A 144,179-nucleotide genomic window follows, 5' to 3' on the forward strand; every position below is an offset into this window, starting at 1 on the left:
AGCAGGGACTCAACATGGATAAAGAACCTGAGAAGCGCAGGGACGCAGAGCAGAGCACTACATGGAAACTCACCACCGCCTAACCAACCTGGCTTCAGTTTCCGCTGGATTGGAGCTTGTCAGATCTCTCCCTGCCCGGGCCCAATCAGTCTGCTCCCTGCCACTTCCTGGATGACAAATGGGCAGGCTATCAGACCGGGGTTCAAATACTATTTCAAATCTTTCAAATACTTGGAGCGTTTGCTTTAGCCTGCCTGGAGTGCCAAAGGGGCGGGGTTTGCCCAATTAGCAACCAATTTGTTTTATTACTCCAGACAAGCTCAATCAAACCCAGATAAAGTATTTGGAATGATTTCAAACAGTATTTGAACCCAGGTCAGATACAAGCAGGGCTGAGCTAAAGTCATGGAGGTAATAACTCCTTAACCCTGGTGTGGTAATGAGACACTGGATCCTACATGATAACAGAGCGTTTATCAGCTGCCATGTAAGACGAGACGTCTCTTTAATAATGGAGGGCTATGGCCGGTTGACTGGGGTCAGAGTCAGAGCTCAGCGCTGCTGGAGCACCAGGAAGGCATGGCCAGGAGAGGGTTAGGACAGGGTTAGGACCATGGAGAGTCAGGAAACTGTTAGGACAGTGTTAGGACCATGGACAGTTAGGAAAGGGTTAGGACCATGGAGAGTTGGGAGAGGGTTAGCACCATGAAGAATTGGGAAAGTGTTAGGACAGGGTTAGGACCATGGAGAGTTAGGAAAGGGTTAGGACCATGGAGAGTTAGGAGAGGGTTAGGACCATGGACAGTTAGGAAAGTGTTAGGACAGGGTTAGGACCATGGAGAGTCAGGAAACTGTTAGGACAGGGTTAGGACCATGGAGAGTTAGGAGAGGGTTAGGACCATGGACAGTTAGGAAAGTGTTAGGACCATGGAGAGTCAGGAAACTGTTAGGACAGGGTTAGGACCATGGAAAGTTAGGAGAGGGTTAGGACCATGGAGAGTTAGGAGAGGGTTAGGACCATGGAGAGTTAGGAGAGGGTTAGGACCATGGAGAGTTAGGAGAGGGTTAGGACCATGGAGAGTTGGGAGAGGGTTAGCACCATGAAGAGTCGGGAAAGTGTTAGGACAGGGTTAGGACCATGGAGAGTTAGGAGAGGGTTAGGACCATGGAAAGTTAGGAGAGGGTACGAACCATGGAGAGTTAGGACCATGGAGGGTTAGGACCATGGAGAGGTAGGAGAGCTTTAGGACCTTGGAGAGTTAGGAACATGGAGATTTAGGAGAGGGTTAGGACCATGGAGAGTTAGGACATGGTTAGGACCATGGAGAGTTAGGAGAGGGTTAGAACCATGGAGAGTTAGGAGAGGGTTGTGACCATGGAGAGTTAGGAGAGGGTTAAGACCATGGAAAGTTAGGAGAGGGTACGAACCATGGAGAGTTAGGACCATGGAGGGTTAGGAGAGGGTTAGGACCATGGAGAGTTAGGAGAGGGTTGTGACCATGGAGAGTTAGGAGAGGGTTAGGACCATGGAGATTTAGGAGAGGGTTAGGACCATGGAAAGTTAGGAGAGGGTTAGGACCATGGAGGGTTAAGAGAGGGTTACGACCATGGAGAGTTAGGAGAGGGTTAGGACCATGGAGAGTTAGGAGAGGGTTAGGACCATGGAGAGTTAAGAGAGGGTTAGGAGAGAGTCAGGACCATGGAGAGTTAGGAGAGTATTAGGACAGGGTTATGACCATGGAGAGTTAGGAGAGGGTTAAGACCATGGGGAGTTAGGAAAGTGTTAGGACAGGGTTAGGACCATGGAGGGTTAGGAGAGGGTTCGCAACCATGGAGGGTTAGGAGAGGGTTAGGACCAAGGAGGGGTAGGAGAGTGTTAGGACCATGGGGAGTTAGGAGAGGGTTAGGACCATGGAGAGTTAAGACAGGGTCAGGACCATGGAGTGTTAGGAAAGTGTTAGGACAGGGTTAGGACCATGGAGGGTTAGGAAAGGGTTAGGACCATGGAGAGTTAGGAGAGGGTTAGGACCATGGAGAGTTAAGAAAGTGTTAGGACAGAGTTAGGACCATGGAGAGTTAGGAGAGTGTTAGGACAGGGTTAGGACCATGGAGAGTTAAGAAACTGTTAGGACTGGGTTAGGACCATGGAGAGTTAGAACAGGGTTAGGACCATGGAGAGTTAGGAGAGAGTTAGGACCATGGAAAGTTATGAGAGGGTTAGGACCATGGAGAGTTAGGAGAGGGTAAGGACCATGTAGAGCTAGAAGAGGGTTAGGACCATGGAGGGTTAGGACCATGGGGAGTTAGGAGAGGGTTAGGACCAAGGAGGGGTAGGAGAGTGTTAGGACCATGGGGAGTTAGGAGAGGGTTAGGACCATGGAGAGTTAAGAAAGTGTTAGGACCATGGAGAGTTATGAGAGGGTAAGGACCATGTAGAGCTAGAAGAGGGTTAGGACCATGGAGGGTTAGGACCATGGAGAGTTAGGAGAGGGTTAGGACCAAGGAGGGGTAGGAGAGTGTTAGGACCATGGGGAGTTAGGAGAGGGTTAGGACCATGGAGAGTTAAGAAAGTGTTAGGACCATGGAGAGTTATGAGAGGGTTAGGACCATGGAGGGTTAGGAGAGGGTTAGGACCATGGAAAGTTATGAGAGGGTTAGGACCATGGAGAGTTAGGAGAGGGTTAGGACCTTGTAGAGCTAGCAGAGGGTTAGGACCATGGAGGGTTAGGATCATGGAGAGTTAGGAGAGGGTTAGGACCAAGGAGGGGTAGGAGAGTGTTAGGACCATGGGGAGTTAGGAGAGGGTTAGGACCATGGAGAGTTAGAACAGGGTTAGGACCATGGAGAGTTAAGAAAGTGTTAGGACCATGGAGAGTTATGAGAGGATTAGGACCATGGAGGGTTATGAGAGGGTTAGGACCATGGAGAGTTAAGAAAGTGTTAGGACCATGGAGAGTTAGGACAGGGTTAGAACCATGGAGAGTTAGGAGAGGGTTAGGACCATGGAGAGTTAAGAAAGTGTTAGGACAGGGTTAGGACCATGGGGAGTTAAGAGAGGGTTAAGACCATGGAGAGTTAGAACAGGGTTAGGACCATGGAGAGTTAGGAGAGGGTTAGGACCATGGAGAGTTAGAACAGGGTTAGGACCATGGAGAGTTAAGAAAGTGTTAGGACCATGGAGAGTTAGGAGAGGGTTAGGACCATGGAAAGTTATGAGAGGGTTAGGACCATGGAGAGTTAGGAGAGGGTTAGGACCATGTAGAGCTAGCAGAGGGTTAGGACCATGGAGGGTTAGGATCATGGAGAGTTAGGAGAGGGTTAGGACCAAGGAGGGGTAGGAGAGTGTTAGGACCATGGGGAGTTAGGAGAGGGTTAGGACCATGGAGAGTTAGAACAGGATTAGGACCATGGAGAGTTAAGAAAGTGTTAGGACCATGGAGAGTTATGAGAGGGTTAGGACCATGGAGGGTTATGAGAGGGTTAGGACCATGGAGAGTTAAGAAAGTGTTAGGACCATGGAGAGTTAGGACAGGGTTAGAACCATGGAGAGTTAGGAGAGGGTTAGGACCATGGAGAGTTAAGAAAGTGTTAGGACAGGGTTAGGACCATGGGGAGTTAAGAGAGGGTTAAGACCATGGAGAGTTAGAACAGGGTTAGGACCATGGAGAGTTAGGAGAGGGTTAGGACCATGGAGAGTTAGGAGAGGGTTAGGACCATGGAGAGTTAAGAAAGTGTTAGGACCATGGAGAGTTATGAGAGGGTTAGGACCATGGAGAGCTAGAAGAGGGTTAGGACCATGGAGGGTTAGGACCATGGAGAGTTAGGAGAGGGTTAGGACCAAGGAGGGGTAGGTGAGTGTTAGGACCATGGGGAGTTAGGAGAGGGTTAGGACCATGGAGAGTTAGAACAGGGTTAGGACCATGGAGAGTTAAGAAAGTGTTAGGACAGGGTTAGGACCATGGAGAGTTAAGAGAGGGTTAAGACCATGGAGAGTTAGAACAGGGTTAGGACCATGGAGGGTTAGGACCATGGAGAGTTAGGAGAGGTTTAGGACCACAGAGGGGCAGGAGAAGTTTAGGACCACAGAGGGGTAGGAGAGGTTTAGGACCACAGAGGAGAGTGGAGTGAGCATTGAAAGGCCATTGGACATCATGACCAGTCTTGTGAGTGGAACTAGCTAGGGCTGAGGTCAGTAATACAGGGCAAGGTCCCAATGTCTACAGAGCAAAGTCCCAGTATCCTACATTCTACGCTGTGGTCAGTCAATCTGCTCGCTGTGGTCAGTCTGTCTGCTCGCTGTGGCCGTCAGTCTGATCGCTGTGGTCAGTCTGTCTGCTCGCTGTGGTCAGTCTGTCTGCTCGCTGTGGTCAGTCAGTCTGATCGCTGTGGTCAGTCAGTCTGATCGCTGTGGTCAGTCAGTCTGCTCTCTGTGGTCAGTCAGTCTGCTCTCTGTGGTCAGTCTGTCTGATCGCTGTGGTCAGTCTGTCTGCTCGCTGTGGTCAGTCAGTCTGCTCGCTGTGGTCAGTCAGTCTGATCGCTGTGGTCAGTCAGTCTGATCGCTGTGGTCAGTCAGTCTGATTGCTGTGGTCAGTCTGTCTGCTCGCTGTGGTCAGTCTGTCTGCTCGCTGTGGTCAGTCAGTCTGATCGCTGTGGTCAGTCAGTCTGATCGCTGTGGTCAGTCAGTCTGCTCTCTGTGGTCAGTCTGTCTGATCGCTGTGGTCAGTCTGTCTGCTCGCTGTGGTTAGTCTGTCAGCTCGCTGTGGTCAGTCTGTCTGCTCACTGTGGTCAGTCTGTCTTTGTCTGTACCCAAACCAATTACATCATTGTCCATTTCACACTAAAGGCTTTTCACCACACATAACACCCCAGCTCTGTGCATTTGGTCCCTGACAGATAAAGGGAACACAACGTCTCCCTTTAAAGCCACGTGGACCACATCCCTTCCTCCTTCCAATGTTTCGCTTCAAACATTTTTATATATGGATCTTTAAACATGTCTTTATATATGGATTCTCTCTCTCTTTCTCTATCTATCTTGCTTACATAAGAGGTGGATGCAGGGAGTCCAGGCGGTGCTGATGGAGCCTGGGGGTGAAAACAGGGATGTTAAGCTGAAGGGGTGTTAGAGCTGTATTGTTTTACAGTGCAGTGGTGAGATATAGCCATGTGAATGAATGAACAGAACAGAGAAGAGATAAATGAAATGGGGGCTGGTTGGTTGGCGAGCTATTTTGTGTACTTATTTATTCAAAAAGAGCTCTGGGGCTGGTGCTCCACATGTGGATCTTAATTTGATCACTCTTTTGTTGCTGAGAATTTTCGTGCACAGCAGGGAATGCAAACTTGTTGTGTATTTTAAGTTAAAAGGCTTCTAAAGTTTATAATTTTCACTTAAAAATGTCAGACTTGATTTGCCCTAATGAAAAATGTATCAATCTTTACATTAATGGCAATTAATTATAATCCACATAAAAATTCACATATCCTATTGCTGCAGGAATATTTTTCATGGTTTAGCAAGCTGGCTCAAATTACGACCCCCCCCCCCCCCAACCCCAAAACAAAGACAGATTTCTGTTTCCTCCAAAAATTGCCACAAAATAGACACATTAAATCCATGATGCAGTTTATTCCCATAACTGCAGTGTGTGTTTCATCAGGTGAACAGACAGAAAGGGAACTAGTCTGTATGTATGGATGTCATCTGATCATTTACATAATGTTGGATAAAAACAGTGGGAAGCAGTCATGTCTGGATATTTCCCAACTGTGTGTAGGAGTCTGGTTATACATGCCTAGGATGTCTGGCTCAATTTGTATTAAGTACCAGGCTAACTCTGTGTATGTGTGTGTGTGTGTGTGTGTGTGTGTGTGTGTGTGTGTGTGTGTGTGTGTGTGTGTATGTGTGTACTTGTATGTGTGTGTGTGTGTGTGTGTGTGTGTGTGTGTGTGTGTGTGTGTGTGTGTGTGTGTGTGTGTGTGTGTGTGTGTGTGTGTGTGTGTGTGTGCATGTATGTGTGTGTGTGTGTGTGTACTTGTATGTATGTGTGTGTGTGTACTTGTGTGTGTGTGTTCTGTAAGGCCCCAGAGTCTGCAACACCACTAAGCAAGGGGCACCACCAAGCAAGCGGCACCACAAAGACCAAGGAGCTCTCCAAACAGGTCAGGGACAAAGTTGTGGAGAAGTACAGATCAGGGTTGGGTTATAAAAAAATATCAGAAACTTTTAACCTCCCACGGAGCACCATTAAATCCATTATACATTTTTTAAAGAATATGACACCACAACAAACCTTCCAAGAGAGAGCTGCCCACCAAAACTCACTGACCAGGCAAGGAGGGCATTAATCAGAGAGGCAACAAAGAGACCAAAGATAACCCTGAAGGAGCTGCAAAGCTCCACAGCGGAGATTGGAGTATCTGTCCATAGGACCACTTTAAACAATACACTCCACAGAGCTGGGCTTTATGGAAGAGTGGCCAGAAAAAAATAAGCAAACATATTTGGTGTTTGCCAAAAGGCATGTGGGAGACTCCCCAAACATATGGAAGAAGGAACTCTAGTCAGATGAGACTAAAATTGAGCTTTTTGGCCATCAAGGAAAACGCTATGTCTGGAGCAAACCCAGCACCTCTCATCACCCCGAGAACACATCCCCACAGTGAAGCATGGTGGTGGCAGCATCATGCTGTGGGGATGTTTTTCCATCGGCAGGGACTGGGAAACTGATCAGAATTGAAGGAATGATCGATGGCGCTAAATACAGGGAAATTCTTAAGGGAAACCTGCTTCAGTCTTCCAGAGATTTGAGAATGGGATGGAGGTTCACCTTCCAGCAGGACAATGACCCTAAGAATACCGCTAAAGCAACACTTGAGTGATTTAAGGGGAAACATTTAAATGTCTTGGAATGGCCTAGTCAAAGCCCAGACCTCAATCCAATCTGTGGTATGACTTAAAGATTGCTGTAAATCAGTGGAACCCATCCAACTTGAAGGAGCTGGAGCAGTTTTGCCTTGAAGAAGGGGGTGAATAGTTATGCATGCTCAAGCTTTCTGTTTTTTTTTGGTCATATTTCGTGTTTGTTTAACAATAAAAAATATTTTGCATCTTCAAAGTGGTAGGCATGTTGTGTAAATCAAATGATACAAACCCCACGTGTGTGTGTGTGTGTGTGTGTACATATATGTGTGTGTGTGTGTGTGTGTTTACATGTATGTATGTGTGTGTGTGTGTGTGTGTGTGTGTGTGTGTGTGTGTGTGTGTGTGTGTGTGTGTGTGTGTGTACATGTATGTGTGTGTCTGTGTGTTTGTGTGTGTACATGTATGTATGTGTGTGTCCAGGCTGGGTGGGGCACCATGCAGTATAACCCACTGCCTGATAAACTGAGAAACACAAAGCAGTACTTTTCTAAGCCTGCTGCTGCTGCATTGTTATGTTGAAAATGAGAACGGTAGGGAACTCCTGGTTGGAGGGAAGACACACACACAAACACAAACACACACACACACACACACACACACACACACACACACACACACACACACACACACACACACACACACACACACACACACACACACACACACACACACACACAGAGAGAGAGATCAGAGATACTAAAACAGAGAAACAGAACAGAGTAGCTAGCTGTCTGTGTTGTACTGTCAGCATCCTGTCAACTCAACCAACTAGGACTAGAGTCTGTGTTGTACTGTCAGCATCCTGTCAACTCAACCAACTAGGACTAGAGTCTGTGTTGTACTGTCAGCATCCTGTCAACTCAACCAACTAGGACTAGAGTCTGTGTTGTACTGTCAGCATCCTGTCAACTCAACCAACTAGGACTAGAATCTGTGTTGTACTGTCAGCATCCTGTCAACTCAACCAACTAGGACTAGAGTCTGTGTGGTACTGTCAGCATCCTGTCAACTCAACCAACTAGGACTAGAGTCTGTGTTGTACTGTCAGCATCCTGTCAACTCAACCAACTAGGACTAGAGTCTGTGTTGTACTGTCAGCATCCTGTCAACTCAACAAACTAGGACTAGTCTGTGTTGTACTGTCAGCATCCTGTCAACTCAACCAACTAGGACTAGAGTCTGTGTTGTACTGTCAGCATCCTGTCAACTCAACCAACTAGGACTAGTCTGTGTTGTACTGTCAGCATCCTGTCAACTCAACCAACTAGGACTAGAGTCTGTGTTGTACTGTCAGCATCCTGTCAACTCAACCAACTAGGACTAGAGTCTGTGTTGTACTGTCCAGTACGCATGCACACAAACACACAAACAGCACATAAGCACACACAATACACGCACACCTCTAAAAAAAACTAAAAAACAAATTAACTCAGTACTTCGTGACTGCCTCTGCAGTCTCTCAATGGGCGACCAAAGCCAGTAGAACATTTGACTACTTTTCCATATTTCTGTGCTTCTGTACTACTGTGCTGTGGGGACGATGTTCAACTTGAAACCTTTGCTATGTAAACCCTGTCTACAGTACCCATACTACTGCCACCCTACAGCCCTGCCCTGGCTGTCTTCATAGGGTGGTTATAGGGGCTTTCCCTATCACACTTTTTACATTCTATTATTGTATGCCACTTCGCACTTAAAGTATAAGCATACGGCTTACAGCATACACATATGATTTACAGCATACACATACGGCTTACAGCATAAACATACAGTTTACAGTATAAACATATGACTTAAGGTACAGTATAAACACCCGACCTACAGTATTGTATATGCATACAACGTAGAGTATAGACAGAAGCTTCTCTTCACCTCGCTTAAGAGAGACAGGAACGACGGAGCTTATTGACACAGACGCCATGACAGTTCATCTTTAACCAGGCCAGGGTTGTATTCATTAGGCACCAAACATAAGAAAACAGGCTGAAACAGGGAGGGACTACCAGACTTATCCAAAAAGAAACTCTCAGTCATTTTAGTTTTCCATTTGTAAATAATTTAAACCGTTTTCTGTTGTGTGCCCTAGCCTAGCGAATGTGACAGGGTGATGATGACTCTTGGCTGCACTGGGCAGGCAGGGCAGGGAACACCTGGTTTCTGTATCACACAGACAGTGAGGCAGATACCTGAGAGAGTGCCTTTGTTCCAAAGTAGCATTAAGGTGAAAGGTAATCCTGGATGAGAAAGACAGAAAGGTGTGAGTGCCAATGCGGTGGGTGAGTGGACTCTGGGGCAGTGCCAGTGACGTAGACACAGGAGACTCATTTGGTTGGTAGGGTGCAGTCTGTGCTCTACCATGCTGAAAATAAATCACCCTCGAGGGTGCAGTCTGTGCTCTACCATGCTGAAAATAAATCACCCTCGAGGGTGCAGTCTGTGCTCTACCATGCTGAAAATAAATCACCCTCGAGGGTGCAGTCTGTGCTCTACCATGCTGAAAATAAATCACCCTCGAGGGTGCAGTCTGTGCTCTACCATGCTGAAAATAAATCACCCTTGAGGGTGCAGTCTGTGCTCTACCATGCTGAAAATAAATCACCCTTGAGGGTGCAGTCTGTGCTCTACCATGCTGAAAATAAATCACCCTCGAGGGTGCAGTCTGTGCTCTACCATGCTGAAAATAAATCACCCTTGAGGGTGCAGTCTGTGCTCTACCATGCTGAAAATAAATCACCCTTGAGGGTGCAGTCATTGTGGTGAATCCTTCCCCTGTTGACGAAGCCCAGCACGCTATACGTGTTAACTATTACATTTTACATTGTCTTATACAATCACATCCGCATTCAAACACACACACACACACAGACAGAAACAGAAGAACACTCGCGCACACACGTACAAACGCACACACACACACTGCAGTGGAGCAGGTTGAGAGCTTCGAGTTCCTTGGTGTCCACATCACCAACAAACTAGAACGGTCCAAACACACCAAGACAGTTGTGAAGAGGACACGACAAAACCTATTCTCCCTCAGGAGACTGAAAGATTTGGCATAGGTCCTCAGATCCTCAAAATATTTTACAGATGCACCATTGAGAGCATCCTGACTGGTTGCATCACTGCCTGGTATGGCAACTGCTCGGTCTCCGACCGCAAGGCACTACAGAGGGTAGTGCGAAAGGCCCAGTACATCACCGGGGCCAAGCTTCCTGCCATCCAGGACCTCGATACCAGGCGGTGTCAGAGGAATGCCCTAAAAATCGTCAAAGAATCCAGCCACCCTAGGTATAGACTGTTCTCTCTGCTACCGCACGGCAAGCGGTACCGGAGCGCCAAGTCTAGGTTCAAGAGGCTTCTAAACAGCTTCTACCCCCAAGCCATAGGACTCCTGAACAGCTAATCAAATGCCTACCCGGACTATTTGCATCTCAATTACCTCGACACCGGTGCCCCCGCACATTGACACATTGACACTGTACCCCTTGTATATAGCCCTGCTATTGTTATTTACTGCTGCTCTTTAATTATATGTCTTTCTTATCTTCTTATCTTTTTTGTAACTTTTTTTGTAGGTATTTTCTTAAAATTGCATCGTTGGTTAAGGGCTTGTAAGTAAGCATTTCACTGTAAAGTCTACACCTGTTGTATTCGGCGCGTGTGACAAATAAGATTTGATTTGGTTTTATTTGACATACAGGGACAGGATACTATCAGTAATTTAGCGGAGTGTCACACTTTCACGGTCTAATTAGCTCCTGTGTTGCTGTAAACCTGAGCCTGGTGGCCCCTGCCTCACTCTCATCCATAATATCTCTGCAGTCACAGGACCTGCCTTTGACACGGTAATGGGGATTTCTCTCTCTCTTTCTGGTTCTTGTTCTTTCTAATTCCCCCTCCCTCCCTCTCTCTCTGGCAGCAGCAGACATGACCGGCGAGCTGTGATGTGATGAAAGCGTGCCTCCACAGCAGGCGCCTGTCTGTATCCCTCCCTCCCTCTGTCCCAACCATCATCAGTTTCAGGGACCACTTCCCTCATCTTCTATGGGGGGTGAGAACGCCCCCATCCACATCGACAGGGCTGTAGTGGAGAGCTTCAAGTTCCTTGGTGTCCACATCACTAAGGAATTGACATGGTCCACACGCACCAACACAGTCGTGAAGAAGGCACGACAACACCTCTTCCTCCTCAGGAGGCTGAAAAGATTCAGCACAGGTCCTCACATCCTCAAAAAGTTCTACAGCTGTACCATTGAGAGCATCTTGACTGTCTGCATTACCTCTTGGAATGGCAACTGCTTGGCATCTGACCGCAAGGCACTACAGAGGGTAGTGCGTACGGCCCAGTACATCACTGGGGCCGAGCTCCCTGCCATCCAGGACCCCTAAACCAGGCCATGTCAGAGTAAGGCCTTAAAAATGGTCAAAGACTACAGCCACCCCAGTCAGACTGTTCTCTCTGCTACTGCACGGCAAGCGGTACCGATGCACCAATTCTGGAACCAACAGGAACCTGAACAGCTTCTACCCCCAAGCTTGCTAAATAGTTAGTCCAGGTAGCTATTGGTTAACTATTTAACTATCTGCATTGACCCTTTGAACTCTTTTGACTCATTACATACGGTGCTGCAACTGTTTATCTATCCTGTTGCCTTGTCACTTTACCCCACTTAGAGTACATGTCAGTGGAGGCTGCTGAGGGAAGGACGGCTCATAATAATGGCTGGAATGGAGTGCATAGAATGTTATCAAACACATGGAAACCACGTGTTTGAAACCATTCCATTTATTCCGTTCCATCCATTACCATGAGCTGTCCTCCCCTCAGCAGCCTCCACTGCTATATGTATACTGAACAAAAATATTACGTTTTGGTCCCATGTTTCATGAGCTGAAAGATCCTAGAAATGTTCCATATGCACAAAAAGCTTCTTCCTCTCAAATGTTTTGCACAAATTTGTTTATATCCCTGTTCGTGAGCATTTCTCCTTTGCCAAGATAATCTATGCACGTGACTGGTGTGGCATATCAAGAAGCAGATTAAACAGCATGATCATTACACAGGTGCACCTTGTGCTGGGGACAATAAAAGGCCACTCTAAAATGTGCAGCAATGCCACAGATGTCTCAAGTTTTGAGACAATTGGCATGCTGACTTCAGGAATGTCCACTAGTACGGTTGCCAGATCACTTAATGTTAATTTCTCTATCATAAGCTACCACCAACGTCAGTTTAGTGAATTTGGCATTACATCCAACGGGCTTCAAAACCACAGACCACATGTAACCCCGCCAGCCCAGGACCTCCACATCCGGCTTCTTCACCTGCAGGATCGTCTGAGACCATGCACCCGGACAGCTGATGAAACTGAGGAGTATTTCTGTCTTTAATAAAGCTCTTTTGTGGGGAAAAACTCATTCCAAGTGGCTGGACCTATGCACTCCCAGGCTCACCCATGGCTGCACCCCTGCCCAGTCATGTGAAATCCATAGATTAGATTGTTGCGTTTATATTTTTATTCAGTAGACATATCTACCTCAATTACTTCATAACCCTGCACATGGACTCGGTACCGGTACCCTGCATACATAGCCAAGTTATCCTTATTCATTGTGCATTTATTCCTTGTGTTATTATTTTTCTATTATTTCAAATTGTTCTCTCTGCATTGTTGAACAAAAATGTTTTGTCACATATACCAGATAGACACAGTGAAATGTGTTATTTTATAGGGTCAGCCATAGGCAAACAATATTTGATTTGATCTAGTGCAGCGCTGCAACACCACCACAATGGAGCTTTGCCAACACCAACTGGTCAGAATTGAGTACTGCACTCAGAAATTAGATTTTTGTATTACTGCAATATTATTTCTCTAGTCTAAGATGTGGGGGGTTTATTTAAAAATGTTTATTTCACTAGGCTAGTCAGTTAAGAACAAATTCTTATTTACAATGATTGCCTACCAGGGAACAGTGCCATGCTTTGTTCAGGGGCAGAACGACAGATTTTTACCTTATCAGCTCAGGGATTCAATCCAGCAACCTTTCAGTTACTGGCCCAACGTTCTAACGACTAGGCTACCTGTTATAAACTGACATATGGAATTGTTTTAAGACGGTCATTCATAAAATGGCAAAAATGTAAAAAAATCAATCATAAGGAATAATGTTTTGAAGTGTCTGTCTTATATCTAGGATATATAAGACAGTTCAGGATATATACATACAAACACACACTTTTATTTATACATACAATCCATTCGTAAAATTCTCAGACCCTGGACTTTTTCCACATTTTGTTACATTACAGCCATATTCTAAAATGGATGCAATTATTTATTTTTCCTCATCATTCCTCACACAATACCCCATAATGACATCACAATACCCCATAATGACATCACAATACCCCATAATGACATCACAATACCCCATAATGACAAAGCGAAAACAGGTTTAGCCATTTTCACAAATGTATTATAAATAAAACAGAAGTACTCAGCCCCTTTCCTATGAGACTCGAAATTGAGCTCAGGTGCATTCTGTTTCCATTGATCATCCTTGAGATTTCTCCACTACTTGATTGGAGTCCACCTGTGGTGAATTCAATTGAGTGGACATTATTTGTAAAGGCACACACCTGTCTATATAAAAAGGTCCCACAGTTGATAGTGAATGTCAGAGCAAAAACCAAGCCATGAGGTTGAAGGAATTGTCCGTTGAGCTCCTAGACAGGGTTGTGTCGAGGCACAAATCTGGGGAAGGGTACTAAAAAATGTCTGCAGCATTGAAGGTCCCCAAGAACACAGTGGCGTCAATCCTTCTTAAATGGAAGTATAAACCACCAAGACTCTTCCTAGATCTGGCCCCCCTGGCCAAACGGGAAAGAAGGGTCTTGGTCAGGGAGGTGACCAAGAACCCAATGGTCACTCTGACAGAGCTCCAGAGTTCCTCTGTGGAGATGGGAGAACCTTCCAGAAGGACAACGATCTCTGCAGCCCTCCACCAATCAGGCCTTTGGTAGAGTGGCCAGACGGAAGCCACTTCTCAGTAAAAAGCACATGACAACCCACTTGGAGTTTGCCAAAAGGCACCTAAAGGACTCTCAGCCCATTAGAAACAAGATTCTCTGTTCTGATGAAACCACTTTTTTGATTGTACTCTCTATTGTTGCCAGCGGTTTAGACATTAATGGCTGTGTGTTGAGTTATTTTGAGGGGACAGCAAATTTACACTGTTATACAAGCTGTACACTCACTACTTTACATTGTAGCAAAGTGTCATTTCTTCAGTGTGTCACATGAAAAGATATACTCAAATATTTACAAAAATGTGAGGGGTGTACTCACTTTTGTGAGATACTATATGTACATGAATGTATAGTTAAAGTGACTATGCATATATGATAACCAGAGAGTAGCAGCAGCGTAAAAGAGGGGTTGGGGGGGGGTCACACAATGCAAATAGTCCGGGTAGCCATTTGATTACCTGTTCAGGAGTCCTAGACTTGGCACTCCGGTACCGTTTGCCATGCAGTAGTAGAGAGAACAGTCTATGACTGGGGTCTTTGACAATTTTTAGGACCTTCCTCTGACACCGCCTGGTGTAGAGGTCCTGGATGGCAGGCAGCTTAGCCCCAGTGATGTACTGTGCCGTACGCACTACTTTCTGTAGTGCCTTGCGGTCGGAGGCCGAGCAATTGCCGTACCAGGCAGTGATGCAACCAGTCAGGATGCTCTCGATGTTGCAGCTGTAGAACCTTTTGAGGATCTGAAGACTCATGAGGGGGAATAGGCTTTGTCGTGCCCTCTTCACGACTGTCTTGGTGTGTTTGGACCATTCTAGTTTGTTGGTGATGTGGACACCGAGGAACTTGAAGCTCTCAACCTGCTCCACTACAGCCCCGTTGATGAGAATGGGGGATGTGCTCGGTCCTCCTTTTCCTGTAGTCCACAATCATCTCCTTAGTATTGGTTACGTCGAGGGATAGGTTGTTATTCTGTTATTCTGGCACCACCCGGCCAGGTCTCAGACCTCCTCCCTATAGGCTGTCTCGTCGTTGTCGGTTATCAGGCCTACCACTGAGAGCAAAACGGGAGGCCAAATTGTTCGGAAGCTACAGCCATTTTCATGAATAGAACGATTTTCGGGATGTCTCAGTCTGACAAACGCCGCTGTAGCTCAGCCACCTTCCACCGCAGATGTGGAAGACCGCCACAGGTGGATGCGGTAGACCGCCACAGGTGGATGCGGTAGACCGCCACAGGTGGATGCGGAAGACCGCCACAGGTGGATGCGGTAGACCGCCACAGGTGGATGCGGTAGACCGCCACAGGTGGATGCGGAAGACCGCCACAGGTGGATGCGGTAGACCGCCACAGGTGGATGCGGTAGACCGCCACAGGTGGATGCGGTAGACCGCCACAGGTGGATGCGGTAGACCGCCACAGGTGGATGCGGTAGACCGCCACAAGTGGATGCGGTAGACCGCCACAGGTGGATGCGGAAGACCGCCACAAGTGGATGCGGTAGACCGCCACAAGTGGATGTGGAAGACCGCCACAGGTGGATGCGGTAGACCGCCACAGGTGGATGCGGTAGACCGCCACAGGTGGATGCGGTAGACCGCCACAGGTGGATGCGGTAGACCGCCACAGGTGGATGCGGTAGACTGAGACAGACAGTTCTAGCTTAAACCGACAGATTTTGATGGGGATGTTTTTATTACGTTTCTTATATTGACGCACTGGTGCATCAATAGACTGAATGGGGATTTATATACAGCAAGTGCTTTTTGGAGTGCTTTGATTTAAGTTGCCCTTATCCACTGATACAGGGTCAGATATCTTTCATACTTCCAATGGTTGAGGTAGGATTGGGGCTAGGATAAACTGATCCTAGACCTGTGGTGAAGGTAAACTTCTACCCAGAAGGCTACTTAATGAGTTAGTTTTTGCTCAGTGTAGGAGTTAGGTAGAGAATGGACAGAGGGGGATAAGTGAGATATTTGAGTGGATCCTGCATCGATCCCAATACAGTGTGTTAATCTAGTGAGTTCCCCCTGGCTAAACACAATACAGTGTGTTAATGTAGTGAGTTCCCCTCTGGCAGAAAACCCTGGCTAAACACAATACAGTGTGTTAATCTAGTGAGTTCCCTCTGGTAGAAAACCCTGGCTAAACACAATACAGTGTGTTAATCTAGTGAGTTCCCTCTGGTAGAAAACCCTGGCTAAACACAATACAGTGTGTTAATCTAGTGAGTTCCCCCTGGCTAAACACAATACAGTGTGTTAATCTAGTGAGTTCCCCTCTGGCAGAAAACCCTGGCTAAACACAATAAAGTGTGTTAATCTAGTGAGTTCCCCCTGGCTAAACACAATACAGTGTGTTAATCTAGTGAGTTCCCCCTGGCAGAAAACCCTGGCTAAACACAATACAGTGTGTTAATCTAGTGAGTTCCCCTCTGGCAGAAAACCCTGGCTAAACACAATACAGTGTGTTAATCTAGTGAGTTCCCCTCTGGCAGAAAACCCTGGCTAAACCCTGGCTAAACACAATACAGTGTGTTAATCTAGTGAGTCCCCCTGGCTAAACACAATACAGTGTGTTAATCTAGTGAGTTCCCCTCTGGCAGAAAACCCTGGCTAAACACAATACAGTGTGTTAATCTAGTGAGTTCCCCTCTGGCAGAAAACCCTGGCTAAACACAATACAGTGTGTTAATCTAGTGAGTTCCCCCTGGCTAAACACAATACAGTGTGTTAATCTAGTGAGTTCCCCTCTGGCAGAAAACCCTGGCTAAACACAATACAGTGTGTTAATCTAGTGAGTTCCCCTCTGGCAGAAAACCCTGGCTAAACACAATACAGTGTGTTAATCTAGTGAGTTCCCTCTGGTAGAAAACCCTGGCTAAACACAATACAGTGTGTTAATCTAGTGAGTTCCCCTCTGGCAGAAAACCCTGGCTAAACACAATACAGTGTGTTAATCTAGTGAGTTCCCCCTGGCAGAAAACCCTGGCTAAACACAATACAGTGTGGGGGACTAAACCTTGGGATTGACTTTGGGTTCAGCATTGCCAGGCAGTTTTGCCTCTATAACGGAGCTATATAGATTATATCTAGTGATTTGGGGTTGGGCTGTGTATACAGTTTAAATCCAATATGGAACCTGTTTAGCAATGAGAGGTAATACGCTGTTTCATTTCACATCATTTGTTCTAGGACTCGAAAGAGAGCAGGAAGGAATGGCTTGTGCTGAGCAAGTTGATTTAGCTATCACTAGACATGCTGTCAGCTTTACTGACGGACAACGTAAAAAGGAATTATGATATGGCCTTCTAATCCACCCAGACTGTTTTGCTTTAATCAATGGCTGTAAATCCAGTTCTTTCTATAGGATTGCTTCAAGGTTCTACAATCTTTACAAACTAAGGCAAATTACATGTTTACTACAAAATTAAATATTTTTATTTTGCTGTACAGGAATTGTGACTGACATTTCATTCAGATTTTCCTCCCGCATGACATGAAAATGTAGTGTAGACTGAGCGTTAAATTAAAAAAATACACAGAAAAATCCAAACTTTACAAATAAAAACTCAAAACAGGACTACTGTTGAATTGATGGCAGTGAAACATTTGGTCTGATCGTACTCAGACGGACATAAGTAGAATTATTCATAAGCTGCGAAGAAAAAACAGCAGATGCTCCCAATATATACAGCATGTAACATCTACACAATTCATAATATGTTGAATCCTTAAGATGCAAAACTGTTGGCAGGTGGTACTTTATACACAGACAAATGTTTTCTCACAATATCCAATAATGTGCAAAAGAGTGGGATTGCATGGACATGATTGCACAACAACCAGACATTTTGACCCATCGCTACTGACCTTGGCCATGCTAAAATATAGTTAACATCCACCGTTCCTTCCTTGAATCGATAACACATCTGACAGCATTGGTTAGGTGAACATGGTATCATGTCTCCTTGAGGAGGGAAGGAAGAAAGGGAAGACAGAAAAAGCGAGAGCGGTGTATCCTTGTCAAAATAGTAGATGAAAGATGAGACTATATATGGAATACTACAAGAGGTGGGGGTCTCAGAGTGAAGGATCATTAGGGCCAGGGTTTAGCCATCCATCCAGTCATAACCAATGGACCCGCTTGACTTGATCCTCGTCCTGTTCTCACCGGCCAGAAGAGCGGAGTTAGTTCAAGACTGTAGGCATCATCTTGTTAAAAAAAGGCACACTACGGGTCCTCCCGAGTGGCGCAGCGGTCTAGGGTACTGCATCGCGGTTCATTCCCGGGCTGTGCCACAACCGGCCGTGGCCGGGAGTCCCATAGGACGGCGCACAATTGGCCCAGTGTTGTCTGGCTTAGGAGGGTTTGGCCGGGGGCGTGCTTTACTTGGCTCATTGAGCTCTAGCGACTCCTTGTGGCTGGCCAGGTGACTGCAGGCTGACTCTGGTCGCCAGTTGAACAGTGTTTCCTCCGACACATTGGTGCGGCTGGCTTTCGGGTTAAGCTGGCGGGTGTTAAGGAGCGTGGCTTGGCGGGTCATGTTTCGGACTCCACCTTCGCCTCTCCTGAGCCCGTAAGGGAGTTGCAGCGATGAGACAAGATCATAATTAGGGAGAAAAAGGGGGGGGGGGGGGGGTAAAACACACTAAAGAAGACCCACTACAACACCACTCCTCCTCACAACCAGAATTTTCTCCTCTCGTTTCCAGTTCAGAGAAGGAATGACACTTGTTGGCCTCGCAGATTATATTAACATACAAAGAGCATTAGTCAGTCACCGACCCTACACACCCTGACCTGTAGCTCTCCAGGACCAGGCTTGGTCAAGTCATCATCTGTTATCCAGGGTGAAAGAGTACGGCAGGCTGTGAGGGACATTAGGAGTATTTGATGGTGTATTTGCCTTTCTGCAGCTGAGAGATGTAGAGTTTGGACTTGCTGCTGTCAAGCCGTTTGAACCACACCACAGTTTATGGTGGTTATGGCACTGTGCGGAGAGACGGAAGAGGATTGGATAATAAAATATATGAATTTACATTACATACACCTATATGCCTTCTTACACCAATTCACTTACAACAACACTTGAATATAGTGTATGAATGTCAGTTTATCCACACAAGATCATGCTCCCACACTCAAATGTGTCACATGCAAATATACATACAGAAATACACACAAACACACTTACCTCAAAGACATCCGCATACACCATTTGAAATCATACATTTCCTACACAGACACCAAGACACACACCTGGTAGGGTGTTGGTCCTTCTTGTTGATACACAAGGCCTGTCCTCTGCACTACCACTGGCTGTCATAGAACAGTCTGCCCTCCTCAGACCTCGCCAGATGGTGGTGTCTGTCAGCCTTGGTAGGGACTACACACACACACACGTCATAATGAAGGTACAACAGTTGTAATCACTATGTATTAACATATACCCACACTATCTAAATAGATACATTCAGAAAGTCTTAAGGGGTGAAACTAAGCTGGTACGATCCGGGACGGGGGGCTGTGCCATACCGGTTGAACAAGAGCCTATCACAATAATTAACACAAATATGCCAAGGAAACTGTAGGCTGCTACACTATTATTTAGCATTACAGCATGTCACCTACATGAAACACTGGCAAATGGACTTAAAACCTGGAGAATACTCTCCAAACTGATTTTGATAAGTGAATTTTTGCGAAGGCAGAGATGAGTGGCCGAGACGTGCGCAGATCCATCAATTCAGGTTACCAAAAATATACACACACACGAAGTCAGAAGTTTACATACACCTAGGTGGTGCACTTCACAAAATAGATGGCATCATGAGCCTTCCCTGTAGCCTTCCCTGTAGCTCAGTTGGTAGAGCATGGTGTTTGCAACGCCAGGGTTGTGGGTTCGATTCCCACGGGGGGCCAACACAGGAAAAAAGATGTATGAAATGAAATGTATGCATTCACTACTGTAAGTCGCTCTGGATAAGAGCGTCTGCTAAATGACAAAAAAAAAAAAAAAATTAAATGAGGAAGGGAAATTATGTAGATATATTGAAGCAACATCTCACGACATCAGTCAGGAAGTTAAAGCTTGGTCGCAAATGGGTCTTCCAAATGGACAATGACCCCAAGCATACCTCCAAAGTTGTGGCAAAATGGCTTAAGGACAAAGTCAAGGTAATGGAGTGGCCATCACAAAGCCCTGACCTCATCCTATAGACAATTTGTGGGCAGAACTGAAAAAGCATGTGCGAGCAAGGAGGCCTACAAACCTGACTCAGTTACACCAGCTCTGTCAGGAGGAATGGGCCAAAACATTTGACCCAAGTTAAACAATTTAAAAAGGCAATGCTACCAAATACTAATTGAGTGCATGTAAACTTCTGACCCACTGGGAATGTGATGAAAGAAATAAAAGCTGAAATAAATAGTTCTCTCAACTATTATTCTGACATTTCACATTCTTAAAATAAAGTGGTGATCCTAACTGACCTAAGACAGGGAATTTTTGATAGGATTAAATGTCAGGAATTGTGAAAAACTGAGTTTAAATATATTTGGCTAAGGAGTATGTAAACTTCCGACTGTGTGTGTGTGTGTGTGTATGTATATACAGTGCCTTGCGAAAGTATTCGGCCCCCTTGAACTTTGACCTTTTGCCACATTTCAGGCTTCAAACATAAAAGATATAAAACTATTTTTTTTTGAAGAATCAACAACAAGTGGGACACAATTATGAAGTGGAACGAAATTTATTGGATATTTCAAACTTTAACAAATAAAAAACTGAAAAAATGGGCGTGCAAAATTATTCAGCCCCCTTAAGTTAATACTTTGTAGCGCCACCTTTTGCTGCGATTACAGCTGTAAGTCGCTTGGGGTATGTCTATCAGTTTTGCACATCGAGAGACTGAAATTTTTGCCCATTCCTCCTTGCAAAACAGCTCGAGCTCAGTGAGGTTGGATGGAGAGCATTTGTGAACAGCAGTTTTCAGTTCTTTCCACAGATTCTCAATTGGATTCAGGTCTGGACTTTGACTTGGCCATTCTAACACCTGGATATGTTTATTTGTGAACCATTCCATTGTAGATTTTGCTTTATGTTTTGGATCATTGTCTTGTTGGAAGACAAATCTCCGTCCCAGTCTCAGGTCTTTTGCAGACTCCATCAGGTGTTCTTCCAGAATGGTCCTGTATTTGGCTCCATCCATCTTCCCATCAATTTTAACCATCTTCCCTGCCCCTGCTGAAGAAAAGCAGGCCCAAACCATGATGCTGCCACCACCATGTTTGACAGTGGGGATGGTGTGTTCAGGGTGATGAGCTGTGTTGCTTTTACACCAAACATAACGTTTTGCATTGTTGCCAAAAAGTTCAATTTTGCTTTCATCTGACTAGAGCACCTTCTACAACATGTTTGGTGTGTCTCCCAGGTGGCTAGTGGCAAACTTTAAACGACACTTTTTATGGATATCTTTAAGAAATGGCTTTCTTCTTGCCACTCTTCCATAAAGGCCAGATTTGTGCAGTATACGACTGATTGTTGTCCTATGGACAGAGTCTCCCACCTCAGCTGTAGATCTCTGCAGTTCATCCAGAGTGATCATGGGCCTCTTGGCTGCATCTCTGATCAGTCTTCTCCTTGTATGAGCTGAAAGTTTAGAGGGACGGCCGGGTCTTCGTAGATTTGCAGTGGTCTGATACTCCTTCCATTTCAATATTATCGCTTGCACAGTGCTCCTTGGGATGTTTAAAGCTTGGGAAATCTTTTTGTATCCAAATCCGGCTTTAAACTTCTCCACAACAGTATCTCGGACCTGCCTGGTGTGTTCCTTGTTCTTCATGATGCTCTCTGCGCTTTAAACGGACCTCTGAGACTATCACAGAGCAGGTGCATTTATACGGAGGCTTGATTACACACAGGTGGATTCTATTTATCATCATTAGTCATTTAGGTCAACATTGGATCATTCAGAGATCCTCACTGAACTTCTGGAGAGAGTTTGCTGCACTGAAAGTAAAGGGGCTGAATAATTTTGCACGCCCAATTTCAGTTTTTTATTTGTTAAAAAAGTTTGAAATATCCAATATATTTCATTCCACTTCATGATTGTGTCCCACTTGTTGATTCTTCACAAAAAATTACAGTTTTATATCTTTATGTTTGAAGCCTGAAATGTGGCAAAAGGTCGAAAAGTTCAAGGGGGCCGAATACTTTCGCAAGGCACTGTATGTATGTATGTATGTATGTATGTATATTTTTTTTTAAACAAATGACTTTTTCCATTCATCAACTGGCAGGTGCACAGTATGGAAGCAGGAATTATTTTAGAGTGGACCAATATACGCAGGTGATTGACAATCAGATGAAAACATCATGACTAGTTATGTTAATGGCACATCAAAATAATACCTTTTAAAAGATAAATGGCAAATCTTTACTATTGGGCCCACAGAGATCCTATTAACTGAATGGGGACGCTGCACGTCATCCTATTAACTGAATGGGGACGCTGCACATCATTCTATTAAATGAATAAGGATCCCCCCCCCCCCAAAAAAAAATGTAAACGTAGAAGGTACAGGTGAATTTGTTTTATCTACTTTCATCCCTGCTCTTAATATAATGTGGGGCCAGATACTGTAACAAACGAAATACATAAATTTGAGATTCTTACCATCAACCTTGACCCTGTGCGACCCCAACGTCGCCTCCGCCTGTGGTGCATACAGAACAAGATTGAAAAGTTAAATTCCAACCCTAACAAAATTACAACAAAGACTTACATTTGATTAACTCAAATACCTTTCGTATTGCTGTCCAGTCTTCAAGTACATCGAGGTCTTGCAACATATAAACAATATATGGACGTGAGAAGGGGTTAAGTAAAAAAGTAAAGTTCTTTATTGATATTAGCACTGACCGTATCTAATACAGCGTCGATAGAGTAAGACGGGTAGAAAGAAAGGATATCAGAGACAACAGGCTTCTTTTTCTTGACAGGGCAGAAGGGATCCTTCTTCTTGTTCTTCCGTGAATGTAAACCATCGATCCACAGCTCTGGAATGCAGAGACGGAGCAAAAAGAGTGCACAGCCACTCAAGACAGTTAGTGCCTTCAGAAAGTGTTCCCACCCCTTGACTTTTTCTACATTATGTTGCAACAGGAATTTTTTTAAAAATGTGGATTTTTGGTCACTGGCCCACCCACACACACACACACACACACACACACACACTACCCCATAATGTCAAAGTGGAATTATGTTTAGACATTTTTACAAATCAATTAAAAATGAAAAGCTGAAATGTCTTAAGGTAATAAGTATTCAACTCCTTGGTTATTGGCAAGACAAAGTAAGTTCAGGAGTACAAATATGCTTAACAAGTCACATAATAAGTTGCATGGACTCACTCTGTGTGCAATAATGTTTAACATGATTTTTGAATGACCTCATCTCTGTACCCCACACACAGATTATTGTAAGGTCCCTCAGTTGAGAAGTGAATTTCAAGCCCTGATTCAACCACAAAGACCAGGGAGGTTTACCAATGACTCAAAGAATGGCCCCTATTGGTAGATGGGTAAAAATAAAAAGCAGACATTGAATATCCTTTTGGGCATGGTGAAGTCATTAATTACACTTTGGGTGTATTGATAAATCCAGTCACTACAAAGATACAGGCATCCTTCCTAACTCAATTACAGGAGAGGAAGGAAAATGCTCAGGGATTTCACCATGAGGCCAATGGTGACTTTAAAACAGTTAGAGTTTTATTTAACTAGGCAAGTCAGTTAAGGACAAATTCTTATTTACAATGACAGGCTACCCCGGCCAAACCCGGACGACGCCGGGCCAATTGTGCACCGCCCTATCGGACTCGCGATCATGGCCAGTTGTGATACAGGTCGAAATCGAACACAGGTCTGTAGTGACACCTCTAGTTACGCCACAAGACTAACCTAATTGACAAAGTGAAAAGGACACCTGTACACAATACAAATATTCTAAAACATGCATGCTGTTTGCAACAAGGCACTAAAGTAAAACTGCAAAAAATGTGGCAAAGCAAATAACTTTTTGTCCTGAATAAATAGTGTTAAGTTTGGGGCAAATCCAATACAACAAATTACTGAGTACCACTCTCCATATTTTCAAGCATACTGGTGGCTGCATCATATTATGGGTATACTTTTAATCATTAAGGACAGGGGCGTTATCAGGATAAAAAAAAGAAACAGAATGGAGCTAGCACAGGCAAAATCCTCGAGGAAAACCTGGTTCAGTCTGCTTTCCACCGAACACTGGGAAATGAATTCACCTTTCAGCAGGACAATAACCTAAAACACAAGGCCAAATATACACTGGAGTTGCCTAGTTAGATTTTGAAGTAGATTTAAGTCAAAACTATGGCAAGACCTGAAAATGGTTGTCTAGCGATGATCAACAACCAATTAAACAGAGCTTGAAGAATTACAAAAATATATTTTTTTAAATTGGCAAATGTTGCACAATCCAAGAGAGAAAAGCTCTGAGAGACTAACACAGAAAGACTCACAGCTATAATCACTACCAAAGGTGTTTCTACAAAGTATTGACTCAGGGGTGTGAATACTATTGTAAATTAGATATTTCTACATTTCATTTTCAATTAATTTGCAAAAAAATATATGTTTTCACTTTGTCATTATGGGATACCGTTTGTAGATGGTGAAAGAAAAAAATATAAATTGAATACATTTTGAATTCAGTCTAACACAAGATGAGAAAAGAAGAAACACACTGCTCTTGATAGGATCACTGCTCTTTAATAAGCTTTACGTATCGACCTCAAGGCCTTTGTCAGAGCTTTTGTGTGCGTTTATAATTTGCACCCTTATGTAGACATAGCTCCACCCTCATCGATTCAATGATAATCGAATGGGGTTGGAGTCGAGGGAAAATAAGCAAGTGTTACCAAATATAACAATGTGCATTTCATAAGTATTCACATCAAAATGTGGAATAAGTCAAGGGGTATGAATACTTTGTGAAGGCACTTTCAATCCGAGCTGGTATACCTAAGATTGTAGGGTATGCAGGCTTTTTTTCTCTCCAGCCCTGCATTTAAACACCTAATTCAACCCATCAACTACCCTCCATTACCTTCATTCAGTTCAATCAGCAGTGTCAGTAATAGCATTTACTTAGATTAACAGGCCTTAAAGTCATTTCCAACTAATATTGACTTTACAGTAATAGCCCTTCCTCAAGGTCCTCTGTATATAGTTAACAGGATCAGAGTACTGCATATAGCCCAGGGCTATAGCCTCCGCAACGCCTCCTGTACCTGAGGTGATGTCGATACTGTGTCGGTCCTCCTCCAGGCGTCTGATCTTCTCCTCTAAGTCACTGTGCACCGTGTCAAACAGCAACAGCTTCTCACTCTGGGAGGAGACACAGAACATGGATGACTACTGTAGTACTACCAAAGCCACGGAGAGACCCCGGTCCAATACATACAAAAATGCACCTTTGCTGATTGCGTAACTGCAAAGCATTCTACGTTATTTTCCAGTAGTTTGCCATGCAACCTTCATTAGTAACTAGACAAGTTAAAGCAAGGATTCAAACCAACTGCTTTCTACAGCCCGAAACCTCAGACAGGGCCAGAGACAAACAATGATTTAATTCCACATTTGAGCACTGTCACATTATTCACTGGCCCAACAATTGTCCCTTGGGGATCAATAAAGTAGTATGGTATTAATTGACCCCGACCTCCCAGTGTTGGCAGGCAGCCTGGATCTCACAGTCGTACTTGTTCTTCACAGACTCAAGACACAGCTCTTGGTAGATCCCTAGAGAAAATACAAGACAAGGAAAACATCTCTTTACTCTTGGCACCCTTCAGAAGGCTTGACGTCACTGAGAACAGAGCCATACATCTAAAGTGTAACAGTACATTGTATATAAGATACGATAGTACTTCATTCATTTCACAGGGGGGACATTTATTGCACCAGCCAACACATACATTACCAATAAATACACCATTAAAACACAACAAGGACAAACAGACATTCAAAGCATCACATCAATGAATATAAAAAAGTGTTTGCGTTAAAAAGGATCAACGGAAACGTTATGTTTTAGACCTGGCTAAAATAAATCTGTCTGCCACAGCACTGTGATGCTCCAGGGACTGTGGGGGGGGTGTCTAGTCTTGGCCACAGCACTGTGATGCTCCAGGCAGGGACTGTGGAGGGGGTGTCTAGTCTTGGCCATAGCACTGCGATGCTCCAGGCAGGGACTGTGGAGGGGGTGTCTAGTCTTGGCCACAGCACTGTGATGCTCCAGGGACTGTGGAGGGGGTGTCTAGTCTTGGCCACAGCACTGTGATGCTCCAGGCAGGGACTGTGGAGGGGGTGTCTAGTCTTGGCCATAGCACTGCGATGCTCCAGGCAGGGACTGTGGAGGGGGTGTCTAGTCTTGGCCACAGCACTGTGATGCTCCAGGTACTGTGGAGGGGGTGTCTAGTCTTGGCCATAGCACTGTGATGCTCCAGGCAGGGACTGTGGAGGGGTGGAGGGGTTGTCTAGTTTTGGCCACAGCACTGTGATGCTCCAGGGACTGTGGAGGGGGTGTCTAGTCTTGGCCACAGCACTGTGATGCTCCAGGGACTGTGGAGGGGGTGTCTAGTCTTGGCCAAAGCACTGTGATGCTCCAGGGACTGTGGAGGGGGTGGCCAGTGCTGGCTTCTATACTCCTAAGCTTTCTGAGGATCCGCTTATCCAGAATGGGCTCTAGACTGTCCTGGTGAGTGCCGATGATAGATCCAGCCTTCTGAGACTATAGACAACTTATATAAGCAGATGTTTGTTAGTTAAATTTGGAGGAAGCCTACCCAGGAACCCGGTCATCTAGGGAACACACTAAAATGTTACAAAATCACTGATCTTTCTGACGTTGACATCAGCCGCCTGCCACAACTAAAGTTAAAATGCAAAGTCGGACGTTAGTTTCCAATCTAGTGTAGGCAATGTGACATGGAAACTCACCGCCCACTTTAGTTCTGATCTGCATATTCTCCTGTAGGTTGGCAAGTGGTTCCAGATACTCTTGGGCACAGGCTGCTATAACCTCCTGTAGCTTTATATCCACCTGACAGAGCCTCTCCTTGTACAGCCTGGTCATAACGGGATAGACAGGGGTGAGCCAATATAGCAGCATCATCAGTAGCTAGTTAACATGGCTTAAACATGCACGTAAACATGGACCAGAAATAAATCAATCTGGTAAGAGTGATTCAATTTGGAATGTAGCCAATTGTCTTTACTGTTCTTTCAAGTCGCCGAATTGCTTCTCCAGGGTGGTCATCTCGTCCATGCATTCCACTCGTCTTCTCTCGCGGTCCTCATCGTTCATCTCTGTTGGCAAAATTAACATGCCAACTGTCAGACAACTCCAACACAGTGAACACAGTAGAAGCAGCTAGCTAGCAACTATAGCAACATGGCCACGCAGTATCACTTTCGTCATAAAGGAGACCATCATCAAAATCGCCATGCATACTGTACTAAAACACACGTAAAACATTTTGAAACTGCATAACAGCAAGCTGCATTTGGCCAAGTTAAATCTAGCTAGTTACATTAATTGTATTCCTTACCCGAGCTGTCTCCATCGTCAGATACAGAAGAGCTGACAGTGTCTTCTTCGTCCGTGCTACTAGCGTCTTGCTCTGGGAAATCAACCTCCATATTCTTCGTGGTTGCTTTCTTTCTTTCTTTTCGCGAGCTTGCACTTATTAAATTACTGATGATAGGTTGGCGACCTAAACTGTGTCAAAATAAGATTTTTTTTTTCAATATAAACAAAGACGGCTAAACAACTAACTAGATTGTTAGTTAGCTAAAACAGAGCGGAAACTGGACAACGATTTTTATAACTGACCCAAGATAGACCACAGCCTGTCGTTTCTAATGGGAAGTATTTAGTCTTCTTCTGTGGACTTTATATGGCGGTTGGCAACCAACTTTAAGGTGCATTACCGCCACCAACCGGTCTGGATTGTGGCCCAGAGACAGTGAAGGTTTTATTCTACCCAATAATCTAGTCTCCCCAACGAAACGAAATACATAATGAAATACTACATCCTCTGAAGATGTCCCAGCAGTTCACTTAATCCTGGCTCTCCAACCCCATTACTCCTCAAATCTAATAACAATCGCTACTTTTCTCTCACATATTTCTGGCACTGAAATAGAACAGCCACTGTCTCCATCTCCTTCTGACAATGATCACACCTCCCAGCCGGATGTTTCCCCACCACTTTCAATGTGCTATTTAGCCTTGTGTGTAACAGTCTCAGCCTTGTGACTACACTTTCCTCCCTTCTCTCTCGGCCTGAGGACCTCCCTGCCCCCACCTTTTCCTTGATCTTATACAGGTGTCAAAACAAATCAAATCAAATTTTAATTGGTCACATACACATGATTAGCAGATGTTACTGCGGGTGTAGCGAAATGCTTGTGCTTCTAGCTCCGACAGTGCAGTAATATCTAACAAGTAATATCTAAAATAATTACACAACATATACCCAATACACACAAATCTAAGTAGGAATGAATTAAGACTATATACATATGGACGAGCAATGTCAGAGCGGAACGGACTAAGATACAGTAGAATAGTGCAGAATACAGTATATACATATATGAGTGATGCAAGATATGTAAACATTATTAAGTGAATGAGATACCATAGAATAGCATAGAAACAGTATATACATATGAGATGAGTAATGCAAGATACGTAAACATTATTAAGTGACTAAGATACCGTAGAATAGTACAGAATACAGTATATACATATCAGATGAGTAATGCCAGATATGTAAACATTATTAAAGTGACTAGTGTTCCATTCCTTAAAGTGGCCAGTGATTTCTAGTCTATGCCTACAGGCAGCAGCCTCTAATGTGCTTGTGATGGCTGTTTAACAATCTAATGGCCTTGAGATAGAAGCTGTTTTTCAGTCTCTCGGTCCCAGCTTTGATGCACCTGTACTGACCTAAGCCTTCTGGATGACCTAAGCCTTCTGGATTTTTCCAACTTAATTGAGGAAAATAAGAACAATCCAAAATTTATTTTTGATACTGTCGCAAAGTTAACTAAAAAGCAGCATTCCCCAGGAGAGGATGGCTCTCACTTTAGCAGTGATGAATTCATGAACTTCTTTGAGGAAAAGATCATGATCATTAGAAAGCAAATTACGGACTCCTCTTTAAATCTGTGTATTCCTCCAAAGCTCCGTTGTCCTGAGTCTGCACAACCCTGCCAGGACCTAGGATCAAGGGAGACACTAAAGTGTTTTAGTGCTATATCTCTTGACACAATGATGAAAATAATCATGGCCTCTAAACCTTCAAGCTGCATACTGGACCCTATTCCAACTAAACTACTGAAAGAGCTGCTTTCTGTGCTTGGCCCTCCTATGTTGAACATAATAAATGGGTCTCTATCCACCGGATGTGTACCAAACTCACTAAAAGTGGCAGTAATAAAGCCTCTCTTGAAAAAGCCAAATCTTGACCCAGAAATTATAAAAAACTATCGGCCTATATCGAATCTTGCATTCCTCTCAAAAAAAATGGAAAAAGCTGTTGCGCAGCAACTCACTGCCTTCCTGAAGACAAACAATGTACACGAAACGCTTCAGTCTGGTTTTAGACCCCATCATAGCACTGAGACTGCACTTGTGAAGGTGGTAAATGACCTTTTAATGACGTCAGACCGAGGTTCTGCGTCTGTCCTCGTGCTCCTAGATCTTAGTGCTGCTTTTGATACCATCGATCACCACATTCTTTTGGAGAGATTGGAAACCCAAATTGGTCTACATGGACAAGTTCTGGCCTGGTTTAGGTCTTATCTGTCGGAAAGATATCAGTTTGTCTCTGTGAATGGTTTGTCCTCTGACAAATCAACTGTAAATTTCGGTGTTCCTCAAGGTTCCGTTTTATGACCACTTGTTTTCACTATATATTTTACCTCTTGGGGATGTCATTCGAAAACATAATGTTAAATTTCACTGCTATGCGGATGACAGACAGCTGTACATTTCAATGAAACATGGTGAAGCCCCAAAATTGCCCTCGCTAGAAGCCTGTGTCTCAGACATAAGGAAGTGGATGGCTGCAAACTTTCTACTCTTCAACTCGGACAAAACAGAGATGCTTGTTCTAGGTCCCAAGAAACAAAGAGATCTTCTGTTGAATCTGACAATTAATCTGGATGGTTGTACAGTCGTCTCAAATAAAACTGTGAAGGACCTCGGCGTTACTCTGGACCCTGATCTCTCTTTTGAAGAACATATCAAGACTGTTTCAAGGACAGCTTTTTTCCATCTACGTAACATTGCAAAAATCTAAAACTTTCTGTCCAAAAATGACGCAGAAAAATTAATCCATGCCTTTGTTACTTCTAGGTTGGACTACTGCAATGCTCTACTTTCCGGCTACCCGGATAAAGCACTAAATAAACTTCAGTTAGTGCTAAATACGGCTGCTAGAATCCTGACTAGAACCAAAAAATTTGATCATATTACTCCAGTGCTAGCCTCCCTACACTGGCTTCCTGTCAAGGCAAGGGTTGATTTCAAGGTTTTACTGCTAACTTACAAAGCATTACATGGGCTTGCTCCTACCTATCTTTCCATTTTGGTCCTGCCGTATATACCTACACGTACGCTACGGTCACAAGACGCAGGCCTCCTAATTGTTCCTAGAATTTCTAAGCAAACAGCTGGAGGCAGGGCTTTCTCCTATAGAGCTCCATTTTTATGGAATAGTCTGCCTACCCATGTGAGAGACGCAGACTCAGTCTCAACCTTTAAGTCTTTACTGAAGACATATCTCTTCAGTAGGTTCTATGATTAAGTGTAGTCTGGCCCAGGGGTGTGAAGGTGAACGGAAAGGCTGGAGCAACGAACCGCCCTTGCTGTCTCTGCCTGGCCGGTTTCCCCTCTTTCCACTGGGATTCTCTGCATCTACCCCTATTACGGGGGCTGAGTCACTGGCTTACTGGTGTTCTTCCATGCCGTCCCTGGGAGGGGTGCGTCACTTGAGTGGGTTGAGTCACTGACGTGGTCTTCCTGTCTGGGTTGGTGCCACCCCTTGGGCTGTGCCGTGGCGGAGATCTTTGTGGGCTATACTCGGCCTTGTCCCGGGATGGTATGTTGGTGGTTGGAGATATCCCTCCAGTGGTGTGGAGGCTGTGCTTTGGCAAAGTGGGTGGGGTTATATCCTACCTGTTTGGCCCTGTCCAGGGGTTTCATCGGATGGGGCCACAGTGTCTCCTGACCCCTCCTGTCTCAGCCTCCAGTATTTATGCTGCAGTAGTTTATGTGTCGGGGGGCTAGGGTCAGTCTGTCACATCTGGAGTATTTCTCTTGTCTTTTCCGGTGTCCTGTGTGAATTTAAATATGCTCTCTCTAATTCTCTCTTTCTCTTTCTTTCTTTCTCTCTCTCGGAGGACCTGAGCCCTAGGACCATGCCTCAGGACTACCTGGCTTGATGACTCCTTGCTGTCCCCAGTTCACCTGGCCATGCTGCTGCTCCAGTTCCAACTGTTCTGCCTGCAGCTATGGAACCCTGACCTGTTCACCGGACGTGCTACCTGTCCCAGACCTATTGTCCCAGACCTGCTGGAACCCTGACCTGTTCACCGGACGTGCTACCTGTCCCAGACCTGCTGTTTTCAACTCTCTAGAGACAGCAGGAGCGGTAGAGATACTCTCAAAGATCGGCTATGAAAAAGCCAACTGACACTTACTCTTGTGTTACTGACTTGTTGCACCCTCGGCAACTACTATGATTATTATTATTTGACAATGCTGGTCATTTATGAACATTTGAACATCTAGGCCATGTGCTGTTATAATCTCCACCCGGCACAGCCAGAAGAGGACTGGCCACCCCTCATAGCCTGGTTCCTCTCTAGGTTTCTTCCTAGGTTTTGGCCTTTCTAGGGAGTTTTTCCTAGCCACCGTGCTTCTACACCTGCATTGCTTGCTGTTTGGGGTTTTAGGCTGGGTTTCTGTACAGCACTTTGAGATATCAGCTGATGTAAGAAGGGCTCTATAAATACATTTGATTTGATTTGATAGTGGGGTAAACAGGCAGTGGCTCGGGTGGTTGATGTCCTTGATGATCTTTTTGGCCTTCCTGTGACATCGGGTGCTGTAGGTGTCCTGGAGGGCAGGTAGTTTGCCCGGTAATGCGTTGGGCAGACCACACCACCCTCTGGAGAGCCTTGCGGTGCAGTTGCCGTACCAGGCGGTGATACAGCCCGACAGGATGTTTTCAATTGTGCATCTGTAAGATTGTGAGGGTTGTAGGTGACAAGCCAAATTTCTTCAGCCTCTTGAAGTTGAAGAGGCTCTGTTGCGCCTTCTTCACCACACTGTCTGTGTGGGGGGTCCATTTCAGTTTGTCAGTGATGTGTACGCCAAGGAACTTGAAGCTTTCCACCTTCCCATTGATGTAGATAGGGGGGTGCACCCTCTGCTGTTTCCTGAAGTCCACGATAATTTCCTTTGTTTTGTTGACGTTGAGTGAGAGGTTGTTTTCCAGGCACCACACTCCCAGAGCCCTCACCTCCTCCCTGTAGGCTGTCTCGTCATCGTTGGAAAATCAAGCCTACTACTGTTGTGTCGTCTGCAAACATGATGATTGAGTTGGAGGCGAGCTTGGCCACGCAGTCATGGGGGAACAGGGAGTACAGGAGAGGGCTGAGCACGCACCCTTGTGGGGACCCAGTGTTGAGGATCAGCGGAGTGGAGGTGATGTTTCCGACCTTCACCACCTGGGGGATTCCTGTCAGGAAGTCCAGGACCCAGTTGCACCGGGCGGGGTTCAGACCCAGGTCCTCGAGCTTCAGACCCACGGCCTTGAGCTTAATGATGAGCTTGGAGGGTACTATGGTGTTGAATGCTGAGCTATAGTCAATAAACAGCATTCTTACATAGGTATTCCTCTTGTCCAGATGGGATAGAGCAGTGTGCAGCGTGATGGCAATTGCATCGTATGTGGATCTATTGGGGCGTTAATGAAGTGGGTCTAGGGTGGCAGGTAAGGCAGAGGTGATATGATCCTTGACTAGTCTCTCAAAGCACTTCGTGATGACAGAGGTGAGTGCTACGGGGTGATAGTCTTCCCTTACTCTCCCTGTTCCACAACTCTTGCCACTTATTTTGAACCACTGTTCTTACTAATCTCTTGGCTTCTGCTTTACTGATAAACATCCTAATGTTGAGATGGAATTGTCTAAGAGCCTGCTTGGCAATAATATCCACTTCCTCATTCCCCTCTACTCCCACATGAGCTGGTACCCAGAGGAACATTACAAATACCCCCATCTGTTTCACCCTATACAAGCACTGCAAAACCTCATACAATACATTCTGTCTGCTCTGAGACACAAATGAATTTGTTCATCAGTGCTGCACAGGAGTCAGAGCAGATGAATACCTTGTCTGGACTCACCTCCTCCACACACACTGCAGTCAATAGTATGGCCAACAACTCCATTGGGTAAACAGATACATGATCTGTAGCTCTTTTCGTCACTGCCACCTTAAACTCAGGAACACTAAAATCTGCTCCTGCCCTCCCTGTTTTGGGGTCCTTAAATCCATCTGTGAATTTATTAAAGAGAGCATTGTGTTCTTAAATGTTCACTTACAACTGAATCTACTCCTTCCTCAACATCTCTCACTCTCTCAAGCAACCATAGATCTATCAGTGGTTGAGGGAGAAACAAAGGTGGGACAGCAGGAAGAAGCACAAAGGGACTAAATTCCCTCCCAAAGAACCCCATCTCTCTCACCATTAACTTTACCGGCATCTCTCCCAACACTACCTGCACCGCTTCCAGCGGAGAGGTCCTGAGTGCTCCACAACATATTCTTAGTGTTTGGGACTGGATAACATCTAGCTTTTTGATCAATATGCTATACTTCCATAATCCATTGATGACTTTAACAGCGCTATATATATCATTTTAGACACCATTCTATCTATCCCCCTCTATATTCCTGACAAGCAACACGTCACATCCAATATTTTCTTTCCTTTGACAACTACTCTGTTAATATGCTCCGCCCATATCATTCGAGTGTCAAACCAGACCCCCAAGAACCTAAACCCCTCCCACCCTCTACAGATTCCTTCCATACAGCTTCAGGTATATTTCCTCCTCAACCTTCCTTCTAGAAAAAAAACACAGTCTGTGTTTTCTCAACTGAAAACTTGAAGCCCCACCTGAGGGACCACTACTCTACTTCCCTAATCGCTTCTTGAACTCTTCTGGCTGTATGGGTAACATTTCTCCCTCTCTTCCACAGCGCTCCATCATCCGCAAGCAATGACCTCCCAATATCAGGTCTCACCTGAGAGAATACATTGTCAATCATAATAGAGAACAACAAAGGACTAATGACACTTCCCTGGGGGATACCATTATCCACCTCATAGCTTTCTGACATAGAGCTCCCCACCCTCACTTGTATTGATCGCCTGAAAATAAAAACCTTTATCCAGTTAAAAACCCTTCATCCAACCCTCATTTTATCCAGCTTGATAATTAGGCCTTCCTTCTGCATCATATCATAAGCCTTTTCTACATCAAAGAAAACGGCTACCACAACCTGGTTATTTGCCTGTGCCTTCCGTATGACTGACTCAAGGCACAGTACAGGATCCATCATACCCCTGCCTTTCCTGAACCCCCTCTGATCTGGTAACATTAGTCCTTTACTCTCCAGAAAGCAAGTCAGCCTTTCCGTTATCATCCTTTCCATAAGTTTACATACGTGAGATGTCAACGCTATCGGCCTATAGCTTGAAGGACTTGTAGGGTCTTTCCCAGGTTTCTGTATTGGCGCAACTACTGCCTGCTTCCAACTTCCAGGCAGTTTCCCTTCCTACTTCACCTTATTATAAAGGCCCAATAATTTCCCTATTGCAATCATGATGTAACACATCTCATCCTTACCAGGAGATGGGGGTGGCAGGTACCCTAGTGGTACCCTAGTGGTTAGAGCATTGGACTAGTAACCGAAAGGTTGCAAGATCGAATCCCTGAGCCGACAAGGTAAAAATCTGTCTTTCTGCCCCTAAACAAGGCAGTTAACCCACTGTTCCTAGGCTGTCAATGAAAATAAGACTTTGTTCTTAACTGGCTTGCCTAGTTAAATAAAGGAAAAATAAAAGTAAAAGGGCCATTCAATGTATCCCCCACCATCTCTTTCTGATCCAGGAACCCCAGATGTTCTTCTCTGACCCTGTCTCTCACGCTGCCCCTCTTCTGTCAGATTATTTGAGCTGTGCACCTTCACAAATACCTGGGCTGACATCTCTGCCTTCTCCATATCTCTCACTGCAACAATCCCCACAGTTTTCAGCACAGGGAGATCCCAATCTCTTCTGTCCCCATGTAACCGATGTGAAATGGCTAGTTAGTTAGCGGTGGTGCGCGCTAATAGCGTTTCAATCGGTGACGTCACTCGCTCTGAGACCTGAAGTAGTTGTTCCCCTTGCTTTGCAAGAGCCGTGGCTTTTGTGGCGCGATGGGTAACGATGCTTCGTGGGGTGTCAGTTGTTGATGTGTGCAGAGGGTCCCTGCATCAAGCCCAGGTTGGGGCGAGGAGAGGGACGGAAGCTATACTGTTACATCCTCTTAATCATCTCCCATACCTCTCCCACAGGAGTGGTGCTGCCTATGTTTCCACAGAACTAGTGCCAATACTCCCTCCTAGCTGTCCTAATGATCCTCCTTGTGCTTGTTTATACTGAATCAGGTGCTGGTAATTATGGGACCTTTTCAACATTCTGAAAGCGCTGTTCCTACTCTTCACTGCTTCTCTACACCCTTCACTCTACCAGGGGACTGCGTTACTCTTTCTTCCCCCTGTACCCATAGGAATCACCTGCCTTGAGGCCCCTACTATTGCTCCTCTTATTCCCTCATTGACTGTTTCTATATCTGAATGAAGATCTACCTGAGACAACTCCTGTTCACTCAACTCCTGAAACAGACCCCACTCCACTTTCCCAAATATCCATCTCCTACTGATTCTTCCTCCCTCGTGATAGGATGATAGTGATCACTACCCATTATAGATTCCTCCAAAACCTCCCAACTACATCTGCCTGCCATTACATTTGAGATCAAAGTATAATCCAGAGCAGATTCATTTCCAGTTACTGGGTCAATCCTGGCTCCCCAGCCGTCATTAAGACTCACAAGCCATTTCTCATCCAGTAGTTACTCCAACACTTGTCCATAAACAAATTAATCACAGTGTGCAATAACTAAATTCGCCTTTGCACTCCTAAACAACGCGATTTTTAAAAACGTTGGCAAAGGGTAAAGTCTACAAAACCTAGTCCACTCTGTTCATAACACATTATAGTTTTGAGAACAGAAAACTGTATTGAGATCAAATGTTTTGAGATGAAATGTTTTCTCATTGATGAGAAAATTAGCAGAATGTCGGCCAAAATGTATCTCGTTCCATTTTATTCCACTGCCAGCCACTGGGCTTCCTCTCGCCACCACATTTGCTAGTGAGTGGAAACGCCAAGAGGGTGCTTCAAATGTATTCATCCAGTGAAATGTCTGTGAACTGGACGTTGAAAACATGGCTTCGGAATCGACAAATCAAATATTCCTTTGCTAAAAAATGTACGTCTCTGTTGTTGTTTCCACTAGATAGCACAGCCACAAAGTTGGAAACAAACATTTGCTTTTTGGTCTTAATTTAAGGTTAGCAATGTGGTTAAGGTTAGGTCTAAAATCACATTTTAAGAAGATACATTGTAAAACAACAACAACAACAATAAAAGAACCATAACGTTGAACGCTAATCTCCACCGATAAAGAAGATACACTGTAAAACTAGGCGGGGTTTATGACTTTGTGGCTGTGGTAACTAGTGACGGCCCTCCGCTGCGGGAGCGGACTTTTAGCGGATTTGATGTATCGCAGTTAGCTAGCCACATAACCATACCTCGGTGCATCTTACCGGAGGTAGCTACACAGACGTGAAGAGTCGCCCGTAATAATCGATAAACCGACGTGTTGGGGTATGTCAAATCTGATTCAGTAGCTACTTTTTCCACCATATTGTCTGAGTTTTAACAACGGTAGGTAGCTAGATAACTCAAAACATTGCGAATGGTTTCCCGGTAGTTAGCCAGCGTATCCGCTAACTACAACAGCCGCAGCTAACCTTGTCAAGCGTGTTCCGTTGTGGAGGGCAAAACCTCTAACATTACTTGCCTAACTAGCGAGAATAATTAGGGTAGGTTGGCTATAGTTGTCCCTAACGACAATATAACCAATGCCAACGTGAAGGTGATTTGTCTTTCATAAGTAGTTAGCCTGTAGTTAGCTAGCTAGCTAGCACCAGGCCTGGCTTTTCAACCACACACACGACACGGTTGGAATTTTAGATATGAATAGTTGTCAGCTGACACATTATACAGCCAATAGTGCTTAACGATTAGTGCTTTTTGAGGTCGGTTCGATTATAAAACAATAATCACTGGTTTAAAAAACCATTAAATGCACTACATTGTGGGTTGAATGCTGTAGCAACACATAATAAAACAAAGTCCCACGACTGTCCATTACTGGTTCACTTAACTAACATTTATTAACATTACTTTAATAAAATATTTCAGTTGTTGTGCATATTACATTAGTTTTATTTGATGACTTTATTATTTAATTCCAAGCCATGTCATCTCTATAGAGCTGCTGTCTGACACAATCATCAGTAGTTATTCAGAGTCAATAAGGCATAGTTGGCATTCAGTCAAAACTATCAGTCACTTAGATAATGTATTTTCAAGGTAGTGATGCCTTGACAAGCAACTATTCTCTATCTCTCTCCTTCTCTGTGTCTGCCCCACACTAACCTAACATAGCAGGCGTAAAAGAAACAGACCGGACAAGTAGGCGCGCAATGGATTATGGTCATTGTAGTTGATTACCACGTTTTCAGCGATAACTGGGTGAAAAGAGCCAAAAATAAGCCGACTGATCTCCTGTCGCCAACCGTTAAACGTCTGACTGACATGTCGTGATAACAATGCCTGACTAATGTGTGCGTGGCACCTGCTTCTTAAAAAAATTGCTTTGAACTATATTGTTCATCTCCAGGCTATTATAATAGCCAAAGCCTCTGAACTGCAGGAGGGTCAACTCATACAATTTGGATTAGATGTTTTATATTTTCTGTTTAAAGAAACTCGTCTTCCTCTTACATGGTAGGCCTACTGCTGGCAATTGTAGCCTATATTCGTCACCCGTTGGATATGATAAACACAATGGCAATTATGCACTCCAATAGTAATTATATGCAAATCCATCAATCCACTGTAGCCTAAATATAGCTGTAATCTTTCTCACATCAATGTCTTCATTAGTCTATTATATTGCTGAAATTCCAAGTTGAATCGATCGATCAAGTGGTTATAGCCAACCTGATAGAAAGTCATGTCATAAGCCCTATTCAGAACGGACTGTTACTAGAACATTGAGTATGTTTTCTTATTTAAGGCAAGTCCGTTAAGAACAAATCCTTATTTACAATGACGGCCTACCCGTCGTTGTTATGTAAATGTTACCCCAGCATCACCGGCATAGCGTAGTTTCTCTGGACCCCCGCAAGTTCGGAGTTCGCCAGCCCTAAAATACAATTTAAATAAATCTAATGTGTCAGCGTTCAGCCACTTGCAAAGTAGGCTATAGGCTGCTGCGGCCATTCTCGTTCAGTGGCTAGAGGACGCAGTAAAGAGAGAGAGATCAAATAACCCTGTCTATAGCCTGCTGATCACCCTGTCTATAGCCTGCTGATCACCCTGTCTATAGCCTGCTGATCACCCTGTCCATAGCCTGCTGATCACCCTGTCCATAGCCTGCTGATCACCCTGTCCATAGCCTGCTGATCACCCTGTCTATAGCCTGCTGATCACCCTGTCTATAGCCTGCTGATCACCCTGTCTATAGCCTGCTGATCACCCTGTCCATAGCCTGCTGATCACCCTGTCTATAGCCTGCTGATCACCCTGTCTATAGCCTGCTGATCACCCTGTCTATAGCCTGCTGATCACCCTGTCTATAGCCTGCTGATCACCCTGTCTATAGCCTGCTGATCACCCTGTCTATAGCCTGCTGATCACCCTGTCTATAGCCTGCTGATCACCCTGTCCATAGCCTGCTGATCACCCTGTCTATAGCCTGCTGATCACCCTGTCTATAGCCTGCTGATCACCCTGTCTATAGCCTGCTGATCACCCTGTCCATAGCCTGCTGATCACCCTGTCTATAGCCTGCTGATCACCCTGTCTATAGCCTGCTGATCACCCTGTCTATAGCCTGCTGATCACCCTGTCTATAGCCTGCTGATCACCCTGCGGATCACCCTGTCTATAGCCTGCTGATCACCCTGTCTATAGCCTGCTGATCACCCTGTCTATAGCCTGCTGATCACCCTGTCTATAGCCTGCTGATCACCCTGTCTATAGCCTGCTGATCACCCTGTCTATAGCCTGCTGATCACCCTGTCTATAGCCTGCTGATCACCCTGTCTATAGCCTGCTGATCACCCTGTCTATAGCCTGCTGATCACCCTGTCTATAGCCTGCTGATCACCCTGTCCATAGCCTGCTGATCACCCTGTCTATAGCCTGCTGATCACCCTGTCTATAGCCTGCTGATCACCCTGTCTATAGCCTGCTGATCACCCTGTCAATAGCCTGCTGATCACCCTGTCAATAGCCTGCTGATCACCCTGTCCATAGCCTATCAGCCATTGATACATTTTAGTGAAGCAATGGGTGGTTATTTTGACTCTAGGCCTACAGTTTAATTTGACTGAGGGCTTTATTTATATCTGTGCAACCACTTATTGATAAGGATAGCCTAAAATCTAGCTCTTCAAAGGGTAGTCTAGGCTATATATAGACAATGAACAGCGATATAGTTGATGTGATCACATTGGCTAAATTGATACATTGCTGCACTGATGCATTGCAAAACATGCACAGAGAAATGTATTAATTCATACAATGAGCCCACAGACCTGTAGGTGGCAGTACGCAGACTGTCAGTGGCAGGCTACCTTGTATTTTTTGTCGTATAAAGACATCTTCTGCTAATGTCTCCAGTCATTTAAAATGTAGTAGGCTAGAAATGGCATGAATTGTGTTTTTATATAGGCTTAAGACCACATTTGTGGCATCGAAAAGGAGAAGAAACATCTCTCTCTTTGCCATTTCTAACATGGGCATTGGAATTCTTCCATGCATCTCTCACACAGTAGGGTAGGCTCCATACACATATTAAATAAAGCATGGTTTTATAAAGTTCTTTATAAACTGGGTGGTTCAAGCCCTGAATGCTGATTGGCTGACAGCCATGGTATATCAGACCGTATACCATGGGTATGACAAAACAGTTATTTTTACTGCTCTGTTTATAATAGCAATAAGGCACCTCAGGGGTTTGTGATGTATGGCCAAAATACCACATGTGGAGCATATCTAAACCAATTGTTATTGTAGCCGATGCCTGTTTATTCCTAAAAAGCAAGGCTCAATAAAGCCAAAATGTTCAGGATTTGTCATGACGTGATCACAATGGGCTGGGATGTTTTCGGTTCCGTTTAGCCTATAGGTTATGCGTAAGAATGCAACTGCACTGAAATGAATAGCCAGATTCAATGAGTATCCCCCCCTGAAAATAAAACGTTAATTTGTTAAGATGTTTTGTCTATGGATAGACCAATACTTTTGGTATTTTGTTATAGGCATAGGCGACCACTAATCTTCTCAATTCCAGAGCATTTAACCTCTATGGGCTAGGTGGGACGCTTGCTCAACAGCCAGTGTAATCCCGTGGCGCGATATTCAAATACCTTAGAAATGCTATTACTTCAATTTCTCAAACATATGACTATTTTACACCATTTTAAAGACAAGACTCTCGTTAATCTAACCACACTGTCCGATTTTCAAAAAGGCTTTACAACGAAAGCAAAACATTAGATTATGTCAGCAGTGTAGGTTGCAGGCTGCAAACCATCCAGCCTAATCTATATTTTTAAAGAGGTGATGGGCCTATTTTAGCTAAATTGACAAATTCAATTGATTAGATTGCTCTTCCAATTTAATAATATTTATAAAGCATCGTATACATGTAGGTGTTCATGGTGAGATATTTCATAATAAACTGACTCGTAGGTGTTCGTGGTGAGATATTTCATAATAAACTCACTCGTAGGTGTTCGTGGTGAGATATTTCATAATAAACTCACTCGTAGGTGTTCGTGGTGAGATATTTCATAATAAACTCACTCGTAGGTGTTCGTGGTGAGATATTTCATAATAAACTCACTCGTAGGTGTTCGTGGTGAGATATTTCATAATAAACTCACTCGTAGGTGTTCGTGGTGAGATATTTCATAATAAACTCACTCGTAGGTGTTCGTGGTGAGATATTTCATAATAAACTCACTCGTAGGTGTTCGTGGTGAGATATTTCATAATAAACTGACTCGTAGGTGTTCGTGGTGAGATATTTCATAATAAACTGACTCGTAGGTGTTCGTGGTGAGATTTCATAATAAACTGACTCGTAGGTGTTCGTGGTGAGATATTTCATAATAAACTGACTCGTAGGTGTTCGTGGTGAGATATTTCATAATAAACTGACTCGTAGGTGTTCGTGGTGAGATATTTCATAATAAACTGACTCGTAGGTGTTCGTGGTGAGATATTTCATAATAAACTGACTCGTAGGTGTTCGTGGTGAGATATTTCATAATAAACTGACTCGTAGGTGTTCGTGGTGAGATATTTCATAATAAACTCACTCGTAGGTGTTCGTGGTGAGATATTTCATAATAAACTCACTCGTAGGTGTTCGTGGTGAGATATTTCATAATAAACTCACTCGTAGGTGTTCGTGGTGAGATATTTCATAATAAACTCACTCGTAGGTGTTCGTGGTGAGATATTTCATAATAAACTCACTCGTAGGTGTTCGTGGTGAGATTCATATAACTCACTCGTAGGTGGAGATATTTCATAATAAACTCACTCGTAGGTGTTCGTGGTGAGATATTTCATAATAAACTCACTCGTAGGTGTTCGTGGTGAGATATTTCATAATAAACTCACTCGTAGGTGTTCGTGGTGAGATATTTCATAATAAACTCACTCGTAGGTGTTCGTGGTGAGATATTTCATAATAAACTCACTCGTAGGTGTTCGTGGTGAGATATTTCATAATAAACTCACTCGTAGGTGTTCGTGGTGAGATATTTCATAATAAACTCACTCGTAGGTGTTCGTGGTGAGATATTTCATAATAAACTCACTCGTAGGTGTTCGTGGTGAGATATTTCATAATAAACTCACTCGTAGGTGTTCGTGGTGAGATATTTCATAATAAACTCACTCGTAGGTGTTCGTGGTGAGATATTTCATAATAAACTCACTCGTAGGTGTTCGTGGTGAGATATTTCATAATAAACTCACTCGTAGGTGTTCGTGGTGAGATATTTCATAATAAACTGACTCGTAGGTGTTCGTGGTGAGATATTTCATAATAAACTGACTCGTAGGTGTTCGTGGTGAGATATTTCATAATAAACTCACTCGTAGGTGTTCGTGGTGAGATATTTCATAATAAACTGACTCGTAGGTGTTCGTGGTGAGATATTTCATAATAAACTGACTCGTAGGTGTTCGTGGTGAGATATTTCATAATAAACTGACTCGTAGGTGTTCGTGGTGAGATATTTCATAATAAACTGACTCGTAGGTGTTCGTGGTGAGATATTTCATAATAAACTGACTCGTAGGTGTTCGTGGTGAGATATTTCATAATAAACTGACTCGTAGGTGTTCGTGGTGAGATATTTCATAATAATCTGTCGTGTGACGTATACATAAACACTATGTCTACATGACTTGTGCGTGACGTGAACGCGTTGACAGTTCAATGCCTTAGAAAAACCCCGTGTCTCCGTTGACAGTCCATGTTAATTCATGCCGGTATCTTATGTCGCTAGGAAGACGTTAGGTGACTTGGTGAGAGGTATCAGTAACTTCATAAGGCTTTTTTTTTTTAGACCTGAAATCACTCGCTATACCAGTCATCCTGTTTGGACTGGAGAGTTGTTTACTGTTGTGTCCACTGTTCTCTTATGACTGTTCTGACTGTGTACTTTGGTCCAATGTTTTATGTGGGTGATTTCCACAAGATGTCGTTCCCTCATCTCAACCGACCCCTGTTGCCACCGGGAATCCCCCCTCCACAGTTCTCTGGTTTTCCTTCAGGTGAGTCGTCATACACAGAGGTCCTGTCCTTATGGACCTGTCTATGTAAATTATACAGGTAGTTAGTCAATTGTGAACATGCCTTTGATTTGTAAAGGATATATAATACTCTGCGAACTTTGTATTGATAGAGAAACATTAATATAATGGATGAGTTTCCCACTAGTAATTACCAGTTGGAGAGCCGTTCAAATGGATTTTTCCCAGTCGTATGTGGTAAACATATATACCAATGATATCGCTATCATTCTCTATGTCCCAGTATGAGGTGTCTGAGTGCACGGCCAGCGCCATCAAAGCCATCTCCATTTTGAAGTAGTACATTTTCTTCTACTGCTTCTGAGTTGGCAGACAAACTGAAAGGTTGCCTTCTGCCATCTAGAGTGTGTTGTTTGAACAGGTATAAAGCCAAGTATGGCGATTTTACTGCTAACTACAGTTATGGAATGTTTGCTCACAAGTATACAGTGCCTTCAGAAAGTTAACACCCCTTGTCTTTTTTCCACATTTTGTTGTGTTACAGCCTGAATTTAAAATTGATTAAATTGAGATTTGTCGCTGGCCTGCACGCAATGGCCATAATGTCAAAGTTTATGTATTGAGAAATGTTTACTAATTAATTAAATGAAAAGCTGAAATGTCTTAAGGTAATAAAGTGGGGGGGAAAGAATTTGATCCCCTGCTGATTTTGTACGTTTGCCCACTGACAAAGAAATGATCAGTCTATAATTTTAATAGTAGGTTTATTTGAACAGTTAGAAACAGAATAACAACAACAACAAATCCAGAAAAACGCATGTCAAAAATGTTATAAAATTATTTACATTTTAATGAGGGCAATAAGTATTTGACCCCTCTGCAAAACATGACTTAGAACTTGGTGGCAAAACCCTTGTTGGCAATCAGAGGTCAGACGTTTCTTGTAGTTGGCCACCAGGTTTGCACACATCTCAGGAGGGATTTTGTCCCACTCCTCTTTGCAGATCTTCTCCAAGTCATTAAGGTTTCAAGGCTAACGTTTGGCAACTCGAACCTTCAGCTCCCTCCACAGATTTTCTATGGGATTAAGGTCTGGAGACTGGTTAGGCCACTCCAGGACCTTAATGTGCTTCTTCTTGAGCCACTCCTTTGTTGCCTTGGCCGTGTGTTTTGGATCATTGTCATGCTGGAATACCCATCCACGACCCATTTTCAATGCCCTGGCTGAAGGAAGGAGGTTCTCACCCAAGATTTGACGGTACATGGCCCCGTCCATCGTCCCTTTGATGCGGTGAAGTTGTCCTGTCCCCTTAGCAGAAAAACACCCACAAAGCATAATGGTTCCACCTCCATGTTTGACGGTGGTGATGGAGTTCTTAGGCAGCATTCCTCCTCCTCCAAACACGGCGAGTTGAGTTGATGCCAAAGAGCTCCATTTTGGTCTCATCTGACCACAACACTTTCACCAGTTATCCTCTGAGTCATTCAGATGTTCATTGGCAAACTTCCGACGGGCATGTATATGTATTCTTGAGCAGGGGGACCTTGCGGGCGCTGCAGGATTTCAGTCCTTCACGGCGTAGTGTGTTACCAATTGTTTTCTTGGTGACTATGGTCCCAGCTGCCTTGAGATCATTGACAAGATCCTCCCGTGTAGTTCTGGGCTGATTCCTCACTGTTCTCATGATCATTGCAACTCCACGAGGTGAGATCTTGCATGGAGCCCCAGGCCGAGGGATATTGACAGTTCTTTTGTGTTTCTTCCATTTGCGAATAATCACACCAACTGTTGTCACCTTCTCACCAAGCTGCTTGGCGATGGTCTTGTAGCCCATTCCAGCCTTGTGTAGGTCTACAATCTTGTTCCTGACATCCTCGGAGAGCTCTTTGGTCTTGGCCATGGTGGAGAGTTTGGAATCTGATTGATTGCTTCTGTGGACAGGTGTCTTTTATACAGGTAACAAACTGAGATTAGGAGCACTCCCTTTAAGAGTGTGCTCCTAATCTCAGCTCGTTACCTGTATAAAAGACACCTGGGAGCCAGAAATCTTTCTGATTGAGAGGGGGTCAAATACTTATTTCCCTCATTAAAATGCAAATCAATTTATAACATTTCTGGCATGCGTTTTTCTGGATATTTTTGTTGTTATTCTGTCTCTCACTGTTCAAATAAACCTACCATTAAAATTATAGACTGATCCTTTCTTTGTCAGTGGGCAAACGTACAAAATCAGCAGGGGATCAAATACTTTTTTCCCCCACTGTAAGTATTCAACCCCTTTGTTATGGCAAGCCTTAACAAGTTCAGGCCTGAAAATGTGCTTCGCAAGTCACATAATAAGTTGCATGGACTCACTCTGTGTGCAATAATAGTGTTTAACATGATTTTTGAATGACTGCCTCATCTCTGTACCCAACACATACAATTGTCTGTAAGGTCCCTCAGTTGAGCAGTGAATTTCAAACACAGATTCAACCACAAAGACCAGGGAGGTTTTCCAATGCCTCGCAAAGAAGGGCACCTAAAAAAAAGCAGATATTGAATATCACTTTGAGCATGGTGAAGTTATTAATTACACTTTAGATGATGTATCAATACACCCAGTCACTACAAAGATACAGGAGTCCTTCCTAACTCAGTTGCTGTAGCGGAAGGAAACCACTCAAGGATTTCACCATGAGGCCAATGGTGACTTTAAAACAGAGGTTAATGGCTGTGATAGGATAACACTGAGGATGGATCAACAACATTGTAGTTACTCCACAATACTAACTTAATTGACAGAGTGAAAAAAAGGAAGGCTGTACAGAGTAAAACATATTCCAAAACATGCATCCTGTTTGCCACAAGGCACTTAAGTAAAACTGCAAAAAATGTGGCAAGGCAGTTCACTTTTTGTCCTGAATACAAAGTATTATGTTTGGGGCAAATCCAATACAACACATTACTGAGTACCACTTTCCATATTTTCAAAGTCATGGCTGCATCATGTTATGGGTATGCTTGTAATTGTTACGGAATGGGGATTTTTCAGGATAGAAATAAACAGAATGGAGTTAAGTATAGGCAAAATCTTAGAGGAAACCTGGTGCAGTCTGATATCCACCAGACACTGGGAGATTAATTCACCTTTCAGCAGGACAAGAACCTAAAACACAAGGCCAAATCTACACTGGAGTTGCTTACCAAGAAAACAGTGAATGTTCCTGAGTGGCCGAGTTACAGTTTTGACTTAAATCTGTTTGAAAATCTATGGCAAGACCTGGAAATGGTTGTCTAGCAATTATCAACAACCAATTTGACAGAGCTTGAAGAATTTTGAAAAGAATGATTGGCAAATGTTGCACAATCCAGGTGTGGAAAGCTCTTCGAGGCTTACCCAGAAAGACTCACAGCTGTAATCGCAGCCAAAGGTGATTTGTAACATGTATTGACTCAGGGGATTGTGTTTTAGCATTGCATTTTTCATGAATTGTTTACAGATGTTAGAATTTTTCTTCCACATTGACATAAGAGTTTTGTGTGTAGATCATGGACAAAAAAACCATGTCAAATCCATTTCAATCCAACTTTGTAACACAACAAAATGTATAAAAGGTGAAGGTGTGAATACTTTCTGAAGGCACTGTAATTCATTGGCTGATGACCCGGATAGAATCATGTGATCCTTCCTTCACCCATAGGAAGTCCCACCCAGTTGACTACCTTAAAATGATAAAGCCCTTTGGTAATGTCCATGCCAAAACAGGTTTTATCCATCTATAGTTCTCTATCGAACTCTATGGTGGTAAATTCCCACTTCCCACTTGATTACGAATGCAACCAATACTGTGACACTTCCTGTATTTTGAAAGTTATATATCTTGGAAACTTGATTGCTGACATGCAAAACATTTCAGGAGTGTATCAACAGTGGACTAAAGAAACAAATACCTACAGATTGTTTTTGATTTGAATTTTCCTTTAATCCAAATATATTTTGTATACATTAATCCGGGTTATCACTTTTCTAGGTACCCCAATGATACCAGTCCACATGGGCATAATGACCCAGAACCCCACAGTCCTGGTACCCACCTCCATGCCCGTGGTCAGTAAGCCCGCGGCCCCCAGAAAGGAAGCTCCCCCGGACGAGAACAGCGGCCCCACCACCACAGTGTTTGTAGGAAACATCTCGGAGAAGGCCTCGGACATGCTGATTCGGAAGTTGCTGGCGGTGAGGAAGTGGAACTTGCATGTAGTCATATTGGAAAGAGACAGCAACCTTTTATTTAGGCTACAGACGGTGACCATGTCCCAATAACCAAACGAGCGCACTACATACTGCATACTAAGTACTCATCGTCGCATACTATTTATGACAATGTTTAGTAAGAAGCATGCCACAGCCTTGGTATACTACCACAGCTAGAAAAATGAGCCAGATATTTCACCAGATGTATAAATGTGAAGCATCCGGTTGGTGTTTCCACTCACTACCAAATATGGTGATGAGGAAGCCCAGTGGGAAAAGATGGACCGAGATGGATTTTGTTCAACGTTCTGCACATTTTCTCATCGATGAAACATTTGATTTCCATACAGTTTTCTGTTTCCAAAAATAGAATCTGTAACAAGTTTTTAAAAAGTGAGTTTAGAAGCCTCAAATCGTCAGGGCATGGACTCTACGAGGTGCCAAGCGTTCCACAGGGATGCTGGCCCACGTTGACTCCAATGCTTCCCACAGTTGTGTCAAGTTGGCTGGATATCCTTTCGGTGGTGGACAATTCTTGATACACACAGGAAACTGTTGAGCATGAAAAACCCAGCAGCATTGCAGTTCTTGACACAAAGTGGTGTACCTGGCACCTACTACCATACCTCGTTCAAAGGCACTTAAATATTTTGTCTTGCCCATTCACCCTCTGAATGGCACACATACACAATCCACTTCTCAAGGCTTAAAAAGCTTTCTTTAACTTGTCTCCTTCCCTTCATCTACGCTGACTGAAGAGGATTTAACCAGTGATATCAATAAGGGATCATAGCTTTCACCTGGATTCACCTGGTCAGTCTGTCATGGAACGAGCAGGAGTCCTTAATAATGTTTTGTACACTCAGGGTTTAAACCGGAAAGGATAGTCTAACTGGCTAGCTAGGTTAAATATGAAGTTGTCATTCAACAACAGCAAGATTTTCAGGTATCCAGCTAACTTCAAGTCCTGCTAAAGCGCATAGCTAATGTTAGCTATTTAGCTAAAGTAAAGGCACTGCAGGCTGCAAATAACAATCTGTTTTCAAAGATGTACAATTAAATAGTCGTGATCCTATTAAGGACAGAACTGCAGGAAACTCTTTTTGCATCTTCTTTGCCATCTTCAATTCGTTTATTGTGTGTGTGTGTGTCTGTGTGTGTGTGTGTGTGTGTGTGTTTGTTTATATGTGTGTATGTTTATATTTTTTACTTTCAAAGAAATATCAAATCTCAAAGCCGTTCTTTTATTTAGTTTGAATGCATTGTGAGTGAGAAATTCCCCAAAAGTTTACAGTTCATTCATACTATATGAAAAGCCAAAATTAGTATGACACCTACGCATTTAAAGCATACTACATTTTCGAAATGTCACATACTATAAAACGTTATTTAAAAAAAGATATATACTCCACAGCCTACTATTTAGGACGCTGTTATGGGTATTCGGATACGGCCAATGTCTTTAGTCACACATCATATTAGTACAATGCAGCTTTCAAATAGACAATTCAAATCAGGATAGTTGTTTTGAGAGGTTTTCTTCTGTTTTCGGTATGTGTATGAAGGTTGTTAGCCTTTGGGGTTCAACTGATTTGTAAAAGATGTTTATCTTTTGGCCAAATATTTTATTTCAATTTTTTTCTGGTTTTCACCTGATCAGTGGTGAAAAAATTACTCAATTGTCATACTTGAGTAAAAGTTAAGATATCTTAATAGAAAAGGACTCAAGTAAAAGTGAAAGTCACTCAGTAAAATCCTACTTGAGTAAAAGTCTAAAAGTATTTGGTTTTAAATATACTTGAGTATTAAAAGTAAATGGAATTTCTCAAATGTACTTAAGTATCAAAAGTATAAATCAGTTTCCAATTTCTTATATTAAGCAAACCAGATGGCACAATTTTCTTGTATTTATTGTTGACAGATAGCCAGGGGCACACTCCAACACTCAGACATAATTTACAAACAAAGCATTTGTGTTTAATGAGTCTGCCAGATCAGAGGCAGTAGGGATGACCAGGGATGTTCTCTTGATAAGTGTGTGAATTGGACCATTTTCCTGTCAAAATGTAACTTACTTTTGGGTGTCAGAGAAAATGTATTTGAGTAAAAAGTACATTACTTTACTACATTCCTAAAGAAAACAAAAGTAGGGAAAAATATTCATAGTAAAGTACAGATACCCCAAAAAAACAAATTAAGGAGTACTTTGTTTACTTAAGTACTTTACACCACTGCACCTGATACTCTATGATAGAAATGTAAACCATCTTCTTTAGTAGGTCCATGTCATAAAGAAATGTTTCTCTCTTCAGAAATGTGGCCTGGTCCTAAGCTGGAAGCGAGTCCAAGGAGCCTCTGGAAAACTTCAAGGTAAAAACAGAACAGGTACAACATTTGTGAAATATTCTACCACCATGTAAGTCCAATGTCCCTCCCCCAGGCATGCTTTCTCAATCTGAAGCAACAACTATTTAGCATGCTCCTGGTCCATAGGCACTAATTTTATATATATAAGGAAACAGACTGAAACAGGGTGTGACTACGTGGACTTTCCCGATAAGAAACACTCATTTGAATTTTTTATTTTACATTACATTTACTTTTAGGTAATTTAGCAGACGCTCTTATCCAGAGCGACTTACAGTAGTTTTAATGAACACGACTCTGACAAAGCTATTCCTTAATTCCCCCGGTCCTCATCTCTCTCACACACACACACACACACACAAAGCGTATTTTTGCTACGGTGTTTGTCGGTATGACACGATCACAAAGATAACAACCAAACAGCAGCAGGTAGGTGGCCAACCATTAGGTACATTCACAGGCCCTAATAGCTTGTGCCCCACGCAACTGGCAGCCCTGGATGAACAGGTGACTTTCAGCACCGCAGACAGCGACCCAGCATGCCCAGTAGTCAGCATTACTGATCTGAGATGTGTACTAACACAACAGACATGTAATCATAGTAGATGGTCTATCTCCTCACTGTTGGCCGTCAGTTTTAAAAGGAGATGATGGCAAGGGATGAGTCATCCTTGATCGGTCCGGTTTTGACTATGTCTATATCCGTTTCAGTGCAGAAAAGGACCTCTCAATGAACGCTATTGTGGCTGATGTAGTGAGGACCAGCTGCAGTAACTTTGTCGCCTCGGGGACCTTCTGTGTCAGGTCATGCTGAAACAAAAAGGAGCTGTCCAGTTAATTTGTCTCCTATAATTTGTGAACTGTACAATGTGACAAGATCAGCCTCAAGTCTAACGAAGTCAAAGTACTTGCAGTATTTTGATGAGCATTTTATTTAGTGTAGTTCACTAAGCCAAGGAAATGAAGTGGTCAAAGTGGTCAAACCTGGCTCTCATCTGAACGTTGATATGGTCCAGTATGTTGGAGTAGATTCGCCCTCTCTACTCTGATCAGGTGTTCACTACGAGTTTCTGCCAGGCACAGTTCATTGCATTTATGCTCGAATCGCTCATATAAACATCTTGTCACTGCTGTTCTAGTTCTTTCAATGTGTCGTTTCTATGGGTACGGCAGACACACATCCATCACTTTGTTCTGCAGAACCTGGAGCAGCGCATCAGTTTTATTGAAAATTCCATCATAGGTCATGAGCAAAAAGTAAACATGATGGCCGTCTTTAAATGGGCTGCTACCTGTTAAATGTTTTTCAGCAAAGGCCTGTAATAGTTCCACATAGTTGTCCCTGGGCCTGTTTGAGGAGCTGGCACTCTCATCGTTGCCACGAAATGCCAACTCCTGTTTACCTTGGTAGCATTAATTAGCTAGGTCTTTCAAAATCTGGTTCTCTTTAACTTTGCATTGTGCATATTGATGTTCAATGAAGAGTGGAGAACAGCAGGCATTGGAAGCAGTAGAGTCGGCTGCTAGCAGTGCAGCCATAGATCCACTCATTCTGATACCACTCGTGTTATTTTCTGTCCCTTTTGATGTAGGTCCCTCAGCTCAGGTGCTAGTCTTCCATCCCTTATCACCCTGTTTCGCTAGAAAATCCAACTTTAAACTGTTTCAGATGCAATACGTTAGCCGCCCTGATCAGCTTGTTTTAGCTAGCAGTAAAACGAACGTAACCGGCAAAAGGCGGCAGTTGACATGTGACGTCCACAGGCAGGAGCGAGCCCTGCCTATCCCATTACTTCACACCAATGCACATTTTGTTATTTAAGTGCAATGAAAATGAATGGGACATACTGACACATGAAAAGCAGCAAAGCTCTCGGCCTGCCTTTCAGTGTGTATGGTAGAAACATGCATGCACAAGTCCTGTCAATGCCTTGCATTGAGTTTGAAGGGCGGGAGAAAGGCACACAGCAAGGCTGCCAATTTGGGAAGTAAGTACTAGTTCAGAAATCAATTTTAACATGCAGAAAAGATAACCAAATGATTGACAATTTATATTTATTTTTCATTTATTTATTTTTTCATTTTTACAGGGTAGGCCAAGCCTACTACACTGCCGTCACTGATTCCTGGTGGTGAATCTGCGCTGGTGTGTGATAAACACTGTGCCATCCCTCCTGTCTCCTCTATTCTCTACAGCTTTTGGATTCTGTGAGTACAAGGAACCAGAGTCGACGCTGCGGGCCCTGCGACTGCTCCACGAGCTGCAGATCGGGGAGAAGAAGCTGCTGGTGAAGGTGGACGCCAAGACCAAGGCCCAGCTGGACGAGTGGAAGGCCAAGAAGAAGAGCAGCACCAACGGCAATGGGGTGGGGAGTGGGGACACGCTGCGATCAGGATCACCTTTATACGCCAAGTACATTTACATAGAACTGGAATTAGATTTGGTGAAATGGTGCTGCCACAGTAAACAGAATCGACAGGTCAAATACATCGACCATCAAAATAGAGTGGATAGAACGGGCTTCCCCATTCATTCTATTTCTATGATATCAACAACGAATTAACACATGCAGATGGGAGAGGGGAACGGTTCTTGCAATCTAAATGACAATGTAATCTAGTGGAGGCTAAGATGGACCAAGCACTAGGAAGCAGGGCTGCCTAAACAAATGGGCAACTCTGTCCCGAAAGGCCTGGAACAAAACAGCCCCTTATCATTCAATTTCGACTAGTTAGGCTGAGTCGACTTATAATACTTATTATAATACTAACCTGCCTGCCACCTCTCTCCCTCTTTCTCTCTCTTTGCCTTCTCTTTCTTTCTCCTCTCGCTCTCTCTGTGTTTGTGATAGAAGGCGGAAGCAGAGGATGGAAAAGAGGAGGAAGAGGAGGAGGTGATCGACAAGGACACCCAGATGCGGGACCAGATCGTCAAGGGCACCATCGACGGGCTGATCCGAGAGTACGCCAGCGATCTCAAAGCTCCCTTGAATGATGATGAATCTCAGCAACGCAGGAAAAGGAAAGAGAAAAAAGAGGAGGTACGTGGAGATCCTTTCTCTGTTATCACTCTGGGGGGGGGATCCTTTCTCTGTTATCACTCTGGGGGGGAATCCTTTCTCTGTTATCACTCTGGGGGGGGAATCCTTTCTCTGTTATCACTCTGGGGGGGGAATCCTTTCTCTGTTATCACTCTGGGGGGGGGAATCCTTTCTCTGTTATCACTCTGGGGGGGAATCCTTTCTCTGTTATCACTCAGGGGGGGGAATCCTTTCTCTGTTATCACTCTGGGGGGGGGGGAATCCTTTCTCTGTTATCACTCTGGGGGGGGAATCCTTTCTCTGTTATCACTCTGGGGGGGAATCCTTTCTCTGTTATCACTCTGGGGGGGAATCCTTTCTCTGTTATCACTCTGGGGGGGAATCCTTTCTCTGTTATCACTCTGGGGGGGAATCCTTTCTCTGTTATCACTCTGGGGGGGAATCCTTTCTCTGTTATCACTCTGGGGGGGAATCCTTTCTCTGTTATCACTCTGGGGGGGGATCCTTTCTCTGTTATCACTCTGGGGGGGGGGGAATCCTTTCTGTTATCACTCTGGGGGGGGGGGAATCCTTTCTGTTATCACTCTGGGGGGGGGAATCCTTTCTCTGTTATCACTCTGGGGGGGGGGGGATCCTTTCTCTGTTATCACTCTGGGGGGGGGGGATCCTTTCTCTGTTATCACTCTGGGGGGGAATCCTTTCTCTGTTATCACTCTGGGGGGAATCCTTTCTCTGTTATCACTCTGGGGGGGAATCCTTTCTCTGTTATCACTCTGGGGGGGAATCCTTTGTCTGTAACCTGATATGCATTGGTTGGGGTTGTGATATTGTATTTGGGCACATTATACATTAACTGATACACAAAGCTCTGGACAGGGCTTAAGTCTAGTCCTGGACTTAAAAGCTTTTTCAATGTAGATTCTACCTGGAGTATGCTTTGTAGACCAAGAATAAGCTTAATCTGTGTCTGGGAAACTGGCCCACAGCTCTAGGTGTTTCTTCAGGTTGTGTGATCTGTGTAAATGGCAACACTACGCTAACATGCTGACGACACCGCTCGCGTCGCGTGCGCAAAATGCAAAATAAATGTAGAAATCTAAATGATTCATTTATTGCACCCACACTGCTCGCGTGCGCCAACAAGCATCTGCGTTGCCAACAAGCATCTGCGTTGCCAGGCGCAAAAATAGAAGTCAGCTCTATTTGTGATGCAGCTTGCGCTGCAAGTCCTGGCTCTCCCATCTCCTCATTGGTTATACCCACGTGGGTGACTGAAAGACAAACGAGGTCAGTGGCGGTAATGACCTAATTTATGAAAGTTGCCAATCACAATATAAAGTCAAGAGAAGAAAAGGCCTGGAAGGAAGAGAGATGACTAGAAATGATTCGGTTGACAGTTTTATCTGTGGATTAATTGGTGGAGTAGAGGACCTTGTGCATTTCAGGTAAAATAACAACTTAATGTTTATATCCCAGGACAAATTAGCTAGCAACAGCAAGCTAGCTAGCTAAATTGCCATAAATGTTTAATGCTTTTCGACCTGTCCCCAAATGAATGTAATTGGTTCAGTTTGTTTTGATATTTTAACCTGCGTGCCGTGATCGCGTTTGGTGTGGGGGGACAAAATACATTTATGCACGATGGCGCATGCGCGCAGCCGGTTTGGGTTCCGTGTAAGAAATGGTCCCCAGTTGACATCATGACCCTGAACAATGTCCCATTTGCCTGCATCCCATTGTCCCTTAGGAGGATATCAACGCAATTGACGGGCTGGAGGATGACAAGAGAGACCTGATTTCCAGAGAGATCAGTAAATTCCGCGACACCCACAAGGTATAGTAGCGTATTCATCTCTCTCACTCACATTGCAGGTTTGGGAAAAGAAGCTACACATGCTAGTAGTACACTCCTTTTAGTTTTCACACTTACTGCTAGTGGACACTTGCACAAAGACCCTTTCATGATTGTACTCTAAATATAGGATGGGAGAAGAGTAACATTTTTATACCAAAATATTGTATACATTGCTCTAAAATCAGATTTTGATTGGCAATGTCAGAAATTTAGAAATATCTGGATTTTTACCATGTCATTTCAATGTTATCTAGTCTGTTCCAACACGAATAGTTGTCCGATTTCTAGTATTGTCACCGTTTTCAAACCTAATTTGACTCGTGTGATGGCGGGACACTTATTTGTGTATATTAGGGTATTCAGGTGTGACAGTACAGATGGTTAGATCCATAAGTCATTCATCACACACAAACAAAATGCATGGCGACAATGTAAAGTTACCTTAAAGCTAATCTATTCATTAAACCCAACCATTATGATAGACATCATATGGTGACTAAAGCAAGATGAATCTCAGAGCTTTGGAAAAAGTTGTCGAGGATAGGATGTAAGTATGAGCTTTCCTTTATTTTGTACATATACTGGACGCCCCCCTCTCGAAGACTCGCATAGGGGCAACTGCACAGGCACTCTGGCGTACGTTTGTGACTGGAACCTTAGGAGAACCTCTAAACAATACACAGCCAACCGTTTCCATTACATACATGTCAACATGACATTGGTCTTGCTCCTATTTACCATATGGGGACAGAGAACCGTGCTGATTCGATTACCAACATTTTATCATGTTATCCCCAAGCCGTAGAGGCCAGTGAACCTGTGTGAGTCCTCTGTAAATTGTTTATTCTACATAATGTGTGTGAAAGTCACTGAGACTCAATAACCACTGTTATAGCAGGGAGGGGGGGCGCCCCTCCACAGCACTCTGTGTTCTGAAGACCAGTTGGGTAAGTCCCAATCCACCCTGTCGATGAGTGTGTGTGTGTGTTAGGGATTTTCTCTCTCTCTCTCGTTGTTTTTTCTGTCCGTTACTTTAGCTCTTTCTTTCTCCCTTGTTTAACTTGTCTGTCTCCTTTTCCACCTGATTCCACTTGCCATTCACCCTCTTCATTTACATGTGCCCATTATTTGAGTTGTTTTCAAAGTTCATTATTTACAGCAGTAGACTTGCAGTAAAGGAGCTCCTAATACACAATGAGATGTTGTCTCCAGTGTGAATGGTAAGGCCTATGGTTAATATATAAGAGGGGAGAGTAATGTACCTATGGCCTATATGCAGTTAATTAGTGACTCTATGCCCAAGCTGTCACCAGTAGAACACAGAGCAAGGTAAGTTGAAGTAGGAAGACAGACTAACCAATTAGATCCAGGAACAAGATTGATTAAGACTCATCTCCCTTCCAGCCATGCCCATAGTACCTGTGCTCTGTCTTCTCCGTCCCCTCCCCCACCCCTCTCTTCTCCGTCCCCTCCCCCACCCCTCTCTTCTCCGTCCCCTCCCCCACCCCTCTCTTCTCCGTCCCCTCCCCCACCCCTCTCTTCTCCGTCCCTCCCCCACCCTCTCTTCTCCGTCCCCTCCCCCACCCCTCTCTTCTCCGTCCCCTCCCCCACCCCTCTCTTCTCCGTCCCCTCCCCCACCCCTCTCTTCTCCGTCCCCTCCCCCACCCCTCTCTTCTCCGTCCCCTCCCCCACCCCTCTCTTCTCCGTCCCCTCCCCCACCCCTCTCTTCTGCCCCCATCTCTCTCTTCTGCCTCCGTCCCCCCCATCTCTCTCTGCTGCCTCCGTCCTCCCCATCTCTCTCTTCTGCCTCCGTCCCCCCATCTCTCTCTTCTGCCTCCGTCCCCGACCCCAAATCTCTCTCCTGCCCCCCCCATCTCTCTCTTCTGCCTCCGTCCCCCCCATCTCTCTCTTCTGCCTATTGTTTTGGTCTTAAGCTGCACTAGACCCATGGCTCTGTAGTTCTGGTCAGGACAACCATCTGTTGTTCATTATGGACCAATGGACTGCTTTTATGTCAAGAGCAGACAGCTATCGGAATCCTGTGGTCTCAACCCGACACATACATGACAAACACAATGCATTCAGAATGTGTGGCTTATAATTGTAGCTGTAAATCAGTTCAGAGTACATGGGGAGCCATGGGTGTAGCTGCTAGGAGGGAAAGATGTCTCTGAGTGTGTCTGGGAAAGTGAGTCACGGGAGAACTACCGAAGACTGAAGCAGGGGTAAGAGTCTCTACAATTTAATTTACCTGTACAAAAAATGTGATAAAACTACAGTATGTAAAAAGATGTACCAGGATTTTTCACAGCTTTGTTTTTAGCAATGTACCCCATTTGAAGTTAATGGTTGTTTTTTTTGATGATTTGCTTGAGAAAGAAGTGAGAGAATCTCATGATGTTTCGTTTGTGGATCGTTTGACCTGCTTTTCCTCCCAGGCCTAACTGGTATAGGCTTGTAGGGGCAGCGAAGAGCTGAAATCCGTAGTTCCACACCTGTAAGTCACCAACAACTAGTTTAACAAAAGGATTGACGCTTGTTCTTTCTGTTTCTCCTGTAATAAGGACACTTGACTTTGCGGAGAAAAAGCATTGTCTATCAAGCAGGGCCTTTTTCTAGTTTTGAATGCCTGTGATGTTACACATGGCCAACAAGATGTCTTCTTTGACCTCAAAGTGGTTTCCAGTGTCTCTAGTTAGCTTGTAAGTCACCCTGCTTAACAATTATTGTACTATATTGATACTATCAGAAGTCTGCATCTGGCCCCAAGACAGATTTTTGATTTGGCCCACAAGGTAGTCTGGGGGAAAGAAATAAAATAATTAGACGAGGACAAAGAAGTGCTGGGTCTTGCGACAAGGGACAGCTTGTTGTTGTTTTCCCATAGAAATGCTTTGCCCTCCATAGAGCGCCTGTTTTCCCATAAACTCTTAGCCCTGCCATACAGCACCTGTTGTGCCAAAACGTCACACTATCTATCAACTACTTCATCCTTAGATAATAGGAATCCACATTGTTACAGTAATCCCCTCTGCCCCCGAGCCTGGAAGCCACTTCTAGATCCACTTCTGTGCATTTATAGAGACGTGTGAGCCAGCCTCACTGTGCTCCTGATCTGTTGGCATGGCTGTCCTCCCGGAGCCTCCAACTTATCAACCTCCTCTGTTCTTTTTGCAGAAACTGGAGGAGGAGAAGGACAAGAAGGAGAAGGAGCGTGCAGAGTTTGAGCGTGAGCGACGGGAGAGGGACAAGGAGAGGGAGCGTGAGAGGGAGCGACGGGACCGCGAGAGGGAGAAGGAGCGTGAGAAGGAGAGGGAGAGGGAGCGCGAGAGAGAACGGGAAAGAAGTGACAGAGACAGAGATCGTGACCGCAACCGCACGAAAGAGAGAGAACGGGAGAGGGAGAGGAGCCGCGACAGGAGCAAAGACCGCAGCCACTCCAGGTGGGTGTTTTAATAAAGTCGTAAATCGCCTTGTAAAGGAATGATTGGTATGTAACTAGGTTGGTGATGTTGCAGAGAGGTGAGTCGCGACAAGGACAAGAAGCGTGACCAGGAGGATGAGGAGGAGGTCTATGAGAGGAGAAGGCTGGAGAGAAAGCTCAGAGACAAGGAGGCAGCCTACCAAGAAGTAGGTACACACACCTAGTAGTGCTTCAGGGATGTAAACTAGTGACCTACGTGATTTGTGTAGATCCGATGAGAATTTGGGGCGGGGGATGGACAGCGGGAGAGTGGAAAGGCAGTTTGCACGTCCCCTGAACAATAACGAAGAGGTAGGTGAGAGGCCTGACCACGGGGACAGGGGTGAGAAGGTGATGAAGCGTACTTCATGAGCTGTAACCGAAAAACAACTGGCATTTGGAAAGTTAGAGGTGAGGGAGGAAGTATCTTGCTAGATGGATTGAATTCTCTGTTTGCTAGCCAGATAAATGTTGAGCAACATTAGCCAACTTAACTGATCAAATCATTGATTTTATGGTGTGAAAATTACAGTAGCTTGCCAATAAAGTCAGACAGCTAACGCTAGCTAGCTAATGTTAAAACATCAGATGAGCTAACATTAGTAACCTAACCAATTCGCTATAGTATTAACTGTTATACAACTCATTGCCGTTATAACACGTTAGTTGCTTACTGGATCCTGGCAATCTGTGTGAAATGTTAACTAGCTAACGAACTAACTGCTATCTGTTAATAATGTTTTCCCTCTACAGTATGTGGTTCATTTTCAGAATGAGAGAATTAGGTGAAAATGAAGCATTGCTTGTTAAATAAGTGGATTTAGGGATGAAGTGTAGCTGGGCATGGCTTAAGCTGGATGCCACTATAGAGGTGAAAGGAACACCACACACTCCCTATTTCTCACTTTTTCAGTCAGTGGATAAAAGGGGTATGCCAGGTGTACTCTCTGCCTGAAAGAGATCAATTATGCCAACAAAGGGTATGATGCTCTGCTGGCACGTTGTAGAACAGATGTCCACAGGCAGAACATGTACAATGTAATAATGTGCAGCCCAAAGATATTGCTTTTGTTGTGTTGAACTTGACAGTGGCGTGTGTGAGTGAGGGGGAGTTATTTAATTTTTTACTCAGTGAACGTTATTTTTGCTCCAATGTAGCCTTGTGCACTTGATCGATGTCTACTATAGTGGCCACTATAATAGAGCAAAAATATGCCTGTTTGTTTCATTCTATTTCTACTTTAAGATGTTTTTTTCCCCAAGTGCAATATTTAGATGTGTGTGGTAACAAGCGTTCTATTATAAAGGCTGTCATGGTAACAAGCGTTCTATTATAAAGGCTGTCATGGTAACAAGCGTTCTATTATAAAGGCTGTCATGGTAACAAGCGTTCTATTATAAAGGCTGTCATGGTAACAAGCGTTCTATTATAAAGGCTGTCATGGTAACAAGCGTTTTATTATAAAGACTGTCATGGTAACAAGCGTTCTATTATAAAGGCTGTCATGGTAACAAGCGTTCTATTATAAAGGCTGTCATGGTAACAAGCGTTCTATTATAAAGGCTGTCATGGTAACAAGCGTTCTATTATAAAGGCTGTCATGGTAACAAGCGTTTTATTATAAAGACTGTCATGGTAACAAGCGTTCTATTATAAAGGCTGTCATAGTAACAAGCGTTCTATTATAAAGGCTGTCATAGTAACAAGCGTTCTATTATAAAGGCTGTCATGGTAACAAGCGTTCTATTATAAAGGCTGTCATAGTAACAAGCGTTCTATTATAAAGGCTGTCATAGTAACAAGCGTTCTATTATAAAGGCTGTCATAGTAACAAGCGTTCTATTATAAAGGCTGTCATAGTTAACTGTAGTGTATTGTTTTTTCTCAAGACTTGAGAAAAGTCTATCAGGAAAGTCTAGACAACAAATAACATTGGATTGCTTTCTTGACATTTTTTAGCTGTGAGTTAGGTTCACATTAACCACTTTTTAATTTACATACAGAGACTGATCATGTAGATCATATTCTTTGTTGTTTAATTAGTTAACCTGCATTTCCACCTAGCAGGGATTTATTGCATGTTTCAGTGCAACTAAAAAAGTGTCACCTGTTTGGGCCCTCAGCAGTTTGCATCCCTGGTGCTTACAGTTGAGTGTGAGCATGATAGTGTGTGTTGGCTGTGAAATGTTGCTAAATGTCTCGTGTCTGTCTTGAAGCGCTTGAAGAACTGGGAGATCCGCGAGAGGAAGAAGGCTCGAGACTACTCCAAGGAGTCTGAGCGGGAGGAGGAGCGTAGGAGAGAGATGGTAGGAACAAACCCTGTTCTCACACAGCTCTCCTGGGTTGTGTTCTGTTGGGAGAAAACATTTTTTAAACGGGGGGAGGGGGGGTACAACCTGAACTTGTCTAATAGGAACGCCAGTGTTCATTGTCCGTAGCAAAACATTTTGTTACGCTGCGCGCTACTGAACAGGACCCAGGTTTACCACTGAGCCTGGCCTGATGGGTCCTACCATTGACATATTCATATGCACGTGTGGGTTTGAAAGTTAAAGCCTTTAATGTTTGGGCTACGACGTTAAATCAAATAGACCAAAGTGAATCGGCTAATGGCGTCATCGGGTGTCTTGTCTTCTTCTACAGACTAAAGAAGGCAAACGTCTGAAGGAGTTCCTGGAGGACTATGATGACGACAGGGATGACCCTAAGTTCTACAGGTGACCATAATGAAGTTGAACGTGACACAGTGGATGCTGGTCCCCTAGGTTTACATACTATAGAAAACAAATCTGAAAAGGAGATATAATGTAGTTGATAGTGGTTAAAGGCCTGAAACGTCGACATTATTACACGTTTTTCTATAGGACATTTAGGAAGAGAAATAAACAGCCCTACTTCCAACATTTGGAAGACATGTGCCAGGGCCACTGTTATATAAGGTGTTGTTCCGTGTGCCGCCCCTAGGGGCAGCGCGCTGCAGAAGCGTCTGCGAGACCGGGAGAAGGAGACTGAGATGGACGAGCGCGACAGGAAGAGAGAGAAGGAGGAGCTGGAGGAGATCAGACAGAGGCTTTTGGCCGAGGGACACCCCGACCCCGAGGCCGAGATACGCAGGGTGAGGGAGAGAGAGTGTGTATGCCTCAAGGTCATTTACTTCTAAGATGTCATTGTCTGTGTTGTAAACGGGCTTCTATTCATCTGGCGGTCATAAACATTAGGTGTGTGTCTGTGTGTATCCACATTCCTGACCGTGTATGCCCCTTGTCTCACTGCTTCTCTTCTCGGATTGGTCCAGATGGAGGAGGAGGCAGAGCGTCTGCGCCAGCCCCCGGTGAAGCTGGAGCCGGATCCTGAGGAGGAGCGGGTACACAAGGCCCCACGGGAGGACCGGGACCGCCGAGGAGACCGGGAGAGAGAGCGAGGAGACCGGGAGAGAGAAAGGGAGAGAGAGCGAGGAGACCGGGACAGAGACCGGGAGAGAGAGCGAGGAGACCGGGAGAGAGAGCGAGGAGACCGGGAGAGAGAGCGAGGAGACCGGGACAGAGAGCGAGGAGACCGGGACAGAGAAAGGGAGAGGGAGCGAGGGGAGAGGGACAGAGGGGACCACCATCCCCACCTCCACTCAGATGACGACGTGGAAGAGGGGGAGGAGTTTGACGACGACGACGACCAATCGGGGTCCAAGCCCTGCCTGAAGCCCACACTGCGGCCAATCACGGCGGCCCCCTCTGTGTCGTCGGCCAGCGGCGGCGCCACCCCCAACACGCCCGGGGACGAGTCACCATGCGGTATCATCATCCCTCACGAGAACTCTCCCCCTCACGAGGCCCCGCCCCCTCACGAGGCCCTGCCCCAGGAAGAGTTCCGCCCCAAGATCGGCCTCAGTCTCAAACTGGGTGAGTTTTGTCTGTGAGGCTGGAGGGAGAAGCTCGGTCCAGAATCATCTGGAGATACAACTATACACCTACTATATTGCTAACTAACTACCAGGATATGTATGATATCTGTTGTGTAGGTCCACTGAAGTGTCTCAATCCCTAATGAATAGGAAAGATGGGAACAAATCAGGAATAAGACTCTTTACCATTCATTTTAAATTGAGCCATATAGCTAGTTTGCCTGACAAACTTTTCTCATTCAGAGAATCTCCCGATGCATTAGCTTAATTTAACTAATCTACCAACCAATCATCTCCCACAACACCTTCTCCCTAACCCTCCCTCGAATGCTAGCACGTCACAAGCACAGACCACGCGTTGTTGTCGTGAAATGATGACAGATACACGACATGGCCAAACGTACGTGGGCATCTGCTCATCGAACATCTCATTCCAAAATCATGTGAATTAATATGGAGTTGGTCCCCCATTTGCTCCTGTAACAGCCTCCACTCTTCTGGGAAGGCTTTCCACTAGCAGTTGGAACATTGCTGCGGGGACTTGCTTGCTTTCAGCCACGAAGGTATTAGTGAAGTCGGGCACTGATGTTGTGCGAATTATGCCTGGCTCGCAGTCGGCGTTTCAAATCATCCCAAAGGTGTTAGATGGGGTTGAGGTCAGGGCTCTGTGCAGGGCAGTCAAGTTCACCAACAACAATCTCCACAAACCATTTAACTTTGTGAACGGGGGCATTGGCATGCTGAAACAGGAAAGGGCCTTCCGCAAACTGTTACCACTAAGTTTGAAGCACAGAATCGTCTAGAACCCTCAAACTCAACTCTGGGCCTTGAAGTCAGTTCCACTGCATTTTTTTCATTGTTCCCCTCTAATCAGGGACTGATTTAGACCTGGGACACAATTATCAGGTAGAACAGAAAACCAGCAGGCTCTGGACCTCATAGGGTAAGAGTTGAGTACACCTGGTATAGAATGTCATTGTATGCTGTAGCGTTAAGATTTCCCTTCACTGGATCTAAGGGGCCCGAACCATGAAAAACAGCCCCAGACCATTATTCCTCCTTTACCAAACTTTACAGTTGGCACTATGCATTGGGGCAGGTAGTGTTCTCCTGGCATCCACCAAACCCAGATTCGTCCGGCAGACTGCCAGATGCTGAAGCATGATTCATCACTCCAGAGAACGTGTTTCCACTGCTCCAGAGTCCAATGGTGGCGAGCTTTACACCACCCCAGCATACGCTTGGCATTGCACATTTTAGGGTTCGTGCGGCTGCTCGGCCATGGAAACCCATTTCATGAAGCTCTCGACGAACAGGTCTTGTGCTGACGTTGCTTCCAGAAGTAGTTTGTAACTCGGTAGTGAGTGTTGCAACCGAGGACAGATGATTTGTACACGCTGTGTACACGCTGTGCGCTTCAGCGGTCCTGTTCTGTGAGTTTGTGTGGAAATTAGCTAGTTCTGGATTGTTCAGCCATTCCAATGGGGAAAGACTAGGATTTTAGGATAAAAGCTGAAAATAAGGTCAGAGGTTAACACAGGTTTTGTTCTATAAGATAATATCAGTTTGTGAACATGAATTATAAACCCTGTGCTTTTTATTATTATTATTACATAAACGCTTCAAAATTCACAAAAAGTGGTGTTAGCTAAGGAAGATTATGTCATAGAACAAAACGTATCAGATCTCCTCAGCCTGTGTTAACCTCTGACCTTATTTTTGGCTTTTATCAACAATACCAAAAACTACAAAAACATTATTTCCCTGTATGAACCATGGTAGAATTTAGTGCCTACAAAAAGACACTTACTGTTGCTGTCTATATCAACTAAATGTAACCGTCCTATTTCAGTCAAACTTTAAAGGTCCGTTGCCGTCAAAAATGTGTTTTTCCTGTGTTTTACATTTCTACACTGAGATTAGAATAATACGGTGAAATTGTGAAAATGATAATGCCATTTTAGTGTAAAAGCTGTGAGAAAAGACTGCCTGAAATTTCAGCCTGTTTTGGTGAGATGGAGTTTTGGCCTGTCTGGTGACATCACCAGGTGGTAAATTAGTTAATAGACCAATAGGAAAGAGTTCCAAACCTCTGCCAATAATGGCTAGTTTAACTTTTTCCTCCCCACTCAGACAGTCCTAGCTAAATTCTTTCTTGAGAAATTGCTCTTTGCGAAGAGCAATTTTAGCATTTTACTTAAATCGCAGTAAGGTAGTTAATTGTTACCCAGAAATGATATTGAGATAAACATGGCTGCATTTGACCTTTTTTAAGCGTTTCTTCATGGAGCAAAATATCTTTCTCTCTACAGGAGCCCCTAACGTTACCAGCCCCAGCCAGCCCAATGTGGCCATCAAACGCAAGAAGCTCACTGTCGACAGTGTCTTCAACAAATTTGACGACGAGGAGGCGGACGAGGCTCCCCGCAAGCGCAAGCTGGTGCCGCTGGACTACGGTGACGATGACAAAAACCTCCAGAGCGTGGTGGACGGTGCCTCAGGACTGGCGGCCATCAAGGGCGCCAACACTGAGGAGAAGCGCAAGCACATCAAGAGCCTGATCGAGAAGATCCCCACGGGCAAGACGGAGTTGTTCTCTTACCCGCTGGACTGGTCCGCCGTGGACTCGGTAAAGATCAAAGGGACTGGGATGAGGGATAGGATGTGGCGGTACCCTGGTTTCCAGGCTTGCTGCTCTCTTGCCAACTGATTCCATAAGGTGTTGGCAAGAGGGCCGAAATAGACAGGAAACCAGGCTAGAGTGGTGGGGCAACCAGAGGAGATATGGCAGAGTGGTGGAGAGACCAGAGAGTAAAAATGACACTGGTTGGTTTGATAAGTCCAAGGGAATTGGTGATATAGCCTTTTTTTCTACTTTGACAAACCATAAACATTTTGATAATGTGTTTCCCTACAATACTGATAGACGTCTCTGGTGCAGTGACTAAAGAACTGTATGTCTGACTGTCTATCCTTCCCAGACTCTGATGGATCGACGCATACGCCCCTGGATCAATAAAAAGATAATTGAGTACATTGGAGAAGAGGAGGCTACGCTAGTGGATTTTGTCTGCTCAAAGGTGTGTAAGCTTGATTGTGATGCAATCTACTGGGGGAAGTGGGTGTTCTTGGTATAGGAGTTAATTCTGATTCATTCATTTTGACCTCTTATCCCCAGGTGATGGCTCATGGCACACCACAGGGTATCTTGGATGATGTTGCCATGGTGAGTATCCCAAACAAAGATACTGCAAACGTTCTCAAAATGGTCTCGGTTCAGTTTAAGCTTATTGTTAAAACTACATTTGATAATTTTTGATGCCCTAAAACAGAGCCTATAAAACGTACTAATTCATTGATTCAACTGAAATGCTATTTCTTTACACCAAGGTTCTGGATGAAGAAGCAGAAGTCTTCATAGTCAAGATGTGGAGGTTGCTGATCTACGAAACAGAGGCCAAGAAGATTGGGCTGGTGAAATAAGAAACCCAAGAAAGCACAGAACGAACATCCAACTTTTTCTAATAGAGTAATCCGACTTTAGTGTTGTTAGTCACCAAAAAAGACTGCTTCTCCATTCGAGCAGCCTAAAATCAAAGAATGGGCTCATCCTAATACTCCAACAATGGCTTTCTCCGACGGACAATATTGAGCTCCCATTTTCTCATTATTCCAATAGACTCTGGTACATGTCCCTCTACTGCAGCTGCTGACTGTACAGCCTACATGTGTATGTGCTTGAATGACTTTGACTAAGTGCTTATTGAAGATGCATGCAAGCAACCACTTGGACAGTGGCCTGACTACAGTCTCTTGGCTTGAGTTGGCTGTCCCAAGGGTTGGGATGGAGCTGGCAGATAAGCAGCTAACGTTTGAAGAAGACAACATGGCTACCAAGCCGTGGGAAGGAGGTTCACTGAAAGGTATCTCACTGGTCTCAGTTTGTCTATAGTTTTGTGATATTAGTACTTAGAAACATCCACAACTTCTATAACATCTCAGATGCTTAGTCATTGGCATCTGCTGAAACTTCTGTTTAAGTGGAGTCGGTTTGTTTTTGTATTACAAACAATACTTTCTAAAAATGCTATTTGAGGATGATGGGCCTGAACGTTAGGTCTTACTTCCTGACTTGTGATTGGTTGGTCTCATACTGTAACACCTGACAGAACACTGTATAGGAAAGGTTAATTTGGAAGACAAGCTGAAATGATTGTGATTTGTGAAAACATTGTCTCCATTTTTTTTTTTTTTGTACCAGTGGAAATTTGTTTTGAATAAAGATGATTTTCTATAGTTCTGTGTACTTGGTTTTGTCAATAAAGGTCTTGATCTGGCCAAGTGCATAAATCAATAGAATAGAAAGTAATTGTTAATGTTGGATTCTGGGTTAAACTTGGAACATTGCTATCCTAGAGACATGAAACATCAGAAGTAATACTATAGTATCTGAGGAGTGATAGAGAATGGTTGTTACATCAGAAGTAATACTATAGTATCTGAGGAGTGATAGAGAATGGTTGTTACATCAGAAGTAATACTATAGTATCTGAGGGGTGATAGAGAATGGTTGTTACATCAGAAGTAATACTATAGTATCTGAGGGGTGATAGAGAATGGTTGTTACATCAGAAGTAATACTATAGTATCTGAGGGGTGATAGAGAATGGTTGTTACATCAGAAGTAATACTATAGTATCTGAGGGGTGATAGAGAATGGTTGTTACATCAGAAGTAATACTATAGTATCTGAGGGGTGATAAAGAATGGTTGTTACATCAGAAGTTAACGGTTATCTGTAGGAGACAGATGGCTTTGGAATGTGCTGGGTGGACAGGAGGTAGTGACAGGATTGCTATAGGTGATACAGGTGGAGAGCTTTGGATTAGACATCAAGGGGCTCGAGGTCAGATCACATTAAGGGAGAAGGAATGGTTTATTACTTAATCTTCCTGTCAAACCATAAAATATGTAAGGATTGGAGTGTGTGTGTGTGTGTATGTATATATATATATATATACACACACACACACACACACACTTGTGGTGGTGGAAACATGTTTTGTCTAATGCAGCTGTATTGATCCTCTGGGAAGAATAAACTTTCATAGGTTCTAATTCTCAGAGTAAAAACTAACAGTAAGGAAGGCTCAATTTATTTGACCAGCTTTGGCAGTGTAGTATAAAGAACCACTGTGCTATGGAGACATGGTACAAGTACTTTAAGATTGACATCAAAGTAAACTAGGGGGCTTGTTCAATTTGATGCAGTATAATGTGAATATGATTCCCTATTCTACGCAATCTGACCACGGCTGCAATTCATTAGTCTGGTTATCATTCCGCTCCTTGCCAAACTAAACATTTGGTATATGACAGGGAATACAAAGACTGGAATGTTAGCTAAACAGACTGGTACCCAGGCTAGCAATCGATACCAAACTCCACATAGTTGCCAACAAAGTCATTGATCAGAACTTTATTGATGTCATGTGAGCTACACAAGCAAAATCCTACCAGTCAAAATACATAGTACTGGAAGAGCACCTTTTCCCCCAAACCAGACACACACCTATTATACCTTTTCCCTCTACACGCATCACTTCCTGTGACCAGCAAGAGGCCAATCACCATGGATACTGAAGACACTGGGGCAAGAAGAAAGGCCAATGCTTGTAGACAGTTTTCTGCATATATGGGTATAATTGATCCAAATAGGTGTTGGTACTGTAAAATGGTTACTTACTGGTATAGTTTGCCTTAACATTTCATTCAGTCTATTTCTAGACCTGAGTGGATAGTGATGCATGTTTTCATCTTCTGAGAAACCCCTCCTAATTGACAGGGACATTTGCAATTGAATACCCCTGTTTTTGGAATATGAGAGTTACACATCTGTTGGACAATGTGACTATGGCCAGGTCTGCCCATCCTTCTCTCTATTGTCTTCCCATCATCCCTTCTCTCAGGGCTGACGGACTAGTCCTCTGCTTTAGCCTCCATCTCTCCATCCTCATCGTCTCCATCCACCTCTGCGTTCTCCCGCTCTAGCCTTTCCAGCTGACGGGCCAGCTGTCTCGTCCATGTCCGTCACCACATTTACACATTTAGCAGATGCTCTTCTCCAGAGCCACTTATAATCAGTGCATTCAACTAAGGTGGGTAAAACAAACATATAATTGTAAAACCTTAAGCCGCTAACTGTAAAATCAGTGCTAGTAAGAAAAGACGGTACAAAAGTCAAGTGTATTTTATTTACATAGTTGGACATGACATATTTGCTTCATGAGAAGTGGCCTCAGAGAGAGAAACCACCTTCCACATAGTACTTTGGCGTTCCCTCACACTACTGGCAAACTGATCACCCGTCTCTCCATCGTTTCCCCAGCCAACTATCTACTGTAACGGTATCCTCAGTCTCATCTCTATCTGGATGTTAAAGACGCACCTCCTCTCCTCGATGGCCGCCATGGCCTGATTGAGAACCGACAGGCCCTCAGTGCGCTCCAGAGTGCTCGTGGTCATCACGTAGCGTGGCGGCGCCATCACATTCATCTAGGAGGAGAAAGCACTCGAGCGGTCATTGAACACCGTCAAGAAAGTTGGGGTCGACCACAGAAAGAATGACATGAAATAGATATATCATTAAATAGATGATACTTCTATGGGGTTGACACGGGCACAGCCACATGCTTGATAGGGTACGAGAGCTCCTTGATGCAACCTACCTTGATTGGCTTGACTTCTGTCGAGCAGCTAAGCCCCCCCCTCAGAGCGTCTTTTACTGCATCGATGCCCTCATACCCTTAGCATGCCACCTCAATGTCTGCTAGGAAGATGGTACAAATGTATTGTTAAAATAAATACAGTGCCATGCCACCATGTTTACAGTTCAACACTTCAGACGAGTTCAACATGCCACTCAGGAGTTAAAATCTATTTCCATATTGGTGTAGTAAAATGTTATTTTAAACATCAAATGTGGAAATACCAACCCAACAGGGCTTCCTAAGGCAGATTCCCTACCCGAGCACTACCTGAGGCAGATTCCCTACCTGAGCACTACCTGAGGCAGATTTCCTACCTGAGCACTACCTGAGGCAGATTCCCTACCTGAGCACTACCTGAGGCAGATTCCCTACCCGAGCACTACCTGAGGCAGATTCCCTACCTGAGCACTACCTGAGGCAGATTCCCTACCTGAGCACAACCTAAGGCAGATTCCCTACCTGAGCACTACCTGAGGCAGATTCCCTACCTGAGCACTACCTGAGGCAGATTCCCTACCTGAGCACTACCTGAGGCAGATTCCCTACCTGAGCACTACCTGAGGCAGATTCCCTACCTGAGCACTACCTGAGGCAGACCTGTTGGGTTGAAACACGTTGTAGTATGAGTCCTGCTGCAACCTTAATATGCTTATCTGCTTTTACCTTGGAATCATTTTATATAGTTCACTTTATTTTCTCTGCAATGTACAGGCCTTCTTTACTTAAAAACAGGATCCATGCCATGTACAGGCCTTCTTTACTTAAAAACAGGATCCATGCCATGTACTGGCTTCCTTCTTTACTTAAAAACAGTATCCATGCCATGTACAGGCTTCCTTCTTTACTTAAAAACAGGATCCATGCCATGTACAGGCCTCCTTCTTTACTTAAAAACAGTATCCATGCCATGTACTGGCTTCCTTTACTTAAAAACAGTATCCATGCCATGTACAGGCCTCCTTCTTTACTTAAAAACAGTATCCATGCCATGTACTGGCTTCCTTCTTTACTTAAAAACCGTATCCATGCCATGTACAGGCCTCCTTCTTTACTTAAAAACAGTATCCATGCCATGTACAGGCCTCCTTCTTTACTTAAAAACAGTATCCATGCCATGTACTGGCTTCCTTCTTTACTTAAAAACAGTATCCATGCCATGTACTGGCTTCCTTCTTTACTTAAAAACAGGATCCATGCCATGTACTGGCTTCCTTCTTTACTTAAAAACAGTATCCATGCCATGTACTGGCTTCCTTCTTTACTTAAAAACAGTATCCATGCCATGTACAGGCTTCCTTCTTTACTTAAAAACAGGATCCATGCCATGTACAGGCCTCCTTCTTTACTTAAAAACAGGATCCATGCCACATACAGGCCTCCTTCCCCCTCTGATCCTCTAACGTGTGTGTAGTGTATCTTAATGTTGATTGTGTGGTGGTCTCGGACCTGCTGATTTTGACCGCCTGTTAATGTTGTCGATGAGCACGGCCCTCTCCTCCTCTGTCAGGTCCAGCCCATCCAGAATGGCAGGGTCTCTGGGAATTTATGAACGCACCCTAAGAATGACAGATCTTAGTCTCATTGTAAACCTCATTGTCTGATTTCCCACTCTAGGGCAGATCCAAAAACACATTCTGCTGGCTCCCATATTCTCTTTTCACATTGTCCTTTCCAGCCTGGTTCCAGTTACTATGGTCGATGTGTAACCAGGCCAGCCTAGTACAGTTTGGCTCAGTCATGTGAAAAGGTTATAGGAAGAGTCACGATACAATACAGCCTGTTTGAAGACGTCGTAAGCACCGAATCCCGGACTCTTGTCCTTCTCATCAAACACCCAGGCCGTGCGTGTGAACAGACTCTCCAGCTGCAGGTCTTTAGTGTACTCCAGCACCTCAGCCACGTGACGAAGAATACTGTACACCTGCCACGCCATAAGATATTTACACTCCATGTCCCTTCTGGTCAAGAGGGGAATACTCATGTTAGCCTGGTCCCAGATCTAGGCCCGGTTTCATAAAGCGACTCAGAGTAGGAGTGCCGCTTTAGGAACAGGTGCCCCCCTGTCTATTCATTATGATTTAAAAGGCAAAACTGATCCTATATCAGCATTCCTACTCTGAGACACTTTATGAATAGGGCCCCTGTTCTTGCTGACTCCTTTGGTCATTGTCATCTATCGTGGAAAAATTACAAACTCTGTTATATACTTGTGCTGTTTAAACCTTAAAGCTGTACATTTCCACTGTCTGTTTCTTTCATGTTAGAAGAAGCCAGTGTTTTTCCTCTGTTTCTGAGTAACTTGGTCACACGGCCAAAGACAAAGAGCCTCTGAGTGACCAGTTTTTGGTCCATCCTGTTTTTCCGTATCTTTCCAAGGGCACATCTGTGTGGAGATATGAAGAGAACAGCTAGCTTGAGCAGCAACAACAATTTTATCAGCAGAAAGGAGTAACAACACTGCCATTATCACTTATTTGCATGCTATGTTCCCACCATGATCTCACACACCTGCTAAACTGACACGTAGACAGAGGTTGTATTTCCCTATAAAGGCTGAGACCCAACTCTTGTTTGAAGGGCCCTTAACTCTGCACTGTTGTTGAGTGGATTGTTAACCAGCTCCAGATTTGCAAATCTTATAATTAAAAAGTTGTTGTTTGAAGAATCTACAGTCTCTTCCTTTCTGGTTAGAATTTCCACGACACATCCTAACCACCATAGCAGTAGGCTACACTGCACAAACAGATCTGGGACCAGGCTACACAATCGTCTGAGAGTTTATGACATTGTTGGAACAGAATGATAGAGTTTGTACATTACAGCATCCTCCGGCACGTGGCTGAGTGCCGACGGTCAACCTGACTTACGGTTTTACATTTGGTGAATTTGTCTCCACATTTGATAGCCTCCTCTGGCGAAACTCTTCTCTTTGATGACTCTACCCTGCAGAGAGTTGACATTGACAAATATCAGCGATGTTTTTGACTTACCAAAATTAACAAGATGTGTACATACACACCGACCAGACCCACTCAAACCCCACCCTTCCCTTTGTCCACTCGGATGACCACCACACACTCATTGCGACTGATCCTAATGAGCTTGTTGATGGAGCGGATATGTTGACGTGGCAACTCGCTCAGCAGGATCATGCCCTCAATGTTGTTGTACTCCAGCAGACTGACGGCGATGGAGCGCACGTTCCCCATCAGCACATCCTCCACCTCAGGGAACCGGTGCTGGTAGAACCTACAGCTAAGGTTCAGCATCGCTGGGAGGGAAACAGTAGCATTGAGGTAAATATAATGAAACCAGAGACATTTTAAATGTTGAGATATGCTATTCCATTTACTTACAATGGGTTTTTAAACAGGCTTTGATGAAACTCTAGCAACTGAATAAAATATCAATGGGACGTACATTTGGTTGGAAAGTCACATCAGATAGCACAATACATGGAATAGCTACATTCTTATTATTTACTAATTATAATTGATCTTTTGTCAATTCTTGGTTACAGTAAAAGTGTAAACATGTCTTCAGTCTGATCTTTAGTCTTGGAAGTACACTATAAAACGCAACATGCAACAATTAAAGATTTTACTGAGTTACAGTTCATATGAGGAAATCAGTCAATTGAAATAAATTAATTAGGCCTTAATCTACGGATTTCACATGACTGGGAATACAGATACGCTTCTGTTGGTCACAGATAAAAAAAGTAGGGGTGTGGATCAGAAAACCAGTCAGTATCTGGTGTGACCACCATTTGACTCATGCAGTGTGACATCTCCTTCGCATAGAGTTGATCAGGCCGTTGATTGTGCCCTGTGGGAATGTAGTCCCACACAGGTAGCCTAGTGGTTAGAGTGTTGGGCCAGTAACCAAAAGGTTGCTGGATTGAATCCCCGAGTTGACAAGGTAAAAAGATCTGTTGTTCTGTCCCTAAAAAAGGCAGTTAGCCCACTGTTCCCTGGTAGGCTGTCATTTTAAATAAGAATTTGTTCTTGACTGACTTGCCTAGTTAAATAAAAAAATTCAATGGCTGTATGAAGTTGCTGGATATTGGTGGGAACTGGAACGTGGTGTTGTACACGTTGATCCAGAACATCCCAAACATGCTCAATAGGTGACATGTCTGAGTATGCAGGCCATGGAAGAACATTTTCAGTTCCAGGAATTGTGTACAGACATTGGGGCATGAATCATGCTAAAACATGGTGATGGCGGCGGATGAATGACACAACAATGGGACCTCAGGATCTCCTCACAGTATCTCTGTGCATTCAAATTACCATTGATAAAATGCAATTGTGTTTGTTGTCTGGAGCTTTTATCTGCCCATACCATCACCATGGGGCATGTTTACAACGTTGATGTCAGCAAACCGCTCGCCCAAACGATGCCATACATGCTGAAACTGGGATTCATCCGTAAAGGGCATACTTCTCCAGCGTGCCAGTGGCCATCGAATGTGAGCATTTGCCCAATGATGTCGGTTACGACGTCGAACTGCAGTCAGGTCGAGACCCTGGTGAGGATGACAAGCACGCAAATGAGCTTCCATGAGACGTTTCTGACAGTTTGTGCAGAAATTCTTTGGTTGTGCAAACCCAGTTTCATCAGCTGTCCGGGTTGCTGGTCTCAGACGATCCTGCAGGTGAAGAAGCCGGATGTTGAAGTCCAGGGCTGGAGTGGTTACACATGGTCTGCGGTTGTGAGGCCGGTTGGACGTACCGCCAAATTCTCTAAAACGACATTGGAGGTGGCTTATGGTAGAGAAATTAACATTCAACAGCTCTGGTGGACATTCCTGCAGTCCAATTATACACTCCCTCAAAACTTGACATCTGTGGCATTGGGTTGTGTGACAAAACTGCACATTTTAGAGTGGTCTTTTATTGTCCCCAGCACAAGGTGCACCTGTGTAATGATAATGCTGTTTAATCAGCTTCTTGATATGCCACACCTGTCAGGTGGATGGATTATCTTGGCAAAGGAGAAACGCTCACTAACAGGGATGGAAACAAATTTCTGCACAACATTTGAAATAAGCTTTTCATGCGCATGGAACATTTCTGGGAAATTTTATTTCCTCTCATGAAACACTTTACATGTTTATATTTTTGTTAAATATATTTATATTTTCTGTAATTCAGAGGTCATCTGTAAAATAGACCTTGGTCTCAACATGCCTCCCTGATAAAATAAAAGGTTAAATAAAATTTACTTTGGGCGAATCACTGTAGTCAGAGCTAGATTCCACAAAGCCGGGACCTCTGCTCCACTCTGGTGAAGTTCATAATACACTTCCTTCCCGTGTGGTTTAGTACGCTACAAGGACAGTTCCATGACAGAGATTACATTTTGTTGTGATATTTCAGTCTAGCGTTAACTGACCATACCTCCATGTCCAAAAAACTCCTTCCCTTCAACTGTTCAAATCTCTAGACGTCAAAGAATCCACATTGGTCACACCTGCATGTTCTCACAGCAGATATCTCTAACTGCACTCAATTGCCATAGCACATATTTTTACACCGACAAGAATGAGTTGACAGATAAATATCCTCTTACTGTATTGCCATAAAGTAACCCAGTTTAACGTGATTACATTAGCGCACACATTTGGCACATGCACCTAACTAGCCAATGAACTCTTCACAACCCCGGCAAACAGCTGTTTGTTCGCGGTGACTGGAGTAGACGTCTCACCTGTATCGTATAGTTACGGAACAATATGGTGTAATGTCCTGTTTTTGATTTTCTCAAATACGTAGCTAGCGAATTGGGCCCAATTGCTACAACTTCAAATTCATCTGTGAGCTCGTTTATCGACCCGGAAGAGAAAGCGCCTGGGCAGACAGGCGCAAGCGCAACAGCTGTTAACAACACAGTCACATGACTTCTAACCAGCTGATGTGTTTTCGCACTAGAAAATCATGATCACGACATCGGTTACAAACCTGTCATACTCAAGGTGTAATAAAAATTGTGCAATAGCTTTTCTTTATTATTAGAGATATCTGTTAGCCGTCTAGTCATCCAGACGGAATTGAAGTACAAAGAATTGAAGTACAAAGAACAAGATGTCAGGAAAAGAGAGGATCGACGTATTCCCCTCTAGAATGTAAGTAACGTTAGCTAGCTAAGTAGCTAGTTAGCATGTTTGACATTTTTAAGTAATCCAAGCAATCTAGCTAGGTTTGCGATTTTATGCTCCCCAATTTTATATGAATCTACATCGCCTTCTAGCTCAGAGATTACCAAACCCCTTTTGAAGACTCTCGGATCAATAATAACAATAAAAAAAAAACACTATATATACACATACGTATGTCGACACCCCTTCAAATGAGTGGATTCTGCTATTTCAGCCACACACGCTGTTGACAGGTGTATACAATCGAGCACACAGCCATGCAATCTCCATAGACAAACGTTGACAGGAGAATGGCCTTACTGAAGAGCTCACACTTACAACTTGGCACTGTCATACGATGCCCTTTCCAACAAGTCAAATTTCTGCCCTGGTCAGCTGTAAGTGCTGTTATTGTGAAGTGGAAACTTATAGAAGCAACAACAGCTCAGCCGCGAAGTCGTCTGAACTCGGTTCCAACACTCACTACCGAATTCCGGCAGGTAGCCTAGTGGTTAGAGCGTTGGACTAGTAACTGAAAGGTTGCAAGTTCAAATCCCCGAGTTGACAAAGGTAAAAATCTGTTGTTAACTCACTGTTCCTAGGCCGTGATTGAAAATAGAATTTGTTCTTAACTGACTTGCCTAGTTAAATAAAGGTAAAAAGAAGCAAAGTCAGCACAAGAACTGTTCCTCAGAGCTTCGTGAAATGGGTTTCCATGGCTGAGCAGCTACACACAAGCCTAAGATCGCAATGCCAAGCGTCTGCTGGAGTGTTGTAAAGCCCACCGCCATCAATGCCCGAACTCACTAATGCTCTTGTAGCAAGTCCCGCAGCAATGTTCCAACATCTAGTGGAAAGCCTTCACAGAAGAGTGGAGGCTGTTATAGCAGCAAAGGGACCAACTCCATATTAATGCCCATGATTTTAGAATGAGATGTTCTACAAGCAGGTGTCCACATACCTTTGGTCATGTATAATTTTTTAACTCCGTTGTAAATTACAATAGCAGAATACATAAGGTGCCATTTTGAAATGTGGTTGTGAATCAGCATTTTTTTTCTTATGTCAATCACGCAATTAGCTCATGTCAGCTAACATTTTTCTGATTAGTAAATTAATCCAGCGCCAGCTATCATAATTTTGTAATCATGGTCGAATTACCGGCCGACGGGGCCTTCATTTGATTTTGTTTGTCAGTCTCACTCAGATATCATTAAAAACGGCAAGCATTTATCTCCACCCTATGGAAAAATGTGTAGAATTGTAGTTAATTAGCTGTAAAAATGCACATTTTCCTATTCACCCTATAGCAAAATGTGTAGAATTGCAGGAGATTATCTGCAATTTTTGAGTTCATTTTGTGCAATTCTAAACATTTTGTTACATCATCAGTTGTCACAAAGGGCTTATACAGAAACCCAGCCTAAAACCTCGAACAGCAAGCAATGCCAATGTAGAAGCATGGTGGTTAGGAAAAACTCCCCAGAAAGGCAGGATCCTAGGAAGAAACCTAGAGAGGAATCAGGCTCTGGGGGGTGGCCTGTCCTCTTCTGGCTGTGCCGGGTGGAGATTATAACAGAACATTGCCAAGATGTTCAAATGTTCATAGATGACCAGCATGGTCAAATAATAATAATAATAATAATCCCAGTGGTTGTAGAGGGTGCAACAAGTCAGCACCTCAGGAATAAATGTCAGTTGGCTTTTCATAGCCGAGCATTCAGAGTTAGAGACAGCATGTGCGGTAGAGGGAAAAAGAGGTTTGAATACCGCAGGCCCTGGGCAAGGTAGCATGTCTGGTGAACAGGTCAGGGTTCCATAGCCACAGGCAAAACAGCAGAAACTGTATCAGCAGCACGACCAGGTGGACTGGGGACTACCAGGATTTATCAGACCAGGTAGTCCTGAGGAATGGTTTTAGTCCTCAGGTCCTCCAGGAGGGGCGAATTAAAGGGAGCATGCACGTGGGTACGCAGACCTGCGAGCAGCTGCAGCCCCTCGTGATGAGTTCACATTTGTTTGTGGCTCCCACTCCCATCAGTTTCCCATCCCTGTTCTAGCTAGTTGTTAGGCAGAGCCCATTTTGTAAAAGTGCTTTCAATGAATAAAATGGGTGCAATGACAGATCAGTAAGCTAAGGGAGTTGTTAACTAGTTGTTAGCTAGCTAGTTGAGTGCAGCCAATTGTGAGGCCTTTAATTAATGATAAACTAAACCGCTGAATTTTTTTGCATCAATTTGCAAGGGTATTGGTTATTTTGGGGAGTTTTGCATTGTCAATCATTTTTATCCTTTGCCATTTCATGATGAACATCTAAAATTGGACATGTCCCCCTGTCATGTGATGACTGGCCATAATTTCCAAACCACAGAGCTTTTTATGTGCCTTACATGTAGTCTGGGACTACTGTACTTTCCCCAAAAATATTCTCCACAGATTATGACATGTCAAACTACTTAGGCCTACTTACTATGATTCAAATCTGACTGTTCATATTTATTATGGAAGTCCTCTATCTGACATCTGATGACTTGTCTGTGAAGGGCTCAGACCATCATGAAGGCCCGTCTGAAGGGGGCCCAGACCGGCAGGAACCTACTGAAGAAGAAGGCTGATGCTCTCTCCATGCGCTTCCGTCAGATCCTCCGCAAGATCATTGAGGTAATTCAAGGGGGGTTAAAACCATAGAAGCAAAAATATTAGACTGGGGAAAACCATGGACATTTGATGGTACACTAATGAGTCACGTTAGCCCAAGATGTACTCTTAAGGAGCCTGCCGTTACTCCTTAAGGTCCAAAGTTATTCAGAGGTACGCTGGCTCTGGCAGCCAAAACAGCCCAATACTCAATCTAAACGTGAATCAGTTCTCAAAGTATGTGGTCCCGTTCTGTGAGCTTCTTCCATTACACACAGGTGTTCGGTGCATGCTATATAGCTAATTAGCACAGGTTGTCCCTCTGTCTTCTGTAAACACGTGCTGTAACATAGAGATATGGCAATGTGGAACCCTAACCCTATAAAAGGTGTGTATCAATTTAACCGCAAGCGATTCATGTTCAGAACAATGCTCTCCCGAGAGAAGACGCCTTCGTCCAATGACTCTTATGTGTAATGGACCTCAGAGTCATGATTAAGGGCTAGGGTAAACTCAATATGGCTGCCGGCCTACCCATCACCAACCATTGATTTAAATGGGAATATCTGTTCTTGTAGTTCTATTTCTATGTTTAAAACATTGTTGAATTCCCTGTTTCTTAGTAATATACTGTAAGTTTGTTTTGTATAACAGATCCTAATGTCATCAAGGCCTGACACATTGACTTCAGTCCTTCTCGTTTCCTCTCGCTATCTCTAGACAAAGACCTTGATGGGCGAAGTGATGAGGGAGGCGGCCTTCTCTTTAGCTGAGGCGAAATTCGCTGCTGGTGACTTCAGGTGAGAGGATGTGCATTTGATGCTTTTTATTTAGGCCGTTTGTCTAATGTTTAGTCAATGTTCTCTCATAACATTCTCCTAATGTTCCCACAGCACCACTGTCATCCAGAATGTTAACAAGGCCAAGGTGAAGGTTCGGGCGAAGAAGGACAACGTGGCAGGTTAGCAGCTCTGGACTCACTAGGGATGTTATAAATGGGCCAAAAAATTAAATAAACATACATTTTTTTAAATCGATTTTTCTTTCATAAAATTCCATGTGAATTCAGCGCAGCTGCCAGCAACGGTTTGGGTCTCACAGAGCGTCCCTTTCAAAGTCAGACGGTTCAGCGTTGCACCTGTACTACCATTACTGGATCTCAGTTCCACATCAAAGTTTGCATTTCTTTCTCATTTAACTTCTCAAAGTATTGTCATACAGAACTTCGCTGCTGTCGCTTGCCTTTCTCTGCTGACGACAGTGACGTAGTGGAGAGTCGGCTCCAAAATAATTGATTCCTCGACTCCTTGCACGTCGACTACCTTTTCTGAGTGTCCACTAGGAATCGTCTCCTAAGATTCAGTATTTTTGGAATGGAGGAGACTGATTGGTTGCCGTACTTCCGAGAACACACATCTTTCATAGTGATCTAGCGAGGGACAGACAGAGAGAGGGGAGGGGCATATCATAGGCAGGACAGCCACCAGGCAGACAGTCGGAACCGTACACTAGGCATATGTATCGGCAATCAAAAGTTGTATCTCGCAATGGAATGCTGTATCTCACAACTTCAGTAAGGCAGAGCCTATCATCAATGAAGAGGCTAGGATACTGAGATGAGTCCGACGCAACACTTCTCACACAGTCAATCAAACTTTATTTGTCACATGTGCCGAATACGACAAGTGTAGACCTTACTGTGAAATGCTTACTTACAAGCGCTTAACCAACAGTGCAGTTCAAGAAGAGTTAAGAAAATATTGACCAAATAAATTAAAGTAAAAAATAAAAAGTAACACAATAACGAGGCTATATACAGGGGGTACCGGTACCGAGTCAGTGTGCGGGGTACAGGTTAGAGGTAATTTGTACATGTATGTGACTATGCATAGATAAAAAACAGCGAGTAGCAGCAGTGTACAAAACAAATGAGGCGGGAGACTTGAAACTAACAACCCGCTCCACTACAGCCCCATCAATGAGAATGGGGGCATGCTCGGTCCTCCTTTTCCTGTAGTCCACAATCATCTCCTTTGTCTTGATCACGTTGAGGGAGAGGTTGTTATCCTGGCACCACACTCCCAGTTCTCTGACCTCCTCCCTATAGGCTGTCTCATCGTTGTCGGTGATCAGGCCTACCACTGTTGTGTCGTCAGCAAACTTAATGATGGTAAGGGCCTCCCGGCTGTGACCGGGAGACCCATGGGGTGGCGCACAATTGGCCCAGCATTGTCCGGGTAAGGGGAGGGTTTGGCCGGCAGGGATGTCCTTGTCCCATCGCGCACTAGCGACTCCTGTCGCTGGCTGGGCGCAGAGCACGCTGACACAGTCGCCAGGTGCACAGCGTTTCCTCCAACACATTGGTGCGGCTGGCTTCTGGGTTAAGTGGGCATTGTGTCAAGAAGCAGTGCGGCTTGGTTGGGTTTTGGAGGACGCACGGCTCTCGACCTTCACCTCTCCCGAGCCTGTAAGGGAGTTGCAGCGATGAGACAAGACTGAAACTACCAATTGGATACCACAAAATTGGGGAGAAAACAATGATGGTGTTGGAGTCGTGTTTGGCCACGCAGGCGTGGGTGAACAGGGAGTACAGGAGGGGACTAAGTACACACCCAGTGTTGAGGATCAGCATGGCAGATGTGTTGTTGCCTACCCCCACCACCTAGGGGCAGCCGATCAGGAAGTCCAGGATCCAGTTGCAGAAGGAGGTGTTTAGTCCCAGGGTCCTCAGCTTAGTGATGAGCTTCATGGGCACTATGGTGTTGAATGCTGAGCTGTAGTCAATGAACAGCATTCTCACATAGGTGTTCCTTTTGTCCAGGTGGGAAAGGGCAGTGTGGAGTGCAATTGAGATTGCATCATCTGTGGATCTGTTGGGGCGGTATGCGAATTGGAGTAGGTCTAGGTTATCTGGGAGGATGCTGTTGATGTGAGCCATGACCAGCCTTTCAAAGCACTTCATGGCTACAGGCGTGAGTGCTACGGGGTGGTAGTTATTTAGGCAGGTTACCTTCTCTTCCTTGGGCACAGGGACTGGTGGTCTGCTTGAAACATAGGTATTACAGACTCAGTCAGGGAGAGGTTGAAAATGTCAGTGAAAACACTTGCCAGTTGGTCCGCGCATGCTTTGGGTGCACGTCCTGGTAATCCGTCTGGACCCGTGGCTTTGTGAATGTTGACCTGTTTAAAGGTCTTGCTCAGATCGGCTACCGAAAGCGTTATCACACAGAACAGCTGATGCTCTCGTGCATGCTTCAGTGTTGCTTGCCTCAAAGCGAGCATAAAAGGCATTTAGCTCGTCTGGTAGGCTCGCATCACTAGGCAGTTCGCGTCTGGGTTTCCCTTTGTAGTCCTTAATAGTTTAAGCCCTGCCACATCCGACGAGCGTCAGAGCCGGTGTAGTAGGATTCAATCTTTATCCTGTATTGATGCTTTGCTTGTTTCTTAGTTCGTCTGAGGGCATAGTGGGATTTCTTATAGGCGTCCGATGCGGATGTTGCCTGTAATCCATGGCTTCTGGTTGGGATATGTACGTACGGTCACTGTGGGGACGACGTCGTCGATGCTCTTATTGATGAAGCCGATGACTGAGGTGGTATACTCCTCAATGCCATTGGATGAATCCTGGAACATATTTCAGTCTATGCTAGCAAAACGGTCTTGTAGCGTAGCATCCATGTCATCTGACCACTAATGTATTGAGAGAGTCACTGGTACTTCCTGCTTTAGTTTTTGCTTGTAAGCAGGAATCAGGAGGATAGAATTATGGTCAGATATGCCAAATGGAGGGCGAGGGAGAGCTTTGTATGCATCTCTGTACGTCGAGTAAAGGTGGTCTAGAGTTTTTTTTCCCCTCTGGTTGCACATGTGACATGCTGGTAAAAATTAGTATAACTGATTTAAGTTTCCCTGCATTAAAGTCCCCGGCCACTAGGAGCGCCGCTTCTGGGTGAGCATTTTCTTGTTTGCTTATGGCCTTATAGAGTTGGTTGAGAGCGATCTTAGTGCCAGCATCGGTCTGTGGTGGTAAATAGACGGCTACGAATAATATGAGAACTCTCTTGGTAGGTAGTGTGGTCTACAGCTTATCATAAGGTACTCTACCACAGGCAATCAATACCTCGAGACTTCTTTAATATTAGACATTGTGCACCAGCTGTTATTGACAAAAAGACACACATCCCCACCCCTCGTCTTACCAGACGTAGCTTCTCTGTTCTGCCGGTGCATTGAAAATCCCTCCAGCTCTATATTATCTGTGTCGTCGTTCAGCCATGACTCGGTGAAACATAAGATATTACAGTTCTTAATGTCCTGTTAGGATAATCGTAGGTCATCAGTTTATTTTCCAATGATTGCATGTTAGCAAGTAGAACGGAAGGCAGTGAGAGTTTACTCTCTCGCCTACAGATTCTCAAAAGGCAGCCTGATCTGCGTCCTCTTTTCCTCCGTCTTTTCTTCGCGCAAATGACGGGGATTTGGGCCTGTTCCCGGGAGGGCAGTATATGTTTCTCGTCAGACTTTCCTCAGGCCTTTATAGCCTATCGTCTAGTTAGGCTATAACACAGAAAATAATCATTTTGTTAAGGATCCCAATTTTGTTTAAAGGTACAGCCTATAGGGAGGAGGTCAGAGAACTGGCAGTGTTAGCTCCTATGATCTTCTCTGTGCCTTTTTTAGAACAACATCATGTCTCTCCTAAATGTCTGACCTGTGTGATTCTCCTCTCCCTCATAGGGGTCACTCTACCTGTGTTTGAGCTCTACCAAGAAGGAGGGGACAGTAAGTTGTCTTATCTGCTCCTGTGTTGCTCAGTTGGTAGAGTATGAACGCATGACTCTTTTTGAATAAACCTTCTAAATGGCAATTTTGTTATCATAACATATTAAATAATCTCAAACATTGGCATGGCTGCATTTATGGGAAAATGTTCTTTTAAAAAAAAAAGTGTTATTATTATTATAATTTTTTACAGGTTTAAAGGAAGCTTTGTCTATGCCTTGCTATTGAACAAGTAGTGGTGTTTGTGTCACTACTCACGGTATTCCTTCCATCCTCTACTTGTTAGGTTATGAGCTGACTGGTCTGGCCAGGGGAGGAGAGCAGCTCTCCAGGCTGAAGAGGAACTATGCTAAAGCAGTGGAGCTGCTAGTGGAGTTGGCCTCCTTACAGGTAGGGGGCACTCTGTCAATGTTCATTAGGTGCCAGATGGAATAAAATAGAATGAAACAGGAAGGGATTTTCCAGGCCTTGGCCAATAAGAACAGCTTATTTTCGTTTTCCCATTGCAAAAAGATAACGTTTTCTGGTGGGTGCCCTAAGGACCATGATCCCACGGAGTAAGTCTGTTGCAAGACTGTGGTAAAACATGCAATGTATGTCTCACTAAACAACAAAGTCTCATGGTCTCACTTCTTTGATCGACAGACTTCCTTCGTCACACTGGATCAAGCCATCAAGATCACCAACCGCCGTGTGAATGCCATCGAGCATGGTGAGTCCGCCCTGCTTTCGCACAATGACAAAACATGGGCCACATATCAATAATGGCTGTCAGAAGAGATTGTAGGAAGAGAGCAAGATTATTAAAATGTGATTTGAACTGTCCGCAGTAATCATCCCCCGCATTGAGCGGACCCTCAGCTACATCATCACTGAGCTGGATGAGAGGGAACGAGAAGAGTTCTACAGGTAAGTTATATTTCCAGACTAACTCCCTTTAAAAAAAATAAAAGTGTCCCTCAACTCCATATCCTTGTCTCTAACCCCATCTTACCGGAGTATCACCGTCTGTATCTCCTAGAGATATAAAAGGTTCTAATTCAGTTTCTATGGTATGTTCATAGAGATGGAAAGAGGTCTCATCTTTGTATCTGTCCCATTATGGCATCTGTGACCACATAGCCTCAATGGCGCTGCCTATTTTCATTTTAAAGTGGTCAATTTTCTTCTTTTGTTTGAAAAAAAAAAAAAAAATGTCACGCTATATTGGTGATTTACTGCCACCTGCAGTGCTGGAGTCCTGAACCAAATGTTGTAATTTATTGTGGCTGCTAGATGGAGGTGACATACAGTAGCTTAAAGCCATTTACAAACAATAGCCCATTTATTTAAAGAAGACAATGCTCTGATTATTGGCTGATTTCTCCCAACCAATAGGAATCCCTACCTAGTTGACTACTTTAAATGGTGGAAGCCCTCAATGTCCACGCTAAAACGGGTTATATCTTCAAACTATCTCTATGGCGTGTCCATCTCCTCAGGCTGAAGAAGATCCAGGAGAAGAAGAAGCAGATGAGGGAGAGGACTGAGAAGGAGATCGCCATCCGTCTGGCCAAGCTGGGCCCCATCGCTGAGCCGTCCAACATGCTGACGGAGGAAACAGACGAGGACCTGCTGTTCGAGTGACATGCCGTCAATCCTATTTCTTCATGTTGTATTGTTCTAAAAAAAAAAGTTCCGTCTTTGTGTACACCGGTGATGTTTTGTCATTTTCAGTATTGGAGATGTCCCAGATGTATCCCTGTATTGAACTATGAGGTTTAAACTTTAAAGTCAGAACTTTGCTGCTAACAGCAATCACATCAGTTCACTAGTGCATTGACGTTGTTAAATCTGACATTAGTTATCTTTTGAATACTTAAAGCAGCGAATAATATATAGATTAAGTAAAGTAACATGGTTTACATATGTGAACTGTATTGAACATTCCATCTGATTGGGTGAGGACATAGATGGCTATGTAAAGTTTACGGTTTCACCAGAACACTCAAGTCAATGCATGCCGTCATTCTGTACAGTTATAACAGGGTGGTCGTTCTGTGTGCTTTGTGGAGGCTAGTCCCTTCCATGTTGGCCCCATATGAGTGGGGTTATATTGAACATAGCAGAATTACATTCTATTTCTATGGCATTGACCCTTTACAGGAGGATGGCTCACATGTAGGTACCTGATCCCCCTGTAACCATCTGCTGTTGCACCCTGACGGCAACCCCACCTGTCAGAGCACTTCATCCAAATGAAGATTCTGTATATTCTTCAAGTGTCACTTTCTCAAATGAGTTTGATGTTTTAGCCACAATTTGTGCATCAGGCTGCATTTCCACATGCAGCCCAATTCTGATCTTACTTACATGTTTTGGTAACTCAGCATACTCATACACAATTAATATTTATGAAGTGCATTAATTTACCTGAAACTAGTATCTAATGTCCAACATTATGAAACAGTGCTCCAGAGAAATGTTCATTTTATTGAAGATGGCTTCTTGAGTTCTGCTTATAAAGTACCAATGAAAAAAGTTTGTCAGATGAATTGATATGTTGAAGTAGGCTACAGCTCCTAATTGTTCAACCTGTTAGTGTCTGTGGTCAGACTAACTAGGAGCTTGATTCAACCTGTTAGTGTCTGGTCAGACTAACTAGGAGCTTGATTCAACCTGTTAGTGTCTGTGGTCAGACTAACTAGGAGCTTGATTCAACCTGTTAGTGTCTGTGGTCAGACTAACTAGGAGCTTGATTCAACCTGTTAGTGTCTGTGGTCAGACTAACTAGGAGCTTGATTCAACCTGTTAGTGTCTGGTCAGACTAACTAGGAGCTTGATTCAACCTGTTAGTGTCTGGTCAGACTAACTAGGAGCTTGATTCAACCTGTTAGTGTCTGGTCAGACTAACTAGGAGCTTGATTCAACCTGTTAGTGTCTGGTCAGACTAACTAGGAGCTTGATTCAACCTGTTAGTGTCTGGTCAGACTAACTAGGAGCTTGATTTAATCTGTAACGCTGAAGTTCAGTGCTATAGTGCGATTGAAATTTAAAGGCAACATTCCCGTGTTTGCGGAGACTGGATTCCCAGTAAACGCTGCATATGTCGGCTCAATGGGAAATGACCTTCAAGCACGCTATAGAGCAGATCTCCGGCGATAATGACTGAATCAAGCCCCTCGATACACTGACTAGACAATAGCTACTAAGCTGATCTTTACCGATGATGATTGATTGAGGTCTGTTTGAGGTACAAGCGCAGCAACTCAAGATAACACAACATAGTACTATCCTTTATACACAGCAAGTACCTTACCATATTTACAATACAAACGGCTTCTCTTTGGTTCTCACTTCTAGGAGAAAGTTACATAGTAGCAAACTGGTCCTCAATTGAGAGATATTGTTCCTGTGCATTGCATGCTCTTGTTGTATACCTTACATTGGGGTCTGAGGTAATGGTAAACCACATTTGTTTACCATCTCTTCTAAAAATACACATTTTACAATCATAAATAACTATTGAGATTGAAATATGTTTTCTACAGTTTCGGATAAATGTCTTTGCATAGGCTACTGGAATGTTGACGACATTGACACAAACCCAAAAGAACATTCACAAAGACAAAACACAGACAGAACACACATATATAAGACAGTATCCATCCCTGCAAATGTAGTAAAGTCCCCCTACCATAAGAAGGCTAGTTAAAGGACAAGTCACCCTTTCGGTCAGAGAAGGCATGGGCCCTGTATTTTGTGTCAGCGAGGGTCCACGATGGTCTAACGGTGGCCTCAGCGATCATTGTCCATTCTTCCTTTTAGGGTCATTCCTCCAGAGCTGTGGGTCATGTTCATTAGGGTACACCGTAGTGAAACGTTAACTTTTTTCTGAAAATGAAAACAAGTGGTTCTTATTGGACGAGTCCAGGTAGTCCCTTCCTGTTTCAATCTGTTTTCTTCCGTTTGGTGCCTAATGAACATGACCCAGGCCACACTCTCATTCATGAGGCTCCCTGGGGTTGACCTCTAGGGTGAACCCTAACCCCTAGCACAACCAGGAGGAGGGCACCCACTGGGGCTCCGTGTCCAACTTGTCAATGAGCCGCAGCAGCTCGTGGAAGGCTGTTTCTGGCTCGCTGTTAACGATGGCGGTGTCAAACAGGTGGCCATAGGCCTGCTCCATCTCCCAGGCCTTCTCCATCAGCTCCTTCAGTTCCTCTGGCTAGATGTAGGGAAACACAGGAGGGAAGAACAGGGGTTAAAGATATCCTCGCTAGATGTAGGGAAACAGGAGTGAAGGAAAGGGGTTAGAGATCCTGGCTAGATGTAGGGAAACAGGAGGGAAAAATAGGGGTTAGAGATCCTGGCTAGATGTAGGGAAACAGGAGGGAAAAATAGGGGTTAGAGCAGGGTTTCCCAAACTCAGTCCTGGGGACTATAAGGGGTGCACGTTTTGTTTTTTGCCGTAGCACTATACAGCTTGTTTATTTGAATCAGCTGTATAGTGCTAGGGCAAAAACCAAAAAGTGCACCCATTTGGGGTCCCCAGGACAGAGTTTGGGAAACGGTGGGTTAGACATATCCTGGCAAGATGCAGGGAAACAGGAGGGAAGGACAGGCGTTAGAGATATCCTGGCTAGATGTAGCTCAAGGCGGAACTATTACTGTACCAGCAGAGGATAAATAGTTCATTATAGCTTCTCACAGGTATATATGATCAACATGATAAGTGTGATTCATGTAATACATTCACTGTGGGTATTAATGTATCTATGGTACTTGCTGATAAAGGGCTTTTTGTGAGATAAGTACCTTTGGGTTTTTGCCATCCTTGGCCAGCAGGGTGCGCAATCGCTCCTGAGAGGGAGGAGCAAGGAAGATCACATAGGGCTTGAGGTTGGAGGACCACAGCACCCGCAGTGACTGATGGAGAGAACCAAAGAAAACAGCAGCAGGAGGAGGGGAGAACATTGAAAAAAGGGGAATAGAAGAATAGCAGCATGGATAGTACACTTTCAAAACATGATATGAAATATCCTCCACAACATATTCTCAACTAGCGGCTAACAGTCCCACTTTAAACAAAACAAAACTTTTAAGGATTAAAAAGTCTTTATAAACCATTCATAAGGCCTGTAAAGATGCTTAAAATGGCATGCTACATAAAGTGTGGCACAAGGGCTAAGCATCAGGTGTAAGGACCTATCACCCTTTATGTAGAATGACTTACTTACACATGATTTATGAAGCATCTATGTAGTGCTTATGAAGTACTATGTAGGGCTTATGAAGATTTAGTTTCCTACCTTAGTGTGCAGGCACAGCAGACAGATCCTGCCTGAGTTGATGACCTGTCGAACCGAGTCACTGCTGGTGCCGTACAAGTTCCTGTCATACTCCCCAGACTCGATGAACTTCCCTGCTGCGTCGTCCGTCTCAAACGCCAGCCGGTTCACAAAGTGGTACTCCCTCCCATTCTTCTCATGTATCCGTGGGCTTCTCGTTGTATCTGAGTGATAACGATTGTTGAAATGAGAATTTGGTATATTAAATGTATATTAAATGTATAATTAAATGTATATTAAATGTAGTATTAAATGTATAATTAGGTTTTTGTCTGGTCTATTGTAATAAACAGTTAACACAAGAAATTAGAATTTGGTAGAAGCAAAGCTGTATGTATTGGTAACGTCTACCCTACCTGATTGAATTGCTGTAGTAATTTGTCAATGCTTCAAGCTATCAAACCCCATCAAACTTTATTTAAAGTCTGTTTAATAATCACAACACTTAAATAATATATAAAAACCTAACAGGCCACGAACTGAACCTCCCACAAGAACAAGTGAATCTTGTTCCCATCTCAAGTCTTGCCCCGCCCTCTAACCCCCAATCCCCTGCTCTGATTGATCTACTTACGTGGCACGGCGGTGGCGAATCTGTCCGGCTGGATTGACAGCAGCCTCCGCCGCAGCTCGTCCTGCCCGCTGTTGGGCGGACCAATCAGGGCGATAGGTCGCTTGCGATTGGCCGGCTGGTGGTAGAGCGCCATCTCATCATAGGTCAGGATGTCATGGGCGGAGTAGTCTGGGCGGAACAGAGGTAAGTAGAGAGGTTGTGGTTTACTGAAGGTGTTGCAGATTGAAATGTTACAGAAATGTTACTCTATATACATACCAGATAGAAATATGTTATGTAGAACAGATATACCTATCAGAATATTCCACAACATTCAGCTGAGGGTGACAATGGCAGATAGAAATTTCATGAATAGAGCAGGCATGATTACATGTCAGAGGCATATCTGTTCTACCCAATCCATTTATTTCTGGATGTGCCCCAGAGTCCAGCCTCCTGTGTGCCAACAAGACTGAGGTATTTAGACTTCCTGCTAGGAGAGGGCATTCCACACTCATACTTTTAACTCTAATACATACCAATAACATTTGCTGGCCGAGAGTACTTAGCACGTCTGAATGTAATGTCCGAACCGAGTTCGCACCGATTTTTACATGCACAGTGCCTTCGGAAAGTATTCAGACCACATTTGTTTAGGTTACAGCCTTGTTCTAAAATGTATTACATTTTTTTTTTTTTTTTTTTTTTTTTAAATCTAATCAATCTACACACAATACCCCATAATGACAAAGCAAAAACATTTTTTTTTTTTATTGCTAATTTATAAAAAATTTGCTAAAGCACCATTTGCAGCGATTACAGCCTCGAGTCTTCTTGGGTACGACGCTACAAGCTTGGTATGTACACCTGTACTTTCTCCCATTCTTCTCTGCAGATCCTCTCAAGCTCTGTCAGGTTGGATGGGGAGCGCCGCTGCACAGCTATTTTCAGGTCTCTCCAGAGATATTCAATCGGGTTCAAGTCCACTCAAGGATATTCAGAGACTTGTCCCAAAGCCACTCCTGCGTTGTCTTGGCTGTGTGCTTAGGATTCTTTTGCTGTTGGAAGGTGAACCTTCGCCCCAGTCTGAGGTCCTGAGCGCTCTGGAGCTGGTTTTCATCAAGAATCTCTCTGTACTTTGCTCTGTTCATCTTTGCCTCGATCCTGACTAGTCTCCCAGTCCCTGCCACTGAAAAACATCCCCACAGCATGATGCTGCCACTACCATGCTTCACCGTAGGGATGGTGCCAGGTTTCCTCCAGATGTGACGCTTGGCATTCAGGCCAAAGAGTTCAATCTTGGTTTCATCAGACCAGAGAATCTTGTTTCTCATGGTATGAGAGTCTTTAGGTACCTTTTGGCAAACTCCAAGTGGGCTGTCATGTGCCTTTTACTGAGGAGTGGCTTCCGTCTGGCCACTCTACCATAAAGGCCTGATTGCTGGAGTGCTGCAGAGATGGTTGTCCTTCTGGAAGGTTCTCCCATCTCCACAGAGGAACTCTAGAGCTCTGACAGTGACCATCGGGTTCTTGGTCACCTCTCTGACCAAGGCCCTTCTCCCCTGATTGCTCAGTTTGGCCGGGCGGACAGCTCTAGGAAGAGTCTTGGTGGTTCCAAACTTCTTCCATTTAAGAATGATGGAAGCCAGTGTGTCCTTGGGGACCTTCAATGCTGCAGAAATGTTTTGGTACCCTTCTACAGATCTGTGCCTCGACACAATCCTGTCTCGGAGCTCTACGGACAATTCCTTCAACCTCATGGCTTGGTTTTTGCTCTGACATGCACTGTCAACTGTGGGACCTTATATAGACAGGTGTGTGCCTTTCCAAATCATGTCCAATCAATTGAATTTACAACAGGTGGTAGAAAGATCAAGGATGATACATTTAAACAGCATGCACCAGAGCCCAATTTCGAGTCTCATAGCAAAAGATCTGAATACTTATGTAAATAAAATATTTCAGTTTTTCATTTTTAAAAACCTATTTTCGCTTTGTCATTATGGGGTACTGTGTGTAGATTGCTGAGGATTTTTTATTTATTTAATCCATTTTAGAATAAGGCTGTAACGTAACTAAATGTGCAAAACGTTAATGGTCTGAATTCTTTCCGAAGTCACTTTACAATCGTGTGAAAATCTATTAGAATGTACATAGACATTGAGAGAGAGGCCAAGTCCCAGATCGACCCCTATACCGATGGGGTGTCTATGACCAATGCCCCCCTATGTTGTGGATATCGGAGAGGACTTGACAGGTGTGAGCAATATGGTAGTAGCTCCACCTCTGATAGGCTAAGTGAAATTTTCACCATATTCCTCACACCAATCAAATATCCACAAGTACATAGGGGTCTAGCAGTCACTTTGGGATTGGACAAAAAAGATGTGGGAGAAAGAACTAGTCTTACCAACGTTGCTGCTGGGGTTGTAAATGGTTTTCTTCCTCTGCTTTTTGTTCTTCTTTGAACACCAAAGCTTCCCTGGAGAAAATGAGAAGTGGAAAATGATCAACGGATGATTTAGAGCATATCAGATCATAATGATCGTGTGTGTGTGTGTGTGTGTGTGTGTGTGTGTGTGTGTGTGTGTGCATACTTGTGTTTAGACACTTGTGATAGTGCCTGGAGTGTGTAACTGAGCAGGCAGTATATATAGTAATCCCCTTACCTGGGCTGTCAGGATTCCTGTCCACAATGGTTTTCTTCATAGCTTCTCTCTGCTGCTGGAAGCTCTTCCCTGGGAGAGGGGGAATGGCAACAGAAATATTTACTTGGGGAAACAAATGATGCGGTAGGGGTTGTTAGGGTTGGGGTTAGGGCTGGGTACCTGGTACTAGCCCGGCTAGGGGCTGGTTGTTCTCATCTCCCTCCCGGTAGGCCTGCCACCAGTTGGGGTCGTCCTGGCTGATAATGTGGAGGATGTCTCCCTTCCGGAAGGACAGGCCCAGCTCCCTGCACGGCACGTACGGGTCATCAGACGGGTCGTAGTTAAAATACGCCCTCACGTGCATCTGAACACATGGGTGACATAATCCTAATCATCATCTCTCAGAAGAGTTTGGTAACTGATTATGATGTAATAATTGAACACATGTTGTGCATGCATGCACGCACACATACACACACCACACACACACCCTGAAGGAGCCTTACCACCGTCTCTCTGTGTGGGGGAGTTTTCTTCTGAGAGCTGGGGATGAGAAGGAAGGTCAAAGTGCCATGCATCTCCGTCTGAGGAGAGAGACCAATGACACTGAGTACAATCCACAGTACATGGAATCAGCTTCATTCAAATTAACTAAGCATCTCTGTCTGAGGAGAGAGACCAATCCACAGTAAATGGAATCAGCTTCATTCAAATGAACTAAGCATCTCTGTCTGAGGAGAGAGACCAATCTACAGTACATGGAATCAGCTTCATTCAAATTAACGAAGCATCTCTGTCTGAGGAGAGAGACCAATCTACAGTACATGGAATCAGCTTCATTCAAATGAACTAAGTATTACACAATGTAGTGTCATGTACTGTAATGTTTTGTGGTTTCAAGAATGAGGAAAGACGGAGTCGAGCCGAGGCTACATAAAATGTTATATTCATTAGATTTGATGGCATCAATGCGACATACTGACACCAGTCAATGGGCACATTGTGTGTGTGTCTGTGCATGTTTTTTATTTGATTTGTTTAACTAGGTAACTCAGTTAAGAACAAATTCTTATTTGCAATGACGGCCTACCAAAAGGCAAACAGCCTCTTACGGGGACGGAGGATTAAAAATAAAAAAGATATATGACAAAACACGCATCTCGACAAGAGGGACACCACAACACTACATGAAGAGAGACCTAAAGACAACAACACAACATGGCAGCAGCATAACATGGTAGCAGCACAAAACATGGTACAAACATTATTGGGCACAGACAACAACACAAAGGGCAAGAAGGTAGAGACAACAATACATCACGCGAAGCAGCCACAACTGTCAGTAAGAGTGTCCATGATTGAGTCTTTGAATGAAGAGATGAAGATAAAACTGTCCAGTTTGAGTGGTTGTTGCAGCTCGTTCTAGTTGCTAGCTAGAGCGAACTGAAAAGACGAGCGACCCAGGGGTGTGTGTGATATCCAGTGTGAGCGATTCTCATATAACCAATTCCTCACCAGAAGGTCATGGACCTCATTGACGTTTTTCCCACGGACGGGCACACCGTTGATCTGCAGGATCTCATCTCCCTCGGCCAGTAGTCCGCTCCGCTCGGCTGTCCCGCCCTTCACCACGCGACTCACCACCACGCTGTCCATCTCGTTACGAACTGTGGCTCCCTGGGGACAAGACACACAGGCAAATACACTACCAGTCAGATAGACTTATCAGTACAAACCACCTAGATGAACCTGACATAAAGACACACCAACTGGAAAGACAAGTCTACATCAGGGAATTTACAATACAAATACATTATTCTTATTATATATATTTTTTTTTAAGTTGAATCTTTATTTAACTAAGGGCAAGTCAGTTAAGAACAAATTCTTATTTACAATGATGGCCTACCGGGGAACAGTGGGTTAAACTGCCTTGTTCAAGGGGCAGAAGGACAGATTTTTACCTTGTCAACTCGGAGATTCGATCCAGCAACCTTCCGGTTACTGGCCCAACGCTCTAACCACTAGGCTACCTGCCGCCCCAACATTACACTACAATACAGTACAATATTTGCTTTATTGGTCCATTTGCACAGATATTCTTGATTGTTTTAAACAGATGAGTGTGTGTATGTGGCTTACCAGAGGCATGTCACCAGCCTTCTCCAGTCGCACCAGTTTGACGGTCTCTCCCATGTACTGAATCACACTCTCTTCTGGGTCCGGCTCCAACTCCTGCTCCGCCACCCTGTCATGGGCCTGTATCAGAGCCTGGGAGAGACACAACGCACAGGTACATGGGGGACAAGGAGTGTGTGTGCCGTGGAAACTGGGTGATTATTCCATTTGATTGTTGTAGTAGTGACTTGGATGAATTGGAGCTTTTTGATACACAGTGCACACACAACACACTTTCATATTCACCAGTTATTGAAACTGAAACTCGGCTTCCATCCCTTATGCTTAAACATGCATGTTTTCCCCAAGCCCACCCTGTCTCTCTCTTCCTCCCTCCCTCAACACCAGCCGACAGCAGACTCCACCTCTAAGCCAACAAGAAAAAGATTTCCCCTTCACTTCATTTAAGGTGACGGGCTCTCCGTATGCCGCAATTAATAACCGTTGAGACAAATTAGTGTCTTTATCTCGCAGAAGAGAGACCTGAGAAGGCAGAAAGGAGGGCTAACTGAGGGCTGGCTAAGCTTCCAGCATACACACAATCCCTCTTCATCTGCTTTGCATTTAGGAGGCCGGATTCGCCTCCATCAATCATAAAAACACCTCGATCTCCAGAAAGATGAGGAGGAAGGGAAATGGAGAAGAGGGAGAGAGAGGGAGGCAGTGTGTTCCTAGCAGGTTACCTATTCACTACCATTTTACAGGGGGGTTTGTTGATCTGTTTACCTGTGTGTGTGTGTATATGTGTCTGTGTGTGTGTAGCTAGGGTGAGGGTCGTTAACCGGGGTCAGATAGTGGGAAGGGTCACGTTCCGGCAGCGTAACCGGAGGGAGGGATAATCCACTCCCGGTTGGTTGCTGTGTGGTTGCCGTTGCTTCGGTGCGGCAAATGCCTGTGTTTAATTGGACATGATGCCCAGTGGAGTCAATGGAGCAACAGTGGGGTTGGCAGGTCACACAGTCACGTGGTCACGGCCACGTGTCGACATGCAACTAGTCTCGGAATTCCCAGACCTAGGGCAACAGATCATTGGTATGTTGTGGGAAGAAACCCGTCTGTCTAGAGAGACTAGCATGCAAGACCAGGGTCCGGATCCTCTCTATATTCTACTGATTGCACCTTCTAGGGTCTACAGCACAGGAGGCTGGTAAGGGGAGGATGGCTCACAATGTCTGGAATGAAGTGAGTGGAAACCATGTGTTTGATACCATTTCATTAATTTCGTTCCAGCCATTATTATGAGCCTTTCCTCCCAATGAAGGTGCCACCAGCCACCTGTGGTACACAGTAGGTGTTGAGCCTCTCAGTTGCCCAGCTGTAGCATGTTATTTCTTTCCTCGTCCTCACACATCCATCTCCCCATCCCTCCTCCTCACTGCCTATGACATGTCCAATCTCTTTCCTCAACGGCATGACAGTGCACTATGAGTGGCTACTTAGAGAGCGGTGTCAACACCAGGCTGGCACACGGACCTGGGGTCATTCATGTAAAGACCAGCCGTAAGCCATCCATACTGAGTGACCTGTCTGTATGCGTGTTGGGCTGGACACTGACCAGCAAGACAGGGTCAAGTTTCAAAAGGCAACTCTTAGGCTACTCCGCAAATCGATGACATGCTCAAGCAGGAAGCACAAACAAAGGGATTTCTGTGTGCAAGCTAGATACACTGTCATCATGTTAACCATCCAAACTCCAAAACCCACGATGCCCTGTTATATCACCTATACAAGAGGTTATTAAAGACTATGACAAGGCAACCCATAGAGTTAGGGCTGTTTCCCATGCCCGTTAGTTCAGTCACAGAGCAAAGGTCAAGCCACATAAAGAGCGGAGTCATATAAAACCCACTGATCAGTAACTTCCCTGAGCTCCTCTGGAGGAGGCTGATGTCAGGATTGGATACAGTCAGACGACACATGACGATGGTTCAGGGTTTCACATGAACGTACAGTACTGTGCAAAAGATTTAGGCAGATGTGAAAAAATGCTGTAAAGTAAGAATGCTTTAAAAAATAGACATGTTAATAGATTATATTTATCAATTAACAAAATGCAAAGTGAGTGAACAGAAGAAAAATCTACATCAGATCATTATTTGGTGTGACCACCCTTATCCTTCAAAACAGCATCAATTCTTGTAGGTACACTTGCACAAGTCAGGGATTTTGTAGGCATCTAGTCAGGTGTCTGATTAAACGTTATACCAAACAGGTGCTAATGATCAACAATTCAATATGTAGGTTGAAACACAATCATTAACTGAAACAGAAACAGCTGTGTAGGAGGAGTAAAACTGTGTGAGGAGCGGCCAAACTCAGCTAACAAGGTGAGGTTGCTGAAGACAGTTTACTGTCAAAAGTCATACACCATGGCAAGACTGAGCACAGCAACAAGACACAAGGTAGTTATACTGCATCAGCAAGGTCTCTCCCAGGCAGAAATGTCAAGGCAGACAAGGGTTTCCAGATGTGCTGTCCAAGCTCTTTTGAAGAAGCACAAAGAAACGGGCAACGTTGAGGACCGTAGACACAGTGGTCGGCCAAGGAAACTTACTGCAGCAGATGAAAGACACATCATGCTTACTTCCCTTCGCAATCGGAAGATGTCCAGCAGTGCCATCAGCTCAAAACTGTCAGAAAACAGTGGGACCCTGGTACACCCATCTACTGTCTGGAGAAGTCTGGTTAGAAGTGGCCTTCATGGAAGACTTGCGGCCAAAAGGCCCTACCTCCGACGTGGAAACAAGGCCAAGCGATTCAACTATGCATGAAAACACAGGAACTGGGGTGCAGAAAAATGGCAACAGGTGCTCTGGACTGATAAGTCAAATATTTGGCTGCAGCAGAAGGCAGTTTGTTCGCCGAAGGGCTGGAGAGCGGTACACGAATGAGTGTCTGCAGGCACCAGTGAAGCATGGTGGATGTTCCTTGCAAGTTTGGGGCTGCATTTCTGCAAATGGAGTTGGGGATTTGGTCAGAATTAATGGTCTCCTCAATGCTGAGAAGTACAGGCAGATACTTATCCATCATGCAATACCATCAGGGAGGCTGATTGGCCCCAAATGTATTCTGCAGCATGACAACGACACCAAACATACAGCAAAAGTCATTAAGAACTATCTTCAGGGTAAAGAAGAACAATGAGTCCTGGAAGTGATGGTATGGCCTCCACAGAGCCCTGATCTCAACATCATCAAGTCTGTCTGGGATTACATGAAGAGAGAGAAGCACCTGAGGCTGCCTAAATCCACAGAAGAACTGTGGTTAGTTCTCCAAGATGTTTGGGCCAACCTACCTGCCGAGTTCCTTCAAACTGTGTGCAAGTGTACCTAGAAGAATTGATGCTGTTTTGAAGGATAAGGGTGGTCACACCAAATAATGATCTGATGTAGATTTTTCTTCTGTTCACTCACTTTGCATTTTGTTAATTGATAAATATAATCTATTAACATGTCTATTTTTTAAAGCATTCTTACTTTACAGCATTTTTTCACATCTGCCTAAATCTTTTGCACAGTACTGTATATGGAACCTATGGTATATGGAGCCTATGGTACAGTATATGGAGCCTATGGTATATGGAGCCTATGATACAGTATATGGAACCTATGGTACAGTATATGGAGCCGATGGTATATGGAGCATATGGTACAGTTTATGGAACCTATGGTACAGTATATGGAGCCTATGGTACAGTATATAGAGCCTATGGTATATGGAGCCCATGATACAGTATATGGAGCCTATGATACAGTATATGGAGCCTATGGTATATGGAGCCTATGATACAGTATATAGAGCCTATGGTATATGGAGCCTATGATACAGTATATGGAGCCTATGGTATATGGAGACTATGGTATATGGAGCCTATGGTACAGTATATGGAGCCTATGGTACAGTATATGGAGCCTATGGACTATGGAGCCTATGGTATATGGAGCCTATGGTATATGGAGCCTATGATACAGTATATGGAGCCTATGGTACATTATATGGAGCCTATGGTACAGTATATGGAGCCTATGGTATATGGAGCCTATGGTACAGTATATGGAGCCTATGGTATATGGAGCATATTCACATATATCTGAGTAACACTGACAAATTCCAAATCGGGATTTGGTCCATAGTACCTCTCAGGTGGCAAGCTCAGGAACACTGACAAGGTTAAGGGTTGAGTTCTGGTGCGTCCCAGGTCTCTTACCTGGAGGTGGGGAGTGGTGAGTAGGTTGCTGAGCTCTACACCCTCTTTATGTTGACTGGACTGGAGAATGTATTGCACCTGGACAGAGAGAGGGAGAGAGAGGGGAAAGGAGATGGAAAGAGAGAGGAGGTGAAGAGATGGTAAGAAAGAGAGAGAGAAAGGGGTCAGATTAAGGTAAACTGTATAAGTAGCACTAAATCAGCATCATTGGTCATCTGGAATAGTGATGCAGTTCAAAGTGTTTATGACTTAATAACATCACCAGCCAGGAACCAGTAGACACACGGCCATCTTGAATACTCCTTCTTGAGGCTCTACGTGTGATTCAACATGACAGTTCAATTATACAACTTCCTGACCACCAGTCATGAGTCGACACGTTGTCAACAAGCTAGCCAAGGCTTTAGTCATTCCACAGAAGCAGCTTCTCAGTACATCATTATTAAAACCACTGATGGTACATCTGCTATGCTTGTCATTGTCTTCCCCAGCACACGTGTAAATATTGGACTTTATATGGTCCCTTCCTGTATTATACTGATGCTAAAATGTATTATTCTATTCTACTGAGTTATTTACTTTATGTTCATATTCTTATCTTTTATAATTTCTTATTGTTGTTGCATTGTAGAGAACCTGCAAGTAAGCATTTCATTGGACGATGTATACCATGCGTATCCCGTAAAACAAAACGTGAAAGTCATTGCGCAGAAGACAGTGTCAGCTTTATGACTGAGCTCTCATGTGCTATCAGAGGTATTTTGTCCAAATACGAACACCATAGCAGTAAATACTCTGTTCTTACGTGAAGGTCATGTCAAATACCATTCTGCTGTTGAGATGATCAATTCCTTCACACACACACACACACACACACACACACACACACACACACACACACACACACACACACACACACACACACACACACACACACACACACACACACACACACACACACACACACACACACACACACACACACACACACACACACACACACTGCTCTCTAATAAGTCACAGTGGGGTTTCCCATCCCAGACAGGGAAGTCACTCTACTGTAACGGGACTTAGTCTCCGCCCCAAATGGCACCCTCTGGTCAAAAGAAGTGCATGTAGGGAATAGACTGCCATTTGGAACACTCTTCTTCTTCTTTCTGGCTGTTGCCTTGGAAATTAAAGACCCTGAATTAATCTCCCAACATGTGAGGTCAAATAGAAGCATGAGGAGTTGGTTCTACTGTCATGACGTTTGTGTTTCTACAGTCTGTCTTTTAACAGCTTCATGGTCCTCAGAACTATCACAATCCAGACAGATCCACAATTCCTTCGTCATCATCATCATAGAAAAATATTTTAAAAACCAGCCCATTTCAAGAAGAGAATCCCCAATCCTCTCTTTCCCACCATCCCTGCATTCTCCTCCCTCCTTATCTATCCATCTCCCTCCCTCTATACCTCTATCCCCCCTCCCTATATCCTCCTCCCCCTCTATCCCTCTCCCGCCCTCCTCCCTCCCACTTCCTGGCTCTAGCTTAGCTCATCCTTTACACTAATCAAAGTTCTCTGTAATGAGGTGACACACTTTCTCCTCCCCTTTCCCCCTCCTCCTTCCCCCCCCCTTCCCCTTCCCCCGCCACCTCCTCTCCTCCCCACCTCCCTCCAGCCCATGCCCCTCTACCCTGTAAGCTGCTGGAGTTTCTTTTTCTGGCTGTGGCAGATCAGATCCTCGGCCACTTCCTTCCAGGCCCTGGGGCTGCTGGGAGATTACCTGGCCCTGAGGGCCAATCAGGATGGCCCACGCCACCAGCCACTTAGTTTAGACACACTGTCCACTGGCTCAAACTATTACCACCTTGCTAAGTATCTCCTGGCGCTGTGCCAGCTGCTCTGGGTGAGTGTCTGCATGTATTTACTGTATAAAGAGATGGTGTGTGTGTGTGTGTGTGTGTGTGTGTGTGTGTGTGTGTGTGTGTGTGTGTGTGTGTGTGTGTGTGTGTGTAAGATCAGTATCTCACTGACCGAGGTCCTCCTCCGAAGCCTACACGCTTGTCCTTAATGTCATCTTCACATCACAAGAGCAATGGTACTGATGTGCTATACTCAGTCCAAATGAACCCTGTAAAGCAGCCTCTTTGTCAGTTACCATATGTTGACTGTTTTACAGCCAGCTTTCCTATAGAAATCAGACCTGGGTCCAAATACTATTTTTTTTCATTAAAATGCCTGAGTATTTTATTGAGCCTGCTGCAGAGTGCCAAATGGACGAGGTTTACACTTTGGTTCCAATGCGCCAGGCAAGCTCAGTCAAGTGCAGCGAAATCATTTGGAAGAAAAGCTAATACTGTTTGAACCACGGTCTGATAGAAGTCACACTGTTTGTTCTACCTGGACAAGCATGTAATAAATTCCATCATGTCATATGGAATCCTAAGGACCTGATGACCTGTATGTGGTGGGAGCTTAGCTAGATCTACAGGACTGCAGCATAACAGGCTATCGGACAGACTATGTGGCTGTACAGACCAATGAATGATGAATATGTATGGAATAGACAATGTAGCCACAGGTCAATTACAGCTGGTTGTGTTTCTATATTTTGTCACTGAAGGAGTCAGGTAGAGAATGGTCAGACAGATGTAGACATGCACACAGTGATGACTTTGTGTTACTCTGTCACTCCTGGCACAGTGAGTAACATTACCCCCAGCTGTGATATGCTGTGAGGTGTTTAACCGGATAGTGCAACATTTTGGTGATGAAGTCCTTTTTTCTACTTACTCAGAGAAAGTGCTTGACTTGGACTGAAATAGGTGCCGGTACTCATTTTCTTTACATTTAGGTGCATGAGCGTCACAATACTTTTGAGCTAATATTCTACAAGAGGAACAGGAGCTCAAGCAGTAGAACATTTGACGTGCCGGTACTCAGCTCTGGTGAGCTTCTTCCCAAGTCAAGCACTTCTCAGAGACCATTGTTATGTCCCCGTGTGCAGTTTAAAGGAAGTTTAAGGTAGTTTCTAGAGCAATTGCTAGCGTTAGCACAATGACTGGACAGCTTGCGTGTACTATCCCTTTAATGGTGATGCCATGGAAGCAGGAAACAACACCTGAGAGGGGGAATCTAGTTCCAACACACCAAGGATCATTTCCAAGTCTCAATATGAGGCTGCATCTCTAATCAACCATTTTGTACCTGGCTTCCTTTACCCTTATTTCTTTGTAGTTTCTCTGTCACTATCCTCTCATCCTCATTCTCCTTCTTCCCATCTCTCAACTTCCCTACCCAGCTGTTCTTCATTGCCCAAAATATCTCCTGAACCCACATATTCTTCTCTCATCCCCCAAATCCTCTTCTCCAAACCCTCCTCCACCTCCCTCCTAATACCTTACCTCATTTTTTCTCCCCCTACCTTCTGACCGATACATCGGTGAAAGAAGATCCATTTAATTTCTAGATCAAATCAAGATCACTAGCGTGCTGGAGTATTTGACTCTACCTCCAGGCAGAGGCCCTGGGCCTGGGCGGTGAGGGGCAAGGGCGGGCTGCCGCGCGGCTGCATCTGCTGGGTCACGGCACTGTGGATGGTGAAGGCGTTCTGGAAGTCCTCCTTGTGCAGCATGCCCAACACCAGGGCCACGTCGGCCTGCGATTGGGTGTCCACTAGGCAGCTCTGCACCCGTCGTAGGGCCTCCAGCAGATCTTCCAGCTCTGAGTAGTGAAAAGAAGGAAGAGACCAAATCAAAATGTGTTCGTCATATTCACAGGATACAGCGGGGTGTAAACGGTGCAATGAAATGCTTACTTGCGAACTACATCTCAACAGTGCAGTAAAATATCAAAAGAAGTCCAAATTTAAATCACAACAATAACACCATAATGCAATAAGTGGTAAAGGCGCAATACAAAGAAGTCAATAAACAATATAAAACAATTAGAAAAAGAGGTAGATTAGGCTCAACTGCCTAATTTCCAGTATCATTCATCTCTGTGTGAGGGGTTGTTTACTAGGGCCAGAGAGAGAGGTTCAACATGCTGTTACTTCCTGTGACCTTTAACATTCAGACCAAAGTGGTACATTTGTCCACAAGGAATTTTCAGAAAGTAAAATCACATGTCTCTCGGTTTCAAACCTCTCTGGCGCTAGCAAGCACTTGCTCACACAGAGACAGCTTGGGAATTTTAAAGCCATGTTGCTAATATTGTCATGCCAAAGTAAAATCAGGTTGCGCACCAGTGGGATTCTGCACCCCAGACAGGATTTGTCATCTGTATCAAGTTTGGCCTGAAGGTACCACCTACATATAGCAACTCTGAGGAGCACAGAGACACCAGGTAAAAGGGAGGCTAAAGCATTGCTTACACGGCCCTCTCTACTGTTCTAAACCAGCAGGTGTTCTGTTTAAGTGACCAGGTACATGGATTAATACATGGATTTCATATAAACCACCGATTACAACAGCTTACTTGATTAATGCTATCTAGACAGTGATCTCATAAAGGGGCGTTTACCTGAGATAAGAAGAAGCAGGGAGGGTGTGTGTGTGTGTGTGTGTGTGTGTGTGCGCGCGCATGTGCATGCCCCCCCCTCCCCCACACTAAAACCGGTCAGCAGCAACAACCACAACCTACTGTCTCTCTAAGGCTAGCCAACTGACATGAAAACAAATTCTCTGAGGAACAATTTTGTTTCACCTCACAAAATATATTAAATTCACTTCAAATCAAAAATCCAATCAAATGAAATTTTATTGGTCACATACACATATTTAGCAAATGTTATTGCGGGTGTAGTGAAATGCTTGTGTTCCTAGCTCCAACAGTGCAGTAGTATCTAAAAACGATTCACAACAATACACACAAATATAAAAGAATGGAATCAAAAAATATATAAATATTAGATTGAGCAATGTCAGAGTGGCATTGACAAAAATACAGTAGAATAGAATACAGTATATACATATGAGATGAATAAAGCAGTGTGTAAACATTATTAAAGTGACTAGTGTTCCATTATTAAAGTGGCCAGTATGTATATAAGGTGCAGGGTTACATGACAGGGTGGAAGCCAGTTAGTGATGGCTATTTAACAGTCTGATGGCCTTGAGATAGAAGCTGTTTTCCTAGTCTCTCGGTCCCAGCTTTGATGCACCTGTACTGACCTCGCCTTCTAGATGATAGCGGGGTGAACATGCCGTGGCCTTCCTGTCCTTGATGATCTTTTTGGCCTTCCTGTGACATCGGGGGTGTAGTTGTCCTGGAAGGCAGGTCATTTGCCCCCAATGACGTGTTGGGCAGACTGCACCACCCTCTGGAGAGCCCTGCGGTTGCGGGCGGTGCAGTTGCCATACCAGGCGTTGATACAGCCTGACAAAATGCTCTCAATTGTGCTTCTGTAAAGGTTAGGGGTGAAGCCAAATTTCTTCAGCCTCCTGAGGTTGAAGAGGCGCTGTTGCGCCTTGTTCACCACACTGTCTGTGTGGGTGGACCATTTCAGATCGTCAGTGATGTATACACCGAGGAACTTGAAACTTTACACCTTCTCCACTGCGGTCACATTGATGTGGATAGGGGCGAGCTCCATCCACTGTTTCCTGAAGTCCACGATCAGCTCCTTTGTTTTGTTCATGTTGAGTGAGAAGGTACTTTCCTGGCACCACTCTCCCAGGGCCCTCACCTCCTCCCTGTAGGCTGTCTCGTCATTGTTGGTAATCTGGCCTACTACTGTTGTGTCGTCTGCAAACTTGATTGAGTTGGAGGCGTGCGTGGCCATGCAGTAATGGGTGAACAGTGAGTACAGGAGTGGACTGAGCACGCACCCTTGTGGGGCCCCTGTGGTGAGGATCAGTGAATTGGAGGTCTTATTTCCTACCCAGTTGCACAGGGCGGGGTTCAGACCCAGGGCCCCGAGCTTAATGATGTGCTTGGAGGGTACTATGGTGTTGAATGCTGAGCTATAGTCAATGAACAGCATTCTTACATAGGTATTCCTCTTGTCCAGATGGGATAAGACAGTGTGCAGTGTGATGGCGATTGCATCGTCTGTGGATCTATTGGTGCGGTAAGCAAATTGAAGTGGGTCTAGGGTGTCAGGTAGGGTGGAGGTGATATGATCCTTAACTAGCTTGTCAAAGCACTTCATGATGACAGAAGTGAGTGCTACGGGGCGATAGTCATTTACTTCAGTTACAGTGGTTCCTCCTTTAAAAGTTGCAGCGTACTGCGGTGCAGCTTGCATGGTGCCACAGAATTCTATGGCACATTATTTAAGTGTGAACCACTGGTACCATTAATGCTAGTTAGTGCTAGTTTGACCACCAGAGGGCATTTTTGAGAAGCATTTGATAGCCTTCAATAAATGGCTGTACTAGAAAATGCGGGCACGCAGGAGACCGGGGTTCAATACCCTGACGGTGAGGAAGGAGTAGGCTGTCCTTGTAAATAACAATTTGTTCTTAACTGATTCCATATGTGTTATTTCATAGCTGTGACGTCTTCACTATTATTCTACAATGTAGAAAATAGTAAAAAATAAAGAAAAACCCTGGAATGAGTAGGTGTGGCCAAACTTTTGACCGGTACTTGTTTAATTATGGTGTTTCTATTCCAAGAAAAACGAAAAACCCTCTGGGTTTCCGTTAGGATGGAACGTAAAATATGACGCTGTACAACTTGATTGTCAGGAGTACAGAACTGGGCTATTTAGCTAAAGAATCCCTGTGTCGTGCGGGTACGCGGGAGACCGGGGTTCAATTCCCCGACGGGGAGGAAGGAGTAGGCTGTCTTGTAAATAAGAATTTGTTCCGAATTGACTTGCCTAGTTCAAAAAGGTTACACTAAGAGCATAACATTTCGACACCCTATTTTTATCATTTTAGTCTAACCAATACCCAAACGGAGAGTCAGTGAAAATAAAAATCGCATTGATTTATCAAGACCAGTCCCCATGCTTGTCTCAGAGCAGCGCGAAACGGTGCTAAAATAGTTGTAGGCTATTGCTTCTAACTTCAATATGCTCTTTAAATAAATAAGACCTACACCACTTTTAAGAGCACATTACTCAACACTAGTGAGACTCATGTCGCCTACGGAAGGCCTACAGTATATCGAAAAATATGACGTAACTGCGCCAATAATTACATATTGTCATGTGTGCTCCCTCTCCGGCCTCTAGGTCACCAGGCTGGTCGTTATGGCGCACACCTGTCACCATCGTTACTCGCACCTGCGCGTCATCAGACTTCCCTGATTACCTTCCCTATATATGTCACTCCCTTTGGTTCCTTCCCCAGGCGTTATTGTTTCTGTTTCATGTCTGTGCGTTGTTCATGTTTTCTTGTTTTGTATTATGTTACGTTTTATTTATTAAAACACTCACTCCCTGAACTTGCTTCCCGACTCTCAGCGCACTCGTTACAGAATAATGCCTCACCTAAGGGAAGCATCAGGGAGTGTTTTTTGTTTTTTTTTCAGTGGGAATGATGTTGGGACCGGGAGTCGCTACAGGCTCCCCTGCCTCTGCCGGACCGCCAGGCTCCCCTGCCTCCGCCGGTCTGTCAGGTTCCCGCGCTCCAGTGGCGACAGGTTCCCGCTTATCAGCAGGGGTGACTAGTCCGCTCCTGATCCCGGGATCGTCCCTTTGGTTGGCGTCCTGCAGCTGGAGCCGAACACGCTGGTGAGGAGGTACCGTCATGTATGCTGTCTCTCCAGCGCTCTAGGTCACCATGCTCCTGTGTCTCGGCCAGACTGACGGGTTTCACGCGCCTCAGCAGGGGTGACCGGTCCGCTCCTGATCCCCGGGATTGTCATTTTGATTGGCGTCCTGCGGCCGGAGCCGCACGTCGGGGAGGGGGTAGTGTCACGTGTACTCCCTCTCCGGCCTCTAGGTTAGAGTTATGGCGCACACCGGTCACCATCGTTACACGCCTTCCCCATGGGCTAGGTCGGTCTTCTGTGCGCGGCTATGCGGCCCATCCCGTGCCCCCTGCCCTTGTGCCTTGAACCTCACACGCTTTCAGTGGATACAGCTGGAGAACTGCAAGGCAATCCCATTGTGCGCCACTCGGGAGCCATGAACAATATGACGAAAATATATTGTCCTGCTAATAACAGGGTTAATAATACATCTGTGAGAATATCCACCAGGCTTTCATATAATTCTGAATAAATAATAATGAAGAAGAAGAAGAATCGCTTTGTACAAAAAAATATATTTTGGAGATGATTTCGTTGTAAAATGAAATGTAAAATGAGTGAGGAAAAAGGCCATTCTTGAACATGGGGTGAGACATTGTTACTAATTTGTAAATAAAGCCAGTTTGTTATTTAGAATCATTTATTTCTGTTTTTAGAGGGAGAGAAACCAAAAACCTACAATCATCTCATGGGTTTCCCAGTTGAGGACAGCATGGTATTGAACCAACATCTGTAACAACAAAAAATAATCCTAACAAAAGAAAATAATAAAAACCTTAGTGTAACAACAGTTTTAGTAAGTAATACTGAAGTCGTGCACAATTATCAGTTTCTATTTAAGTTTATGTCACCCATTCATTGTCAGTTAGAGACACAGTAGGACATAAAAGCATAATCAGTGCTCTAACTCCCCCTTGCACTGGTCTGGAGCAATGAAGTGGTGACGCAGGGTACCGTACTAAACCACAAATGACCTCTAAGTCCTGTGGCATAAACTCACAATTTTTAAAGGAGGAACCACTGTACCTTTGATTTCTTGGGTACAGGAACAATGGTGGACATCTTCAAGCAAGTGAGGACAGCAGACAGGGATAGGGAGAGATTGAATATGTCCGTAAACACTTCAGCCAGCTGGTCTGTGCATGCTCTGAGGACGCGGCTAGGGATGCTGTCTGGGCCAGAAGCCTTGCGAGGATTAACATGCTTAAATGTCTTACTCATGTCAGCCACGGAGAATGAGAACCCACAATACTTGGTAGCGGGCGTGATCAAAACAATCTTGAAGCATGGATTCCGATTAGTCAACGTTAACACGGGTACTTCGAGTTTGAGTTTCTGCTTATAGGAAGGCAGGAGCAAAATGAAGTCGTGATCAGATTTGTTGAAGGCAGGGCGGGGGACGGCCTAGTAGGTATTTTGAAAAGTTGAGTAGCAGTGGTCCAATGTTTTACCAGTGTGAGTACTACAGTCAATGTGTTGGTAGAACTTCGGTAGCGTTTTCCTCAAATTTGCTTTGTTGAAATCCCCAACTACAATAAATGCGGTCTCAGTATATGTGGTTTCCAGTTTGCATAAAGTCCAGTGTAGTTCTTTGAGGGCCGTCATGTTATCAGCTTGAGGGGGAATATACACGGCTGTGACTATAACTGAAGAGAATTCTCTTGGGAGGTAATACGGTCGGCATTTGATTGTGAGGTATTCTAGGTCGGGTGAACAAAAGGACTTGAGTTTCTGTATGTTCACACAATTACACCATGAGTAGTTAATCATGAAATCAATCATCCTCGTCCTGAGCTCGTCTATTTTATTATCGAAAGACTGAACATTAGCTAGTAATATAGTCGGAAGCGGTGGATGGTGTGCACGTCTCCTGAGTCGGACTTGTCCACTCCAAATACCTCTTCTCCGCCAGCGGTGTTTTGGAGCAGCATCTGGAATAAGTTAAATTGCGCTGGGGGTACGATCAAAGGATACAATTCAGGAAAGTTGTATTGCTGGTCGTAATGCTGGTGAGTTACCACCGCTCTGATATCCAAAAGTTATTTCTGGCTGTATGTATTAAAACAAACAATTCTGTGATAATAATGTAAGAAAAAAAAGGAAAAAAAATACTGCAAAGTTGCTTAGGAGCTAGAATCAGAGCCGCCATATCTATCGGCGCCATCTTATACCACCTTCATATGATTTACAATCACCCTCAAATGAAACAGATATATTTCAGGCCAACATGTGCAATGCCAGAATGAGAATACCTCTGAAAAATATACTTCCAAACAGAAGTGTTTCACTCCAAATGGATCCATCCTCTTTACCAGAGGTGAGGGGAATGAGTGACTTCCATGTGACTAATTGGCCTTTCCATTGACATTCACTTTTAATCTCCAATCCTCACTCCATCAATGACCCTGGCTCAGCCCTTTCCTTGCACACTGTTCTGACTCCTTTGTTTCACAGAATCATTATGAGAGTTCCCAACACCTCTATTGTTCTTCTCACAGAGGTACCCCTCCCCCTCTTTACCCCATCCCCTCTCACCCTCGCCTCCACCTACCCCTTCGCCTCCCCCTCCCTTCATGATTCTACTCACCCGCAGCCGTGTCCCCACCAGGCAGGGGGCTCCCATCCTTGGTCTCCTTGCCTGCCTCTGGCGCTTCGAATGTGGGGTTGTCAATACCCGTCTTGGCTGGGTTCTGGGCCAACTTCTTGAGCCTGAGCGAGGCGTTGAGATCGATTTCATGCTTCCCTTTGTTGGCATCCTCCTCCCGCTTCCTCCTCAACTCTTCCTGGTACTGCTGCATCCTCTCCATCTGGGCGCTGCAGCGGGAACCCTGCACCATGCTGCTAACAGTCCCCACCACCCTGTCCCCAGGGGGGAAATCCACAGCCCTCTCTCTCTGCTGCAGCTTGGCTCCACTCCCAGGACCCTCCGTGCCATTTTCAGGCCCCATTGGGTCCTCTGTTACATATCCGGGTCCTCCGTTCTGGTGAGAAGTGATCATCCCTGCTCCGGGAGCCTGACCCTGGCCTACACCTGTGTGTGTTGATAGGGCAATGTCCACTATGAAGGCCTGAGGCTAGGACTCTTCACTGCAGCAGGGGCCATAGCACTTCAACTGGGACAGTTGTCTTCAGGTGGTGAGCAGGTTCTGAAATGCATAAGCAGGGTTAGGATGGAGCAGCAACATTACCACTGTTCTAGTCTTGTGAGCCATAATGTGAAGTCTTGTGATAGCTAGCCTTATGAAATTTGATGAGACTACCACCGTTTACCTCCTTCTTATCAAATTTACACTATTCATTATTACAGCCACAGTATATTTGTTATGTACTCCAGTGCTCTCAAACTGGTGGTATACAGTACACAGCATTTACTTTGACAGCTGTGGTCGCGGGCCGCAGATATAGTAAATGCTGTGTACTGCATCGTCAACTGTTTCTGCCGATTTTGACGGCAAAGAAATACACCACAGCCCTCCGGACCTTACTACCAGAACCAAGGCACAGCAACACACCACAGCCCTCCATACCTTACTACCAGAACCAAGGCACAGCAACACACCACAGTCCTCTGGACCTTACTACCAGAACCATGGCACAGCAACACACCACAGTCCTCTGGACCTTACTACCAGAACCAAGGCACAGCAACACACCACAGCCCTCCATACCTTACTACCAGAACCAAGGCACAGCAACACACCACAGCCCTCCATACCTTACTACCAGAACCAAGGCACAGCAACACACCACAGCCCTCCATACCTTACTACCAGAACCAAGGCACAGCAACACACCACAGCCCTCCATACCTTACTACCAGAACCAAGGCACAGCAACACACCACAGTCCTCTGGACCTTACTACCAGAACCATGGCACAGCAACACACCACAGTCCTCTGGACCTTACTACCAGAACCAAGGCACAGCAACACACCACAGCCCTCCATACCTTACTACCAGAACCAAGGCACAGCAACACACCACAGTCCTCTGGACCTTACTACCAGAACCATGGCACAGCAACACACCACAGTCCTCTGGACCTTACTACCAGAACCATGGCACAGCAACACACCACAGTCCTCTGGACCTTACTACCAGAACCAAGGCACAGCAACACACCACAGCCCTCCATACCTTACTACCAGAACCAAGGCAGAGCAACACACCACAGCCCTCCATACCTTACTACCAGAACCAAGGCAGAGCAACACACCACAGCCCTCCATACCTTACTACCAGAACCAAGGCACAGCAACACACCACAGCCCTCCATACCTTACTACCAGAACCAAGGCACAGCAACACACCACAGCCCTCCATACCTTACTACCAGAACCAAGGCACAGCAACACACCACAGCCCTCCATACCTTACTACCAGAACCATGGCACAGCAACACACCACAGCCCTCCATACCTTACTACCAGAACCAAGGCAGAGCAACACACCACAGCCCTCCATACCTTACTACCAGAACCAAGGCACAGCAACACACCACAGCCCTCCATACCTTACTACCAGAACCAAGGCTGAGCAACACACCACAGCCCTCCATACCTTACTACCAGAACCAAGGCACAGCAACACACCACAGCCCTCTGGACCTTACTACCAGAACCAAGGCACAGCAACACACCACAGCCCTCCATACCTTACTACCAGAACCAAGGCACAGCAACACAACACAGCCCTCCATACCTTACTACCAGAACCAAGGCACAGCAACACACCACAGCCCTCCATACCTTACTACCAGAACCAAGGCACAGCAACACACCACAGCCCTCCGGACCTTACTACCAGAACCATGGCACAGCAACACACCACAGCCCTCCATACCTTACTACCAGAACCAAGGCACAGCAACACAACACAGCCCTCCATACCTTACTACCAGAACCAAGGCACAGCAACACACCACAGCCCTCCATACCTTACTACCAGAACCAAGGCACAGCAACACACCACAGCCCTCCATACCTTACTACCAGAACCAAGGCACAGCAACACACCACAGCCCTCCATACCTTACTACCAGAACCAAGGCACAGCAACACACCACAGCCCTCCATACCTTACTACCAGAACCAAGGCACAGCAACACACCACAGCCCTCCATACCTTACTACCAGAACCAAGGCAGAGCAACACACCACAGCCCTCCATACCTTACTACCAGAACCAAGGCACAGCAACACACCACAGCCCTCCATACCTTACTACCAGAACCAAGGCACAGCAACACACCACAGCCCTCCATACCTTACTACCAGAACCAAGGCACAGCAACACACTACAGCCCTCCATACCTTACTACCAGAACCAAGGCACAGCAACACACTACAGCCCTCCATACCTTACTACCAGAACCAAGGCACAGCAACACACCACAGCCCTCCATACCTCGGTGAACACATAATTTGGCCCCTGGGCAAAATGAGTTTGAGACGCCTGATATACAGTATTCATACAGTGTTCAGATGTTCAATTTTGCACATGGTACCTTAGTCCAGTATATTTATGCGTAAAGGTCCAGACAGTAATAACCAACCTGGTTACCTCACCCTGATCTTTGATTACCTATCGCACCTAGTATATACACCTTACTAGTAGAACCACCTAGTATACACAATACTACCAGAACCACCTACTATATACATTACTACCAGAACCACCTACTACATACAATACTACCAGAACCACCTACTATATACATTACTACCAGAACCACCTACTACATACCTAACCACCATTTTATCCTCCCTCCTAGTTTACAATCAACAGAAGAGCTAATCTAACTCTCCACATGGCAACCTCCCTGGCCTGCCCTCACTTTCCTGCTGCAATCCCTTGAGTCCAGCAGGCCCATCCACCCCTATGTCTGTCCCTCTGTCCCCACCTGGCCTTGCCTGAATATCTCTCTGTCATCTAATACCCCCTCACCACTTTCATCTTTGCTCCCTGGGTCCTCCAGGCTGATTTTATTCATCTACAGCCATAAAGGGGATATAAAATGTGACAGGAAGTGCATAATAATGCATTCAAGCAGAACCGGTATATTACGAGTATACAACCAACCTGATCTGCCATTGCTGCTGTGGATTACAATCTATTTTAAGGATGTTACCCAGTATTAATCTGGATTAACCAACTATATGATTGTATGACTATTAGATGTTCACTAGGGAAATAAAGTGAGCCGGTGTGTATACCATACTCAAGGGCAACTGAAATTGGAAGTTTTTTTAAAAGGCCAAATTGTATAATTATTTTTCTTCAGAAAGAGACAGCGGATGAGGAGCAAGCGCTTTTTTTGTGTGAGGATTATATGCTTTTCAAGATGCAAGGAAAAAGTTCTCACAAAGGTGAAGTTTTGTCTGGTTAGGGACAGTCGAATGGAGAAGCAAAAAGCTAGGAATGTTACTCAGGGAGTGTATGGGGCGTTTCAATACACAAACATCAGCTGGCTCTCAAAATGTCCACCCAACCCAATCAAGACCCAGTCAGACCTGATGCTGCAGGGGAACTGAAAAACATAAAATATTAAGCAAACAGTATTGTCTAGAACTAACATGAATGACAAAGGAAACTCAGTAAAATGGCTTGAACAGGAAATAACATGAGCATGTCATCAATGTAATAATTAAAGATTTTTTGGGGCAGTTCTCAGCTTTTCTTGGACAGACACCTTTGAAGTTCCTTCTGTCAGAGAGAGGCAGCCAGCCACGACAAACACACATGGCAACCCTAACCCCTTCACCCCCGGTACCAGCTAATTATGTCTGGCAGGTCTACTCTCTCCCCCTCCTCCCCCTAATACCCTAGCTCTCTTCTCCCCCTCCCGTATCTGGGCATTTAGCACTGTTTAGAGCACAGCGAGGCTGACAAACAGTACAGACAGCCACAGTGAGCCACCAACACCATCTGTTCCTCTCTTGTGGGTTTGGTTAAGCCTGGGGAGGAAGAATCTCATGGTCTAATGTAGTCCTCCAGGCTCCAGCTCTGTCAGCAGCATGACACTGAGGAGAGACCATGGGAGCTGGCATAGGTTCTGATGAGATTACTTTGTGTAAATTAAGCTTTGAATGTACACACACACACACACACACACACACACGCACACACACACACACACACACACACACACACAGAGCCACTTACATGCATATGCAGGCAAGCACACAAACAGGCGCACATACACACCCTTTGTGGGGGTAACTTTATCCTAAATGTAGGCATACATTTGATTATCTTCACTCATATCATTTATAAGTGTAGAAAATGAGTTCACCAACAGTAGGCCCTAGACTAGACCGCATGGCTCAGGGCTCATCTGTGGCTGTAATTACACTAGCTCCTAGCTAACTGATTAATTGAGGTGGACGTTGATACGAGGGGCCCCTTTGGGAAAACAGGTTCAAATTGGTGGCTAATTAAATACTGTTCCTTACAGCTGGTGGCTAGGCTACTTGTCAGAGTGACTAATCACTCATGCCCCAGAGTCAATAGTTTAAGTCTGTTTTAAATGGCTTTAAATGTCAGGTGGACTCATGAGTCAAAAGGGTGCCGAAAAAGGAAAGGTTTCAACTTTGGCCTCTGAAATGTAGATACATAGAAATGTATCTAAATACTTCATTTAGGCTACTGAAGAACAGTCATGTTTTCATAGTTAAAATAAGTCATTCTTAGAGCTACTTCGATAACCGAGGTTTCACTGCTGGCTAAAGCTATTATTAAATGTCTATTCAACATGTTCAAATAGTGGGGCTACTACTGGAAGCAGAACTGCAACACATATAGGCTCACATTGGAGTGCAGATCTGTCCTGTACTGTTTCAATTGTGATAAACATCAACTTTAACGTGTGAAATACAGCACAATTTGATATAAGTTAAATTGATGCAGTTGTAGGCTTGTGATTTTGGTGTATGTGATTGCTTTAATAGAAAAGTTAGAATACCAACCGCGAGATGGTCATTACACACACACACACACACACACACACACACACACACACACACAAAGAGTGCGCTGATACTGTTGGCGAACTTAGTATTCAATGAATGTTTCTAGACAATCGGATCGGACTCAACAGTCTTAAGTCTAAGAAGTCTACTCACCGCTTCCAAGTCTTAAAAAAATTATTAATCCCGTAATACGCAATGGTTCTAAAATACCTGTTCTATTGCCCACATAACATGTTCAAGATGAGCGTAGCCCGTATCGTCTTTATTCTTCTAGCTGGTTGATCGTACTTAGCGGGTCTGAGTTGGGACAGCTTGCATCAATGCAGTGTAACTGCGCATGATGTTTGAGCATCTCCCAGGCAACTCCACGGCGCCAATTTGTTTACCATATCAATGGTCATGAGCGACAGTGTTAGTCTTTCAATAGTATGTGATAACTTCACTTCCTATTCCACAAATAGTGAACTAATTTTAGCTGGATATACAAAGCCAATATATAGGATAAATATGGAAAAAAACACGACTTTGGTCAGAATTAGTTGAGTTATGGAGAATAAACTGTACAGTGTGCACCTCACGATCATATGTGACTAGTAGAATGATAGTTACTTCGCCTGCCGTGCGCATTAAAAGCCAATAAAAAAGGACACAATTAATCCTAAAATTGACAAGGGATCAAAAATGTCATGATTTCGAAAACATTTTTCTATCCTTCTGAAATGTAAGGACTTTGTCTAGTTACGGACAAAAAACTATTTACCATGATTTATGTGTTAATATGGAGAAATGAAAAACAATACATCTTGCATAGGCCTACAACCCTGTTAGCAATGGGCACTCTGGAGGCCGGCATCCTGCCAGGGGCCTACAACCCTGTTAGCATGGGCACTCTGGAGGCCTACATCCCACCAGGGGCCTACAACCCCATTAGCAATGGGCACTCTGGAGGCCGGCATCCTGCCAGGGGCCTACAACCCCATTAGCAATGGGCACTCTGGAGGCCGGCATCCTGCCAGGGGCCTACAACCCCATTAGCAATGGGCACTCTGGAGGCCGGCATCCCGCCAGGGGCCTAAAACCCCGTTAGCAATGGGCACTCTGGAGGCCGGCATCCCGCCAGGGGCCTACAACCCTGTTAGCAATGGGCACTCTGGAGGCCGGCATCCCGCCAGGGGCCTACAACCCTGTTAGCAATGGGCACTCTGGAGGCCGGCATCCCATCAGGGGCCTACAAGCCTGTTAGCAATGGGCACGCTGGAGGCCGGCATCCTGCCAGGGGCCTACAACCCCATTAGCAATGGGCACTCTGGAGGCCTACATCCCGCCAGGGGCCTACAACCCTGTTAGCAATGAGCACTCTGGAGGCCGGCATCCCGCCAGGGGCCTACAACCCTGTTAGCAATGGGCACTCTGGAGGCCGGCATCCCATCAGGGGCCTACAAGCCTGTTAGCAATGGGCACTCTGGAGGCCGGCATCCTGCCAGGGGCCTACAACCCCATTAGCAATGGGCACTCTGGAGGCCTACATCCCGCCAGGGGCCTACAACCCTGTTAGCAATGAGCACTCTGGAGGCCGGGGTGGTCGCACGGTGCGACAGCTTTTTTGCCCATCGCCTCACCGCCCACGTACACTAGGGGGCGGCACTCCTGACAAAACCTGCAAACCAGACTGTGGTCTTGTGAAACAGTGGTTGTAAAGAGTCTAGCTAGCTAAACCTTTACAAAAAAGATTGCCGTTTTTAAACTGCAGCAAAAAGTGCAGTAACTACAGTTGATGGTGGTATTTTGGACACAAGCATTTCAGAATAACTGCAGTGTATTTGTTCTCAACTAGCCTACCTGGTTAAATGAAATAAATAGGTGAAATAAATAAAAACGGCTGTTGAACTGCAGTTAAACTGCACTCTAAATGCACTTCAAAATAAGTGTGTTATTTTGGACTCTGACTGCTATAATTTTTCGTAAGGAAAGCATTTACTGCAAATTAAATGTACAATTTTGTAAACTTGCCTTGCTGATATTTGCCATGCATGCAGTTGAAGTAACGTAGCTAGCTAACTATTTTCTTGCTTATTGTGTAGTGGATTATAAAAATACCTGTATGCCTATGGATGTCGCTAGCTATTTAGCCGATCTGGGTATGGACCCTAAAATGTTTGGTATAAATATGAGTTCAGAACAGTGGTTTTAATTGCTTCCACCAGTTAATCATTAATCCCCAAGATATTGCAGAAAATGACTGTTACACACATGACTGTTACATGTCAATCTTATAAAGTCAACATTAGCTAGCTAGCTATGAACCTCAGCTATCATGGCCGGTTGCATTGACTTGAGCGTCGGCTAAATGACTTAAATGTAAATGTAAATGTTAAATGGCATCAATGAAGCCTATGGATTGAGGAGAATATAATATAATTTTATTGTGCCAAGGATGCAAGTCATATATACATGTAGTTATTCCAAGCATGGGTTCCCCCACATTGTAGCCTGTACATTGAATATATTCACTGATCATGTACTCTACCTTGGCAAATAAAGGTGTGGTTCAGGTATGAATGTCTGTGAGACATTCTTTTTCAGTCATATTGTCACAACCGTCATTGGGAAAGGAGGACCAAGGCGCAGCGGGAATGTGGATACTCATGTTTATTGATAAAAAACAAGTAAAGTATCCACTGGAAAACCCAAAAAACAATACTCACAACGGCAACAGTGTGGCAGGCTAAAACAACGCAGTACACACAAACAACTACCCACAATCCCAAAGAAAAACACACCCTTCTATGTAGGACTCCCAATCAAAAGCAACTCAACACACCTGCCTTCAATTGGGAGTCCCATCCCCAACACGCGGCTCAGGCGACTCTTGACTGGCGGGCGGCTCAGGCGACTCTTGACTGGCGGGCGGCTCAGGCGACTCTTGACTGGCGAGGCTGGGCTGACGCACTAGACGCCTGATGCGTGGGGCTGGTACTGGACGTGCCAGCCTGGAGACACGCACCTCCATGCTAGTGTGTATAGCGGGAAACACCGGACCGTCGAGGCGCACTGGCGGTCTTGAGCGCAGGGTTGGCATCACCCCTTCCGGCTCGATGCTCACCTCACCCTGGCACATGCGGGGCGCTGGTACAGGGCGGACTGGCCTGTGCGTCCGTATAGGTGAGATGGTGCGTACCTCAGCGTAACATGGCGCCCTCCACCTCATACGCACCTCCCTGTAATCACGGGTAGCTGGCTTACGGCTCTTCCTTGGCCTGGCCAAACTACCCGTGTGCCCCCCCAAAAAAATGTATTGGGGGTGCCTTTCGGGTTCTACCTGTTCCCATGGGAGGTGACCCCTTCCGGCCAGGATCTCCTCCCAAGTGCAGACTCCCTTGCCGTCCAGGATGTCCTCCCATACTTCCAGCGACCAGGGATCCATCTCCTCCCGAGCGCGCTGCTTCCAATAGCCCTCCTTGACTTCCCTCTGTCCTCTTCTCCGCTGCTTGGTCTTGGTTTGGTGGGTAGTTCTGTCACAACCGTCGTTGCGAAAGGAGGACCAAGGCGCAGCGGGAATGTGGATACTCATGTTTATTGATAAAAAACAAGTAAAGTATCCACTGGAAAACCAAAAAAACAATACTCACAACGGCAACAGTGTGGCAGGCTAAAACAAAAGCAGTGCACACAAACAACTACCCACAATCCCAAAGAAAAACACACCCTTCTATATAGGACTCCCAATCAAAGGCAACTCAACACACCTGCCTTCAATTGGGAGTCCCATCCCCAACACAAACCCTTAACATACAAACAACCTGCCACATCCTGACCACAACTGATACAATACCTCCCTCTGCTGGTCAGGACGTGACACATATCCAATACCAGGAGTATCAAACTCCAGTATTTGAATGAGGCTGTGTCTGCATGTATGTATTACAATTATACACTTCAACAGTGTTTACCAATCCTGGTCCTGGGACATCAATGGTTACACATTGAACTCTGCAATAGACTGGAACACATGATTTAACTAGTTAAAGGTTGATTTGTAATTCATATATACAGAACCAGAATTTAAAAAACAGTACACTACACTTCTTATGTATCATGTAAATACTCTAAAACAGGTGCATTTCAATATCTAATTTCCTCCATCTCTATTGGTCTGAGGACACAGGACAGGTGTAGTATTTCATCAAATCAGAGACTTCATTTCAACCAGTAGAGAATTCTTTACTAAAAGAAGTTAATTATCCAAGTGTTCATTCTCTGTCATTCATTACCCATCTAGTCGTGGTGTGTCTGTTGGGGAGGGGAGCATTTATTTTGGCATTGTTGTTGTCTATGTATGTGTTTACATAATACATGCATTATAAATATTAGAATATTATATTATCAATACAAGTTCAATCTGTACTTAAATGCACATCTGGTGGGCACTATAAAAACAGAGGAAGAAAGAGGAGGTGGGGAGAGAGGTGTGAGAAAGAGTGTCAAAGACAGAAAGGGAAAGAGGTCAGAACAGAGGAGCAGGGAAGAAAGCATATGATTAATGAATTACAGTGCTACTAGGGAAGACAGCATATGATTAATGAATTACAGTGCTACTAGGGTAGAAAGCATGTGATTAATAAATTACAGTGCTACTAGGGAAGAAAGCATGTGATTAATGAATTACAGTGCTACTAGGGAAGAAAGCATATGATTAATGAATTACAGTGCTACTAGGGAAGAAAGCATATGATTAATGAATTACAGTGCTACTAGGGTAGAAAGCACATGATTAATGAATTACAGTGCTACTAGGGAAGACAGCATGTGATTAATGAATTACAGTGCTACTAGGGTAGAAAGCATATGATTAATGAATTACAGTGCTACTAGGGAAGAAAGCATATGATGAATGAATTACAGTGCTACTAGGGTAGAAAGCATATGATTAATGAATTACAGTGCTACTAGGGAAGAAAGCATATGATTAATGAATTACAGTGCTACTAGGGTAGAAAGCACATGATTAATGAATTACAGTGCTACTAGGGAAGAAAGCATATGATTAATGAATTACAGTGCTACTAGGGAAGAAAGCATATGATTAATGAATTACAGGGCTACTAGGGTAGAAAGCATATGATTAATGAATTACAGTGCTACTAGGGAAGAAAGCATGTGATTAATAAATTACAGTGCTACTAGGGAAGAAAGCATGTGATTAATGAATTACAGTGCTACTAGGGAAGAAAGCATATGATTAATGAATTACAGTGCTACTAGGGAAGAAAGCATATGATTAATGAATTACAGTGCTACTAGGGTAGAAAGCACATGATTAATGAATTACAGTGCTACTAGGGAAGACAGCATGTGATTAATGAATTACAGTGCTACTAGGGTAGAAAGCATATGATTAATGAATTACAGTGCTACTAGGGAAGAAAGCATATGATTAATGAATTACAGTGCTACTAGGGTAGAAAGCATATGATTAATGAATTACAGTGCTACTAGGGAAGAAAGCATATGATTAATGAATTACAGTGCTACTAGGGTAGAAAGCACATGATTAATGAATTACAGTGCTACTAGGGAAGAAAGCATATGATTAATGAATTACAGTGCTACTAGGGAAGAAAGCATATGATTAATGAATTACAGGACTACTAGGGTAGAAAGCATATGATTAATGAATTACAGTGCTACTAGGGAAGAAAGCATGTGATTAATAAATTACAGTGCTACTAGGGAAGAAAGCATGTGATTAATGAATTACAGTGCTACTAGGGAAGAAAGCATATGATTAATGAATTACAGTGCTACTAGGGAAGAAAGCATATGATTAATGAATTACAGTGCTACTAGGGTAGAAAGCACATGATTAATGAATTACAGTGCTACTAGGGAAGACAGCATGTGATTAATGAATTACAGTGCTACTAGGGTAGAAAGCATATGATTAATGAATTACAGTGCTACTAGGGAAGAAAGCATATGATGAATGAATTACAGTGCTACTAGGGTAGAAAGCATATGATTAATGAATTACAGTGCTACTAGGGAAGAAAGCATATGATTAATGAATTACAGTGCTACTAGGGTAGAAAGCACATGATTAATGAATTACAGTGCTACTAGGGAAGAAAGCATATGATTAATGAATTACAGTGCTACTAGGGAAGAAAGCATATGATTAATGAATTACAGTGCTACTAGGGTAGAAAGCATATGATTAATGAATTACAGTGCTACTAGGGAAGAAAGCATATGATTAATGAATTACAGTGCTACTAGGGTAGAAAGCATATGATTAATGAATTACAGTGCTACTAGGGAAGAAAGCATATGATTAATGAATTACAGTGATACTAGGGTAGAAAGCATATGATTAATGAATTACAGTGCTACTAGGGAAGAAAGCATATGATTAATGAATTACAGTGATACTAGGGTAGAAAGCATATGGTTAATGAATTACAGTGCTACTAGGGAAGAAAGCATGTAATTAATGAATTACAGTGCTACTAGGGTAGAAAGCATATGATTAATGAATTACAGTGCTACTAGGGTAGAAAGCATATGATTAATGAATTACAGTGCTACTAGGGAAGAAAGCATATGATTAATGGATTACAGTGCTACTAGGGTAGAAAGCATATGATTAATGAATTACAGTGCTACTAGGGTAGAAAGCATATGATTCATGAATTACAGTGCTACTAGGGTAGAAAGCATGTGATTAATGAATTACAGTGCTACTAGGGTAGAAAGCATGTGATTCATGAATTACAGTGCTACTAGGGTAGAAAGCATATGATTAATGAATTACAGTGCTACTAGGGTAGAAAGCATATGATTCATGACTTACAGTGCTACTAGGGTAGAACGCATATGATTCATGAATTACAGTGCTACTAGGGTAGAAAGCATGTGATTCATGAATTACAGTGCTACTAGGGTAGAAAGCATGTGATTTATGAATTACAGTGCTACTAGGGTAGAAAGCATGTGATTCATGAATTACAGTGCTACTAGGGTAGAAAGCATATGATTAATGAATTACAGTGCTACTAGGGTAGAAAGCATATGATTCATGACTTACAGTGCTACTAGGGTAGAAAGCATATGATTCATGAATTACAGTGCTAGGGTAGAAAGCATGTGATTCATGAATTACAGTGCTACTAGGGAAGAAAGCATATGATTCATGACTTACAGTGCTACTAGGGTAGAAAGCATATGATTCATGAATTACAGTGCTAGGGTAGAAAGCATGTGATTCATGAATTACAGTGCTACTAGGGAAGAAAGCATATGATTCATGACTTACAGTGCTACTAGGGTAGAAAGCATATGATTAATGAATTACAGTGCTACTAGGGAAGAAAGCATATGATTAATGAATTACAGTGATACTAAACTTCATATTCTCAGGTCCTCAAAGTTGCATAAGTGTGTCTCTAACGGTGTCTCCTAACCAGCCTTGGGCTCCCAGTTGGAGGAAGTGCCGCTGACGGGACTGGGGGGTTGGCATTGTCTCTCACATCAAAAAATACCTGCAGACATCAGACAGATGGAGAGAGAGAATAAAAAAAACAAGATTAATCATGCTAACACTGCCAGTCATCATAATCATCAGGAGGTGAAATGCACTCTGGGGCTGCTACATATCTATCTGTAGTTCAATGTAAAGCATCTTTTTAATAATACTTCCTGTTGAACCCGACCAAGTGACCTCTCACCTCTGATCATGCTGTGCCCTCTGTGTCAGACAGTTCAGAAGTGGTTCACCGACACAGCTGATAAAACCTAGAGCAGGTATTCCCAAACTGGGGCAATTCCATCAGGGGTACGCCAAATGAAAATGTGATTCACATTTAAAAAAAATATAGATCATATTTTTTTCAAACAGTTCATTTATATTTTTCCAACGGGGCTATACATTTGGGTGAGGTTTTTTTAATCGCCTGAGTAACCTCATTTCACTGCCAAAAATACAATTAAACCATCTAGTGTTCAGAAAAATAACAACAGAATGTCAAATACAGGTACCCTAGTCAAATAATTAACATCCAATCTCATTAACCGTTACTCTCTCGCGGGAATTCCACTAACGGTCTGTATGTAGCCAAACGTAGCTGCTGCTCATGCTGATATCAGTACTGATGGCGCAAAAGCCATGACAGGGAGACATTGTGGAGTGGTAAGCAGTTGCAAGCAGTTGCTCCCGACGCCACTTAGGTACACAGCAGCATCCACTGAGAGGCTCTTGCTGCCAAGGGAATGCCTGACAGCTTGAAAGACATTTTGGACACTACAGTGAAAATGGTTACCTTTGTTAAAGCAAGGCCCCTGAACTCTCGTGTATTTTCTGCATTATGCAATGATATGGGCAGCGACCATGTAACGCTTTTACAACATACAGAAGTGCACTGGTTATCAAGGGGCAAAGTATTGACACGTTTTTTTTTTTTAATTGAGAGACGAGCTTAAAGTTTTTACTGACCATCATTTTCACTTGTCTGACCGCTTGCATGATGACGAGTTTCTCACACGACTGGCCTATCTGGGTGAGGTTTTTTTCTCGCCTGAATGATCTGAATCTAGGATTACAGGGACTCTCCGCAACTATATTCAATGTGCGGGACAAAATTGAGGCTATGATTAAGAAGTTGGAGCTCTTCTCTGTCTGCAATAACAAGGACAACACACAAGTCTTACCATTTTTTGCTTGTGTGCAAATGAACTCAAGATTACGGCCAATATCAAATGTGATATAGCGAAGCACCTGAGTGAGTTGGGTGTGCAATTACGCAGGTACTTATTCAATGTTATTGCCCTACTTGCAGGCTTCTCACACAGTTCAACGGCGACAAACGTGGCAGTAATCAAATAAGTAACATATAACCACTGAGTGTACAAAACATTAAGGACACCTTCCTAATACTCCACAAGGTGTCGAAAGCGTTCCACAGAGATGCTGGCCCATGTTGACTCCAATGCTTCCCACAGTTGTGTCAAGTTTGTTGGATGTCCTTTGGGTGGTGGACCATTCTTGATACACACAGGAAACTGTTGAGCGTGAAAAACCCAGCTACACTGCAGTTTTGACACAAACCAGTGTAGCTGGCACCTACTACCATACCCTGTTCAAAGGCACTTAAATATTTTGTCTTCCCGTTCACCCTCTAATGGCACACATACACGATCCATGTGTCAATTGTCTCAAGACTTAGAAATCCTTCTTTAACCTGCCTCCTCCCCTTCATCTACACTGATTGAAGTGGATTTATAAGGGACATCTATAAGGGATCATAGCTTTCACCTGGATTAGCCTGGTCAGTCTATGTCATGGAAATAGTAGGTGTCCTTAATGTTTTGTATACCCAGTCACATGAGTTTGGTGGCACCTTAATAGGGGAGGACAGGCTCGTGGTAATGGCTGGAGCGGAATTAGTGGAATGGTATCAAATACATCAAACACATGGTTTCCATGGTTTCCATGTGTTTGATGCCATTCCATTTTCTCTGTTCCGGCCATTATTATGAGTCGTCCTCCCCTCAGCAGCCCCCTGTGTACTCAGTGTATAACATACTAATATAAAAATACAAAATCAAGTACAAGAGGCATGCAGATAAAATAAAATAAGATTCCAAAAAAATGGCATATAGGGATATAGTAGGACATTGTTTTCCCATGTGCTTAGTGAGTGTAATAAGTTCAGTGCAGTTGCAGCATAGAAAAATGTGAAAGTATATACATGAGAAGTGCAGTATGGTGACATAACTATTGCATTGGTCTGGTAGACAAAGCTGATCTCAGTGTGTACAGAAAATGAATAAATGGTAAGTGTGTGGTAGGGTGCAGGAGTCAGCCCAGGGTTCAGCTGTTTGTTACAGTTCTGTGGCTTGCGGGTAGAGGCTGGTTTTGAGACAGGTGGTCCGAGACTTGACGTTGACCCTCACTGCAGCGGATCCCTTTCCCCTGTGCGCCGCAGCCTCCTGCCTTCAACCGGAGGTGCCTTTCAGGTAACGGGTGACCTGAATCTGGACCCCTCAACCATGGCAACCCGGGTTGCGGAGTTCTTCAGAATGGCTCCTATACACAAAGAAAGAACATTGAGTAACATTCGAATCGCACATGGTCTTACACATGAGTTTAAGAATTGACTTAAAAAGTAGAGAAAACAAGTGTAACACATTTCATAATATCAAAACTTACTGTGAAGAAGGGTCTTCAGAAACAAGTAGCTGAAACAGGCCTTATCCCCTGCCCCAGTCCAGGTTGTGGTGATCGCAAGACTGTTTGACAGAATGCAAGGTAGTATCCGCCGAACAGCAAGTGGGAGGAAAGGTTTTGCTATCTGGGTTAAGCCTGTTGCATGCTTCCCAGTTGGAACAGTTAGCCTATACAGTGCCTTCGGAAAGTATTCAGACCCCTTGACTTGTTCCACATTTTGTTACGTTACAGCCTTATTCTAAAATGGATTAAATATATTTTAAATGTCAGCAATCTACACACAATACCCCATAATGACAAAGTGAAAACAGGTTTTTAGACATTTTTGCAAATTAATAAAACCAAAAAAACATACCTTATTTACATAAGTATTTAGACCATTTTCTATGAAACTCGAAATTGAGCTCAAGTGCATCCTGTTTCCATTGATCATCCTTGAGAGGTTTCTACAACTTGATTGGAGTCCACCGATGGTAAATTCAATTGACTGGACATGATTTGGAAAGGCACACACCTGTCTATATAAGGTCAGTTGACAGTGCATTTCAGAGCAAAAACCAAGCCATGAGGTCAAAGAAATTGTCCGTAGAGCTCCGAGACAGGATTGTGTCGAGGCACAGATCTGGGGAAGGGTACAAAAAAGTTCTGCAGCATTGAAGGTCCAGAAGAACACAGTGGCCTCCATCATTCTTAAATGGAAGAGATTTGGAACCACCAAGGCTCTTTCTAGAGCTGGCTGCCCGGCCAAACTGAGCAATCGGGGGAGAAGGGCCTTGGTTAGGGAGGTGACCAAGAACCCAATGGTCACTCTGACAAAGCTCTAGAGTTCCTCTGTGGAGATGGGAGAACCTTCCAGAAGGACAACCATCTCTGCAGCACTCCACCAATCAGGCCTTTATGGTAGAGTGGCCAGACAGATGCCATGCCTTAGGAAAAGGCACATGACAGCCCACTTGGAGTTTGCCAAAAGGCACCTAAAGACTCTCATACCATGAGAAACAAGATTCTCTGGTCTGATGAAACCAAGATTGAACTCTTTGGCCTGAATGCCAAGCGTCACATCTGGAGGAAACCTGGCACCATCCTTACTGTTAAGCACGGTGGTGGCAGCATCATGCTGTGGGGATGTTTTTCAGTGGCAGGGACTGGGAGACTAGTCAGGATCGAGGCAAAGATGAACGGAGCAAAGTACAGAGAGATCCTTGATGAAAACCTGCTCCAGAGCACTCAAGACCTCAGACTGGGGTGAAGGTTCACCTTCCAACAGGACAACGACACTAAGCACACAGCCAAGACAATGCTGGAGTGGCTTCGGGACAAGTCTCTGAATGTCCTTGAGTGGCCCAGCCAGAGCAGGACTTGAACCTGATCGATCATCCTCTGGAGAGACATGAAAATAGCTGTGCAGCAACACTCCCCATCCAACCTAACAGAGCTTGAGAAGATCTGCAGAGAAAAATGGGAGAAACTCCCCAAATACAGGTGTGCCAAGCTTGTAGCATCATACCCAAGAACACATGATATTGTAATTGCTACCAAAGGTGCTTCAACAAAGTACTGTGTAAAGGGTCTGAATACTTATGTAAATATCATGTTTTAATTTTTTTATAAATTAGCAAACATTTCTGAAAACCTGTTTTTGCTTTGTCATTATGGGTTATTGTGTGTAGATCGAAGAGGGATTTTTTTTTAATACATTTTAGAAAAAGGCTGTAATGTGAAAAAATGTGGTAAAAGTCAAGGGATCTGAACACTTACAGAAGGCACTGTATATTATGACAACATTTTGTGACGTTTTGGTGTTCGGCAGAGTTTTTTCAGCTGTTGGAGCGCACAATATTTTTTCTTGAGGCAAATCGAAGTTTGGTAGCCGAAGTCTATGCATCTCTGTGGGTGATTGTACTATTCCTAGTAGGAGTGGAAACTATGTACGGGATTATTGTCATTCAACAAGAAATAATTCATTATATACCATTTTTTTCATTAGTTAGTCGTAAAATTTTGCGACTAAGATCTCCTTGGCAATAACAACAAAAATCATGAAATCTGTAATAAATTATCTGAGATTAATTCTGACTATTTTGAGGAAGTGTATACTGGCTATGTTGATGCTGCAGCATCTCAAGAGGCCAAACAGTAATATTTACTTTTTTTCTAGATTAGCAAGCAAAGGTCTTTTAAAACTTCTTAGGGCTAGGCCCCTTTTTTCTCAATTTCCACCTGACTGACGTGCCCAAAGTAAACTGCCTGTTACTCAGGCCCTGAAGCCAGGATATGCATTAATTGGTACCATTGGAAAGAAAACACTTTGAAGTTTGTAGAAATGTTAAAATAATTTAGGAGAATATAACACAATAGATATGGTAGGATAAAATCCAAAGAAAAACCAACCTGATTTTTTTGTTGTTGAGAGACCATCCTCTTACAATGGCAAGTATAAGGTCATACTGAAAATTAACTCCCTGGATGCAAATCCTATGGCTTCCACAGGGTGTCAGCAGTCTATGTTCAAGGTTTCAGGCTTGTAACTTCAAAAACGAATAAGAAATATCAGATTTAGTACAGGGACACATTCTGAAGAGAGGACGCACCTGCTAAAATCCTATTGAACATACTTCTTTCCATAAGAAATATTATAGTTTGATTACATTTTAGGGTATCTGAAGAGTAAATAGAAACTTATTTTGACTTGTTGAAACAAAGTTTAGGGGTAGATTTTCGGATTCCTTTCTCTGCATGTTGAATGAGTGGATTACTCAAATAGATGACGCCAACTAAACAGACTTTTTGGGATATAAAGAAGGATTTTATCTAACAAAACAACACTACATGTTATAGCTGGGACCATTTGGATGACAAATCAGAGGAAGATTTTCAAAAAGTAAGCAAATATTTCATCGCTATTTGTGAATTTATGAAACCTGTGCCGGTGGAAAAATATTTTGATGTGGGGCGCCGTCCTCAATCGCTGTAATAGCTACTGTAAATCGGACAGTTCAGTTAGATTAACAAGAATTTAAGCTTTCAACCAATATAAGACAATTATATGTACCTAAATGTTTAATATACATCATTTGTATGATTATTTATTTGAATTGCGCGCCCTCCAGTTTCACCGGAAGTTGCCCCGCCAGCAGGACGCCAAGGCAATGCCATAAAAGTCTGATTACATCGGTGACCATATTGTTGGCAAATTAGATTGTACCGGTATCAAAATATCTGTTCAACATCAAATTTGACTATACATGTGTGAAAATTCAACAAAAAAAATGCTTCTTTTGGGGAATTCAAATCATTTGCTTGTGTTACAAAAGGTTAACGAAAATAAAAAAGTATTCTTGACAGTGTCTCTTTGCAATCATTACCAATTTGGAGTAAAAAGAACGACCCTAGTTGGCGCTTCTAAGCTAAAAAATATGTTACTTTAGGTTTAATGATTCTAGGGACAGTCAGACAGCGGCACCTGCACAGGATCTGTTTGCTTATACACAGCTTCAGTATTTTCAACTCTATTTTCTATGAGGGTAATCCACTCTCATCTCTCCGTGACATTTATACATACATATGTATACATAACCTCTGTGTGTATACATAACCTCTTTGTGTATACATAACCTCTTTCTGTATACATAACCTCTTTCTGTATACATAACCTCTGTGTGTATACATAACCTCTGTGTATACATAACCTCTTTGTTTATGCATAACCTCTTTCTGTATACATAACCTCTTTCTGTATACATAGCCTCTGTGTATACATAACCTCTTTCTGTATACATAACCTCTTTGTGTATACATAACCTCTTTCTGTATACATAACCTCTTTCTGTATACATAACCTCTGTGTGTATACATAACCTCTGTGTATACATAACCTCTGTGTGTATACATAACCTCTTTCTGTATGCATAACCTCTTTATGTATACATAACCTCTTTGTTTATGCATAACCTCTTTCTGTATACATAACCTCTTTCTGTATACATAACCTCTTTCTGTATACATAACCTCTTTATGTATACATAACCTCTTTCTGTATACATAACCTCTTTCTGTATACATAACCTCTTTCTCTCTTCAGGGTTTGATCTTTCAATGGCCTATTGGCTTCTTCACGTAGGCTACGTCAAGATGCAGGAAGTTAAGGGTTAAAGGCCCATGTTCATAATGTGTCTCAGCGTAGCAGTGCTGATCTAGGATTTCATTTCTTATTTTATTTAACCTCTATTTAACTAGGCAAGTCAGTTAAGAACAAATTCTTATTTACAATGACGGCCTACCCTGTCTATTCAATATAATCTAAAAAGGCAGCACTCTTACTCTGAGCCACTTTATGAAAACAGGCTCAGGAACTGGTCATAAACTTGATCATGTTATTGGACCACCCTCAAACAAGGTGCATCAAAGAACAAAAATCACTTTTTTTTCTTTAAATAGATTTTATTAAAAAAAGGAAACCCAACAATAACTTTTTTTTACATAATGATCAAGGATTTTTATTATCGTAGTCTCTTTCATCAGTTTCATGTCATTACAGAAAATGTATTATAGTACAGCGTTGTTCAATGTCTCCTCATTGCTTCAATATAGGTCATTTCCTTCGGAGTGCTGGTCACATATCTGTACAATATGGTTAATCTTCGTCATATTTTTTTTCTGTACATTTTTTTGAAGTCAGTTAAAAAGGCTGTCAGCACTTAAAGAAGCTGTTTCTTTTATTCTGTGTGTTTTCCCTCTTTCTCTTAGTCAATCAAATAAAATACTGTTTTTGTTTTTCCCAGTTAACCACGCTCCCCGGGGGCAGAGTTGCACCTGGTCAGGTGATAAATAAGGAAGCTTCAGGGTCTGGGCAGGTTGGTGGATGACTGCCGCCCCCCCCCCCCCCCCTTTCCAGCACCACCCTCATCCCTGCCCAGGCATTTGGCACTGCGCACATAAACAAGACTCACAAGATAAACAACAAGCAAAGCTCTTTGTCAAGCCATTGTGATGCATACTAATGAGAGAAAAATAGAAGTGTGTGGTGTCACCGTTAAAGCGACACACCGCAGAGGAAATAGACCTAGATTATACCCTCCCCTCCTTCCTCTTACACGAGCACCGTAGGAAATCTGGAGTCTTCCTCAGGGTTTTTCTTGATATAAAAAAAAAAAGTATACTTTTTTTCCACTAAAATGAGAAAATTATATTTCTTATTTTTTTGTCCTGGCAGGCACCTACAGATCTATTAAAATGCTACTGCTATTGATAAGGTCTAGCATTGAACACACAAAGCAATTGCAATGAAAGGAACAAAGTTGCCTTACAATCTAACAATGATAGTAAGAAGAAGAATCATAAGAATAATCATAAGAATATATTACAGAATAAATCTCTTTTTATAATTAGATTTTTTTCTTTAAAAGTTATATTTTCTTTGTTTGAAATACTATTATAATCTTTTAAATTAATCATATTTTTTTGTATCATATGTACCTAGGTTTGTGATGGAGATGTTGACTATACCTCAACGTTATCCAAATCAAGAAAAACTAGCTGTGCCGTTGCATATTACAGAATAGTCAATGATATGTGGACATGCACCATGAACCACCCATTCGAACCCCCTCTCTCTCTATGAAGCCATCTCAACGTCCCCCTTTGATGACATCATAGCCGGCCGATAACCATGACGTCGACCACCTCTCCCTTGTGCAGCTCCACGTATTGCTCTGTTTTTGGAGGTAGCATCAGGAGACCGTTGGCGCTGCGCATGCTCATCAGCCTGCTGCTCACCTGGTTTCCTACGTGATGGAGAGAGGAAGAGAGAGAGAGAGAGGGAAAGAGAGAGAGAGAGAGAGAGAGAGAGAGAGAGAGAGGGAAAGAGAGATTGAGAGAGGGAAAGAGAGAGCGAGAGAGCGAGCGAGAGAATAAATGCACTCTAGACCCTCTGTCAGTGCCCAGTACCACACATGTCCAGGAGGATTACACCCATGACAGTCAGGATGAGCTCACTACCACAGCATGCAAGGGAGTGAGAGCCTACTAATACTACACTGTCTGATACTACACTGTCTAATTGTAGTTCTTTAAGCAATACAATACTACACGTAATAGAAAACAGTGAAAATAGTCACAGCCAGAGGGTCTGTTAGATGAGAGGACTATAGCTTACCCCTCTTCAATTGCCCATGAACAAAGCCAGAGACATTTAGTGTAGTCGTTTAGTATAGAAGTGTATCGCTCCTTATAGCAATGCACAATAGAACAGAATAGAAAATAATACAATACAATACAATAGAATAGAATGGTATGGTTCCATCAGTACCTGTGCTCTGGGCCCATGGCAGAGGCTCCTGGTGGTGCCATGTCAGAATGCAGCGGTGGTACTCGGGGCGAGGGTCCAGCTTCACGTCACATGACAACTACAGGAGACAACCACACAATCAACAGGGCTCATCATGACATGATGACCTCATCATGACATCACATCAGGGTGTGTGTCCCAATTATCTCTCCTCCCTCCTGTCATGACGTTGCCCTCTTTGGACACTGCGAGCACCATCCCCCGACCTCTATACTTCTGACACCAGGCTCTGTAAGAGCGGTCGTAAATTCCTACGAGGAGACCCTCTCCTCATGGCCCCAGTATAGAGAGAACAAAGGAGTTCTTACACCTCACAGAACTGGAGAACCGAATGACATTTATGTTCTGGAGAAGGTATAACATTTCGGTGAAGAATCCAGCTACGAACTCATGAGAGACAATACCGCCACATTACCATAATCATGTTTATACAATAGCCTCAGCTATGAGACTTACATCTAAATGGTTGTATAAAATTAATGAATAAGGATGGAACTGTTTGTGAAATTGTGTAATGTGATTTTGGACTGTTTAAAGAAGGAAACTCCAACTCCAAGTCTTAACTAAATCAGAGGACCGCCCATGAGCACAGTTATGGTTTGGCGTCATGAGAAAGGCCCTTTTCTGCTCTTCCGAATAAAACCCCCACCTAGGTTTTCTATCACCAGACCAAGCTTACCTTAATTACGAGATGGCTAAAGGATGGAGACCAGCTTACCTCAATAACGAGAGGGCCAAGGTTTGAGAGAAGACCATGCATTTCTCTTGATGAACTTTTAACCATACAACGTGGTTAAACTCTTAGACTATCGATACCGACAGAATAAGAACAAGTCTTTGATATTAATTACTAGTCTGCAGCTAGGAATTCGGTATCATTGAACGCGAAGACCGACAACCGCCGAAACAGCTATCCTATAACGACATTAATGAATGTCACTCTGAAATACTCATTCTAACCAGGACAGAGAGCGAGAGAGGGCGGACAAACTCTCCAACAGAAACAAACTTTTCAACAGAGATCCCGACGACACACTGAGCGTAAATATATATATTGATTGCAATTATTCCCGAATGAGTGAGCGTTCATGTGCAAAGGATTAGTATTTCAATTGTTATAATTATCAACTCTGTAGTGCCTTCTCAGCTGACCCACACTCCCCTTTTGTCTAACAAGCTGCCATACCAGTTTAGCCCATTAGGGCACATTCCTCTATCATTTCATTTACATTTTTTACATTTAGCAGACGCTCTTATCCAGAGCGTCTTACAATTTCTTTGTAACGATATCTACTGTTTGTTAAGCATTTCTGTGAATTACTTAGTTAGTAAATAAATGATTTTAAGACAATTGATGTATGGATGACTCATAGTGAAGACTGGGTTCGTGCAGATAACCAACAATTTACGACGTTTGGAATGAGACTGACGAGGTAAATAATAATTCATTAATTCGAAGACTAATTGATCAGATATTAAAATATCTGAAAGTTATATTGGGAAAATTATAACTTTGTAATCTGAATATTTTCCTTGGTGCCCCGACTTCCTAGTTAATTACAGTTACATGATTAATCAGGTTAATCACGTAATAATAATTACAGAGAGTTATTTGATAAATATGTCTTCAGTTTTAATGACGCCAAAGACATGACACTCCTGAAGTGTGCACTCGTTTAACTACAATTCATACGCATGCATATTTTTTGCATATCCCAACTCCCCCTGAGCCACCCTCGGAGAGTGGGGTCACGGCCAGGGTCAGCCATTATCAACGGTGACCCTAGAGCAATTAGGGTAAAGTGCCTTGCATAAGGGGACATCGACAGATTTTTCACCTTGTCAGCTCAGGGATTGGAACTAGAGAACTGTCCCAACGCTCTGACTGCTAGACTACCTGCCACCCTAAATGACCATCTGGTCTGGACAGTAAACATTCTGAAAGGATATACAGTAACTAGTCTATGGGCCACATGGTCAAGTCATGTGGTCAGACAAAACACCTATTCCAATTCATTTTGAGAGGAAAGCGATGATAGAGAAAGCAAGCAATCGAGGAAAGACAAATTAAGAAAGATTCATGGTCGTGACTTCATTCTTACCCTGGCTTTGATGATGGTGGGCCGTGGGTCCAGGATCCCCTGCATCTTCCTCAAGGCGGGAATGACGAAGAGGTTACATGTCACCACAGCAGACACGGGGTTACCTGGGCCGGGGGGGGCAGGGGGGGAGAAAGAAAACAAGAGTGTGTTAGAAACCAGTCTGGAAACGATTGTCTGATTTCCTCTTTCTCTTTACTTTACACACTACCTGGGAGGGCAAAGATGAGTTTACGAACACCGTCCATGTCCAACGTGGCGAACGTTGTCGGGAGACTGATATGATGGGAGAAAAGAACAACATGGTCATCAATGAACAATCCATCCACCGGTCCACCTGTCCAGACATCCCTCCCTTCCTCCCTCCATCTCACCCTGGTTTCATGAAGACTCGTCCAAAGTGGATCTGGGCATGCAGATCAATATCCAGCACCTGCTTCAGATAGTCCTGAAAAAGAGTATCACAGAGTTTGGAGTCTTCTAAGGTACATATAAACAGATAAACAGTTCTAGTGTAGGTGTACCTAAAACCCACATAAGATGTGTGTACCACTGGGGTGTATTCATCAGGCACCAAGGCAAAAAAAAAAAATGAATGAAACAGGAAGAAAGTATCTGGATCAGTCCAATAAGAAACTGAAACTCTCATTTACATTTTTTTGCTGCAAAATGTTTTCCGTTTTGGGACCTTATAAATACAACCCTGTGCAGTGTGAGTCCACATAGTATGAACTCTGCAATGTCATGTATCTACAGTACCAGTCAAAAGTTTGGACACACCAACTCATTCAACGGTTTTTATTTTTACTATTTTCTACATTGAAGACATCAAAACTGTGAAATAACACACATGGAATCATGTAGTAACAAAAAAGTGTTAAACAAATCAAAATATATTTTAGATTCTTCAAAGTATCCATCCTTTGCCTTGATGACAGCTTTGCACACTCTTGGCATTCTCTCAACCAGCTTCTCTCAACCAGCTTCCAAAAGTCTTGAAGGAGTTCCCAACATATGCTGAGCACTTGTTGGCTGCTTTTCCTTCACTCTGCGGTCCAACTCATCCCTAACCATCTCAATTGGGTTGAGGTCAGGTGATTGTGGAGGTCAGGTCATCTGATGCAGCATTCCATCACTCTCCTCTCTCCTTCTTGATCAAATAGCCCTTACACAGCCTAGAGGTGTGTTTTGGGTAATTTTCCTGTTGAAAAACAAATGATAATCCCACTAAGCGCAAACCAGATGGGATGGTGTATCGCTGCAGAATGCTGTGGTAGCCATGCTGGTTAAGAGTGCCTTGAATTCTAAATAAATCACAGACAGTGTCACCAGCAAAGCACCCCCACACCTCCTCCTCCATGCTTCACGGTGGGAACCCCACATGCGGAGATCATCCGTTCACCTACTCTGCGTCTCACAAAGACACCACTGTTGGAACCAAAAATCGTAAATTTGGACTCATCAGACCAAAGGACAGATTTCCACCGTTCTAACTGATTGGCTCAAATGCATTAAGAAGGAAAGAAATTCCACAAATAAACTTTTAACAAGGCACACATGTTAATTGAAATGCATTCCAGGTGACTACCTCATGTAGCTGGTTGAGAGAATACCAAGAGTGTGCAAAGCTGTCATCAAGGGTGGCTACTTAGAAGAATCTCAAATAGGATTCTTCTAAGTACATGATTCCATATGTGTTATTTCATAGTTTTGATGTCTTCACTATTATTCTACAATGTAGAAAATAGCAAAAATAAAGAAAAACCCTTGAATGAGTAGTGTGTCCAAACTTTTGACTGGTACTGTATGTAAAAATGTTAAATGTACTGTATATGTAACAAAATATCAAACACCACAATTCCCAAACCAAATAAATAAATATGATCCTGTTCTGTGTGTGATTGTATTTAATCCCACATTTCCCCCACATAGTATTAACACCACAATTCCCCACCCCGACCACAAGGTGTCAGAATAGTGCAATGTCATAACCAATGACCATTCATACTCACTATTTGCTCACATACCTTCTCTCCCATAGACACCCCTCCAGAGGTGATGATGACGTCAGCGCGGCTGATGCCCTCGTTTAGGGCATTCAGCAGGTCATCTGGGCTGTGGGGCCAATAGACAGAGAACAGTTACCATCACACACCATATATAGGGATACAGAGGGATGGATAAAAGAAGGAGATGGAGGAAGAGGAGAAGTAGGAAGAAGAGGAGGGTGAGGAAGATCAGGAGGAAGATGAGGAGGAGGTCGTCTGGGCTGTAGGGCCAATAGACAGTGAACAGTTACTAGTTACCATCACACACCATAGAGGAGGCGAGAGGAGGAGAGAGGAGGAGGCAAAGTAGGAGCAGGAAGAGGAATATAAAACAAAAGGAGAGTAGAAAGAGAGGAATAGAAGGAGTACTAGGAATAGGAAAAGGAAGAAGGTAGAGACAAGGAGAAAGATGAGAGGATGAAGAGATAAAGGGAGGAGGAAGAGGAAGAAGGTAGAGACAAGGAGAAAGATGAGAGGATGAAGAGATAAAGGGAGGAGGAAGAGGAAGAAGGTAGAGACAAGGAGAAAGATGAGAGGATGAAGAGATAAAGGGAGGAGGAAGAGGAAGATGGTAGAGACAAGGAGAAAGATAATGAGAGGATGAAGAGATAAAGGGAGGAGGAAGAGGAAGATGGTAGAGACAAGGAGAAAGATAATGAGAGGATGAAGAGATAAAGGGAGGAGGAAGAGGAAGATGGTAGAGACAAGGAGAAAGATAATGAGAGGATGAAGAGATAAAGGGAGGAGGAAGAGGAAGAAGGTAGAGACAAGGAGAAAGATGAGAGGATGAAGAGATAAAGGGAGGAGGAAGAGGAAGATGGTAGAGACAAGGAGAAAGATAATGAGAGGATGAAGAGATAAAGGGAGGAGGAAGAGGAAGACGAACAGAAAGAGGAGGAGCAGGAAGAAGACTGTGAAGTCCTACTTGTCTCCCACAATGCCCAGGTTGATGGTGGGGTATCCGTGCTCCTGGATGGTGGCGAGCAGCGTGGAACGGTTACTGTCCCTGATCTTTCCTGGGTGGAGGTCGTCCTCAGGGTTTAACAGCTAGAGACAGCAGGGGATGTGTTCATTAGCTACCAAACGGAAGAAAACAGCCTGAACACGGAGAGACTACCAGGATTTGTCCAATAAGAAAAGCACATTTTCGTTTTCTGTTGCTAAATGTTTTAAAGGCCCAGTGTTTTTTCAATTTAATTTCTGGATAACAATTAAGTCACTTACTGTAATAGCTGTAATAGTTTGCTAGAATTTTTTCTCAAGCAAGAACTTTCTCAAGCAAGAATTTAGATTATCTGGGAGTGGTCTGAGTGGAGCGGGGAAGTGCACCAGAGCGGTGGATTATCCACAGTTAGGATTGTGGCGCCAGGATCAATCCACCAGAGTGGAGGGGCTTAATGGGATATGAAACTTAAAAACTAGTTGTTATTAGCTGAGACGTTTGGAACTCTCTGTCTCACCTCGTTGCCTGTGGACATGACGGCCACCACGGGGAACTTCTGCACCTCCACCTCGGTGACCCCTACGGTGGCCAGCAGGCCAATCTCAGAGGGGCCCATGTGGGTTCCCTTAGACAGGACACATTCCCCACGCTTGATGTCATGACCTATGGGCCTGGAGGGAGGGGAGACAAGGACGTTTAAAGAGGGACATCAAAACACACTTTTACACACACACACACACACACACACACACACACACACACACACACACACACACCGGATGTCTTGTCCGGGACGGGCCTGTACGAGGATCCGCACCTCCAGCTCCTCTGTGCCCTGAGAAGGAGAAACCAACAAACCAGTAAGGAGCTATTACACAAAACACCTTCCCTACTGTCATCCCTTCCCTACTGTCATCACCGTCCCTACTGTCATCCCTTCACTACTGTTAGCACCGTCCCTACTGTCATCCCTTCACTACTGTCAGCACCGTCACTACTGTCATCCCTTCACTACTGTCAGCACCGTCCCTACTGTCATCCCTTCACTACTGTCAGCACCGTCACTACTTTCATCCCTTCACTACTGTCAGCACCGTCCCTACTGTCATCCCTTCCCTACTGTCATCACCTTCCCTACTGTCAGCACCGTCCCTACTGTCATCCCTTCACTACTGTCAGCACCATCCCTACTGTCATCCCTTCCCTACTGTCAGCACCTTCCCTACTGTCAGCACCTTCCCTACTGTCAGCACCTTCCCTACTGTCAGCACCTTCCCTACTGTCATCCCTTCCCTACTGTCAGCACCTTCCCTACTGTCAGCACCTTCCCTACTGTCATCCCTTCACTACTGTCATCCCTTCACTACTGTCAGCACCTTCCCTACTGTCATCCCTTCCCTACTGTCAGAACCTTCCCTACTGTCAGCACCTTCCCTACTGCCATCCCTTCCCTACTGTCAGCACCTTCCCTACTGTCAGCACCGTCCCTACTGTCAGCACCGTCCCTACTGTCGCACCTTCCCTACTGTCAGCACCTTCCCTACTGTCAGCACCTTCCCTACTGCCATCCCTTCCCTACTGTCAGCACCTTCCCTACTGTCAGCACCGTCCCTACTGTCAGCACCGTCCCTACTGTCATCCCTTCCCTACTGCCATCCCTTCACTACTGTCAGCACCGTCACTACTTTCATCACTTCACTACTGTCAGCACCGTCCCTACTGTCAGCACCGTCCCTACTGTCAGCACCGTCCCTAGTGCCATCCCTTCCCTACTGTCAGCACCTTCCCTACTATCAGCACATTCCCTACTATCAGCACATTCCCTACTGTCAGCACCTTCCCTACTGTCAGCACCTTCCCTACTGTCAGCACCTTCCCTACTGTCAGCACATTCCCTACTGTCGTCACCTTCCCTACTGTCGTCACCTTCCCTACTGTCATCCCTTCACTACTTTCATCACCTTCCCTACTGTCGTCACCTTCCCTACTGTCATCCCTTCACTACTGTCAGCACCTTCCCTACTGTCAGCACCGTCCCTACTGTCAGCACCTTCCCTACTGTCGTCACCTTCCCTACTGTCATCCCTTCCCTACTGTCATCCCTTCACTACTGTCAGCACCGTCCCTACTGTCAGCACCGTCCCTACTGTCGTCAACTTCACTACTGTCATCCCTTCACTACTGTCGTCACCTTCCCTACTGTCATCACCTTCACTACTGTCATCACCTTCACTACTGTCATCACCTTCACTACTGTCATCACCGTCACCACTGTCATCACCGTCACTACTGTCATCACCGTCACTACTGTCATCACCTTCACTACTGTCATCACCTTCACTACTGCCATCACCTTCCCTAATGTCATCACCGTCACCACTGTCATCCCCTTCCCTACTGTCATCACCTTCCCTACTGTCATCACCTTCCCTACTGTCATCCTCTTCCCTAATGTCATCACCGTCACTACTTTCATTACTTTCCCTACTGTCATCACCTTCCCTACTGTCATCACGTCACTACTTTCATCCCCTTCCCTAATGTCATCAACGTCAATACTTTCATAACCTTCCCTACTGTCATCCCTTCACTACTTTCATTTCTTTCCCTACTGTCATCACCGTCACTACTGTCGTCACCTTCCCAACTGTCATCCCTTCACTACTGTCATCACCTTCCCTACTGTCGTCACCTTCCCTGCTGTCATCACCTTCCCTACTGTCACCACCTTCTCTCCTGTCATCACCTTCCCTACTGTCATCACTGTCACTACTGTCATCACCTTCCCTACTGTCATCACCTTCCCTACTGTCGTCACCTTCCCTACTGTCATCACCTTCCCTACTGTCACCACCTTCTCTCCTGTCATCACCTTCCCTACTGTCATCACTGTCACTACTGTCATCACCTTCCCTACTGTCATCACCGTCACTACTTTCCTCACCTTCCCTACTGTTGTCACCTTCCCTACTGTCATCCCTTCACTACTGTCATCCCTTCACTACTGTCATCACCTTCCCTACTGTCAGCACCGTCCCTACTGTTGTCACCTTCCCTACTGTCATCCCTTCATTACTGTCATCACCTTCCCTAATGTCATCACCGTCACTACGTTCATTACTTTCCCCACTGTCTTCACCTTCCCTACTGTCATCACTGTCACTACTGTCATCACCTTCACTACTGTCATAACCTTCCCTATTGTCGTCACCTTCCCTACTGTCATCCCTTCACTACTGTCATCACCTTCCCTAATGTCATCACCGTCACTACGTTCATTACTTTCCCCACTGTCATCACCTTCCCTACTGTTGTCACCTTCCCTACTGTCATCCCTTCACTACTGTCATTACCTTCACTACTGTCATCACCTTCACTACTGTCATATCCTTCCCAACTGTCATCACCGTCACTACTTTCATCATCTTCCCTACTGTCATCACCGTCATTACTTTCATCACCATCCCTACTGTCATCACCTACCCTACTGTCATCCCTTCACTACTGTCATAACCTTCCCTATTGTCACAACCTTCCCAACTGTCATCACCTTCCCTAATGTCATCACAGTCACTACTTTCATTACTTTCCCTACTGTCATCACCTTCCCTACTGTCATTACCTTCCCTACTGTCATCACCTTCCCTACTGTCATCACCATCACTGCTGTCATCACCTTTACTGCTGTCATCACCTTCCCTACTGTCATCACCTTCCCTACTTTCATCACCGTCACTACTTTCATGACCTTCCATATTGTCATCACCGTCACTACTTTCATCACCTTCCCTATTGTCATCACCGTCACTACTGTCATCACCTTCCCTACTGTCATCACTTTCCCTAATGTCATCACTGTCATCACTGTCACCACTGTCACTACTGTCATCACCAACCCAACTGTCAGCACCTTCCCTACTGTTCCATTCAAAACACCTTCCCACCAGCCCTGCCTAGCCCCACTGCAAAGTCCCACAGCCCCATGAACTTGACCCTATACCCTGGAACTAGGCCATATCTCCCTTGTTAGAATCAGTAGTAGTAAGGTCCTGTGGGCCATTCTGGCTCAGACAAAGCTTGCTTCCTTACTTGATTTACTTATCCCTCCTGAATATTTCCATTATTATTATTACACCATCCCTCTATAGACCCTCTTTTGTCCCTCTCCATAGGGCTATGGGTCAGGGGTCAAAGGTGAGACTTACGTCCTCAGACTCACGGAGCAGCTCTGTATCCTCCACCTGCACCACAGCGTCTGCCCCACAGGGGATAGGAGCCCCCGTCGTCACCCTCATCACCTGGCCCGGCATCACTGTGTGGGTGGGCTGCAGGGACAGAGAGAGAAAGAGAGAGACTGGTGTCAAATATGCACACATGCGCACACACATGCGCACACACATGCAAATTTCCAGACACAAACCCACACGCACTGCAAACATATCGGTGGAATATTCCCGTAGGCCAGGGGTTCCCAAACCCATTTTAATATCAAAAAGCTGTTTGATTACATCAAAAAAGTAATGTAATCAAAGGCTAATGTTTCCTGTTTTTATTGGGGCTTTGACAGTCTACTACAAATCAGTGTGACAGTACTTTTGGCAGTATTTCAATCTGAAGGAAGTATGGATTGAAATGACTGAAATGCATCAGAAATGTATTGGGAAGTTCAGAAGACCATCAGGCAATCATTTCGTTACTTCACTACATTCTTAAAGAAAATGATGTACTTTTTACTCCATACATTTTCCCTGACACCCAAAAGTACTCATTACATTTTAATGCTCTGCAGAACAGGAAAATGGTCCAACGGCACAACACCACATCTCACCATACATACAGTAAGTAGGTGTATTAATGTGTCAGTGTGTATGAGATACTGTGTCATGTGTCAGTGTGTATGAGATACTGTGTCAGTGTGTATGAGATACTGTGTCAGTGTGTATGAGATACTGTGTCAGTGTGTATGAGATACTGTGTCATGTGTCAGTGTGTGATACTGTGTCATGTGTCAGTGTGTATGAGATACTGTGTCAGTGTGTCAGAGATACTTTGTCAGTGTGTATGAGATACTGTGTCAGTGTGTATGAGATACTGTGTCAGTGTGTATGAGATACTGTGTCATGTGTCAGTGTGTGATACTGTGTCATGTGTCAGTGTGTATGAGATACTGTGTCAGTGTGTCAGAGATACTTTGTCAGTGTGTATGAGATACTGTGTCAGTGTGTATGAGATACTGTGTCAGTGTGTGAGCTTGGGCCAGCAGGTCACCTGTGGTGGAGTAGGCTGCTGGGTAATTCAGTAATCTGACTCAGTTTGGGAGCGCTACACAAAGGGGGTGTGTTCCTAACACACACACACACACACACACACACACACACACACACACACACACACACACACACACACACACACACACACCTCACAGTCTGACACAGTCTCACTTAAATATACAATGTTGGTCCAGGGGGGAATAAACGTTGAGTGTGTGTTTTGATATATCTCTCTACATGAAGGAGGGTACCAGCCAAGTGCTTCACCCTGAGTGTACACAGGGTGAAGTAAGTGTGTGTGTGTATGTGTGTGTGTGTGTGTGTGTGTGTGTGTGGACCTGTTCTCCAGCCTGGGACTCTCCGATGATGAAGCGGTCGCCTGGGCCGTCAGCCGCTAAAAAGAAAATACATATTTTAATGTAATGACATAAGTTTGTGTTTGTATGATTGTGTGTATATGCTGCTGTGTGTATATACTGCTATGTGTATATACTGATTGTGTGTATATGCTGCTGTGTGTATATGCTGTTGTGTGTATATACGGATTGTGTGTATATGCTGCTGTGTGTGTATATGCTGCTGTGTGTATATGCTGCTGTGTGTATATGCTGCTGTGTGTATATACTGATTGTGTGTATATGCTGCTGTGTGTATATACTGATTGTGTGTATATGCTGCTGTGTGTATATGCTGCTGTGTGTGTATATACTGATTGTGTGTATATGCTGCTGTGTGTATATGCTGTTGTGTGTATATACTGATTGTGTGTATATGCTGCTGTGTGTATATGCTGCTGTGTGTATATGCTGCTGTGTGTATATACTGATTGTGTGTATATGCTGTTGTGTGTGTATATGCTGCTGTGTGTACATACTGATTGTGTGTATATGCTGCTGTGTGTATATGCTGCTGTGTGTGTATATACTGATTGTGTGTGCATACCGATGTGTGTATATACTGATTGTGTTTATATGTTGCTGTGTGTATATACTGATTGTGTGTATATGCTGCTGTGTGTATATGCTGCTGTGTGTATATACTGATTGTGTGTATATGCTGATTGTGTGTATATGCTGATTGTGTATATATACTGATTGTATGTATATACTGCTGTGTGTATATACTGATTGTGTGTATATGCTGATTGTGTGTATATGCTGATTGTGTGTATATACTGATTGTGTGTATATACTGATTGTGTGTATATGCTGATTGTGTGTATATGCTGATTGTGTGTATATACTGATTGTGTGTATATACTGATTGTGTGTATATGCTGCTGTGTGTATATGCTGCTGTGTGTATATACTGATTGTGTGTATATGCTGCTGTGTGTATATACTGATTGTGTGTATATGCTGATTGTGTGTATATGCTGCTGTGTGTGTATATACTGATTGTGTATATATGCTGCTGTGTGTATATGCTGCTGTGTGTATATACTGATTGTGTGTATATACTGCTGTGTGTATATACTACTGTGTGTATATACTGATTGTGTGTATATGCTGCTGTGTGTATATACTGCTGTGTGTATATACTGATTGTGTGTATATACTGATTGTGTGTATATACTGATTATGTGTATATACTGATTGTGTGTATATGCTGCTGTGTGTATATACTGATTGTGTGTATATACTGCTGTGTGTATATACTGATTGTGTGTATATACTGATTGTGTGTATATACTGATTGTGTGTATATACTGATTGTGTGTATATGCTGCTGTGTGTATATACTGATTGTGTGTATATACTGATTGTGTGTATATACTAATTGTGTGTATATACTGATTGTGTGTATATACTGATTGTGTGTATATGCTGCTGTGTGTATATACTGATTGTGTGTATATACTGATTGTGTGTATATGCTGCTGTGTGTATACACTGCTGTGTGTATATACTGATTGTGTGTATATACTGATTCTGTGTATATGCTGCTGTGTGTATATGCTGCTGTGTGTATATGCTGCTGTGTGTGTATATACTGATTGTGTGTATATGCTGCTGTGTGTATATACTGATTGTGTGTATATGCTGCTGTGTGTATATGCTGCTGTGTGTATATACTGATTGTGTGTATATGCTGATTGTGTGTATATGCTGATTGTGTGTATATACTGATTGTGTGTATATACTGATTGTGTGTATATACTGATTGTGTGTATATACTGATTGTGTGTATATGCTGCTGTGTGTGTATATACTGATTGTGTGTATATACTGATTGTGTGTATATGCTGCTGTGTGTATATGCTGCTGTGTGTATATGCTGCTGTGTGTGTATATTGATGTGTGCATATACTGCTGTGTGTATATGCTGCTGTGTGTGTATATACTGATTGTGTGTATATGCTGCTGTGTGTATATGCTGCTGTGTGCGGTACATTGTGTGTGTGTACAGTGTGGTACATTGTGTGTGTGTACAGTGTGGTACATTGTGTGTGTGTACAGTGTGGTACATTGTGTGTGTGTACAGTGTGGTACATTGTGTGTGTGTACAGTGTGGTACATTGTGTGTGTGTACAGTGTGGTACATTGTGTGTGTGTACAGTGTGGTACATTGTGTGTGTGTACAGTGTGGTACATTGTGTGTGTGTACAGTGTGGTACATTGTGTGTGTGTACAGTGTGGTACATTGCATCACAGTACAGACCTCTTACAGCATAACCATCCTTTACAGAGGCAGGGAATGGGGGCAGGTTGTCTTTGGCATAAACTTCCTGAGCAAGGACTCGACCCATCCCATCTATAGAGAGAAAGAGAGAAAGGAGGGAGAGAGAGAGGAAAAGAGAGAGAGAGTAGAGGTTGAGAGAGAGAGAGAGAAAGAGAGAGAGAGTAGAGTAGAGGTAGAGAGAGAGAGAGAGAGAGTAGAGGTAGAGAGAGAGAGTAGAGGTAGAGAGAGAGTAGAGGTAGAGAGAGAGAGTAGAGGTAGAGAGAGAGGAATTGAAAGAGAGAAAAAGGTAGAAGGAGAACGTAGAGAGAGGAAGAGCAGGGAGAGAGAGCGAGAGAGGAAAAGAGAGGGAGATGTACAAGAGAGGGAGGGGGAGGGAGAGAGATGTACGAGAGAGAGGGAGAAAGAGGGAAAGAGATGTACAAGAGAGAGGGAGAGAGAGAGGGGGCGGGAGAAAGATGTACGAGAGGGAGGGAGGGAGGGAGAGAGAGGGAGAGAGAGGGGAAGGAAGGGAGGGAGGGAGGGAGGGAGGGAGGGAGGGAGGGAGAGAGGGAGGGAGGAGTGAGTGAGTGAGTGAGATGTACGAGAGAGTGAGAGGGAGGGAGAGAGATGTACGAGAGAGAGGGAGGGAGGGAGGGAGGGAAAGAGGGAGAGAGAGAGAGGAGGAGAAAGAGGGATATGGAGAGATGTACGAGAGGGAGGGAGGGAGGGAGGGAGATGTACGAGAGAGAGAGAGGGAGGGAGGGAGGGAGGGAGGGAGGGAGGGAGGGGAGAAGAAAGAGGGAGGGAGGGAGAGAGAGGGAGGGAGAGGGAGGGGAGGAGAAAGAGGGAGGGAGGGAGGAGGGAGAGAGAGGGAGGGGAGGAGAAAGAGGGAGGGAGGGAGAGAGAGGGAGGGGAGGAGAAAGAGGGAGAGAGAGGGAGGGGAGGAGAAAGAGGGAGGGAGGGAGAGCATCTGGTTCAGATGTAGATACAGAGAGACATGTGCCGGAGGTGTGTGTGTTAGTGAGAGAGTAACACCTCTCATCAGGATCTCTGTGACTCATCACCTGACCAGAACTGCACGCGCGCACACACACACACACACGCACGCGCACGCACGCACGCACACACACACACACACACACGCACGCACACACACGCACGCACACGCACGCACACGCACCCGCACTCGCTCTTGTCCCTCTTCCCACATGTAACAATCTAAAAGTAGAAATGTTGGAAATATCTGTATCTGTATAAGAATCATAAAAAACTGCCGGTTAGACTGCCGGTTAGACTGCCGGTTAGTCTGCAGAGAGAGAGAGAATGATTGACAGAGCGAAAGACAGAAAGAGAGAGTGGGCGGAAGAAGAAAGCGCTGCACTAAAATACCATGAGCTGCTAATAGTCTATAAATAGTGTGAGGGTGTGATTTACACACACACACCCTCCCCAACTCCAACACAAACCCCTGTCCCCAAC

At 44.1% G+C, this 144,179-nt stretch overlaps 5 protein-coding genes and 1 pseudogene across 13 annotated transcripts in view; 2 read left to right on the top strand and 4 right to left on the bottom strand.

The window, feature by feature from the left end:
• Positions 1–18,557: 18,557 nt before the first annotated feature.
• LOC115158520 (breast cancer metastasis-suppressor 1-like protein-A) lies at positions 18,558–27,967 on the bottom strand. Of its 3 annotated transcripts, none has more exons than XM_029707625.1 (10): positions 27,616–27,967; positions 27,283–27,373; positions 27,005–27,132; positions 25,725–25,804; positions 25,294–25,390; positions 22,937–23,023; positions 22,769–22,833; positions 22,641–22,697; positions 19,222–19,348; positions 18,558–18,952 (listed from the first exon to the last, which is right to left on the bottom strand). In XM_029707625.1, exons 1-10 carry the CDS (start codon positions 27,704–27,706, stop codon positions 18,945–18,947), a joined length of 831 nt encoding a protein of 276 aa, XP_029563485.1. In that variant the 5' UTR covers positions 27,707–27,967; the 3' UTR covers positions 18,558–18,944. The 3 variants fall into 3 exon arrangements, with proteins under 3 accessions (XP_029563485.1, XP_029563570.1, XP_029563652.1); XM_029707710.1 differs by having other exon boundaries at positions 22,641–22,689; positions 27,616–27,966; XM_029707792.1 differs by having other exon boundaries at positions 18,559–18,952; positions 22,641–22,680; positions 27,616–27,966.
• Positions 27,968–36,945: 8,978 nt separating this feature from the next.
• On the top strand, positions 36,946–66,494 carry LOC115158675 (RNA-binding protein 25). 4 transcript variants are annotated; one of them, XM_029708009.1, is made up of 17 exons: positions 36,946–37,092; positions 43,284–43,359; positions 47,353–47,555; positions 49,886–49,958; positions 52,137–52,306; positions 52,796–52,981; positions 54,729–54,815; positions 58,014–58,279; positions 58,355–58,466; positions 60,517–60,606; positions 60,944–61,017; positions 61,265–61,415; positions 61,596–62,196; positions 64,511–64,827; positions 65,180–65,278; positions 65,377–65,424; positions 65,589–66,494. In XM_029708009.1, exons 2-17 carry the CDS (start codon positions 43,284–43,286, stop codon positions 65,679–65,681), a joined length of 2,646 nt encoding a protein of 881 aa, XP_029563869.1. In that variant the 5' UTR covers positions 36,946–37,092; the 3' UTR covers positions 65,682–66,494. The 4 variants fall into 4 exon arrangements, with proteins under 4 accessions (XP_029563869.1, XP_029564031.1, XP_029563776.1 ...); XM_029708171.1 differs by having other exon boundaries at positions 49,886–49,943; XM_029707916.1 differs by having other exon boundaries at positions 36,947–37,092; positions 52,793–52,981.
• A 1,168-nt stretch (positions 66,495–67,662) lies between these two features.
• Positions 67,663–70,901, bottom strand: LOC115161304 (eukaryotic translation initiation factor 2 subunit 1-like; annotated as a pseudogene).
• Positions 70,902–74,872: 3,971 nt separating this feature from the next.
• Positions 74,873–84,790, top strand: LOC115159090 (V-type proton ATPase subunit D). The gene is made up of 9 exons (XM_029708523.1): positions 74,873–75,098; positions 77,654–77,771; positions 78,468–78,547; positions 78,641–78,708; positions 82,485–82,529; positions 82,816–82,919; positions 83,175–83,241; positions 83,360–83,438; positions 84,011–84,790. Exons 1-9 carry the CDS (start codon positions 75,058–75,060, stop codon positions 84,153–84,155), a joined length of 747 nt encoding a protein of 248 aa, XP_029564383.1. The 5' UTR covers positions 74,873–75,057; the 3' UTR covers positions 84,156–84,790.
• Positions 84,791–84,981: 191 nt separating this feature from the next.
• LOC115158863 (MAGUK p55 subfamily member 5-A) lies at positions 84,982–113,480 on the bottom strand. 4 transcript variants are annotated; one of them, XR_003868798.1, is made up of 15 exons: positions 113,265–113,480; positions 107,728–108,286; positions 100,945–101,156; positions 97,446–97,523; positions 93,203–93,331; positions 92,576–92,737; positions 91,567–91,644; positions 91,241–91,424; positions 91,082–91,150; positions 90,823–90,894; positions 88,434–88,601; positions 87,821–88,023; positions 87,327–87,437; positions 85,188–86,736; positions 84,982–85,103 (listed from the first exon to the last, which is right to left on the bottom strand). XR_003868798.1 is itself a non-coding variant. In XM_029708371.1 (14 exons), exons 2-14 carry the CDS (start codon positions 108,137–108,139, stop codon positions 86,560–86,562), a joined length of 2,055 nt encoding a protein of 684 aa, XP_029564231.1. In that variant the 5' UTR covers positions 108,140–108,286; positions 113,322–113,480; the 3' UTR covers positions 84,982–86,559. The 4 variants fall into 4 exon arrangements, 3 of the variants coding, with proteins under 3 accessions (XP_029564231.1, XP_029564284.1, XP_029564155.1); XM_029708371.1 differs by having other exon boundaries at positions 84,982–86,736; positions 113,322–113,480; XM_029708424.1 differs by having other exon boundaries at positions 84,982–86,736; positions 87,327–87,371.
• Positions 113,481–127,802: 14,322 nt separating this feature from the next.
• Positions 127,803–144,179, bottom strand: part of LOC115159151 (gephyrin) — a gene marked incomplete in the record, with an annotated part of 112,193 nt that continues 95,816 nt past the window's right edge. The window contains 12 exon segments of the mRNA XM_029708644.1: positions 127,803–129,116; positions 129,641–129,737; positions 131,782–131,885; positions 131,990–132,054; positions 132,153–132,226; positions 133,806–133,893; positions 134,752–134,873; positions 135,287–135,440; positions 135,546–135,604; positions 138,975–139,094; positions 140,378–140,433; positions 142,701–142,793. Coding sequence (XP_029564504.1) covers positions 128,983–129,116; positions 129,641–129,737; positions 131,782–131,885; positions 131,990–132,054; positions 132,153–132,226; positions 133,806–133,893; positions 134,752–134,873; positions 135,287–135,440; positions 135,546–135,604; positions 138,975–139,094; positions 140,378–140,433; positions 142,701–142,793 — 1,166 coding nt within the window.

Source organism: Salmo trutta, chromosome 1 (assembly GCF_901001165.1).
Source record: "Salmo trutta chromosome 1, fSalTru1.1, whole genome shotgun sequence".
Lineage (NCBI taxonomy): Eukaryota > Metazoa > Chordata > Actinopteri > Salmoniformes > Salmonidae > Salmo > Salmo trutta.

Excerpts from the sequence above, each read along its gene's own strand:
- LOC115158675 (XM_029707916.1), top strand. The coding sequence starts at position 43,284 with ATGTCGTTCCCTCATCTCAACCGACCCCTGTTGCCACCGGGAATCCCC. Across the intron at positions 60,607-60,943 it reads AGGAGCGTAGGAGAGAGATG|ACTAAAGAAGGCAAACGTCT; the intron begins GTAGGAACAAAC and ends CTTCTTCTACAG. Across the intron at positions 65,279-65,376 it reads TGGATTTTGTCTGCTCAAAG|GTGATGGCTCATGGCACACC; the intron begins GTGTGTAAGCTT and ends TCTTATCCCCAG.
- LOC115158520 (XM_029707625.1), bottom strand. The coding sequence starts at position 27,706 with ATGGAGGTTGATTTCCCAGAGCAAGACGCTAGTAGCACGGACGAAGAA. Across the intron at positions 22,698-22,768 it reads ACTGGACAGCAATACGAAAG|TTCTGTATGCACCACAGGCG; the intron begins GTATTTGAGTTA and ends TTTTCAATCTTG. Across the intron at positions 19,349-22,640 it reads GCACAGGGTCAAGGTTGATG|TCCCTACCAAGGCTGACAGA; the intron begins GTAAGAATCTCA and ends GTGTGTGTGTAG.
- LOC115159090 (XM_029708523.1), top strand. The coding sequence starts at position 75,058 with ATGTCAGGAAAAGAGAGGATCGACGTATTCCCCTCTAGAAT. Across the intron at positions 78,548-78,640 it reads TTCGCTGCTGGTGACTTCAG|CACCACTGTCATCCAGAATG; the intron begins GTGAGAGGATGT and ends ATGTTCCCACAG. Across the intron at positions 83,242-83,359 it reads TGTGAATGCCATCGAGCATG|TAATCATCCCCCGCATTGAG; the intron begins GTGAGTCCGCCC and ends AACTGTCCGCAG.
- LOC115158863 (XM_029708371.1), bottom strand. The coding sequence starts at position 108,139 with ATGATCACTTCTCACCAGAACGGAGGACCCGGATATGTAACAGAGGAC. Across the intron at positions 88,602-90,822 it reads CAACCCCAGCAGCAACGTTG|ACTACTCCGCCCATGACATC; the intron begins GTAAGACTAGTT and ends TGTTCCGCCCAG. Across the intron at positions 86,737-87,326 it reads AGGATGGCAAAAACCCAAAG|CCAGAGGAACTGAAGGAGCT; the intron begins GTACTTATCTCA and ends CCCTACATCTAG.